The sequence below is a fragment of the Tamandua tetradactyla genome, chromosome 9, assembly GCF_023851605.1.
Source record: "Tamandua tetradactyla isolate mTamTet1 chromosome 9, mTamTet1.pri, whole genome shotgun sequence".
Classification (NCBI taxonomy): Eukaryota; Metazoa; Chordata; class Mammalia; order Pilosa; family Myrmecophagidae; genus Tamandua; species Tamandua tetradactyla.
The window spans coordinates 30,786,694-30,910,332 of record NC_135335.1 but is presented as its reverse complement, the minus strand read 5'-3'; the positions used below and the strand labels follow the sequence as shown (position 1 = coordinate 30,910,332).

The 123,639-nt window shown below is 41.6% G+C and overlaps 3 protein-coding genes and 1 pseudogene across 5 annotated transcripts in view; 1 reads left to right on the top strand and 3 right to left on the bottom strand.

The window, feature by feature from the left end:
- The first annotated feature begins 4,681 nt into the window (after positions 1-4,681).
- On the top strand, positions 4,682-100,823 carry RUVBL1 (RuvB like AAA ATPase 1). 3 transcript variants are annotated; one of them, XM_077116347.1, is made up of 11 exons: positions 4,682-4,926; positions 9,112-9,198; positions 36,283-36,415; positions 53,313-53,464; positions 56,396-56,485; positions 57,301-57,450; positions 59,227-59,290; positions 60,686-60,884; positions 95,276-95,378; positions 99,401-99,492; positions 100,372-100,823. In XM_077116347.1, the coding sequence occupies exons 1-11, from the start codon at positions 4,786-4,788 to the stop codon at positions 100,529-100,531; spliced, it is 1,371 nt and encodes a 456-aa protein (XP_076972462.1). In that variant the 5' UTR covers positions 4,682-4,785; the 3' UTR covers positions 100,532-100,823. The 3 variants fall into 3 exon arrangements, with proteins under 3 accessions (XP_076972462.1, XP_076972463.1, XP_076972464.1); XM_077116349.1 differs by lacking the exon at positions 4,682-4,926 and adding an exon at positions 5,006-5,031; XM_077116348.1 differs by lacking the exon at positions 9,112-9,198.
- LOC143646909 (nucleoporin SEH1 pseudogene) lies at positions 26,288-27,705 on the bottom strand (annotated as a pseudogene).
- On the bottom strand, positions 79,984-82,293 carry LOC143646910 (uncharacterized). The gene has a single exon (XM_077116346.1). It carries the CDS (start codon positions 81,805-81,807, stop codon positions 80,083-80,085), a length of 1,725 nt encoding a protein of 574 aa, XP_076972461.1. The 5' UTR covers positions 81,808-82,293; the 3' UTR covers positions 79,984-80,082.
- A 9,282-nt stretch (positions 100,824-110,105) lies between the features above and the next one.
- SEC61A1 (SEC61 translocon subunit alpha 1) overlaps positions 110,106-123,639 on the bottom strand; it is a 15,919-nt gene continuing 2,385 nt past the window's right edge. Inside the window, exons 3-12 of the mRNA XM_077116345.1 lie at positions 122,785-122,850; positions 122,615-122,693; positions 121,301-121,432; positions 119,395-119,504; positions 118,950-119,103; positions 116,623-116,783; positions 115,069-115,266; positions 114,586-114,777; positions 113,993-114,069; positions 110,106-112,337 (exon numbers count right to left, since the gene is read on the bottom strand). Of these exons, the coding sequence (XP_076972460.1) occupies positions 112,151-112,337; positions 113,993-114,069; positions 114,586-114,777; positions 115,069-115,266; positions 116,623-116,783; positions 118,950-119,103; positions 119,395-119,504; positions 121,301-121,432; positions 122,615-122,693; positions 122,785-122,850 (1,356 nt within the window). The 3' untranslated portion in view covers positions 110,106-112,150. The remainder of the gene's footprint in view (positions 112,338-113,992; positions 114,070-114,585; positions 114,778-115,068; positions 115,267-116,622; positions 116,784-118,949; positions 119,104-119,394; positions 119,505-121,300; positions 121,433-122,614; positions 122,694-122,784; positions 122,851-123,639) is intronic.

Genomic DNA, 123,639 nt, shown 5'->3' with positions numbered 1-123,639 from the left:
AGGACTTATCTGGACTAGGGACCAATCTGGAGGTTGTAGGTTTCTGGAAAGTTACTCTAGTGTGTGGAACCCTTGTGGAATCTCAAATATTGCCTTAGGTGTTCTTTAGGATTGGCTGGAATGGTCCTGGTTGGGGTTGGCAGGTTATGGTAGGTAGCAAGGTCTACACCCTTGACTTTTGAGACAGCAGATTTAGGGGTGCATCAGGAATGAAAGCCATGTTGCACTGGGCTGAAGACTGACTGGGAGGACAAGGAGGAGAGTCAGTGAGTGCAGAACTTTGCTGTTCCTCAGAGAAGGTGATCAGTAAAACAGTTCTGAAGAATGTGTGACGGGAAAGGTTGAATGTGGTTATATCTGGAATAATCAGGACAAACAGAAATACAGCAAAAACAGGGTCATGCTCTGCTTTTAGCCTCTCAGAGAGGCCTCTGAGAGATAGAGCGAGGGTCCAGATCATTCTCTAGAACCCAGTTAGTGAGATTAACTTGCCCTAGAAGAAGGGACAGAGGAGACAGATACAAGGAGAACGCAGCTGTAGCAGGAATAAAGAAGCTTAGCATGGAAACCAAGAGTTGAATCCCCATCTACCATCTTCCCTTTTTATGTAGGAATAGAATTTTTAGCTGGGCACATATCCATTCAGCTAAACACTACATTTCCCAGACTTCCTTGCAGCTAGTTGTAGCCATTTGATTAAATGCTGGCCAATAGAATGTGAGTTGAAATGATGGTGCAACATCAAAGTCAAGGTTCAAGGGAAGGAGCATGTCTTCCACTTTCCCCTTTCCTCTTTGATGACTCAAATGCAGTCCTTTGGCGGATAGGTGGAGCAGGCATCTTGGACCATGGGATGGAAATCTGTATGGGGAATGGCAGAGCAACAGGGTAGAAAGACCACAGGTCCATAATGATCATGGAGCTCGGGAACTAGTCAGAATGCTTTCCTGGACTTGATGTATGAAAACGTACTATCTATCTTGCTGACATTCCATTATTCTGGATTTCTCTGTTACTGCAGATGAACTAATACCCTAAGCAATGCACATTTAATAATTACTCCTTGGAGGAGGCAGCTCCAAGGGCTCAGCTGAGCTTGGAGACTGTGGAATGGCTCCAGGGGGCCTCTGGGTGATTTTTTCCTACCATAACCAGCAGCTCCTGTGAGTTAATGAAGAAGACAGAGAGGTAGGCTTGACCTGGGCTTGTGAGTTCAAAGGGCAGGCATGGCAGAAGTCAAGGAAAGGAGGTAGCAGAAAGGTTGAGAGGTGAGAGGCTAATTTGATTGATCTTAGGCTAGAGAAAAGAGGGGCTGAGGAACTGGAGATCAATGTACCAGGGTCTTGGGAGTGAGAGAATGAGAGCTGGCAGGCAGGATTGGTTGTCACAAAGAACAATTCTGGAATGTAATGGTCCACACAGTTAATTGTATTTATGTCAGTGCACTGATATGGATTTTTAATTGCTTCGAATAGAAAGTTAACTCAAACACTTTTTTTTCTTTTTGCATAGGCAGGCACGGGAATTGAATCAGGTCTCCGGCATGGCAGGCGAGAACTCTGCCGCTGAGCCACTGTGGCCCACCCAACTCAAACAATCTTAAGCCCCAAAGTGCAAAGTTACGTGGCAAGTAAGGCAGTTTGGATCCAAGAATGTAAATGATTTCATCAGGAGTTTCCTTCTCTCAGCTTTGCCTTCCTTTGTATTGGTTTCATTTTCAGGCAGGGGCTCCCCATGAAGTAGCCAAAGCTTCTCTCTTCTGAAATTCCCAGTATTGAAATACCAGGGCGAGGTGGGTGGGATATTCTGATAAGCCAGGTCTAGGCACTCCTAGAAATAAAGGTAGGGGGTGGAGTGGGATCAGCCCCAAACTACTGGGTCTACAGTGGGGGAAGACGGGATTCCTAAAGAAAATGAGAGTCATGGTACCACAAGAAGAGGGGATGGATGCTGGTAAAATAACCATTGTGGTAGTCAGATTCAGGTGTCAACTTGGCCAGGTGAAGCACCTAGTTCTGTTGCTGTGGCTATGAGCCAATGGCATGTGAGCCTCATCTGTTGCTGATTCCATCTGCAGTTGGCTAGGAGGCGTGCCTGCTGCAATGAATGATGTTTGATTTAGTTGGTTGGTGCTTAAATGAGTGAGCTCAATGTAGCACATCCCATGCAGCTAAGCATACCTCATCTTGGCACTCGCAGCTCAGCCCACACCTTTGGAGCTGTAGAAACGAATCATCCCAGGGAACTTGTTGGAATGCTGAGGCCTGGAGAGAAGGCCAGCAGAGATGGCTTTGTGACTTCCCATGTGAGAAAGAACCTCAGTTGAAAGTTAGCTGCCTTTCCTCTGAAGAACTATACATTAACTAAATAAATCTCCTTTTATTGAAAGCCAATCCATCTCTGGTGTGTCGCATTCTGGCAGCTAGCAAACTAGAACACCCATGTTCACTGATGTAGGCCTCACCTGCTCTTCATGTTCAGCACATTGTATATCTCGGATTCTGTTCTGCTGCAGTTGAAATGAAAAGGAACCAGGTCCAGGATCTTTTCAAAACACTGTGAGTGAGAGAGTCTAGGCTCCAGGATTTGGTTGTTCTGTGACGTTGGGCAACCCCCATTCCTTTTTGGAGTCTCAGTTTCCCCACCTGTAAAATGAGGTCGCTTGGCCATATCAGCAATTTTTGAATAATTCTTTAGCAGTAAAATGAATGGAACAGTTCTGGTGTGGGGGGAGAGGGGCATGGAGCTGCTGTCATGCACTCTCAACCTTCCCCTTCCCCACTCCTACTGGCCACAAAAGAATACTACAACTACAAGGAGTGTGGTGTGAAAACCACTGGACCAAGTGGTCCCAAGGAGTCTTCAAACTTTAAGATTGATCCTTAGTTCTCTCCCATATTTGGCTGGAAGGAAATATTTCTCTTTGCTCAGTGCCAAAGAGACACAGTTTGGAGCCCCTTAAATGGATAAATGTAAAAACATCTTCCCCTACCTGAACAATACATAAAGGTGTCAGCCCACAGAGCACCTCACTTTGACAACTAGTTGGGGAAAAGGTTTCCTCTTCCACCTGGTGAAAGGAGTTGCTCATCTAAGAATCATGACTGAGAATAAGTCACTAAGATGCCAAACAACCTTGCAGGGTGTGTAAGGAGTCATGGCCCTAGGGTTGATGAATCACAGGCCACTGGTGACAAGCTCAGCCTTTCAAGGACTTATCTCTACTCTTTCAGGTTCTGAAAGTGCCAGAAAGCCCCATTCATGGACAGAAACCATCACCAAGTCTCATAAAACCCAGGCTGTAAAATTCATGCAGCAAAACTGCCTGAGTTCAAGTGTGTGTGCGGACTCTGGAACCTGGTTTGAGTTCATAGGAAGCCTTTAATTATAAGCCATGTTGTATGCTGGGCACTGAGGTTAAAAAGCAAAAAAACACAAATGCACCCTATGCTTTCATAATACCTGCAATTTAGTCTTTAGGGAGACAAACAACGACCCAATAATCATGCAAATAATTACAAATTTAGATTCAAAAGTTAGAAAGGAGAATATCAGGAGGTGTGACAGGGACTACTGCAGCTGGATTTTACTTCAACCTTAACACAGGCTCTGGAATCCCTCCCATTTTCACCTCAGTTTTCTCATCTGTAAAATGGCAACATATTATGTGCTTCTGAGAAGTCTCACCCACTTGTCAGGATTCAACCTAGCCATCATTACCTTCGTGATGCTTTTCCTGGCGCCCCAGGCTGTTTCAGGGGCCGCTGGTTCGCCCACCATCTGGTTGTATCTGTTCCAGCACATCTCACACTGCCTGTTTCCCAACCAGGGAGCAAATTCCTCAGGGGTAGAGATCTCATATCCCCAGTAAGTTGAAGAGTCTGGCTCACAGCAGAGGCTAACAAATGTTTGTTGAATGAATGGGAGTGCTTTGGGGAGGGGAAGTGGTGGTGGTGGTAGCGTTAAATGATGAACCTGACAGGAGATGCTCACTGGCTCATTACCCACCCTGGATGGGGATTGCCCAGGCCTTGAAGTCTGAAGTCCACAGCTGGAGTTTCGCTTTTGCCGATTATCTGATGTGTTTTTGGGCAGGCCATAGTACCTCTTTTAGCTTGCTTCTTCAGCTGGCTAGGAAACGATACTATCTTTCAGGGTTGCAGAGTTTGGAAACTGAAATATTATTCACTGTTTAAACGGGGAGAGAGTGGAGGCAAGAAGAGGGGTATAATTCCAAGGAGGCAATTTTGAGAAGAGGAAGGGTGGGAGGGCTTGGCTGAGCCGGTTTTCTCCCCAGGGTGATGCAAAGTAAAGTACCTGGCTTGGGAGTCAGAAGACTTTTACTAATCAAAAGTCAAAATTTTAAGCTTCGAGCCTCTCTTTTTCCACGCTAAAGCCGAGGTCATAAGCTGAATTTAGTAGAAGAGTGTGATGTCTAAATGCGATAATATACAATGACCCCAAAAGACGTCACGAAGAACAGCATGACGCTTAAACGCGAGGCCTCCCCGCGCCCCCCGCTCCGGAGCCGGGGCAGGAAGGGCCGGTGCCGGGGAATATACCCTAGAGACACAGCCGGAAGTGGGAGGGCGGAGCCCCACCGGCAGCCGCGATGGACACAGCCCTGATCCAATGGGAGAGCGGAGGCGTTCCTGTCTCCACCAATGGAGCACCGACCAAGGCGGGCCCTTATGCACCGCCCTAGTAACGGCCGCGTGGTAACCCGGGTGCCGGGCGTGTGGTGTTCGTCACTGGTGCTGGTTATCGACTCCCCGCGTCAACAAAATGAAGATTGAGGAGGTGAAAAGTACCACGAAGACGCAGCGCATCGCCTCCCACAGCCACGTAAAGGGGCTGGGGCTGGACGAGAGTGGCCTGGCCAAGCAGGCGGCTTCGGGGCTTGTGGGCCAGGAGAACGCGCGAGAGGTGTGGCTCGGGGGCCAGGGAGTGGGGGGCGCTGAGTTGGGCCACTGCTGCGAGGGACGCGCTGAAGAGGGCGGAGGGGGGGGTCTCGAGCCGTAGTTCCCGCAGGTGAAAATGGCCTTGGGGCGTGTGTGTGTGTGTGTGTGTGTGTGTGTGTGTACGGGGAAGGGGATGGACCGCACCGGGGCTAGGTGAGGGGTCTTCTCAGGAAACCAGGTAACGCCTCCCCACGGGGCGGTTGAATGTTTGACCTCATTGACAGCACCTATTGATTGAGCCCCCTACTCGGTGCCAGGCTCTGTTCCGATGCTGGTACACAACGGGGATCAAGGTAGATATGGTACCTGATTTCATGCAAAGAGTCCCTGCTCACATCTTAGTGGGGATGCAGACAGATGATAAATATGTAAACCAACAGGCAAACAGCAAAATTATTTTGGTAGGCAGGGGTCAGTTCCTGGAAGGCTTTGTCTGCTATGATAAGGAATTTGGATTTTACCTATTGGGAATGCAGTGGGAGTTTTAAGTGAGAAAGTGACCTAATTTAAAGAATCACTTTGGTTCCCAGGGCTTTGGAGTCGGAGGGAGAGAGGTGGGAATTATGCAGAGATCTCTGGTTTATCTGCTCCAAACATCCTTGCTAACCATTCCAGTCAAATCCACTTTTATGAGGTGGCTGTGATGCCTAGTCCTTTCACATACTTAGTAATCACAAATTATTCAAGCTCTTTTTTGCAGATTAAAAAACTGAGGGCTAGAGAGGTTACTTCACCCATCTACTTGCTACTCAGCCTAATATGGTAAAGCTAGAATTGTACCCAAGTGTGTGTCTCCCAAATCGATACACTCCTCTCTCTGGCCTCACAGCCACCATTTCAGCCTGCTGTTGCTGTAAGGAAAGGCATGCTTTCTGGCGTCTGCCGTGGTGTAGCAGCTCCAAGAAACCACCGTAAATATAAGGCCAAGACTGGTGCCTCCCCAGCCTGATTGTACTATAGAATGGGTGTAAAGAAAAGTCTCTGGTTTCCTTTTTTTTTTTTATGATCATTCTGTTCTATATATATAATCAGTAATTCACAATATCATCACATATTTGCATATTCATCATCATGATGTGGTTTCCATTTTGAGGACATCATCTTTGAGGTCAAGATGTCTTTTAATTTCTCTTTATTCAGTTTTGGCTTATTGAGGACCTGGTACTGCAAATAGCTAACGTTGGTTGGGTGCTTTCTTTGTGCCAAGCACTGTGCTCAGAAGCTTCATTTCCATCATCTTGCTCGTCTTCTAAACCCAAATATTAATCGCCCCTACCCCCCTGGGCTTTATCATGAGAAAATTCAGACATTCAGAGATACAGATTGATACTTGTGTAATGAATACCCTTGTGCCTAAATGCTACAATTAACATTTTGCTATATTGCTTTATCACATTTGTCCTGCTGTCCATCTACCAATTCTCTTTTGCATTTTGAAGTGAGTTGCAGACATCAATGCACTTTACCTCTCAACTCTTTAACGTGTATGCTTTTAACAGTTATGATTTTGCAGATGAGGAAATTGAGGTTCACAAAAGTTACCATGTGTAAGGCCACTCAGGTGGTAAGTGATAGCGCCAGGATTTAAACCCAACTCTGTCTGACCACAGAATCCATGCTTTTATTTGTGGTGTTCTATTTTTAGATATGACTGTGAGCTTCATTAGGACACAGACCATGTAATATTTATTACATATGCAGAACCTTGTTCATTACAGGTACTCAGTATTTGTTTATTGAATTAATAGGTACTGAAAACCCACCTCAGCTATCAGGTCCTTGTATGACTATGGTCATGTCAGCAGCCTCCCGAGTGCATAAGAGCTTCATCTGAAAAACGAGAGCGTTAAATTAGGCGATCTCTTAAAGGCCTTTCCTGTTCTTATTAAATTTTTGATTCATTGAACATACCTAACTGGAGAGAAGTTGGACCTTAAACTGGGAGAATGCTGATTAAATGGAAAAGGTCTTGGTCTTATATCTCCAAGGTTTCAAAAGTCTTTCTTGCCTTTTTTTGAGGTTCCCAAAGATTTTCAGTGCTTTAGGATTATGATATCACAAGGTTGTGTAGAAAGATCATAATGGCTTGTTTTGATCTTATAGGAAATGCATTATCTGAAGAACAACTTCTGGGCTCTGTTAAGGCCACTGCACTTTGCTGAGCCAGAAGTAGAATACAGCATACCTACATACATTTTTGTGGGGTGGCTGTGGGACAAAGTACTTCTCCACAGGCCACGGGGATTAAAGAAAAGAGATGTGGACCCTATCCCAGAGAGCTACCTAGTGATAGAGGAGATAAAGATGTGTTCACAAGACCTGTCAGTAGGGGGCAGTGGTCTCTACCTAGGGAGAAGAGAATGCACCTTTTAGTTAATAATATATTACTTTATTCTTTCGCTGGTAGAAACTTGTATCATGTAGTCCTTGACATATAGACATTCAATAAATGCCACTTTCCCAGCTTTCCTTCTTTATAGTCAACTGTTCTAAAATATATAGAGCTCAGTAACCCATTTATGGAATATGAATATATAGTAAAGGGCTTAATATCCAGAGGATTAAAATTATTTAAAATATACTAACACTAAACACTAAGATTAATCTTGAGAATTCAAAAGGCACTTGAAAGAATCTTATGGTTCCATTGTTTTGACCTCAAGTGCAGCATTGCCAATTGATTTGCAGTTTCTGGGATAGTCCACTGATGGCCAGCTAGTAGTATTTGTCATTAATTCCTTTTTTTTTTTTTGGTGCCAAAACCCAGGAACAAACCATGTGTGCCATTGATTCTTAACTCTTAGTAGATTACTTTGAGAATCCAATAAAAGCTGTGACTTCTCTTCCTTGAGAAATGCATGTATGAACATAAACACAGATTTTTGTCTCGAGTTTCAAGAGGCGAGTGGGAATCTATCTGTGGGTCCCAGCCTAAAAGTCTCTACTTCCACTTGTTCCCCTACTGCCCATTCTCCACATTGCAGCCAACATGATCTTTTTGTACTTAGTCTTTTTTTTTTCAGGTACCTATTTTTTTTTTATCGTGAAATATAACGTATATTCAAAAAAACAATGTGTTTCAAAGCATACCACAACTATTAGTTATAGAACAAATTTCAGAGTTTGGTATGGGTTACAATTCCACAAGTTTAGATTTTTCCTTCTAGCTGTTCCAAGACACTGGAGACTAAAAGAAATATTGATACAGTCATTCAGCACTCATACTCATTTCTTAAATCCTGTCTTCTCTATTATAACTCCTCCTTCTCCTTTGATCATTCTCCCAATTTTTAGGGGTTTTTGGACTATGCCCATTTTAATTTTTTATGTTGGAAAATGCTGACAACAATATGGGATGGGGAATGGAAGTAGTTGATATTCTGGAGAGGCTGACCCCTCTGGGTTTCAGGATTTATCTGGCCTAGGAACCCATCTGGAGGTTGTAGGTTTCTGGAAAATAATCCTAGTTCATAGAACTTTTGTAGACTCTCAGATAGAGCCCTGGGTATCCCTTAAGGTTTGCAGGAAGGTTTTGGTTGGGGTTTGGCAAATCATGGTAAATAGGAGTATCCTGGCTGAAGCTTGCATAAGAGTAGCCTCTAGAAGAGCCTCTTGGCTCTATTTGAACTCTCGGCCACTGATACCATTTGTTACAGTTCTTTTCCCCTGTTTGGTCAGGTAGGCATTGTTGATCCCATAGTGCCAGTGCCAGACTCATCCCTGGGATTCGTATCCCATGTTGCCAGGGAGACTTTCACCCCTAAACAGCATGATCTTTTAAGAACATAAATCATAATGACACATAGCCTAAGGCCTTTTCATTAGTTTCTTATTGCACATAGAATAAAATTCAAACTTTACTCCAAATTATAAGAACCTATTACAAGTTTTGGCTCTTGCCCAGCTCTTCAACCTCATCTTCCCATTCTTATTCAGTGTTTAGGCATCTGTTTTTCTTCTCCACTAGAACGTGAGCTCCAAAACTACAAAGCATTTCTGTCTTGTTCACTCCTGCCTCCCACACCTAGAATGATTCCTACAGCTTACTGGCACTCAGTTGAGTGAATATATGTGAATTGTATGGACCAGAGACTGGATATTTTTCCCCTGTGAAATGTTTTAATATTGATTTATTATTTCTGGTGTGTAGGCATGTGGCGTGATAGTTGAATTAATCAAAAGCAAGAAAATGGCTGGAAGAGCTGTCTTGTTGGCAGGACCTCCTGGAACTGGCAAGGTACTCATTTTCTCTCATTTTTTTAATCTAACCAAGAAAGTAATCAGAATGTCTAAGCCAAATTAAACTCATGTCTTAACTAGTCTTTATTTAGCCAAATAGGTTATGTGTATGTTTTTTGATCTAATGTGCAGTAATACAATTGAGTACCTAAAATCCATGCTTCTAAAATTCAAATTATCTTGGCCAGCCTCAAGGAAAGTGAGAGTGAAGGCCTCATAGGGGGTTCATTGTCTCTAAAACTTGCCCTTTATCTCAAGTTGCATTTGCTTTGAAATATATTTCTGTTGGTCTAGAGCTTCATAACGTCTTGGGAGTGACATCTTTTTCTTAACTTTTTACTTTGAAATAACTTCAGACTCTCATAGGACAGTAGCAAAAATAATATAAAACCCATCCAGAGAACTCTAGCATACCCCCCCACCCTACCACCAGATGTCCAGATCCACCAATTTTAGCATTTATACTACCTTTGCTATTTCTTTCTTCTTCTTTCCCTCCCTGCCCCTCTCTCTCCCTCCCTCCCTTCCTTCATGTATGTATGTATGTATGTATGTATCTGTTTATCTAGCTATCTGTTTTTTTGAACATTTGAGAGTAGGTTGTACATATAATACACCCTGAGCACGTAATACTGCCATGTATATTTCCTGTGAATCACCTTAACTGCAGTTTTCAAGTTCAAGAGTTTTAACATTGATATAAAGCTTATAGTCTGTTTTCCATTTTTTTCTTGTCTCAATAATGCCATTTTTTCAAAAAACTTTTTTTATTGTAAAGTATAACATGTGAGCAAATCAAAGCAAAGAAAAAGCAATAATTTTCAAAGCACACTTCAATAAGTAGTTACAGAACAGATCCCAGAGTTTTGTGGTCTATCATTCCACTATCTCAGATTTTCCCCCTCCTTATTGCTCCAAAATGTTGGAGGCTCGAAGGAATATTAATATAGTGATTCAGCAGTCAAACTCATTTGTTAAATCCTGTTTTCTCTGTTATACTTCCTCCCTCTTTGATTCTTCTCCCAGTCTGTAGGGATCTTTGGGCAGTGTCCCTTCTGACTTTCTTATGTTGAGCATGGGTATCAACACTAAAGGATAGGGGGATTTAATTGTTAATCTTGGAGAGGATGGTCCCTCTGGGTTTCAGAATTTATCTGCCCTAGGAACCCTCCGGGATTTATAGGTTCCAGGAGAGCAAACATGGTGTATGAAACCTTTATAGAGTCTCAGTTTGAGCCCTAGGTGTTCTTAAGAGTCAGGAGGAATGATGTTGGTTGGGGTTTAGCAGACCATGGCAATCAGCACTATCTAACTGAAGCTTACATAAGCATAGTCTCTTGATTCCATTTGATCTCTCTTGGCCACTGATGCTTTATTTTATTATGCTTCTTTTTTCCCCTTTTGATCCAGAAGGTGGTATTGGTCCCACAGTACTAGGCATCCCTGGGATCCATGCCCTGTGTTGTCAGGGAGATTTTACCCTGAATGTCAGGTCCCACAAAGGGGGATGGTAATGATTCTCTTTGTAGGGTTGGGCTTAGAGAGAGAGAAAGAGAGAAGGCCACATATGAGCAACAAAGAGGCTTCCTGAAAGCAACTCTTAGACCTTGTTATGGGTAGTTTTATTTTCTTCCCTATAGAAACACAGCAATTATGGGCAAGCCTCAAAATCTAGGGCTTGGCCTATTTTCTTGTCCCCAGTGGTTAAGAGGTGTGTTAGTCAGGGTTCTCTAAAGAAACAGAACCAGCAGTAGAGATCTGTAAATATGAAAGTTATAAAGCTGTCTCATGCAACCATGGGAATGGGAGTCTAAAATCCATAAGGCAGACTGTGAAGCTGACGGTTCCGATGAACGGTCTGGATGAACTCTGCAGGAGAGGCTCGCTGGCTGAAGAAGCAGTGAAAGAGTCTCTCTTCTTCCTTAACAGCTTTCAACTGATTGGATTATCTTGAAATTAGCCACAGATGCAGTCAACTGACTGATGACTTATACACCAGTCTCCCAGTTTATCAGCCAGCCACAAAATATCCTTGCAGCAACAGTTAAGCCAGTGCTTGCCTGACCGGACAACTGGGCATAATCATTTGGCAAAGTTGATACCAGAACATCACAATCCACCCCTTGTCAACCTCGCAGCTTTATGTCTCCTTGAAACATGCTTAATTTCCAAAGAGAACACAAAATAGACATATATTTCTCCTAACAATACTCAACTGTCCTGCAAAAGAACCAGAAATACAGTACTTCTGTGCGGAATAGGGTACAAGTCCTTAGGTAACATTCACTCTTAAACTTCATATCCTGCGAGTTGAATGCTATAACATGGACAATGCAATTTATGTCATATGATAAGAGGAAAACAAGATATTTGCTTATGTACAAATGCAAACATACTCATAACAAAACAAGGAGGAAATATGCAATCACAGTCTTCATGGTTGTAGTTCATATTTGTCACTACCTTCTACTACCCGTTCCATGTTCTCTTTCCATCCAGCAACACTTCAGCTGTCTGTGGTTCTTTGCAAGGTGGGGTGACCCAGACCTTCATTCCTGACTTTTCTGGGCCATTGGTAGTCCTTCCTGGATTGAGTTGTTGTAGTTTTCCATAGACTTTAATCACAGGGCATGGTAATACTAAGAGACACCCTAGGGGATCTCCTGTATTCTGGGAAATCTCTTCTTTAGAAACTCTTTACCTCCATTATTGCAGTCCTGTTTCTCCTTGATAGGATCGATCACCCCAGACGGAACAGTAATCCCCTTTCTTGCTTGTTGATTCAATGGCATGAGAAACCCAAAATGGCCAGGTGGCAGTCTTAATTTCCAGTTCAATGGAATGATTGTTGTGTCTCCTGGAAGGAGCACTCCTCCTTTTGAAACTAAGACCATTTTGCACCAGGAGTGTTTGGATATGTGTGTTAGATTTTTGTAGAAGTAAAGTGCTGTCCCTTCCCTGCTCATGTTATCTCCTCACACCAAAAAATATACAAGTAGACAGCTGTAATGCTAGCTACATTTTTTTTTTCCTTTTAATATTTTTATTGAGAAATATCCACACATTGACAGTCCAACCATATTATACCATCAGTGGCTCACAATATCATCACATAGTTCTGTGTTCTTCACCATGATCATTTTTAGAACATTGCATCACTCCAGAAAAAGAAATGAAATGAAGAAAAAAGAATATCCCATACCCCTCACTGCTCTCTATCATTGACCTACAATATTTCAATCTATGCAATTTATTTATCCTCATGTTATTTATCTGTTAACTTTTTTATTGTGAAATATAACATGTATACAAAACAATTTCCAAGTATATTTTAATAAGTAATTATAGAACAGATTTTAACATTTAGTATGGGTTACAGTTTGTGCTGGTTTGAAAGGATGTATGTCCCCTAAAAAAGCCATGTTTTAATCAAAATCCCATTTTGTAAAGGCAGAATAATCCCTATTCAATACTGTATGTTTGAAACTGTAATTAGATCATCTGGAGATGTGATTTGATCAAGAGTGGTTGGTAAACTGGATTAGGTGATGACATGTCTCCACCCATTTGGGCGGGTCTTGATAAGTTTCTGGATAATAAGAGATTCAGAGAGATCAGAGGAGAATGACATAGCCGTGAGAAGCAGACTCCACCAGCCAGCAACCTTTGGAGATGAAGAAGGAAAATGCCTCCCAGGGAGCTTCATGAAACAGGAAGCTAGGAGAAGGAGCTAGCACGACGCCGTGTTCACCATGTACCTTTCCAGATGAGAGAGAAACTCTGACTGTGTTCACCATGTGTCCTTCCACTTGAGAGAGAAACCCTGAACTTCATCGGTCTTCTTGAACCAAGGTATCTTTCCTTGGATGCCTTAGATTGGATATTTCTATAGACTTGTTTTAATTGAGACGTTTTCTTGGCCTTAGAATGGTAAACTAGCAACTTATTAAATTCCACCTTTAAAAACCATTCGTTTCTGGTGTATTGCATTCTGGCAGCTAGCAAGCTAGAACACAGTTCCATGATTTTTCATTTATTCTTCTGGCTGCTGGAAAACACTGGAGACCAACAGAAATATCAATATAATGATTCAGCAGTCATACTCATTTGTTAAATCCTATCTTCTCTGTTATATACTCATCCTTCTCTTTAAATAACATATACACATAAAAGCAATAAATTTCAAAGTACGTCACATCAGTTAGTTGTACAATAGATTTCAGAGTTTGATATGGGTTACAGTTCCACAATTTTAGGTTTTTATTTCTAGCTGCTCTAAGGTACTGGAAACTAAAAGAAATATCAGTATACCAATTTAACACTCATACTCATTTGCTAAACTCCCACCTCTCTGTATAACACCACCATCTCCTTTGATCTTTCTCCCACTCTTTAGGGGTATTTGGTCTATGACCATTCTGGCTTTTTCATTTTGGGAGGGGCTGTCAATAATATGGGATGGGGAATGGAACTAGCTGATGTTCTGGAAAAGCTGGCCCCTCTGCATTTCAAGACTTATCTGGTCCATCTGGAAGTTGTAGGTTTCTGAAAAGTTAAACTAGCACATGGAACCTTTGTAGAATCTTATATAATGCCCTAGTTATTTTTTAGGATTGGCAGGAGTGATTTTGGTTGGGGTTTGGCTAGTTTTGATAGTAGCAAGTTCTTATTGAAGCTTGCGTTGAGAGTGAGCTCCAGAGTAGCCTCCTGTTCTAGTTTGCTAGCTGCTGGAATGCAACACACCAGAGATGGATTGGCTTTTAATAAAAGGGGATTTATTTTGTTAGTTCTTCAGAGGAAAGGCAGCTAACTTTCAATTGAGGTTCTTTCTTACGTGAGAAGGCACAGGGTGATCTCTGCTGGCCTTCTCTCCAGCCCTCTGGCTTCCAACAGCTTTCCCCAGGGTGATTCCTTTCTGCATCTCCAAAGGCCTGGGCTGAGCTGCGAGTGCTGAGATGAGGTATGCTGAGCTGCTTAGGCTGTGCTATATTGCGCTCTCTCATTTCAGCACTAGCCAGTTAAGTCAGACGTCATTCATTGCAGCAGGTACGCCTCCTAGCTGACTGCGATGTATTTAGCAATAGATGAGGTTAAGGTACCATTGCCTCATGTCCGCAGCAACAGAGCTAGGTGCCTTCACCTGGCCAAATTGACAACTGAATCTAACTGCAGCACCTCCCAACTCTTTTCGAACTCTGTGCCACTTTGAATCTGTGATGGACTTCAGAAAAGCCATGCCTTTTTTTTTTTTTTTTTTTTTAAAGGAAAGACAGAGAGAAGGAAGGAAGGATAGAAGGAAGGAAGGAAGGAAGAAAGGGAAACATCTTTAAACATTTTCTTGTTTTATTGTATTTTGTTTTTCCGTTTTTTGTTACATGGGCTGGGGCCGGGAATCGAACCGAGGTCCTCCGGCATAGCAGGCAAGCACTTTGCCCGCTGAGCCACCGCGGCCCGCCCAAGCCATGCCTTTTAATCCTCATTCAGTATTGCTGGGTGGGAGCATTTTGATTGTTTCCATGAAGATGTGACCCATCCAATTGTGTATGGTAACTTTTGATTAGATAATTTCCATGAAGATGTGTCTCCACCCACTGAAGGTGGAGTTGCTTACTGGAATCCTTTAAAAGAGGAAACATTTTGGAGACAGTCCCTTTTTGGTAGAGCTACTAGAAAGCCAGCAGACGCTGCCATGTTTTCCATGTGCCCTTCCAGCTGAGAGAGAAATGTTGAACGTCATCGGCCTTCTTGAACCAAGATATCTTTCTCCGGATGCCTTACATTGGACATTTCTATAGACTTGTTTTAATTGGGACATTTTCTTGGCCTTAGAACTGTAAACTAGCAACTTATTAAATTCTCCTTTTTAAAAAGGCATTCTGTTTCTGGTAGATTGCATTCCGGCAGCTAGCAAACTAGAACAAACTCTCTCAACCACTGATACCTTATTTGTTACACTTCTTTCTCCTATTGGTCAGGATGGTATTGTTGATCCCATGGTGTCAGGGTGAGACTTATACCTGGGGGTCATCTTCCATGCTACCCGGAGACTTTCATCCCTGTGTGTCATGTCCCACGTATTGGGGAGGGCAGTGATTTCACTTGCAGTGTTGGGCTTAGAGAGAGAGGGGTTATGTATGAGCAACAAAAGAGGATCTCTGGATGTGACTCTTAGGCATACCTATAGTTAGGCTAAGTTTCTCCACTATATACATAAGCTTCTCAGCAGAAATCGCAAGATCAAGAGCTTGGTTTGTTGATTTGGACTAAATGTGACTGTTATAAGAACTTAAAATCTCGGCCCCTGTTTTCTTAAAAGTATTTTCTAAATGAGACTGTACAATAGTTGCTGTTTTGTTTCTGGCCTATTTTGCCTCCCTAAATGTCTCTCTGTTAATTTTAAACAGTTTAATTTGCATATCATACAATCCAACCTAAGTGAGTAGACGTGCCTTCACTATCATAATCTATATGAAAACATTTCCTTTTCTTTCACAAAGAGTCCATACTACTTCCCCATGCCCCCCACTTGTTGACATTTAGTTTTGGCATAATGCCTTTGTTACATTCAATGGCAGCATGTTATAGTGTTACTGTTGACTATAGACCCTAGCTGACTTTGGTTGTACCTTTTCCTGTATACTATCCATTTTCAGCTCCTTGCAATGTTGACATTCATTTGTTCTCCCTGCTGCAAAAATGTTTTTTTATTTGTACATTTAATCATCATCATTGCCCACTCTAGGCATTCCTAAGTTATCTCAGTCTTTATCCTTTGTCTTTCCTTCTGGTTTCATACATGCCACCAGCTGTTCTCCCTCAATCATGTGGACATTCAGCTTCATTCAGTGTACTTATATTGTTATGTTACCGTATGGTAGGATCGTGCTATCCAGTTTTGAATTTTTTTTTGGAGGGGGTGGTGCATGGTCCAGGAATTAAACCCAGGTCTCCCATATGGAAGGCAGGCATTCTACTGCTGAACCACCTATGCACCCTCATTCTTAAAAAAAAATTTTGTTGTAAACAAACAAACATACAAACTTTCTTGACATACAAGCATTCTTGACATGGTTATAATCAATGGCTCACAATATCATCACATAGTTGTATATTTATCATCATGATCATTTTTTAAAAACATTTGCATCTCTCCAGCAAGAGAAATGAAAAAAAGAAAAAAGAAAAACTCATACATTCCATACCCCTTACCCCTCCCTTTCATTGTCCACTAGTATTTCAATCTACTCCCATTTATTTTATCCTTTGCTCCCCCTATTATTTGTTTATTTCTTATCATATTTTTTACTTGTCTGTCCATACCATAGATAAAAGGATCATCAGACACGAGGTTTTCACAATCATACAGTCACATTGCAAAAACTTTATCATTTAACATGGCTACTGGAACACAGCTCTACAGTTTCAGGTACTTCCCTCTAGGCACTCTAATACATCATAAACTGAAAGGGGAATATCTATATATAGTGCACAAGAATAACCTCTAGGAGAACCTCTCGACTATGTTTGAAAATCTCTCAGCCACTGACAGTTTATTTTGTCTCATTTCTGTCTTCCCCTTTTTGGTCAAGAAGGTTTTCTAAATCCCTCGATGTTGAGTCCTAGCTCATCCTAGGATTTCTTTCTCACATTGCCAGGGAGGTTTACATCCCTAGGAGTCATGTCCCACATCGAGGGGGAAGGGCAGGGAGTTTGCTTGCTGTGTTGGCTGAGAAAAAGAGAGGCCACATCTGAGCAACAAAAGAGGCTCTTGGGGGTGACTCTTAGGCCTAATTTTAAGTAGGCTTAGCCTGTTCTCTGCAGTGCACCCTTATTTTTATCACTCAGAGTTCTCAACTTTATCACTCAAAGTTCACTGATTATATTAGTTCATATTAGTGAGACCTTACAGTAATTGTCCTTTGTTTCTGGCTAATTTCACTCGGCATAATGTCCTCAGGGTTCATCCATATTGTTACTTGCTTCATGATTTTATTCTGTCTTACAGCTGTGTAATAGTCCGTCATATTTATATACCAGAGCTTCTTTAGCCACTTGTCCTTTGATGGTCATGTTGGCTGTTTTTGTCTCTTGGCAGTTGTAAATAATGCTGCTGCAAATGTTGATGTGTAATTGTCCGTTTGTGTCTGACCTTCAGTTCCTCTGAATAGATACCTAGTAATGGGATTGCTGGATCACATGGCAGTTTGATACTTAGCTTGCTGAGGAACGGCCAAACTGCCTTCCAGAGTGGTTGTATCATTTACATTCCTACCAATAGTGGATAAGTGTGCCTTTTTCTTCACATCCTCTCTAGCACTTGTCGTTTTCTGATTTATATATTTATTTTTTGATAATGGTCATTTTGGTAGGTGCGAGATATCTCATTGTGGTTTTGATTTGCATTTCCCTAATAGCCAGTGAAGTTGAGCATTTTTTCATGTCCCTTTTAGCCATTTGTATTTCCTCTTCTGAAAAGTATCTGTTCATATCTTTTACCCATTTTTTAATTGGGTTGTTTTTCTTTTTGTTGTTGAGTTGAAGAATCTCTTTATAAATTCTGGATACTAAACCCTTATCTGATACGTGATTTCCTAATATTGTCTTTCATTGCATAGGCTGCGTTTTTACTTTCCTGACAAAATTCTTTGATGCACAGAGTGTTTTATTTTGAGGCGTTCCTATTTATTTCTTTTTTTCAATGCTTGTGCTTTGGATGTAAGGTCTAGGAAACCACCTCCTCTTCAAAGATTTAAAGATATTTCCCTACATTTTCTTTTAACATTTTTATGGTGTCAACTCTACTGTGTATGACTTTGATCCATTTTGAGTAAATTTTTATATAAGGTGTGAGATATAGATCCTTTTTCATTCTTTTGCATATGGGTATCCAGTTCTCCAACCACCATTTATTGAAGACGCTGCTCTGTCCCAGGTGGATTGGTTTGAACACCAAAATCAGTTGTCCATAGATGAGAGGGTCTATATCTGAACACTCTGTTTGATTGCATTGGTCAGTGTGTCTAACTTTATGCCAGTATCATGCTGTTTTGGTCACTGTAGCTTTGTAATATGCTTTAAAGTCAGGCAGTGTGAGACCTCCCTCTTCATTTTTCTTTCTGAAGATATTTTTAGCTATTTGGGGTACCCTTCCCTTCCAAATTAATTTGGTTATTGTTTTTTCTGTTTCTGCAAAGTAAAGTGTTGGGATTTTATTGGTATTGCGTTAAATCTATAAATCAATTTGGGTAGAATTGACATCTTAACTATTTTTAGTCTTCTAATCCATGAACACAGTATGCCCTTCCATTTATTTTGATCTTCCATGATTTCTTTTAGCAATTTCTTGTAGTTTTCTGTGTGTAAGTCTTTTGTATCCTTAGTTAAATTTATTCTTAAATATTTTATTCTTTTAGTTGCTTTTGTAAAGGGAATTTTTTTCTTTATTTCCTCCTCATATTGCTCATTAGTGTATTAGTGTATAGAAACTACTGATTTTGGGGTGTTGATCTTGTACCCTGCTACTTTGCTGAACTTGTTTATTAGCTCTAGTAGCTTTACTGTGGGTTTTTCAGGATTTTCAACATTTAGTACATATGTCTACTTGTCTAATTGTCTAATTGCTCTGGCTAGAACTTCCAGCACAGTGCTGAATGGTGACAGTGGATATCCTTGTCTTGTTCCTGATCTTAGGCGGAAAACTTTTAGTCTTTTCCCCACTGAGGATGATGTTAGCTGTGGGTTTTTCATATATGCCCTTTATCATGTTGAAGAAGCTCCCTTCTGTTCCTGTCCTTTGAAGTGTTTTCATCAAGAAAGGATGTTGAATTTTGTCAAATGCCTTTTCGGCATCAATCAAGATGATTATGTGGTTTTTCTGCTTTGATTTGCTCATATGGTGTCTTATATTAATTAATTTTCCTATATTGAACCATCCTTGCGTATGTGGAATAAATCCCACTTGGTCATGGTGTGTAATTCTTTTAATGTGCTGCTGGATTCGATTTGCAAGTATTTTGTTGAGGATTTTTGCAGCTGTATTCATTAGAGAGATTGGTCTTTAATTTTCTTTTTTTGTAGTTTCTTTGGCTTTGGGTGATGAGGGTGATGTTGGCGTCATAGAACGATTTAGGTAGCATTCCCTCCTCTTCAATTTTTTTGAAGAGTTTGAGCAGGATTGGTACTCATTCTTTCTTGAATGCTTGGTAGAATTCACACGTGAAGCCATCTGATCCTGGACTTTTCTTTTTGGAGAACTTTTTGTTTCTAATTCTTTAAATCCATATTTAATATATTTTTAAAAAAATCAGAAACCAAGCATGCTGGAGCAGTTCTAAGGCATATATTTCTCTTTAATAGGAGAGAGATCTTTAACAGCCCTTCCTCCTTGACCCCCTTTCCCTCCAATTCACTTGGGCCACTACTGTGCATTTAGAGCATATTTAAATTTCTTTTAGGGAATTTTAGTCACCATGTGAGTCAATAGGGCCATATATTTGGGGCTTAGAAGTGGTGTTAAATGTAATTGTGTGATGAGCAGTAAGTTTGATTTACATGAGGATCTCACATTTATTTGCATATGGAACTCAGTATAGCTCAAATCACCTCCATGATAGCTTCTATTCCTATCAGTTGGCCAACTTTTCTTAAACCCTGTGGAACCCGGTGATTTGGGACAGAGATAAAACCACTATTTTTTAACTCTGTTAGCTGTGGCCTTCATAAGAGCTCTAGGTAACAGAGACAAAATTTAGAAGTCTGTGAATTTATATTCTTTTTTTTATTTGTTTTGTTTTTCTTTTTCTTGTATAAGTAAGTGTATTTAAATTGCAGGTATTTGAGCAAGCCAGAGGATGTGTGCTGTTCAAACAATATAGTTAACAATGTATCTAACAATATACTTCAGTCTCCCCTCCAGTGACTTCCCTTCTGTACAATATACCGTCCCATTCCACTACTCCTATCAAATCAGCCAAAAAAAGTTGTCCATTGAATAATCTGCAAAACAAAATAAAAGAAATCTTTGTTAAGCAACCTATCACTTATACAGCAATAATATTACCCATAATTTACAGGTAAGTCAGGTGCTAAACAATCAACTGCTGATTCTTCTGAGTTCCCTACTAATGCAGAAGTGTGTTAGTAATGACTTTCTCTCAAAGTCAAGATAATCATTTGCTCTTAGACTTTTGCTTTCATTGTGTTGTACTTGTTTTATAACGGAGTAGAGATGTATGCAAAAATATATTTTGAACCCAAACCTCAGTATAAAACTTAAAGAACTTGGTATTCTATCAGAACAAACTGCCATTAAGACAGTAGCATATGCATACCAAAGGATTTATGCTGTGTTTTCTTCACTTCCAGCCTTTAGAATTAGGCAGAAACAATTAAAAATAACATTTCAAAACTGTTCTCTGACTTCTTATAAGAAATGTGTTGGTTTCTGTCAGGTCAGTTAATTGTTTCCTTCCTTCCTTCCTTAAGTTACCAAATACCAGAATTAACACAAATCCCTGAGCTACAGCTCCTCTCTGAGGAGAAATAGAGGGTTAGAATCATCATGACATTGTGAAAATCACAGTTAAAAAGAAAAACCTGTCTTCTCTGGTTTGAAAGAATGTATGGACCCTAGAAAAGCCATGTTTTAATCAAAATCCCATTTTGTAAAATGGCAGAATAATCCCTATTCAATACTGTATGTCTGAATCTGTAATTGGATCGTCTCCCTGGAGATGTCTCCCAATCAGGAGTCGTTGTTAAGCTGGATTAGGGGAGATGTGTCTCCACCCATTTGGGTGGGTCTTGATTGGTTTACTGGAGTCCTATAAAAGAGGAAACATTTTGAAGAATGAGAGATTCAGAGATAGCAGAAAATGCTGCAGCACCACGAAGCAGAGAGTCCATCAGCCAGAGCTTTGGAGATGAAGAAGGAAAATGCCTCCCAGGGAGCTTAATGAAACAGGAAACCAGGAGAAGAAGCTAGCAGATGATACCATGTTTGCCATGTGCCTTTCCGGATGAGAGAGAAACCCTGACCCTGTTTGCCATGTGCCTTCTCACTTGAGAGAGAAACCCTGAACTTCATTGGCCTTCTTGAACCAAGGTGTCTTTCCCTGGATGCCTTTGATTGGACATTTCAATAGACTGGTTTTAATTGGGACATTTTCTCAGCCTTAGAACTATAAACTACCAACTTATTAAATTCCCCTTTTAAAAAGCCATTCCGTTTCTGGTATATACAGCCAGGCAGCTAAAAAACTAGAACATCCTCCCTCAGGCCTGCTCCCCCCAGCCTGCAGCAACTTCAGGAAGTGATTCTCGGCATTGAGGGGTAGGGGTAGGGTCTGCTTCTGAACCCTGGTAGCCAGACTGCCAGTCCCTGTCAGCGTGACTAGGAAGCTGACCAGCGCCCAGGTGATAAGCTGACTTGCAGTACTGGCAGGTGTGCCAGATACTGCGTCTGTGGGACTGCTATTCCCATACCTGGCCAGGTGATCCTCCTGGCACCTGGAGGCCTGGTCCCCCATGATGGATGATTGAGTCCACCTCTGGGCTTCCTGTTGGCTCTGACAACTCTGACCCATGCAGAGTGGTTTCCCTTACCAGCAGCTAGGATAGGGTAGAGTGAAGGGCTATCATTTCCCTCTGTTGCACCTCCCTTCCTGCTTCAGCCTGCCCCCGGTCAGGGATCATGGTCACTCGATCCACTCCACTCTACTGTCCCAATCCACCTGGCCTCTCTCCTCCCCAAGATTGCCTAGATACCCAGTTTTATTACTTACACCCCAGGAGTGTATTCCTAGTTAGTTTCTTCCCATCCTTTATCTTGTTTCACAGAGCAGGACTGAACTGAGTCCACTTGCTCTGCTATCTTCCTAGAAGTCCTCCTTCCTATGAAATATTGAAGAACCACTTAGATCATTCTCCCTATAGGACTGCAGTCCCAACAATTTTTTCCCCATCCCCTATCTTGTTCTATGGAGCTGATGTGAATCCAGCATACCCTACTCTGCCATCTTCCCAGAAGTCTCTTTTTCAGTTTCTTTTTTTAACTTTTTTATTAATTAAAAAAATTAACAAAACATTAAGATATCATTCCATTCTACATATACAATCAGTAATTCTTAATATCATATAGTTGCGTATTCATCATTTCTTAGAACATTTGCATCGATTTAGAAAAAAATAAAAAGACAACAGAAAAAGAAATAAAACGATAACAGAAAAAAAAGATTATACATACGATACCCCTTACCCCTCGCTTTCATTTACCACTAGCATTTCAAACTAAATTTATTTTAACATTTGTTCCCCTTATTATTTACTTTTATTCCATATGTTCTACTCTTCTGTTGATATAGTAGCTAAAAGGAGCATCAGACACAAGGTTTTCACATTCACAGAGTCTCATTGTGAAAGCTATATCTTTGTTCAATCATCATCAAGAAACATGGCTACTGGAACACAGCTCTACATTTTCAGGCAGTTCCCTCCAGCCTCTCCGCTACATCTTGAACAACAAGGTGATATCTACTTAATACATAAGAATAACCTCCAGGATAACCTCTCAACTCTGTTTGGAATCTCTCAGCCATTGACACTTTGTCTCATTTCACTCTTCCCCCTTTGGTTGAGAAGGTTCTCTCAATCCCTTGATGTTAATTCTCAGCTCATTCTAGGGTTTTTCTCAGTCCCTTGATGCTGAGTCTCAGCTCATTCCAGATCTCTGTCCCACGTTGCCAGGAAGGTCCACACCCCTGGGAGTCATGTCCCACGCAGAGACGGGGAGGGTGGTGAGACTGCTCGTCATGTTGGCTGGAGAGAGAGGCCATATCTGAGCAACAAAAGAGGCTCTCTTGGGGGTAACTCTTAGGCCTAGATTTTAAGTAGACTTGACCTATCCTTTGTGGGGTTAAGTTTCATATGAACAAACCCCAAGACTGGGGGCTCAACCTATAGCTTTGGTTGTCCACACTGCTTGTGAGAATATCAGGAATTCAACTTGGGGAAGTTGAATTTCTCCCCACTTTCACCATTCCCCGAAGGGGGCTTGCAAATACTTTTCCAGTCACTGATCAAATCACTCTGGGATTCATTGGGGCATTACTCTGGACAAACCAACAAAATCTCATGTCCTACCTGAGATTCCAAGTACTTATGACATTCAATCAAACTATCTACATGAGTTATATTAGGAAATGCTCTAGTCAAAATAAAAATTTTGTAACAAACATTTTTTGCTTTAGTCTCACACATAATGTGACATTTTAAAGTATTAATTATTATCTATTTTCAGCACCCTGCAATAATGATGTTCCTTTGTTCTTCCTCATGCAAAAACATTTTAAAAATTTGTACATTGTACATTTCACTATTATTATACACTCTAGGCATTCCTAGATTATACCATCTCGATCTTTACCATCTATCTTTCTTTCTGATTTCATTTATGTCCCCAGTCCTCCTCCCTCTATCATTCTCACATGCAGCTTCATTCAGTGTTTTAACATAATTACATTACAGTTCGGTAGTATTGTGCTGTCCATTTCTGAGTTTTTATATTCAGTCCTGTTGCACAATCTGTGTCCCTTCAGCTCCAATTACCCAATATCTCACCCTATTTCTATCTCCTGATAGTCTCTGTTACCAAGGAAATATTCCAAGTTTATTCACTAATGTCAGTTCATATCAGTGAGACCATACAGTATTTGTCCTTTTGTTTCTGGCTAATCACACTCAGCATAATGTCCTTAAGGTCCATTCATGTTGTTACATACTTCATAACTTTATTCTGTCTTACAGCTGCATAATATTCCATCTTATGTAAATGTCACAGTTTGTTTAGCCAACTGTCTGTTCATGGACATTTTGGCTGTTTCCATCTCTTGGTAATTGTTAATAATGCTGCTGTAAACATTGGTGTGTAAATGTCCATTTGTGTCCTTGGTGTCGTGTCCTTTGAGTAGAGAAAGCATATAGATGGGTCCTGTTTTGTTTTTTTTTTCACTTAAAATAGATTTCATTAAATACCTAGGATAATTACAAAAGCTTTACACAGTAATTCCAAGTAGTGAAAGGCAATTTCCTTTAAAAAAAAAAAAAGATCAAACAGCCTATATTATGTTTTGCTGCTTTATACACAGGAATGATTTACTTTATGTACTAGTCAGCTGCAACATTAACCTATAAAATTTAAAACCATTCTTAATATGTCTCAAAAGCAGAGTGAACCTCATAATGATGTACTTTCACGTTAACCGGATGACAGAGCATAAGCATGTCTGGACCATGATAACAATTCACAATAAAGTGTACAGAACAAGCACTCGGAAGTCAACTACTGTCTGTCCCTTTCGCAGGCACGGTCCCTTGTACATCTCTCACTTAATCAAAGGCTACCTACCAAACACTGAAACTGATGTTCCTTTGATGCAGAAGCACAAACACATTTAGGTTCCAAATACTGTATTCTGGTTGTAATACATGTAAGACAGACCAGACCCTAAATCAGAAAAACCTTCTGAAAGAAAATAAAGAAAAACAAAAAGCAGCCAGAATGAATGCATTTACAAGCACATGGATAAGGCCTTTAAAATGTGGAAGCAGTGTTTTAAACCCCTTCCTTCTCAGGTAAGGGGTGGAGAGGCCGAGAGATAGATCTGCGAGGGTGAGGATACTGGAGGCTGGCAGTGTGCTCTACCAGAGGAGGAGGAGGAAGGAGCTGGGCAGAACTGGACCAGCGCCACCCAGCCCTTGGGGAATCCAGAGGGGGAAAGAAATACCTGAAACAATGAAAACAGGAACAAAACACCAAAACAAAACAAAACAACAACAGAAGAAAAAAAAACAGAAGAAAAAGAGAAAAGCAGTAAATACAAAGAACCAAAGAGAAGAAAACACATGCTGGAAAAAAAAGTCTAGTATATTCATGCCAAAACTAACAGAACATAATAGCAAAATAATCCTTACTCAAATCAAGATCACTTAGCAAATGTACAAACTTGAAAGAAATATAATCCAGTAAACTTAAAATGTTTGTAAAAAATCACCAGAATGAATTTCACAAATAGACATTAGTTTTATATATTTAAAACATTTTCTAATCTGTCGGAAACATACTTGATGCTATCCTGTAAATGTACAAATCTACTACGCTCCTTTGTGCAATGCTTTCATTTGTAGCAGCAACAGGTATACTTTTTTCTGTGTATACATGATATTGAGAACCAGTTCAAATACACTTCATATAGTATGGCTAGCTATTGCAACATATTGTTAAAGAAATATAATCACTGAACATACTGTATAGTTCTCCAAAAACTTTAGAATAACTACAGAATTTTTATAAGAAAAAGGGCTCAAAGAATGTCATATTGTTATTCTTCTGCCATTTTATCACTTACCCGTAATATATATTTTAGTAAACTTAAAAACTTACAGCTTTGTCATCAAGTTCGGAACTCTAGAGGATACAAATTAGTGCAAACAGCTAACTAAGAAAATTCTGGGACATGGAAGGTTGAAGCCCATCTGCATGCATGATTTTAGCAAAATTTTAACTGCTTTTCAAATTATAGCTATGTTTCCAAATTCTGAGTTAGAGGAAACCATAAGCCATGAGATCACACCATAAAAATACACAAGCATATATTACAAACATTTATCTCTTTAGTGATTACTAATTAAAAACTTACAAAGGTGTTTTCATTTTACTACCAAATTATAAACGAAGCAATACCAAATGTTTAACTTGGCTACAAACTATACAGTCAAATTGCATTCATTTTACTATTACTACTTCTCTCACTCCTTTACTGATATTTTTTAAGTATTACAAAGAAATGACAGCGCTGTACCAAATAATATCATTAATATAAACCAATTCTATAAAAGGTAAGCAAATTAGCACTCAAAACAATCTTATGAAAATTATTTATTCAGTCTTCAAACTGGAATGATAAAAAGTCATCTTTTCAGCTTACTGTTTCAGAAACAAAAGAAACAGCCTACATACCCCAAATGGAATCAAGTGATATTTTACCCTCCTCCCAATTACTTAAAAGGATGATAATCCTTTTCATTTTTAAACTCCTGTTTAAGGAATGTTCAAGAACATTTCAAAAAACTTTTGGTGGCAATATCTCAACAAAAAGCCTCTCCATTTATATTTCCAAAGTTTCAAATGGTGCAATAAACTGGCTAGAACAAAAAAATGAAATTCACGGTTGTTTAAAGGCCTTTTGGACTGCGTTTAGTAGCAAGCAGGCTGCTGGTGTATCTCGGGAGAGGTCACACGGCATGGGGAAGGGGAAAAGGAGCTCGCTCTCCATTCCCGTGTGCATGCAACAAGCAGCAAACAGCAAAGTTACTCCGTTAGCTTGTATTCAGCTGTGCTTTCTGCCAGCAGATGATCCATTTAATGAATTTTGTAGATTTGAAATATTTGAACCTAGGGAAGGGTTTGAGTTTCCCTGCTGAGAACTCCCGTTCTCAGCAGAGGGCTCCCATTACCTTTCAAAATACCAGTACACTTCCAGTTGTCCATGTAATTAGCTTTCCACAGTCTTACACAGCCATCATCTCCTGAAGATGCTTGTACTGTTCCCGTTATATTCCAACTCACTCGCCAGACCTGGGAATTATGATTATCAAACTGAGCCACTACATGGATTTCAAATTTTTTTGGCTCACCAGAGGAAGTAAGTTCTTTCCTCACTGGTTTTAAAGTAAAAACCCTCACATCCTTGGTTGCAATAGCCAGAATATGGAAAGATCTCCCTAAATTTGGAGCAAACGCAATATCATGCACAGGATCAGTGACGGTCATGAGAGTCTCTGCTTTTATGTATTTCCTGGTGTTCTCATTATATTCAAAAACCTGCACTTTGGCCATTGCATTTGGACCACTGTCATCACTTCCTACAGCTATCATGGGAGAATGAGCACGGGAGCTTGAAGGGTTCCAGGAAATACAACTACAGCTCAGCTTACACGAAATCTCATGCTGCAGAGACCACTGACTGAGGTTCATAACATCTGGTGCCTCATATATTCTTACGATACCATATGCTGAACAAGTTGCTAACATAAGACCCATATGCTTAGGAGCAAATTTCACATCAGTAACTGATGTTCTGCTATCCACCAAAGTTGTTCTCTTCACCCAGTGACTCTGTCCTCACAGTTTGTCATTCGATTCTCCTACTATTTCTTCCCAAACAGCCACTGTTCGATCAAAGGAACAGGAAGCTAAAACCTGTCCAAACTCAGGGTGGGCCCACGTCACACGCCACACAGATCCACTATGTGTCTTCCAGCTAGCAGTACAATGCCAATCTCCACTTTCACTTTTATCCCAGACCTTGACGCTCTGGTCGCTGGAGCAGGTCGCCATCCGCCGCCCGTGGAAGTTGAAAGACACATCATGGATGAGATCTTTGTGATCCCCCGCAATGCTGCGAGCCACGAACATTGCGCCCACCGGGCCCGTGCCTACCGCGCTGGCCCTATGCGCCCCCTTGGAAGGACCCCGCGCCTTAGCGCGTGCGGACGCGCCAACCGCCGAGGTCCCGACTGGGTCCTGTTTTTTAATCCATTCTGCCAGACTATGTCTTTTGATTGGAGAGTTTAATCCATTAACGTTAAGTGTTATTACTGCACGGGTAGTACTTTCTTCTACTATTTTGCCTTCTGGATTTTATATGTCATATCTAATTTTCCTTCTTTTTACCTTTACTCATAGTCTTCCTTTCTCCACTGTTCTCCACACCTCTCTCTTCTGTCTTTGTATCTGTCTCTAGTGTTCCCTTTAGTATTTCTTGCAGAGCTGGTCTCTTGATCACAAATTCTCTCAGTGATTTTTTGTCTGAAAATGTTTTAATTTCTCCCTCATTTTTGAAGGACAATTTTGCTGGATATAGAATTCTTGGTTGGCAGTTTTTCTCTTTTAATAATTTAAATATATTATCCCACTGTCTTCTCGCCTCCATGGTTTCTGCTGAGAGATCTGCGCATAGTCTTACTGGGCTTCCCTTGTATGTGATGGCTTGCTTTTCTCTTGCTGCTTTCAAGATCCTCTCTTTCTCTTTGACCTCTGACATTCTGATTATTAAATGTCTTGGAGTATGTCTATTTGGATCTTTTCTCTTTGGGGTACGCTGCACTTCTTGGATCTGTAATTTTTAGTCTTTCATAAGAGTTGGGAAATTTTCAGTGATAATTCCTCCAATAGTTTTTCTCCTCCTTTTCCCTTCTCTTCTCCTTCTGGGACACCCACAACACGTATATTCATGCGCTTCATATTGTCTTTCAGTTCCCTGAGTCCCTGCTCATATTTTTCCATTTTTTTCCCTATAGTTTCTGTATCTTGTTAGATTTCAGATGTTCCGTCCTCCAGTTTTGAAATCCTATGTTCTGTCTCTCAAAATCTACCATTGTAGGTTTCCATTGTTTTTTTCATCTCTTCTACTGTGTCTTTCATTCCCATAAGTTCTGTGATTTGTTTTTTCAGGCTTTCAGTTTCTTCTTTTTGTTCTTTCCTTGCCTTCTTTATATCCTCCCTCAAGTCATTGATTTGGTTTTTGATGAGGTTTTCCATGTCTGTTCGTACATTCTGGATTAATTGTTTCAGCCCCTGTATGTCATTTGAATTGCTGGTTTGTTCCTTTGACTGGGCCATATCTTCAATTTTCCTAGTGTGATTTGTTATTTATGCTGGCATCTAGGCATTTAATTACCTTAATTAGTTTATTCTGGAGATTGCTTTCACTTCTTTTATCTAGGGTTTTCTTGCTGGATGAATTTGTTGTCTATCTGTTCTTTGACATTCCATTCAGCTTTATCTGGACCTTTAGCTTAAGTTTTGTTTGATAGAGGAGAATTTTTCAGTTCTTGTTTTCTTGTTTCTTGCCCTGCTTGTGTGGTGCCTTTCCCTCACCCACACTTAGGAGGATCTACTTAGATATTATAGACCCCAGCCAGATTTTCCCAGACCAAACTGGCCTCCCATTAGGAGGAAAGGGTCACCTGTATCGGTTTTCCCTGAGGGTGAGACCCAGCAGGTTGAAAGACTTTCCTGTGAAGTCTCTGAACTCTGTTTTTCTTATCCTGCCCTGTGTGTGGTGCTTGTCTGACTGCAGGTCCCACCAGCATAAGATGATGCGGTACCTTTAACTTTGGCAGACTCTCCCTGCTGGGGGCGTGGTGGAGACAGAGGAGAGGTTGTAGGCTGGTTTTAATGGCTTCAAATTACCAAGCCCTGGTGTCTGAATTCCTTGATGGAGGGATTCCACCTGAGTTGGGCTTCACCCCTCCCCTGGGGAAGGCACAGGCTCCAGACAAGCCCCCAAAAGAGCTCACTTCTGCCTGTGCCTGGGGCAGTTGTAGCCTGAAAAGTCCTGCCGCTGTTTCCAGAGGCAGTCAAGCCTTTGTAGATATACAGCCACAAAAACCTCTGTTTCCTTCTCTTTTTTTCCCCCCTTTTTCTGTCAGTCATGACCCTTTGGCGCCGGGGCAAAAATGAACAACCTCTGCTTTGATCAGGTTCACCTAAGCTGGGGGCCTATTTTTAGTAGTCAGAATTTGTTAATTAGTTCCACAATTGGCGTTTGATTGTGCCCAGTCCCTGCTGCTGGTAAAGTCCTTTCCTTTCCCCTCTGGGAAGCGGTCTGTGGGGGAGGGGCGCTGGCCGCCGCAGCTTTGGGGTTCTGGGGGGTGCTCGCAGCCAGTCCAGCTGGTCCAGACTGGGGTACGCTGTGTGTCTGGTCACTGACATGGCCCCAGGAGCTGTTCTGTACTGTTTCTGGTTATTTAGTAGTTGTTCTGGAGGACGAACTGAAATGTGCACATTGTTAAGCTGCCATCTTGACCCGGAAGTCTCTTTTTCAGTTTCTTTAACAGTTGTTGTATTTAGCAATTCAGACTCTCAGAACTGCAGAACTCCACATCTGAGTTTTAGGTGTCACACAGGTACCCAAAATTCCAAGGAAATTCCAAGTTATTCACATATCGCATAGCATCTCAGAATCTAGATGTACACTTACAACTCTGGATTAAATGTGACTTTTATAAGAGCTTACAATCTAGGCCCCAATTTTCTTGTATTTTCTAAAAGAGACCATACAATGTTCATTTGTTTCAGCCTTATTTTTTACAACATAATGTCCTGTTGATGCTTGTTGGTTGATGATTGTGAACTCCTTGTAGTTAATAAGTATGACACTTTGAGATGTTATGAGTATCCTGTTCCCCCGTAACCTTTCATTTTTGTTTTAGCATTAATTGATGATAATTGCCTTATCAGTTATCACATTGTTGTTGCAAAATAGTGATTTTTTTTGTTCTGTTATTTCTTCTACATTTCTTAGCTTTTTTTCCGTAATAAAGCAGCACACTTCTCCGAATCTGGCTATTTTTGATAGCTACTTGTTCCTTGTTCATGAAACAGTTCCTTCTTTTTTTTCCCTAAACATTTTGTGTTTCTATCTTTGGTGGGCTTGTGTTTTCCTGATCAATTATGTGAGGTTCCTTTAATCTCCTAATGTCAGGGCTGAGTGTCTCCTAAGTACTTGTTAGGGGTTTTGCTGTATAAACAGCCCAGGGACATGTGATATGAATTTTGTGATGTTCCACTCTAGAGGACCTAACAGTGTTAAGAATGGGGCTTTGACATCTGGGGAATTTCTGATATTCTTGCAAGCAATGGGGACAGCCACTTCAATAGGCTGAGCTCTTGATCTTGGGGTTTGACCCTGTCATGGTCAGGGACATGTGTCAACTTGGCCAAGTTGTGGTACCTGTTTATCTGGTTGGGCAAGTGCTGGCCTCTCTGTTGCAATGAGGACATTTCATAGAATTAGATCATGATTATGTCAGCTGCATCCACAGCTGATTCCATTTGTAATCAGCCAAAGGGGAGTGTCTTCTGCAATGAGTGATGCTTAATCTAATCACGGGAAGCCTTTTAAGGAGGATTCAGAGGAGACAGCTTCCATTCCTGCTTCGGCTGGTGAGCCTCTCCTGTGGAGTTCATCCAGACCCTCCATCGGAGTCGTCGGCTTCACAGCCTGCCCTGTGGATTTTGGACTCTGCATTGCTGTGGTCACATGAGACACTTTTATAAATTTTATATTTGCAAGTGTTCTCTGTTGATTCTGTTTCTCTAGAGAACCCTAACTAATACAGACCCTATGAAATGTATTCCTGCAAAGGATAGGCTAAAGCTACTGATAATTATGCCTAAGAGTCACCCCTAAAGAACCTCTTTTGTTGATAGAAGTAGCGTCTGTCTTTAAACCAACTCAGTGGATGAACTCACTGCCTTCCCTGCTATGAGGGACATGACTCCCAGGGTTGTAAGTCTCCCTGGCAGTGTGGGACCCGACTCCTGGGGATGAACTGGGACCTAGCATCATGAGATTGAGAAAGCCTTCTTGACCAAAAGGGAGAAAAGATAAATTAGACAAAATAAAGTCTCAGTGGCTGAGAGATTTCAAACAGAGTCAAAAGGTTATCCTGGAGGTTATTCTTGCACATTACATAGATATCCCTTTTTAGTTTATAGTGTATTGGAATGGCTAGAGGGATGTACCTGAAACTGTTGAACTGTGTCCCAGTAGTCTTGATTCTTGAAGAAGACTGTATAGCTGTACTGCTTTTACAGTGTGACTGTGTGATTATGAGAGCCTTGTGTCTGATGCTCCTTTTATCCAGGGTATGGACCAATGAGTAAATAAAAAAACAAAGGATAATAAATAAATAAATAATAGGGGGAGATAAAGGGTAAAAACTGGGTAGATTGTAATACTGTGGGTCAGTGAGAGGGACGACAAAGGGTACGGGATGTGTTCTAGTTTGCTAGCTGCCGGAATGCAACACACCAGAGACGGATTGGCTTTTAATAAAAGAGAATTTGTTTTGTTGATTCTTCAGAGGAAAGGCAGCTAACTTTCCACTGAGGTTCTTTCTTATGTGGAAGGCACAGGATGGTCTCTGCTGGTCTTCTCTCCAGGCCCCTGGGTTCTAACAACTTTCCTAGGGGTGACTTCTTTCTCCATCTCCAAAGTCCCGGACTGAGCTGCAAGTGCTGAGATGAGGAATACCTAACTGCTTAGACTGTGCTACGTTGCGTTCTCTCATTTAAGCACCAGCCAATTAAGTCAAATGTCACTCATTGCAGCAGACACGCTTCCTGGCTGACTGCAGATGTAATTGGCAACAGATGAGGTTCACGTACCGTTGGCTTATGTCAGCAGCAACAAGATTAGGTATGCTCACCTGGCCAAGTTGACAACTGAATCTAACTAACACAGAATGTAAGAGTTCTCTTTTCTTATTTCTTTTTTTTGGAATGATACAAATATTCTAAGAATGATCATGGTAAAGGATATACAACTATGTGATGATATTGCAAACCATTGATTGTATAATATGGTTGAACTGTATGTGCATGGATATTTCTCAATAAAAATATTTAAAAAAAAAAGAATGAGGCTTTGAATTTGAGTTTTGGAAAAAGGAGATGTTTAGATGAGACTGAAGTCGAGTACATTTCTTCAAAACTTCTTTTGGCAGCGTGTTTCTTTGTGTATCAGTCAGCACTCACCTAGGGGTAGGCCCAAAGAAATAATGGCTTTAGAGATTTGGGTTTGCATCCTGGCTTTGCTGCTTACTATTTGATCTTAGGTGAGCTGATAATTTCTGAGTTTTTAAAAAATGTTTTATTGTAGTAACTATATATGTAGCTTTATCTATATAGCTATATATATATATCACAAATTAGCTATTTTAAGTATTTTTAAGTGTGACAGTCAGTGTTATTAATTACATTTGCAACCTTGTGTTATCACTACCGCTACCTATTACCAAAACATTTCCAACAACCCACACAGAAATTCTGTATCCATTAAGCAGTATGAGTTTCAGTTTCTTAATCAGCAAATTACAAACTTGATTATCAAGTTCACATGCTAGTTGGGAAGATTCAGTGAGATCTCATGCAGGTGACATGAAGTAGGTATAGATGAATGGGTATAGTGGCCATATCATGTCCCTGCCTCCTAGGAGCCTTTAAATGGGTGAAACTAGACATAAACTCGTATTTTAATGGAAATACATTATTATCTCTTCTGTATTGGTGAAACGAGAAGAACCGTTCCACAGAGGCAGATGCCAGTGATACAGCCAGTTCACAACAGAGTGTGGGGAGATGGTGCCTGTAGAGATGCAGTAGAGAGATATAGTGGAGAAAATCTAGAGGAGTAACTAGAAAATAACTCATTTTGAATAGAAAGTGGGAGTAGCAAGCCTGTGGGAGTCTTGGTGTTAGAGTACTGCTTACCTGAGTTTTACCTGTCATAACCCAGAGATTTCCCTTGGCTCTTAGGATACCAGAGAAGAGCAGTTCTTTTTTTTTTTTTTTTTTCCTGAGCCTTTACCTTCATTTTACTCAGAATGTAGTCAACAGTAAATTACAACTAGTTGTTTTCAAATATTTACGTGGATGTTGGAAACCCCATTCGGAACTATTCCTTAAAGACACTTTTACTAAGACACCCATGTGATGTTAAGACACATTTCGTGGAATGGAATGAAGTACGACGGTGAGTGGGATTAAGGTGCTTCAGTCTCTCAAAGTGCAGTCATGAGTTTATCTCGGTACATGGTACTCTGCACTCCTCCTAAGTTCTTCTGATTCTGGTCGTGGACATAATCAAAGCGGCTGTCATCTCCACTGGCCGGCGCTTTCCAGAGCGACCTGTCATCCTGAAAGCATGGCCCTACATTTGGAGAGTGCGGGTGCCGCCGAGGCTGGCTGGGATGGATAGCAGGATGATACTGAGGCTGGTAATTATGGACTTCGGGATTTGTTTTAGAGCAGAGCTGTGCTGCTATCACCGGGTTGCTTGCTCTGAAAGTTGAATGTCTTCGGGAAGGATAGCGTTTGCTAGGCTTCCTTTCAAAGGTGCTGGTCCTCCGCAGCCTGGCGTCGTGGGTAGCTTGATATTCCGTCCGCCCACTGAATTGGAAGCGAGATCCCAGCCTGATGAAGTCTGATCTATTTGACTTGCTATTCCCAGGGGTCCGGAGTCTGAAGAAGGCGTGGTGCTCCACCGCACACTTCCACAGGTGCTTGTGTCTGAGTTTCGGTTCATTCCAAATCAGACAGAAGCGATGGAATTTGATATCTTCCAAAGGTGGAAAGAGTGCAGGGGAAAGAACCCTGCCCAGGCGGAACTCTCCTATCTGAATAAAGCGAAGTGGCTGGAAATGTATGGGGTGGACATGCACATTGTCAGGGGAAGAGATGGCTGTGAATATTCTCTTAGACTGACCCCGACAGGCATTTTAATCTTTGAAGGAGCTAACAAAATAGGCTTATTCTTTTGGCCTAAAATCACCAAGATGGATTTTAAGAAGAGTAAACTAACACTTGTCGTGGTCGAGGATGACAATCAGGGGCGCCAACAGGAACACACGTTTGTGTTCCGGCTGGACAGCGCCAGGACCTGCAAGAAGAGCAGTTTTATAGTTAAAAATCTATGGGTCACAGATCAGATGCCCAATGCAGTAAGTCACCTGAATGGGTGAAGGGACTGGATATGAATACTTGAGAACATTGGGGGCTGTGGGAACTTGGGCTTGCATGCCCAGAGTAAAGGAGGCAGTGGCTCTCGAGCCCAGGCCAGTTGCTACTCTGAGGTAATGCCACTTAATTTTGACCAGATCATCAGAAGAAACTGAGTGAGTAGCTGAAGTTCTACATGAAATTTCCCTTATTCAAAAAATAGCAAGAAATTGCATTTTAAAACACACATGAGATTATGCAGCCCAGATGCACCAGTTTGCTACCTGTGATTTCATCCAGTGCTTTAATTTGACAGAGTGTGAACCAGGTTCCAGAGACCTGCCATGTGCCCAGGTGACACTGAAAATAAGTTGGTCAACTAGGACTAAAACCCAGTTTCTATGCCTAGGACACTGGCATTTGTGCCAGGCGATGTGCTGATTCCCCAACAGATTCTGCTCTCTCAAAACTCACTAAAAGGGCTGTGAAAAGAAAATCTAAGATGAGCCTTTAATGGACTAATTTTAAAACACTGTCGAGAGTTTCACTGTTGTTCTACAGTAACGAATTTATTTTCTTCATGCCCTTTCTTTTGTTCTTTAGCCCACAACCTTGGAACTGGCCTCACTACTGCCCTTCTTCAAAGTTGAGGAAAGATGAAAATGGCATTAAAAGGCCATGACATTTCCCTGTCCTGTCTCACCTTGAAAGCATTTGTTTTTCAAACTTGATATTTGACCTAACATCTGTTAAGTCTTTCTTTTCCATTTAGCATCTGCCAGTTGTTGTTCTCTTAACAAAAATCAACTTGCTAATTTACTGCTGAGCATGCTCAACTGTAACTTGTTAGAACCAACTTATAGCTTCAGAATCTGAATATATCATTTCTCACTATTTTAGACTGCCTAACATAAAATGAACACCACTAATTCTTTCCTTCATTATTAATTTTTGATGGGTTGTAGATTGATGTTTTCCTGTATTTGTAAAAATGAAAAGCAGTATCTCAAATCTTCAGTAGTGTTGTTCTGAGTGATGAGATATTGGATATTGAGGGACCAATTTGGAAGACCGTTCTAATTGCAATGGGAACATGAGCTCTGGAACCTTAATGCCAGACTTTAAATCTCTACTCTCCCTTTCACTAGCTTATGGTACCTAGGATATATCATTTCATCTCTGTATCTCAATTTCCTCATTTGTAAAGTGGGGAAAGTAGCCATGTTGCTTTGTAAGTTGAGTGAATATCATGTGTGGTACTTGGAGTTGAACCTTGCACTGCTCAACATCTGATAACTTGTAATTATGGGAATGATTAGAGAGTCCATTTAGGTTATAAATTGACTGTGTCCACAAAAGTCGTCAAACACATATTGTGTGAAATATGCCAAATGATATAATTCAAAGAACTAGCACTTTAGTCATTCCTGGTTTGTAATTTTATCATGGGCTTTGTTTCTGAATCCTCATAATGTCATGAATGTAAAACAAGTCTGTTTCTGATTTTTCTTTCTGTAGACAGCCCTCGCTCTGGCCATTGCGCAGGAGCTGGGCAGTAAGGTCCCTTTCTGCCCCATGGTAGGAAGTGAAGTTTACTCTACAGAGATCAAGAAGACAGAAGTACTGATGGAGAACTTCCGCAGAGCCATTGGTGAGTGTTATGTTGGTAGGGGCATTTGTTCTCACTTGTCCAGTGAGCTGAAGCCTCTTACTTGTGAAAATGCCTTTATGACTTGAGTATGTTACACTGTTATTTTTCTTCTGGTACCATGTAACATCTTTGCAAAAAACAAAAACAAAAAGTTCTTCCAATTGAAGTGCATTTGTTGAAATGCTGAAGTTCTTTACATAACAAAATAGATGTGGCTATAAAACAACCTATTAAAAAACAAGTCAGATTTTCCTGGCAGTTTTCTTATGCTTTTAGAGATAACTGTCTCTGAAAAGGTTTTGGACTCTGGCCAAAAGCATTGTGTACAGTGCTGCCAGAATGCCCCTGGTCTGGGATGGTGAGCCAGGAGGATTATGGCCTATCAGACAGTGAGGAAAATATCTAACAGAGCCTTCAAGCTGTGCTGCCATAGGTTGAGTGCCTGTTTGTTATGTGCTGGTCCTCAGCATTGGTTATTGCCTTTGACTCCCTCAAGAGGAAGTCCTCAATCTGCTTTCTGCATTTGAAGAAACTGAGTATCAGAGAATTAAGTGACTTGCTTGTAGACCCATCTTGGAAGTTACAGAGCACAGTTTGCATCTACATGTTTGATTTTAGAGCCCATTCCCTGAAGACATAAGTCTGAAAGGGCCAGATCCTGAATTCTGATCTCTTACCAGCTGGAACTTCAGGGTCAGGCTCCTCGCCCTGTTTATGCTGGTCTTGCTTTAGAAGAAATCCCAGTTCACTTCTGATCTATTTAATAGAAATAACTTTTAACTGTTCCATAACAGTCAGTTTTGTTTTTATTTTTAACTTCTTTTATTGTATAGTATAACATATATACAAAGCAAAGAAATAAAAAAACAATAGTTTTCAAAACACTCTTCAACAGGTGGTTACAGGACAGATCCAAGAATTGTCAGGGGCTACCACACGATCCTCGTATTTTTCCTTCTTGCTGCTCCAGAACATAGGAGGCTAGAGGCTTAAATATTGTTTTATCATCACAATCAATTTTTTTTCCTTCTTTTTTTTTGTGAAAAATATCATATATGCAAAACTATAAATCTCAAAGCAGAGCACCACAATTAATTGTAGAACATATTTCAGACTTTGACATGGGTTACAATTTCACAATTTTAGGGTTTTACTTCTAGCTGCTCTAAAATGCTGGAGACTAAAAGAGATATCAATTTAATGGTTCAGCATTCATATTCATTTGTTAAATCGTTATCTTCACTGTATGACTCCACCATCACCTTTGATCTTTCCTTACCTCTCATTGGGGTTGTTTGGGCTATGGCAATTCTAAATTTTTGATATTGGAAGAGTCTGTCACTAATATGGTGGAAGGAGATGGAACTATCTGATGTACTGGAGAGGCTAGGCTAGGTTTCAGGACTTATCTGGACCAGGGACCCATCTGGAAGTTGTAGGTTTCTGGCAAGTTTCTCTAGTGCATGGAACCCTTGTGGAATCTTATCTATTACCCTAGGTATTCTTTAGGATTGGCTGGAGTGGTTCTGGTTGTGGGTTGGTAGGTTATGATAGGTAGCAAAGTCTACTGAAGCTTGCGTAACAGCAACCTTCAGAGTAGCCTCTTGACTCTATTTGAACTCGCTCTGCCACTGATATTTTATTAATTACACTTCTCTTCCCTCTTTTGGTCAGAATGTAATTGTTGATCTCACAGTGCCAGGTCTGGATTCATCCCTGGGAGTCCTCTGCCACGTCGCCAGGGAGACTTTCACCCCTGGATGTCATGTCCCACGTACGGAGGAGGGCAATGATTTTGCTTGCAAAGTTGGGCTTAGAAAGACTGAGGCCACATCTGAGCAACAAAAGAGGTCCTCCAGAAGTAACTCTTAGGCATGCTTATAGGTAGTCTAAGCTTCTCCGCTACGTATGTAAGCTTCACAAGAGTAAGCCTCATGATCAACAGTAAGCCTGTTGATTTGGGTGACCCTAAAGTTTGACACAGTATCAAGGATTCCCTGCTAGTAAGGTAAATAGTTCCATATTCTTTCTCCCCTCCCTCAGGGGACTTTGCTAGTACTTTTTGAATATCTGCTTAATATACTCTAGAATGTTTCCAGGCATTACAGTAATCTATACAGTATTAAAGGACCTCTTTCTTATTCTGTGCTCCCTGTGTTTCAGTTGTTCAAATGAGCTATACAGATAGATTGAATTAGATTATGCACTATAGAAAATTTTGGTTCCAGATCAAATAAACCTTTCTTCCATTGATCTCAAAGAGTATGTGTGGTTCTAAAATATAGACACTGTCTTCCTTATGCCTATGTTCTGAATTACTTTTAACCCCAACCAATTTGGCTTCATTCTTATCTCTAAATATCAGGTTATATATATATATAAACAGCTTTTCAGAATCCAGAAATATTAATCGCTACTCCAAACTTAATGTGTCTGCTCTAAAAGCTTACAGTCTAGGCCCTTGTTTCTTATAAGCATTTTCTAAAGGTGGCCATACCATTCTTGTTCTTTTGTTTCTGGCTTATCTTGTCTTACCAAATGTCCCACATGTTCATTCACATCATTACATGCCTCGTGACTTTGTTCCTTTTTGTAGCAGCACAACCTTTGTTCATAAATATACACCATCATTCACCAGTCTACTTCTCCGTCAGTGCATCCTTCAGCTACCTGCATTCATCGGGCATCATGTATAGAGCCCAAAGTCCATAGTTCATCAACATTCTCAATTTTAGATAATTTCATTGTTCCCAAGAGAAAGAAAACCAATAAACACACCCTCACCAAATAGGAAATTGAAGCCTCCTCTTAACTCTTGTCCCTTCCCCCATTATTTACCTCTGCTGATGGCTTCCTTCGGAACATACCTCATAGCATAGAATAACAGCTTTCCCCCTGTACCCTGGACTGAAACACTATACGAGAATCATACGAGAAGTAATTATTGCAAGAACTAATTCTTATTTCTAGTGTAAATCAGTGGGACACGTAGGTGTATACAACCCCTTTCACTCTTGTTCATCTTCAATATGGTAATATTACTTATAGACCTACTAGAGAATCACCTTCACTCCTATCTATTCTGTTACATTGGAGTTCAATCTCGTTAACTAACAGTTTACCCATCTCTAGTTTCTGTGTATCTCCAAGTCCCCTATATTCTGTATTATAAGCCTCTGATTGTACCTTTATGCTGGTCGTAAAAGTGGAATCATACAGTGTCTGTGCTTTTGTGTCTGGCTAATTTCACTCAGCATTATGTCCTCAAGTCTCATCTATCTTGTCATGTGCTTCAGAACATCGTTTTGTCTTACTGCTGCCTAGTATTCCATCGTTTGTGTATACCACATTTTGTTGACCCACTCATCTGTGGATGGGCATTTGGTTTGTTTCTGTCTTTTGGCTATTGTGAATAATGCTACTATGAACATCGGTGTGCAAGCGTCTGTGTCGTTGCTTTCAGCTCTTCTGGGTATATACCAAGTAGTGCTTTTGCTGGGTCATAGGGTAACTCAATATTTGTTGTTGAGTTGTCCAAACAGTTGTCCATAGTGGCTGCACCATTGTACATACCCACCCGCAGTGCATAAGTGTCCCATTTTCTCCACATCCTCTCCAACATTTGTAGTTTCTGTCTGATATGTGATTTTCAAATATTTTCTCCCATTGAGTTGGCTGCCTCTTCACCTTTTTGACAAAGTCTTTTGAGGTACAGAAGCATTTATTTGATTTTGAGGAGTTGCCATTTATCTATTTTTTTCTTTTGTTGCTTGTGCTTTGGGTGTAAAATTTAGGAAGCTACCTCTTATTACTAGGTCTTGAAGATGTTTCTCTACATTTTCTTCTAGAAGTTTTATAGTGCTAGTTCTTATATTTAGGTGTTTGAGCCACTTTGTTAATTTTTGTGTAGGGTGTAAGATAAGGGTCCTCTTTCATTCTCTTGGCTATTGATATCCAGTTCTTCCATGCCCAATTATTGAAAGGACTATTTTGTCCCAGTTCAGAGGATTTGGGGGCCTTATCAAAAATCGATTGACCATAGATTTGGTGGTCTCTTTCTGCGCTCTTGATTTGATTCCATTGGTCAATGCGTCTGTCTTTGTGCCAGTACCTTGTTGTTTCGACCACTGTGGCTTTGTAATAGGTTTTAAAGTCAGAAAGTGTTAATCCTCCCACTTCGTTCTTCTTTTTTAGGATACTTTCAGCTATTTGGGGTCTCTTTCCCTTCCAGATGAACTTGGTAGTTAGCTTTCCCAAATCTTCAAAGTAGGTTGTTGGAATTTTGATTGGTACTTTGTTGGATCTGTAGATCAATTTGGGGAGAATTGACATCTTAACTATATTTAGCCTTCCTATCCATGAGCAAGGAATGTCTTTCTACCTGTTTAGATTCTGATTTAACAATGTTATGTAGTTTTCTGTGTACAAGTCCTTTACATCCCTAGTTAAGTTCATTCCTAAGTATTTCATTCTTTTAGTTGTGTTTTTGAATGGAATTTTTTTCTTAAGTGACTCCTCAGCTAGGTCATTGTTTGTGTATAGAAATGTTACTGATTTTTGCACATTAATTTTATATCCTGCCACCTTGCTTAATTTGTTTATTAGCTCAAATAACTTTGCTGTAGATTCTCAGGATCTTCCAAGTATAGTATCATATCATGGAACATTCTCCAGGATAGACCATATGCTGGGGCACAAAACAGGTCTTTATAAATATAAAAATACTGAAGTTATTCAGAGCACTTTGTCTGATCACAATGGGATGAAGCTGGATCACAGTGGGATGAAGGATGACCCTTCCCCAAGGCCCCATCATCAAGTTCAACTCCTGCTTAATCTTGTTTCATTTCTATTGCCCTTTCATCACACCTGCTTTTTTTTCCATAAATATTTCAGGATGTACCTATGAAAAATAAGGACTTAAAAAAAAAAACATGACCACAGCACCCTTATTCCTCCTAGAGGATGAACAGTAATTCCTTCCTAACAAATATGTAGTTGGTGTTCAGTTTCCAGTTCTTTCATAAGTGTCATTATGTATTTTCTTTTCTAATTTCCTTGTTTGAATGAGGCTACAAATATCAACTGCAAGTAATGAAAGTTTTACTTCTTCCTTTCCAATTTGGATGCCTTTTATATTTTTATTCTGCCTGATTGTTCTAGCTAGAACTTCTAGCACAATGTTGAATAATAGTGGTAACACTGGGCATCCTTGTCTTGTACTTGATCTTAGGGGGAAGGCTTTCAGTCTCTCACCATTGAGTATGATGCCAGCTATTGGTTTTTCATATATTCCCTTAATCATATTGAGGTAGTTACCTTTGATTCCTATCTCCAGAAAAGGATGCTGAAGTTTGTCGAATATTTTTTCAGTGTCAGTCGAGATGGTCATGTGATTTTTCCCTTTTGATTTGTTAATGTTATATTACATTGATTGATTTTCTTGTGTTGAATTATCCTTGCATTCCTGGTATAAACCCCACTTGGTCATGGTGTATAATTCTTTCAGTGTTTTGTTGGATTCGATTTGCTAATATTTTGTTGAAAATTTTTGCATCTATGTTTATTAGGGAGGTTGACCTGTAGTTTTCCTTTCTTATAGCATCTTTGCCCGGTTTTGATATTAAAATGATATTAGCTTCATAAAATGAGTTTGGTAGAGTTCCTTTTTCCTCAATTATTTGGAAAAGTTTGAGTGCGATTGGTGTTAGTTCTTTCTAGAATGTTTGATAAAATTCTCCTGTGAAGCCATCTGGCCCTGGGCTTTTCTTTGTAGGAAGGTTTTTGATGATTGATTGAATTTCTTTACTTGTGATTGGTTTGTTGAGTTCTTCTATTTCTTCCTGAGTCAGTGTAGCTTGTTTGTGTGTCTCCAGAAATTTGCCCATTTCATCTAAATTATCTAGTTTGTTGGTGCATAGTTATTCATAATATCCTCTTATGATTTCTTTTATTTCTTCAGGGCCTATGGTAATGCATCCCTTCTCATTTATGATCTTGTTTATTTGCATCCTCTCTCTTCTTTTCTTTGTCAGTCTTGCTAGTGGCCCATCAATTTTTTTTTATTTTCTCAAAGTACAAAAGAAAACTTTTGGTTTTATTGATTATTTCTGTTGTTCTTTTGTTCTCCCATTCATTTATCTCTGCTTTAATCTTTGTTATTTCTCTTCTTCTCTTTGCTTTGGGGTTAGTTTGCTGTACTTTCTCAAGTTCCTCTAGGTGTGCTGTTAAGTCCTTTATTTTTACTCCTTCTTGTTTTTTAATATAGGCATTTAGGGCAATAAATTTCCCTCTCAGCACAGCCTTTGCTGCATCTCATAAGTTGTGATAAATTGTATTCTCGTTTTCATTCATCTCCAGATAGCTGCTGATTTCTAGTAATTTCTTCTGTGACCCACTGGTTGTTTAAAAGTGTGCTATTTGATCTCCATATGTTTGTGAATGTTCTCATTCTTTGGTGGGTTATTGAGATCCAACTTCATCCCATTGTGATCAGAGAAAGTGCTTTGAATAATTTCAGTATTTTTGTATTTATAGAGACCTGTTTTTTGCCCCAGCATATGGTCTATCCTGGAGAATGTTCCATGAGCAGTAGAGAAGAATGTATATCCTTGTGCTTTGGGGTGCAATAACCTATATATGTCTGTTAGGTCTAATTCATTTATCAGGTTATTTAACTTCTCTGTTTCCTTTTTATCTTCTGTTTGTTCTAGCTATAGAGGAGAGTGGTGTATTGAAGTCTCCAACTATTATTGTTGAAACATCTATCACTCTCTTCACTTTTGCCAATGTCTGTCTCATGTACTTTTTAGCTCCTTGATTGGGAGCATAAACATTTATGATTGTTACATCTTCTTGGTGAATTGACCCTTTGATTAGTAGATAGTGCCCTTATTTGTCTCTTTACATTTAAAGTCTATTTTGCCCGATATTAGTATAACTACTCCAGCTTTCTTTTGGTTACAACTTGAGTGAAAAATCTTTTTCCATATTTTCACTTTCAATCTATTTGTATCCTTGTGTCTAAGATGACTCTTGTAAGCAGCATATAGCAGGGTTATGTTTCTTAATCCATCCTGCCATTCTGTATCTTTTAATTGGTAAATTTAGTCTGTTAATGTTCAGAGTTATTACTGAAAATGCGTTTCTTGATTCCACCATCTTATGTTTTTTATTTTATGTATCAGATCTGTATATTCTTTTCCCTCTTTCTCTTTATATTCTTTAAATTACCCTTAGTGGTACTCTTCAATTCTGTGCCCTCCTCCAGACCTCCCTCTCCTTTCTTGTTTTTTTCAGCCAGTAGATCTCCTTATAGTATTGCTTATAGGTCTGGTCTCTTGTTGACAAATTCTTTTAAGACTTCTTTGTCTGTGGAAACTTTAATCTCTCCCTCAGTTTTGAAGGACAATTTGGCTGGGTATAGAATTCTTGGCTGGTAGTCTTTCTCTTTCAGGATCTTGAGTATATCATACCACTGCCTTCTCATCTCCAGAGTGCTAATGGAGTAGTTTGAACTCAGTCTTATTTGATTTCCCTTCTATGTAGTAGATTGTGCTGCTTTTAGGATTTTCTGCTTCTCTTCAACATTTGGCAGACTGATTAGTATGTGTCTTGGGAACAGCTTCTTTGAATTTATTCTGTTTGGAGTTCTTTGGCCTTCTTTGACTTGTATATTTATGTCCTTTATGAGGGTAGGGAAATTTTCCCCCATTATATCCTCAGCTACTCTTCCTAGCCCTTTACTCCTCTCTTTTCCTTCTTCTCTGTTCAGTCTTCACCAATGATTCTTATATTTGTGTGCTTTGTTTTGTTTATCGTTTCTCTGAGTTCCCATTCAGGTTTTTCCATCTTTTTTGCCATTTGCTGTTTTGAGTCTTCAAAGTCAATTATCCTGTCCTTTATATCACTTATTTTTTCTCCTGTCTCTTCAAATCTGGTGTGTGTGCCTCTAGTTTGTTTTTTATTTGGTCAGGAGACTCTTTAATCTTTGTGATACATGCTATTTTTCTATTTATTCTTTCCAATTCCTCTTTATGCTCTTCTACTGTCTTCTTGATCTCCTTTATGTCATTTGCTATCCCACTTATTTTATCAAGTAGAGTTGTATGAACATCTTTGATTTATTGTTCCAGCATCTTTGTCTTCTCTGGTGTTTTAATTTGGTTATTAGGCAGGGCTATATCTGTCTACATTGTAATATACAGATATATTACAATGTCTGCTCTCTTTGTGGCATGTAAATATCTTGATTGCTTTACTTTGGGAGTTGACTTCTTTCAGTAGTCTTAGGTCTTATGTTTGTAGGATGGTTGTATAGCAGGGAGCAGGGCACAGTGTGGGCATTCAGTGTGGTGATTTTTTACAGGGGGGTGTAGGTGCAAGTTGGGGATGTTATGCTGATACTTGTGAACATGGGCAGCCCAGTGGCCAGGGAGGATGTAGCTGTGTGGGTGCACCAGTCTGGGGAGTGTAACCCTGGTGTGCGCTGGTCTAAGGCATGGGACCCTTTGTGCGCATTTGTAGAGGTGTGACAGCAGGTCGATGTAATGCCTTCATGGGTTGGGGGCAGATGTCACCGGCTGCACAGGTCAGCACTTTCTCAGAGCTGAAAAGTGTGGCTGAGGGCCGTGCGCATGCACGGTTCTAGGATTGCTGTAAGGTACGGTTCCCAGAGCTGAATAACATGACTGGGGGCCCCAGTGCATGCCTGGGCCTGGGAGTGCCGTAAACAGATGCACAGAGCTCAGGTGGGGTGGAGCGAGGGTGTGCAAACCTATGGGAAGTGCGGGGTGCTGGGGTCACCTAGGTATGGAGGTTAGTACCTGCAGCCTTTATCCTCTGGCAACAGCCTGCAGGAAACAGTGAGGGCGACTCAGGGGTCAGGAGGGGTGCAGTAGAGGTGGGTTGGGCTACACTTGGATTGGGGTTGCGGGCAGGTACGTATACTGGGGGCTGGTGGGGTGGGGTACCTGTAGTATGGGAAATGGGAGTGGGTGATGGAGTTTGGGTATGTGGAGTGTGGGGTGAGTCACTGGTCATGGGGCTGCACTGGTGAGGATAGCACTCCCAAGGAATGTGGCCTGGCTTACTTCCTAGTCCCATGCTCCCGTCTGTGTACTTTGGCAGGCTCCACGCCTCCACACCAGGCTCCAGCTTTTTTTTTTTTTTTTTTTTTTTAAAGTTGGGGGGGGTTGGTATTTCTGCACTCCCGGGCAGAACTCACCAAACCCAAGATGGAGGGAGGTGAGTGTGCATGTGGGCTTTGTTGCGGGCAGCTTTTAAGGATGGAGGTCAGGTGACATCTGGAAGGGGTGGTTCATTAGTTTTGAAAGTCAGGCTGGGATTGGCGGCACAGCTTCCTCAGCTCCAGTTGCAGTGCCCTTCCCTGTTCCCCCGACCTAACATTCCAGCCTTTTTGTGATAATAGGGTGCCAAGATCTTTCTGGCTACTTCCTGCTGTAATGGGGCGGCGTGGGGTTATAGGCCGGAACCGTCATGGCTAGGGGAGTGGGGAGGCTGGCTGTAGGAATCTGGTGAGGAGGGCAGGTGATGATAATGATGCAGGAGCATTTGGTTGACTGCTACCCGGGATAGTTCCTTCATGTGTCCCTGAAGGAAGTTGAGGAGGCAGGGAGCTAGGAGGAAAAAGAAACAGATTAGGATAACTGGTCCTAGTAGTGGGAAGAGCCATGTCACCAGAGGAGAAGAAAACCAGCTTAAGGCAGAGTTGGTTCCTTGTTTTCTGTGATAGAGATCGTCTCTTAGTTTGTTTAGAGTTTGAATATTTTGTTCCACCAGACCCGACTCGTTGACGTAATCAGGCTCCAGCTTTCTGCCTCTCAGTTCCTTGGCCTCTGCAGCAAGGGCTGCCGCATATGGTGGGGAAGGCTCTCCCAGGTCAGATGCACTCTCCAATTGCCACCTCAATCTCCCTCCTGTCCCATCTCTAAATTTTCCATGGAGTAGGGCTAAGCTCGAGCTAGTCTATTCAGCCATCTTCCCAGAAGTCAACAGTCCGGTTTTGAAGTCATTTCCTTTTTTGGGGGCAGTTTGATAATTTTCAGTTTTTTGCTCTTAAAAGTGAGGCTGCCATGAACATCCTTGAACATGTTTTCTGTGCACATGTACAGGTAGATCTGTAGGATAGAGACCAAGAAGTGGAGTGGTTGAGTCATGGGTTAGGAACTTTTTTTTTTAACCTAGATTTTCACAGTATTTGTACCAATTTACAATCACTTTCTTCTGAAACCAAGAGAAGTATTCTTCAGAAGGAAATCTACAGGGAAACTTTGAGGAGATAATGAAAATTTAAGGAAGAATGGATTTGCCTAGTTCAGATTCTTGTCCTCAAGATTGCTAAAATCTAGTTTCTGTGGTAGGACCATTTAGGGCCTTAGGCTGAGGTTAGAGCTTTATAGAGTTTTCCACTGAGTGAAAGGAGAAGTCATTGGAGAGTTTTATACAGGCCATCAGTGGACTCTGATTTAGTTTTTTAAAGAATCACCCTGGCTGAGGTATGGAGAGTAGACTGCAGGAAGACAGCAAGACCAGTCAGGGATGTGGGCAAGAAATGGTAATGGCTTAGTCTAGGGTGGTTGGTAGTGGTGGAGGTCATGAGAAGTGGTTGGATTCTTTGTATGTTTGGATGCTGACAGGATTTCCTGAAGGATTCAGTGTAGGGGGTGAAAGAGAAGAATCAAGGGTGATACCTGGGTTTTTGCCATTTGGAAAGTATAGGAAGGAGTAGGTGGGTGAAACAGTGGGTGGTGTTTATATTGGTTTCCCTAGTTTCTGGCACATAGTGGGTGCTCGAAAAATTTGTGCTAACTGACTGGGATGAGATAAAACTTTGAAGCAGGTAGAAAGCTGAAGTCTTTAGCTAAATAGACCCTCTGTCTGATGTACCTGTTTGAGTGGTTTACACAGTGTTTTTTATACCTTTTGAAATAGTTGCCAGTATTTAAAAACTGAGAGAGGTCATATAAAACTTATATTTCTCGCTTATTTCAAGAAGTCCCCATTCCCACGAGGCAGTGGTTGATCAGAGCTGAGCAAACACCGTCCTTTTCCCAGTGGACTTGCACTCTGGCTCACTGTGGCCCCATGAGACTCACCCTGTTCCTTTGTGTTTCCCACAGAAAGATTGTGAACTGTGTCTATAGGTGAAATTTTGTGTTACTTCAAATATAGACTCTCTTAAACTGGAAATATTTCCTTTCTTACTGGAAATATTTTTTTACCGTGAAACATTGGATTTCTTTTTCCTCTTTTAAACTGAAATATTACATCCATATAGGAAAGTATGTAAAACATCCCTATAATTTAGCAGTTCGTTGTGAAGCAAAGCTTCACCACTCAAGTGAAGAAACAGAATGAAGGCAGCACCCCATATGTCCCTCTCCCCGATGACAGCCCCCTTCCTCTGTCAAGGGTTATCTATGGTGTGTGATGCGTGTGTGGTAAGGACGAGTATGATAGTCATAACCTTGCTTTCCTTTAATTGAATCATCCATCTCTATATCCCTGAACAGTATGGTTTAATTTTGCCCTTTTAAAATTTTGTCTAAATGGAATCATATTTTATGTGTTCTTCATCTTGTTTCTTTAGCTCAACACTTGTGTTTGTAAGATTCAGCCCATGTTATTACCTGTAGTGAAATCCTTGGGTTTATATTGTATCTGAAATTAAAAAGTAGAAATGGCTTTCAGATCTCTCTCCAGGCTTTAAAGTCTTTCTGAATACTTAATGAACATTTGCTCAGGATTTTAGTTAATTCGTCAGTTAATGAGGTAAACAGTTATTACAGCTGGTTCAATTTCCGAGTACTTCTAAAATGTATTTTTATTTATTTTAAAAACTTTAATTTTTCTGACGTTGATAAAATCTGACAAACCTGGCTTTCGCATGAGTGCATGTGTTTGGGTTGCTTAAAGGTAACTCAAATGCTTTAAAATTTGAAAACAATAGAGAAATTCCCATGGCGCCTGGTTTGTGATTTGCCATTTTTGAGAGTGAGGGGAAGTGCAGTTCTTTTGATGGCAGCAAAATGAAGAGAAAATTTCTTGATCCCGCCACAGAATAAGAAGGCAGGCCATTGACTACCTTCAAAAAGGATCCCTGCCCTTCTTCCTCAGCCTTTGAATTCCTGTGAAGTTGGCAGACAGGGTGGGGAGGAAGCAGTAAGCTGACCAGAAATAAAAAGCAAAGAGTCTGTGCTATTTCCTTGATGTGATGAAGGTCCCTGTCAGGGATTTAGAAACCTGAGCCAGCAGATGAAACCTGTGTCATTTGTGTTGTCGTTGCCAGAGATAGCGCCAGCTCAGTCCCTTTCCTGGCTAACAGCCAGTTTCATTGTCCATCAACCACATCCCCTGCCTGCTTGTCAGCACAGAGCAACTTCTAAACAAATATGAGAACTAGTGAGAGACGGGAATGCCTTTCTTCCCCCACTCAAGAATTTAATGTCACTATCATCTCCCAGTAAATATATGTAAGCATTCCATTTGAAGGAATTTATCTCTATGGAATATAAAAGGTTTGATTAAAAAAAAAAAATCAATGTTCACTTTAAAAGTATAGAATTTCTCAAGTTTGTCACTATGTTCTGATACATTCCTGTTGTTTAGAAAGTTTTTGTTTTAATCAGGAAATAAGAATTGGGTAAAGCAAAAATGAAATGTGTCCTCTCTATTGGGGCCATTCCAAAACTTCCATTTGTAGGCTATCAGATTGAATGAAGATAGAATGAAACTCTTCCTTAACTTTAGTATTTGAGAGTCTTTGTCCTGATTGTATTTCTGGGGAAAGAAGATAATGACCACATTTAAATGTGGAAAGTGATTGAGAGTATGAGACACTGATAGCAGTGTTTCCTTGTGTCATAGGGATATTCCCCTATCAGAACAGGGGTTATTTAATGGTGAAGACACCAAAACCATATCAAGGCTTCCTGCTATCAGAATTAGTTTGTCTCTACACTTGCAAGTAGAACAGAGTTCTTCATTCATTCTTTAGATGAGTAAATCTCAATCTGGGTTGTACTTTGAAATAGTCTGGGAAGCTTCAAAATAGTAATGATGGCAAGATCCCAACCCTTGAGGTTTGGAGGAAAGTTGTCTGGGGTACAGCCTAGGCCTGAAGAATTTTAAAAGCTCCTCTGGTGATTCTAAAGGTTGAGAACCATGACTGTAGACTCTAGCAGAGGTTTAGAACAGTATTTCCTAAACTCAGGCCTTTAATATTCTCCCTTCAGCACATGACTGTTTCATGACTGGTCTTACCAGTCATACCATAATATTTCTTTTTAAATTAACTTGCTTATTTTGTGAATGCATTCTGAAATGTCCACAAAATATAAATGTGTAGCCCATAGAATTGTAAAGTGAAAAACCATAATGCCAGCACCCAATCAAGAAAGGGAATAGTGCCAATAACCCAGAAGTATCCTTCATGTTCATTCCCAGTCAGCATCCCCCCTTGATTTCTAGCATTACTGTTTAGTTATGCCTGCTTTTGAACTTGAAATCAATGCAGCCATGCAATATATATCCTTCCTTCTGTGTCTGGCTTTTTTCCCACAACACTGTATATGTGAGATTCATCCATGTTGTTGCATGTAACTGTAATTTGTTCTTTTTTTCATTGCTTTGTGGTATTCTGTTGTATGAGTACTCCACAATTTAGTTCTCTCTTCTACTGTTTGTAGACATTGGAGGTTTTTTTGCCCAGTGTCTGGCAATTGCCAACCATGCTGCTCTGAAGATTGTCTCTCTTGGTGCACACGTGCACTCATTTCCAGTGGGTGTACACCTAGGAGTTGAATTGCAGAATTGCAGGGTATACATATGTTCAACTTGGGCAGATAATATCATGTTGTTCATATGGTATTTATATATATTTATATTAATTTACACTCCCACTAGCGGTGCATGAATCTTCCTGTTCTACATGTTTACCAATTCTTGGTATTGTCAGTCTTTGAAATGTTAGCTATTCAGGAAGTTGTATCATAATATTTCATTGTTTTTGGTTTGTTTGTTGTATGCTGTATGATGGGGTCACATTTCATTATTTTTCCATGTAAGTGTCCTGTTTTTGCAGCACCATTTGTTTAACTTTTGTTTGTTTTGCTTGTTTGTTTTCTGGGTAGTGCATGGACCAGAAATTAAACCCAGGTCCCCATGGCAGGCAAGAATTCTACCACCGAGCTACCCTTGCACCCCCTTTTTTTTTTATTTTTGTTTAAAATTTTTATTATGGAAAATTTTAGATGTATAAATGATAGTCAGTGATAGGATAACCCTTCCCTCTGGCCCCATCACCAACTTCAACTCCTAGTTAATCTTGCTTCATCTCTATTGCCCTTTCATCCCACCTGCTTTTTTTCCATAAATATTTCAGGATGTATCTATGAAAAATAAGGTCTTTAAAAAAAAAACATGACCACAACACCTTTATCACTCCTAGAGGATGAACAGTAATTCCTTCATAGCAAATATGTAGTAAGTGTCAAGTTTCCAATTGTTTCATAAGTGTCATAATGTATTTTCTTTTATAGTTTCCTTGTTTGAATGAGGCTACAAATAAGAGTCTGCATAGATTGGTTGATAAATTTCTTATGACTTAAATTTATAGATTTCTTCTTCTTTTCTCTTTTTTTCTTTTGGATAAAATATGAAATAGATGGAGTTTAGAATTATACGCAAGGGCTGGCAGAAAGAGGAAAAGAAGAGATCAGCAGGCAGATGCTTGCATTCTCCATTCATGTCTACCATAAAGGAGGAATTGGCTCCTTCTTTTCCCCATCAGTAAAGTGGAGATGAAGAGTAGTTAACCCTGGTACTTTCACAGGGCCAAGTGGAAACGAAGTTGTGATGGAACCTCCTGCTGGCCTCACCATCCCAGTGTGATGAGGATTGAACGAGATTCAGGATACAGTACATAAGAAAGTGCTCTCTAGACTGGGTGTGTGAAGAGGCCACTGCAGTCATAGTTTATAGTTTATTCTTATTGGTGTGGCCTATCAGCTTTTCCTTCTGCTCATATCATCTGTTGATGTGATCCTTACCTTTGAATTGATGGCTGGCATAGTAACAAAGAGTGGCATGTTGTGTTTCTAGGATCCTCCAAAAATAGATTTAATAGTATGATATGTCTGTGGTGTGGCTTTCATTACCGAGAAAGCCATCTGTATCCCTTGATCCAGACTTTGGGAAGCATGGAGAATTGGTGTGTGTTTTCAGAGAAGCAGCGTTCAATGATGTGCATTTGTCTTCCTGTTTAAGAAAACTTTTAGTTCCTAGTGATTATTATTGCTTTGTTTGAAAAGTCCGGTTTCCTCTTCTCTCATTTTAATGTAAATTTTACAGAAGCATAACATACATAATAGCTTAAAGAAGAGAGCATAAATCATAAAAGTCTAGAGCTTGATGTATGTTTTCATAAAGTGAATACACTCGTGTAACTGGCACTCAGATCAAGAAATAGGCCTTTTTACAGCTCTGGGAGTTTATTATGCGCTCTTCTAGTCACTGTTTATGGTTTCCTTCTTCCAGCAGGTGGAGCCATGTCTGTATTAACTTCGGAGGAAAACAAAACATTTGATTCAGAAAGTGCTTGGGTTTCTGTAGAAATTGAGGTTGTTATGGTGACACAGGCCATTACTTCACATGACAACCTCCTCAGAATTCTCAGGCTGTTATGTGAAACTTGGAGAAATATCTGCAGGTGGATTTCTTGGGTATTGGATGGTGTGTCGAATAACAACCCCTTCATCCCTAAGTGACTTCATTCATTCATCCATTCATGTGTGGCTACTCTGTCCTAGGCTCTCAGCTCTGGTGTCTACAGTCTAGCAGAAGGAGAGATGGGGTCTGCAAGTCATAACAGTACTGTATTGCTGGTGCAGTACTAATAGGAATTGTAGGTTTTAATGGGAGGAGAGTGAAGAAAAAGATGTGTCAGACAAATATTTCTAGAAAGAATGAATTTTACACTGAGAACCTGGAAGAGTTGATTAAGCAAAAAAAGGAGGGAGGGATGCTTTAGGTAGCAAAAACATTGTGTAAAAAGGGAAAGATTGTGTGTTGTAAAAGTTTATTTGAAAGGTCTTAGCAAACTTTTTTTGAATAGCCAATGTGGGTAATGTTTAAACCTAAAAGAAATGCTTGCCTTCATTTACAAAATTCTAATCTTAAAAATGTAAATGTTTTTATTATTGAGGTAGAGATGAGGTTGTTTTGTAAATTGGTTGCTTTGTGGCCCTGGAAGAAATCACAGAACAGCTTACTGCATATGTTGGCTGCAAAATGGGTATTTCTTCTTGGGATGTGCAGTGAGGTTAAGCCCGAGGCATGGAACCCTTGGCAGGGTAAAGAAGCACATGCTGTTGGCATATATGTCTAATTATTGTGGTATACCTTGCTCAGACTGAAAAGTGTTAGGAGTGTAGTGAGGTATTCATTTGTTTTTAAAATTTCCTTTGAGTGAAAAATGCAGGAAACAAGGGCAAGAGTTTTGATAGTCACTGCCCTATCAAAGTGGAATAGAATGGTTTGGGTACAGAGACTGGAGGTATAGAAGCTGTCTAAAACAATTTTTGAAAATTAGAGCTTACCTGTCTAGTTCTAGATTTGAACCTAGAAAGTGTCTTTAGGAAGTTGAAATAAAACTGTTTTTCTGCATTTCTGAATAGTTTACATTTATGTGTTTACAGTGCTTTTGATCTATGATGACACTTGAAAATACGTTAAGGCTGACTTGTCAATTCTTGTGACATGGAAGTTTTGTGGTTAGAAAAAAAAGACTGCTTGTATAAGAGAGAAGTATGTATGAGAGAGAGAAATTATATGAGCAACAGGATTCTCACCACGGCCCATCGGCCATCTCTTCCAGGGCTGCGAATAAAGGAGACCAAGGAAGTCTATGAAGGTGAAGTCACAGAGCTAACTCCATGTGAGACAGAGAACCCCATGGGGGGATATGGCAAAACCATTAGCCATGTCATCATAGGACTCAAAACAGCCAAAGGAACCAAACAATTGAAAGTGAGTACATGTTGGTGGGCTGTTTTCTCTTACCCTGGGAAAGTGTGACCCTGGACAGGGGGTATAACCTCTCTGTCTCTGAGGCACCCTGTGTGGTGCTGAAGATACCTCACAGGGTCATTTTGAGGCTTAGAAATACTACATGTATAATGCATTATGTAGTGTAGAGCTAGGTCAAAGGCAAACTCAGTAAAAGTAGCTCTTTTCTTACTTATTCCTAGGAAATTTTGTGTGTTAAAATGTGAGATATGTGGTTAAATTTCAAGAGATTAGCTTCTGCTGTCCCATATCCCTTTATGACCATGTGTCAGAGGTCCTGGGCTGCTCTCTTAACCCAAGCATTAATTTTTCCAGTTATCAGTGTTCAACTTTACAGCAAGAAGCAGCTTTGAATAATCTTCTAGGAGTTGTATAATGGGTGATGGATAGACTTCCTCACGGGGCCAGATGGAGAATTCTGACTGCTGTTTCTTTATGTGTCAGGGGCTCAAAACTTGGAGTTGCAGCAGGCCAGGGCTGTGCAGAAAGGCTATAGTGGTGAAATTGTGAAGGACCCTCGATCACCTTCTTAGACTCCTGTCCTGTAAACCTCTAGGACTCAGGCAGCTGGGGCTCTAGGGCAAGAGGCAGGCAAAGTGTCCCAAAGGGAACCCTGACTCTGCTTACACAGAGCAAGTAGCCTAGCCTCTGTGCAGTAGTTTCTTTATCTGTTAAATGGAAACAATAATTGCCCATCTAACCAGATTATTATAAAGATAGAGTTACAGCTTTGGGTGTGGTATCTGGTTACCTAATTAGTGGTAGCTGTCAATGTTATTATAGGGGCCTTAAATTAGGAAAATGAGGCAATCTGTATTGTAGTTTTTGCCTTATTGGTAGTAAATAATATTATCATCATAGCTCTCATTTATTATATGTGCCAGGCCCTAGGCCAATTGCTTCAAGAAATATCTCACTTATTGTCATCCATTTTACTTACAAATTTATATATGTATATGTGTGTGTATAAAATTTTCACATTCTACAGATAAAGAGGTGAAGCTCATAAAGACGTTAAACTGTTTTCCCAGTTTCATTGAGCAAGTTAAGAGGCCGAGTTGGAGTCCTAATGCAAATCTCTGAGTCCTGACCATTTTACTGTCTGCCTGTTAACTTGCTGCATGACCTTTGGCGAGTCAGTTGAGCTCCCTGGGCCTCAGTTTTCTCATCTATAAACTGAAGTAGATTGACCATATAATTTCTTCATCTTTACCCCATTCTACGATTTTATGGTTCTTTGATTCTGTAAGGTTGTTTCTTGGTCACTGCTTTATGGAGATCATAAAAATGTCACTTCTTCAAAGGGTCGTTTTTCTTTTTTGTAACAGGGTTTCTGTCTCAAGAGCTTGCCTCTGCAAATATCTCTTTTATACCTACCTCCGTCTCTCCCATTCTGGATTAATTGGATTTCTTAGTGGGATCTGCCATCTTTCCAGTAATTACATCTTCAATCAATTCATTTGGGAAGTCAACCGGCATAAAAATGTTTTGAGGGAAGAAATGAAAAGTATATTCTCCAATGTAGGATAGCTAAAATGAGGTGGCAGTTTAAATTTCAGCTCTTCATAAGTCTGCTTTGCACAAGTTTGTCTGAGAAAATAACAACAGGGAAAAGATGATATTTCTTCTTCTCAATTGGATACTCTAAGACATTTGCATAGAAGGAGCTCAAATCCTTGATGGATATTTAAATATCCATCCATACACTTAAATATGGAAGGGGCTTATTAGTCCTAGCAAGGAAAATACTTTTAGGAATAGTTGCCTCATTTATTGCAGCCTCCCTTGTACCAGGCCCTGTATTAGGTGCTTGCCAACCATTGTTCCCAGTATCCCGAAGGGTGCTATCAGGAGGCCTTCAGTACTCACCCAGCTAATAAAAGGTAGAGCCCTGGGTTTGTTGTTGTTTTTAACAGTTTTATTGAGATTTCATTTTAAATAGGATTCATCCAATGAATTTTAGTATATTTCTGGAATCATACAACCATGACCACAATGTAGTTTCAGAACCTTTCTATCAACCCCAGAGAAACTCATGTCCTATTTATAACTGCTCGCCATTCCCACCCAAAGTACTAAACTACTTTCTGTCTCTATTTATCTGCCTTATTTTTGACATTTCATATAAATGGAGTGACAATACTATGTGTTCTTTTGTAACATGCTAATTTTCTTTCCTGGAGATAGAAGCAGGCAGGCCTGAGAGAAATAACATTCGGATTTGAAACAAAAGGCTCTGAAACAAAAGGCTCCAGAAAGATCCTGATTTGTGTTTCCCTTTGACTTTCACATACCTGTGATCCCAACAGGGTTCTGTTAAATAGACAAGGAAATTGAGACTCAGCCTTGTCCCACATTATAGGGCCCACAGAATGCCAGCCATGAGACTGGTAAGTAGACGTTGGCTGTGCTTCTTTTGTGGAAAGTTCCACCCCCACCTGACTAAGCAAGGAAAACCATGGAATGCCAAGAAGTGAAGCAGTCAGCAGTCTCAAGACGGAGTATTAGGGCTTGAGAACTTGTGGAGAAAGCTGGAGGTCATCTAAAAGCAGTGAGATCCACACTTTATAAACCCAGGTTGCCATTTTGCAACCAGTGAAGTAAGGGGAAGAAGGAAGGCAATTCTCCCCTCTGTCCCCATCTTGGGCCTGATACACAGGTACCTTCATTCTCCCACTTCCTCAGTAGTATGCTCAAACCCCCAAATCTAGTTTTTCATGTTCATACTCACACCCTCCTCTTACACATTAATATACACAAATGTACTCTCCCTTTAATACAGTCATTAGTTACTTCAAATCTTTTATAAAATCAGTAAGTATACTTTACAGTATGTCAGAAATAAATACAATGTACAGTACAGTTCTCTAATTCACCCTTGTTTTTTTTTAGCTGGACCCCAGCATTTTTGAGAGTTTGCAGAAAGAGCGAGTAGAAGCTGGTGATGTGATTTACATTGAAGCCAACAGTGGGGCTGTCAAGGTAATGCCCTCGTTGGGATGGAGCACCATCCTTACTTTGTTTGCCCTAAGGAGACATGGGTAAAAATGAAGTTGCTTCCTTCAGCAGGTGCTGGGGTATAGGGAGCAGGCTGGCATCTGGTGCAATGTTGATGGAAGGTCAGTGGGTGACCCTTTATATTTAAGAAACTTGGCCTTCCCTTTATCTTCATTCTTGAACCTTCTCATGATTAAAACACGTTGTCGCTGAGAAAAATACTAAGACCTGTTTAGAAGGGGAGTACAGGGTGAGAAACCAAAATAACTAGTCATTTTCGAATTGAAATGTGCAGTGTATTTAATCTTCCTTTTATCGCTTTGGTATTTTCTTCCCAAGATATATGCATGTGGAAAGGAATGCTGCATTACTTGGCATTCTTTTTATATCTGATTTTCAGCGTCCTGTACAGAGTTCCTCACTGTTTAATGGATGAGCATAATACTTCATATCATACAATAAATCACCCACCTACAAAAGAGTCTGAATAGCTCTCTCCGTCTCCAGTTAATCTATTGGATTTGCCCTTTATCAGGAATTGCATACAGTTAAAAGAGAGAGGGGCTAGGGAACATTTTTGGAGAAAGTATCAGGTGTTATTCAGTGGGGTTTTTGGAGCCCAGTGATGAGCAGATAGCTTACTTCTTTGGCAGCAGGGGAGTGGGGTATATTTGGAGTTTGTCTGGTAGGCTGACAGTCCTGCAGTTGGGAACTGAGACCTTTATCTCACTTAGCACTGTGCCATTTGGGGACTTGGCAGTGAAAACTCACCAGGCATTCACGTTTGTCTCTTTTTGCAGAGACAGGGCCGGTGTGATACCTATGCCACCGAATTCGACCTTGAAGCTGAAGAGTATGTCCCCTTGCCAAAGGGGGATGTGCACAAGAAGAAAGAAATCATCCAGGATGTGACCTTGCATGACTTGGATGTGGCCAATGCCAGGCCTCAGGTACTGCCTTGATGGCTTGATCACCTCAGTACACTAACCCTTTTGTATGTGCATGGAAGGTCTGGGAATGAATTGTCAGAGTCTTGCTACCCTTTCTGGGGCAGACCTGTCCTTTTCTATCTGTAATGTTCAGCAATTAACATTGACATGAGCTACGAGGGACTCCTTTGTTCCAATTCAAATGCTCTAGTCACAGATGATTTCATGTGTATTGTTTCTTATCCCAGCCAAGCCTCTGGCCCTGAGCTAGCCAGCTTCCTCTGTGGCTTCTCTCCAGCAGCAGGCTCACGCCTGGGATTCTTTTGGTGCTAATGGTGGGGAGGGCAGGAGTGTTCCTTGAGCCCTTTGCAGGATTTCAGAAGCCTGACAAAGCTGTATCTTTCTCCCTGCTTAACAAAATCCCCAGTTTTTTTGGAAGGGAGCTGAAACTATCTGATCCTCATACTGATTAGAAGCTCTGATGGATATTTGTGCCTTGACTAATAAAATCAGGGAAAACTGCCTTATCACTTTATGGCGTTTCTTGGAAATGTGTGATTAAAACAAAACAACTATTCCCTGTCTGTGGTTTTTCAGTTTCACTTCATCTTCATTTTTAAGGAGCCCCTGTCCTCTTCACTGTGGCTCTCTGGAGGTTTTTTAACTTGAAACCCTGGGTGTTTGTCTTTGGAAGTCTTGGTCAAGAGGTTGCTCGTGTTATGTTGGACCACAGGCCCATCCGTAGGTGGAATGTTTATCCCCGCTGACTTCCTAAGGGGCCTTTGATTGGGCAGAGTATGGACTAGGAATCAGAAGTCAAGAATTGTGTTACACCATTACTTATTAAGCTGGACTAATTAGTTACTATGGGTCACTGGGTTTTCTCTGATAGAGGGAGGGCTCTCTGATTCTCAGTTTCTTCCTCTGTGAAAAGGACATAATGATGCTACCTTGAGAATCAGGGGTTGAAAGAGCTCCGTAAACATTGGTGACCCTTTACTTTTCAACATTTAGTGAACATCTCTGTCTCAGGGCCTGGTAACCAACAGGTGATCACTAGATGCTGAATAAATGATAAAATGCAGGCAAGTGATCAATCTGTAATCGCGTCAGCATTCTGCAGAGGTGGGCTCACCAGCTTCTGAATAGTTCAGGTCAAGGAACTACTATGTCTCTGGAGCTGAGTCTAGGGAGAGGTGACAGGTAAATAGGGTGATGGTGGTATGTCGTTTTTCTTAATTTAATAGTCTTTCTGTCCCAAAGGAGGGGGTGAGGGTTCCAGCCTAGTGGGTCAGAGAAGGCCCCACAGAAGGAATTTGACCTGAACTTTAATGGATGAATGGGATCCATTCCTAGCAGATGGAATGGTATTTCTAGCAGATGGAATAGATTTTACAAAGACACTGAGTCATACAAGAAGTTGAGGGTTTTTTTTTTTTTTTTAGTAATTCTGTGTGGCTAGATCAAGGAATGAGGGAGTAGAAAGAGATAGAGCCAAAGAAGGAGGCTGGGGTAGGTCCCACAAAGCTTGTATTTCACACTAAGGAATTTTTTTTGATTCTTAACACATAACATGTAACCTCTAAAAATTCTTGTGTTTGGAAACTCCTCAACTTTTGGGAGGGAGGTCTTTCTGACTCTCAAGAAGTTTAAAGATTAAGTCATACCTCAGGACCCCAGTTTGTGTTGAGGTGAGGAACCAGTGGGACCACAGATGTTGTACCCTCCCTCGAGTTGGTGGGGTTTTTGCAGTTGACTTAGGAAGCAGGACTGACTAACAACCCTTTTCTTATGCAGGGAGGACAAGACATCCTATCCATGATGGGTCAGTTGATGAAGCCAAAGAAGACAGAAATCACAGGTAAGAAAACCATCATAGCCTGATGGTAGGGAGCAAAGCTGGAAAGTCCTGGATTCTGATATGTTCTATGAGTCTCTATGAATGAATTTCCCTAACTTGAAGAAATAAATGCCTCAAAACAGATTCCTTCTTTATCTTGGTTCAGTGCTTAACTCTATCCTGATAGTTTGTAGCTATGTTTGGACAATGAGTGTACTCTCCTTCCCCTCTCCCCCTTGCCCCCCACACACTTTGAAGGTTCCAGAAATGCGGATTTGTGTGCCCTTAGCTCTGCCAGAGTAAATTCTTGTGTTAGCACACCTGAGCACAACAGATTACTTGGTTCTGCCACACCCTCCTTCCCAGCAGACCATAAGGCAGCTCCACAGACTGCCCTGCTTAGTGTTCTGGGAAGTTTCCAGAACTTTCCAGAAAACTTTGCTGCTCCAATGTGGACCTTTATTTTATTGTGCTTCTCTTCTCAACTTTGAAGTCCCTCTTTTTTCTAATTTATCAGCCATAGCTTTGTCCCCTTAAAACATTAGTTAACTTATAAAGCAACCGTTTTCTTTAAAGTTTTAACCGGTAGAGCAATTTGAGGCTCTCTGTTAGAGTTGTCAATAGTGGTTTCTTTCTTGACACAGTTTTGACCATATATCCTTTTTTTTTTTGGCCATCCCTGAATCATGGCTCTCATGGAAGATGTTACATCAAATCTTTATGTTCTGTCTGTGAGCAGCTCCTTTCTAATAGTGGCCCAGTAGCTGGAATGGAAAAGAAGAGCTGTGACCTTTGAGAGCCCTGAGATTGGATCATCCTACAGAAACTTTCATTCTTCACAGGATTTACTCAGAGAGAATTCTGAGTGAACTTTAAGGAAGTCTTCTAAGGAAGACTTAGTTGGGGCACTTGATTCAAAATTAATTAACCTAAGCTTTGACATACAGGACTGAGAGAGAGGGTCATTTACTGAGCACAGATGGGAACATTTGCATCTAAAAACTCACTTTTTAAATCCAGGGCACCCAGACTCCTGTGACTGGGCTCAGGCAGGGAGCTAGAGCTGATTAGGTTATGAGATAATGTGGTATGGCCAGGAGTGTGACAGACTGACAGGGCAATATAGTGTATGCCCTTAATGGAAACATCCACATTCAGAGCAGTCTAAAAACCATTCTGCAGTCTTAACCACACTAGCATCCAGGGAGGCAGCGAGTTGCATGCCCTGTCAGTGTGGTCATCCCTGTTTTCATATAATGAAACTGAAACCTGTCCTGGGGGAAGTAACCGGTCCATAGCAAAACTTAACCCAACCTCTGGTGACTTCAGATAGTGGGGGAAAGAGAGAACATAGTGTTCGATGTGTCTCCTCTGACCCGGTGCTAACCTTATTTGTCCATTCATGCTGTCTCCTAGACAAACTTCGAGGGGAGATTAACAAGGTTGTGAACAAGTACATTGACCAGGGCATTGCCGAGCTGGTTCCAGGAGTGCTGTTTGTTGATGAGGTCCACATGTTGGATATCGAGTGTTTCACCTACCTGCACCGGGCTCTGGAATCTTCCATTGCCCCCATTGTCATCTTTGCTTCCAACCGGGGCAACTGTGTCATCAGGTAGGGTGACTGCCTGCTGGCCATGAAGCTTTACCACCTTCATTCTGGGGCTTGTTTTTGTCTCTGGGAGCATGGTAAAACCGTCATATTATGAGATGGAGTTGGGGATGAAGGGAGGGCATGCTCATTTTCAAAAAAGTCGTGCTGAAGTTGCTGGGCTTCAGAGGTAGTTCACACACCAGTGCTACAGTGTGGTAACCAAAGGCAACAACCATCCTTTTACTGACTATAAGGACTCAGAGTTATGGCTTGGTCAATGTATAGTAATGCAAAACTAAAAAGATTTGTATCTCCAATTGGAGAACTCTGTCAGTCTGTAAGCCCCGAAGAACACACTATCTTTCCAGCTTTCAAGCCCAAGTGACGGCACTGCCAGTACACAGTATTTCTGTAGCTTTTGGGTTTCGTGTGGTCTTTTTGGAATGTTTGGGCCCCATCTGTGCAGTTCTAAGGGCATGAGGGTGGGATGAAGGGAGCAGCAGCCTTGAACTGTACCGTCATGGCAGTAGGGGCCCAGGGAATCCATAAAAAGACCCCAAGCTCCACAAATGTCTCAGCTCCAGAATTGGAGTCCAACTGAGTTTGGAGCCAAGACTGCTGATTAATCTAACCTTGCCTCTGAATGGTAGTGGACTATATCTAAAAATTTAATTGACTCTTGATAGAGAAGCCTAGTCTCCACTGAGGTTGTTTGAAAACCAGTGATCCTAGTCCTGGGGCAGGCTGCACAGGAGAGTTTCCTGTAGTGTTGTGGGCAGTGTCCTTTTTTAGCAACAACAGGCCTATCCTCCAGGCACCCCACTCCAAGCTTCCGCTCTTACTTGGAATTAGGATTTGAGTGCACAATTCAAGTTCGTGCTTGATGTTGTCTCCACAAGGCCATGTCTCCTCAAGTGTTTGTTGCAAACCCGGTAACCTGTGTTGCCCACCAGCTGATCCTGAGTCTTGGAGAGAACACTGGCTCTGCTAGGTCCAGGCTGCTATTAGTGAGAACCCAGGCACAGACTGCTGATTGCAGCATGGCTACCTGGGCAACATCTGGAAACCAGACATGCTGGGCTTGTTCCTTGGGAGCCTGGCTTCCCTGTTACACGGACCCTGTACCAACTTTGCCCTGGTCAGGCCCAGCTTCTGTCTGAACACTAATGAAAGGGCTCAGCCTGGACTGCCAGTGCCCCCTGCTGGAGAGCTCTGCTAACAGGCTTCCCGTTCCCCTCCCTCTACAGTAAACAACCCAGTCCAGCAGAAGCCTGTAGAGCCTCATAGCTCTTCTGGTCCCAGAAGCAAAGTTATTTGGAGCACCTCCTCTTAGTCCCATCCCATCCAGGAAGCACAGTGCACAGGAAGTCGACTTTGGTAAATAGAGATCTCAGAACCTGCCCTGTGGGGACATAGCTCTGGTTAGCTAGGAACCCAGCATCATCCAGGCTGATTTGATCAAGGGCTGCTGAAGGTTGTTGGTGCTCAGGGCTGCCAGAATTTAATGATCCAGGCAGAAGAGATACACTCAGGGTATGGCCCTTCACACAGTTTGGCTGAGGTATCCAAAGTTGGGATGTGTGCTCCAGAAGAGGATTTTGGTGCCAAGCCCCAGTGGAAGAGTTCATTGTTAGTGTAGTATTAACAACAGTGTTGAAGAAAGTAAAGAGAAAGTAATAGCCACCATGTATTGAGGAGTTCTCACCATGGACAGGCACAGCAATAACCTTACATCAACTTACTGAGGCAGGTGCTGTTGTCATCATTCTTCAAGGGAGAAAAACAGAAGCACAAGAAAGTGATGTGGCCAAGGGCAGGGCTGGATCTGAATCCAAGGAGTTGGATTCAGAGCCTGTTCTTCCAACAAGATTTGGTTTAGATGTACAAAGATGAAATTTCTGGAACATTTATACCGTTTTGGCCACATCTGATGTGCTACCCGTTAAACTCCACCTTTAGTGGGGCGCTGCTAAACTCCTTGCTGCTAGACCCTTATCTGATCTCCAATGCGCCAAAAGAAAGGAAACTCATATTAATTGAGGGCTTACTTTGTGTTAGAAACTGTCCAAAGCACTCTGTGTGCTTATTTAATCCCAGGACAGTAGATAGATGACATTATCTATAGACTAAGATGCGAGGTGACTTGCCCAGGTCGCAGGCTAGAGAGGGTAATGCCAGTGTTATGTCTCAACTCTGAGGGCCTTCTCGCTCCAAAGTCCATGCTGTTCCTGTTCTCCTGCGCTGCTTCCCTGGGTTATTACTGTCTATCTAGTGAGTCAGGATTAAGCTTTGAGAGGTGGTGGATAATGGAGTTGGCATTAAGGAAATGTGGAACACTAAAGGTGAATTTCTGTGAAGTTCAGAAGTTCTGGTTGCAGTGTATTCTTTTCCATATAGTGTGCTTTCTTGTTGGCTTTTGGTCCCTTCATAAGCTCTGTATAAATTACCTTTGGTTTGGGTCTCAGGAGAGGCCCACCACCCACTGCCTTTTGTTATTCTTTTCTGGGGCCTGGAATACTGCACTAGCCTTGTTCCCATGTGGAAAAACTAGAGACATTTGAGTTAACTGAAAGTTCATGACTTCGGGCAAGTTAGAGGTCTCTCTGAATCTCACTGTGCTCATCAGTATAGGGGAATAACTGCATCTGTCTGGCAGAATGATGCGTGTAGAGTACTCACACAGGGCCAGGCCTCGAGTATTGCACTTTTATACCTGGGACCTGATTCCATAGCCCTACCTGGCCTGCCGTGTAGACGTGGCTTGGCCTTAGGGACCTCTGAGAGTCCACTAACCTTGGGTCCTCATGACCCTGGCAAAAGCCTTCAAGTCCTTGGAATAACCTCTCCTTATGGATGGGGGATTTGGGCCCATTCCAGGAGAAGCACCTGTCCCTAGGTACTTCTTGCTTTATGTCACAGTCTTCTGGGAAGAGCTCCATCTAAAGCTGTGCTGTGGCTCCAGCTCAGGTATGTCCCTAACTTGTCATCTTCAGAAGTCCTTTTCCTATAAGCTTCAGGAACCTCAGCTGGTAAATCAGAGCCTGGCCCTGATCTCAGCTGTAAAAACTTGGGAGATTTTCCTTTGCTGTTGAGGTATAACCTCCTAGGTTGAAAGAGTCTTTACAGGAGTTTCTCATCACAAGTCACTCTTTGCACCAAAGATCTTTGAAATGGTATGGTCTCAATTCGGTGTAACCTTGTGGCAGATGACATTAACGGCACCTTTTAGAAATAACTTTTTTTGAGGTACAATTTATATGTAATACAATTTGCTCATTAAAGAGTATAGTTCAGTGATTTTTAATATATTCACAGTTGTGTATCCATCACCACCATCAATTTTAGGACATTTCTATCACCCCTAAAAAAGATACACCATACCCGTTAGTGATCACCTCCCCTCAACTCCCACCCCCATCTAGGCAACCACTTCGCCAGCCCCTAGTCTATTTTCTCTCTCTTCTGGACATTTCATATAAATGCACTCATGTACTCTATGGTCTTTTGTGATTGGCATCTTTTACTTAATATAAGGTTTTCAGAGTTTATCTATGTTATATCATGTATCAGAGCTTAAACTTTTCTATGGCCGAATAATATTCAGTTATATGGGTAGACCACAGTTTTTTTAAATCAATTATTCAGTTGATGGACATGGAGTTTTGGCTCTTAATAATAATGCTGCTGTAAATATTTGAGTACAAGGTTTTTTTTTGTTTTTTTTTAACATGGGCAGGCACCGGAAATCGAACCCAGGTCCTCTGGCAGGGCAGGCAAGCATTCTTGCCTGCTGAGCCACTGTGGACATAAGTTTGCATTTCTCTTTGGTATATGCATAAGAGTGTAATTTCTGAGCCAAAGGTAGCTCTTAGGTTTAATCTTTTAAGGAACTGCTGAGCTGTTTTCCAGAGTGGTTACATCATTTTGCGTCCTTATCAGCAGTGGGTGAATGTTCCAGTTTCTCCACATTCCACCAACACTTGTTATTATTTTTTTAATTTAAAAATTTTTATTTTAATCTTATACTTACATGAGTTACAAAAATAATACAAATTCCATACAGAGAACTCCAGCATACCCCTATCCCCCAGACACCCAGAACATTTTGCCACATTTGTCATATCATTAACATTTGTTAGTCATTCTGTCTGTCCATCTATCCATCCGTCTGTCTGTCTTTCTGAGTGTAGGTTAGTAGTATACATCATATTCTTTGAACACTTAACACTGGCACATACATTTACTAAGAAGAAGGATATTTACTTATGTAACCACCTAAAGTACAGTTACTGAGTTCAAGAAATTTAATATTGATATAAGCCTTAAAGTCTATATTCCATTTTTTCATATGTCCTTATAATGTAATTTTGAGCCTCCTCCTCTTGTTTTAGATCCCAGCCAGGATCATGTATTGCCTTTGTCATTGTTTCTTTAGCTGCTCTCTTTTTTTTTTTTAAGTGTGGGAGCATATATATAATATAAACTTTGCCATTTCAGCTATTCCTAAGTATACCATTCAGTGGAATTAATTACATTCACTGGGCCACTACCTTCTATTACTAAAATTTTCCCATCTCCCTTAATAGAAACTCTACACCCATTTTGTATTAACTCCCCATCCCCCTAGCCCCTGTTCCTGGCACCCTATACTCTACTCTGTGAGCTTGTGTATTTGCCATTATTTTCTTTGTAGTTATCATGGGGCTTAAATTTAGCATCCTAAATCTGTAACAATCTCATTAGTTTTCATGCCAGCTTAATCTCCATAGTATACACAAACTATGATCCTGTGCCCCTCCATCCCCTCACCTTTATGTGGTTCTTCTCTTCTCACAGATTAGTTTACACATTATGAGCCCCAAACCACTGATTTCTCATTACATTTTATGCCTTTGCCTTTTAGATCTGGAGCCCTTTATTTCTTTATGTGGCTTCAATCTGTCTCTTGTTGTTCTGTCCTGTCAACCTGCAGAACTCTCTTTAGCATCTGTTGAAGCTTTTGTTTATCTGGGAATGTCGTAATCTCTCCCTCATTTTTTTTTCTCTTTTTTTTGGGGGGGTGGGGGTACATGGTCCGGAAATCAAACATGGGTCTCCTGCATGGAAGGTGAGCATTCTACTGCTGAACCACCCATGCACCCCTTCATTTTTGAAAGACAGTTTTGCCTGATACGGAATTCTTGTTTGCTGTTTTTGCTTTTAGCACTTTAAATATGTCATCCCACTGTTTTGTTGCCACTAAGATTTCTGATGAGAAGTTAGCATTTAATCTTATTGAACCTCCCTTATATGTGACATACTGCTTCTCTCTTACATCTTTCCGAATTCTCTTTTTATCTTTGGCATTTGATTATAATATGCTGTGTTATGGGTCTTTTTGGGTTTACCCAATTTGTAGTTTGCTGAGCATCTTGGGATATATATATCCATGTCTTTTGTTAAACTTGGGAAGTTTTCAACCATTATTTCTTTGATTGTTCTTTCTAGCACTTTTTCTCTGTCCTTGTGGAGCTCCTGCAGTGAGTATCTTGGTACACTTGATGGTGTTCCACAGGTTCTGCAGGTTCTGTTCACTTCTCATCATTCTTTCTTCCTTCTGTTCCCCTTGGAATGGTGGCTTTAAGTTGTCTTATCTTTTTTTTTTTTTTTAAATTTTTTATTAATTAAAAAAAAAATTACAGGAAGCACAAACATTCCCAACACATACACTCAGCAGTTCACAATATCATCACATAGTTGCATATTCATCATCATGGTCATTTCCCACACATTTGCATCAATTCAGAAAAAGACATAAAAAGACAACAGAAAAATAAAACAAAAACAGGAAAAAAAAATTTTACATACCATACCCCTTACCCCTCGCTTTCATTGATCACTAGCATTTCAAACTAAATTTATTTTAACATTTGTTCCCCCTATTATTTATTTTTATTCCATATATTCTACTCATCTGTTGACAAGGTATATAAAAGGAGCATCAGACACAAGGTTTTCACAATCACAAGAAACATGGCTACTGGAACACATTTTCAGGCAGTTCCCTCCAGCCTCTCCATTACATCTTGAATAACAAGATGATATCTACTTGATGCGTAAGAATAACCTCCAGGATAACCTCTCGCCTCTGTTTGGAATCTCTCAGCCATTGACACTTTGTCTCATTTCCCTCTTTAAGTTGTCTTATCTTGAGGTTTGCTGATATTTCTGCTAGCATCAGTCTCCTGTTGGACCCTTTTAGGGGATTTGTAATTTCTGTTAGCGTAGTCTTCAGCTCTGGTTCCTTTCATAGTTTCTATTTCTTTATCAATATATATTTTTTGTTCATCTGTCATTTTCCTGATTTTCTTTAGTTCTTTGTCCCTCTTTTCCTTTTATCTGTTTGAGCATATTTAGGGCCATTTTTAAAAAGTCTCTGTCTTATATGTTCTAGGTGTGGTCTTCCTCATTGATGGTTTATAATGCTTTATTCTTCTCCTTTGCCTGGGCCATGGCTTCTGTTTCTTTGTGTGTTTCTAATCTTTTGTTGGAACTTGGACATTCTGATACCTTAAGCGTTCTTGATGAAATTTAGATTCTGAGGCATCTGTTAAGAAAATACCTTTTCCAGTCTTTGTGAGTTGACCTGTGCTAGTTAGCTTCTTCAGGGCTTATCCATCCAATGAGTTTAGAGACTAGCTGGAGGATCCTTTCTGCCCATGCATCTTGTCTTGGGCACGCACATGTGGCCCGGCAGTTGTTCCCATTTACATGGATTGAATGCCCCTTCTTCCCTCAGAAACAGTTTCCTCTTGGTCCTGAGCACTGTCCTGTATATATGCTACAGCCAGCAGTCCCTTACTCCTGGCAACATGTTGGTGTTCTCCCAGTGTTTTGTAGGGGAGTTCAGTTAGCTGCCTTCTTCACCCAGGGCAAGTTCTAGGATGCTGAGGCATCTGTTGCCTAGTGTAAGGTCATGAAGATTTATACCTTTGTTTCTTTGAAGAGTTTTGTAGTTTTAAGCTCTTAGATGTCAGTCCATTATTTGTTTTGAGTAATTTTTGTGTATAGTGTAAGAAAGGGGTCCAACTTTGTCATTTTGCATGTGGATGCCCAGTTTTTCAGTACCATTTGTTGATACGACTCTTCTTTCCTCATTGAATTACCTTAGCATCCTTCTTAGAAAATCAAATGGCTTTCTTTTAACCTGTGAGAGGCTCGTGGTGCTCAAGGAAAACTGTCCTAACACTAGTTTATACAGGCTAGAGGAACAGATGCACCAGGCCAGGGATAAGTGGGTGCAGGCGAGTTACTCTTCACATTAGCCAGAGAAGTGTTCTTTAATGTGCTTCATACCATCAGGAAGAGCTTTGCTTGATCTGTGTACCTGTGGTTCCAGGATTACATAAAGAAGCAGTTAGACAGTGATTCTCAAATAGGGGTCAATTATCCCCCCTGGGGACATTTGATAATCTGTGGAGACATTTTTGGTTGTCACAATTGGGGATGCTACTAGCATCTAGTGGGTCGAGGCCATGGATACTGCTAAATATCTTGCAATACACAGAATATTCGGCCACAACAAAGAATTGTCAGGTTGAAAATGTCACCAGTGCTGCAGTGGAGAAACCCCGAGTTCTAATAGTGGAAGTATTAACAAATGAACCAACCAGAAATAAAAGACGTGCCCACTCAGACGTCTTCTCCCCCACAACATTAGTATATATCCATGGTGCTCTCCCTTCCCCCTTCACACCACGGTCTTTGTTGAGTCAGTGCTTTCTGATTGTTGACTTGATCCAAAACAGATAAATTTTATCAGATTATTTTATCACAAAATAAAATTATAAATCTTTCAAAATGCTTCAAGAAAATGATTTGAATATAAAAAAAATTAAGAAGGTCCCATGAGAAGAGTGATGATATTGCCCTTTCTCTGATTATATTGAGAAGGATAGCAGAGATGACTTGTGTAATTGTTATGAAAATTTTAGACTAAAAGAAAGGAGTCAGTCCACATTGACTCCTTTTGTTCATTCTATAAACATGGTTATGTTCATGGTTATAATTGAAACTTCAATTTTGTTAAATGAGATGTAATATAAAATTTTTTAAATTTTCAAAATAAAGACAGCCAACATACACATCTCTTTATAAACTAATTGCTGTGAAATTTGGGTTCTGCTTTTGAGGAGATTCCTAAATGACTTTTTTCTTGTACCAATTATCTTTAGGTAATGAGGATCTTTTGTATTTAAAATTCACTTTCCAATTACGTTTTCCTGTGTGTAGAACATGAAGCAGTAATGTTTAATGTTGGAGAGGCATTTATGGTCAGGAGTTGTGACATATTTTGGTAAAACAAAGCACAATTAGAGGATTAATTATGAATTTTTTCCCCCTCTTGCTGGCATCAGATGTGTTAAATCTTCCCTTGGAAACAGGAATATATATTTTTTTCCATGTTAAATAAATTCATGTTGATGAGGAAAAAACTGTTGACTCCATTTTGGGGTTAGAACAGAACTTCCCTTCAGTTTCTAAGATGTGAATAACTTCTTCACAGAAACTGTTTTAAGATGACCATATCAAATATTGTCAAAAGGACATGGAAAAAATACTGCAATAAGTGTCGTTATTTCTGAGGTATATACCTGTAGTGTATTGTTTTTTACATACAGTTTAGTATGTATGACTTTGGGACTCCTAGACATTTAGAGCTGGTGAGGTTCTTAGAAAGTCTCAAGTCCATATGAGAAAAATGAGAGCCAGGAGTGCAAGCTCTGGATCACAGGGCAAAGTATTTTGTCCCACAAGACTTGCCTGCCAATAGACTTATGCAGGTGGCCGTTTGTGCTGCTTTGTGGTGTCTCAAGTAGAGTGTGGGCCTTTATTCCAGAAATTAAGGTATTTTAAAAACATTTATTTAAATTAATTTTGTTTAAAAATGTGAAATATTCAAAAGAGCCGACCTTAAAATGGCTCCTTCTCACCCAATCTGATTTCCAGCCACCTGTTCTCTCCCTAACACAAACCGCTCTTAACCAGTTTCTTGTGTATCCTTCCAGCATTATTCTGTATCTCTGCAAGCAAATTTTTTATTTTTATTTCTGTAACAAAAATTATTTGGTGCTTGCCGTGTACCAGGTATATCCTAGAAGCTTTATAAATATTGACCAATTTAATCCTCATAATTCAAAGATGGGTACCATCATTAGCCCCGTTTTATAGATGAGGACACTGAGACAAAGAGAAATAAGGTCACTTGCTCATGGTTATGCAACTGATAATTGGCAAAGTCACACTATAAACCTTGGTGACTCTCTGCCAAAATGTTAAAAATTGAGGATGAAAAACAGAAATGAAGTTCTGGTATACAAGACTAAACCTCCAGTCTTCACCTAAAGGTAATTATTAGGAATCTCACAGTGCAGGAACAATGATTGCCCCACGCTGAGAGCCATTTCTGTGATTACTCCCTCAATAGTGAATAGGCTCAGGTGTCCAAGTGGCCAGTGTAGAAATGTCATGGAAGGTTGTGTACCCAGCAGAAGAGAATTCTGGGAACCATTTTTTAGTAATATGTTTCTAGCAGAAAATTTATTTCCTAAGATTCATAGTTTGGACAAATCTCAAAAATGTTTTGTCTTTACTGAAAAGTGTTTCACAGTCTTTAGCAGTCTTTTAACAGACTTTTTGTTTAAAGTTGTAGTCTTTATGGACTCAGAACTATAAGAAATTTTCTGAATTCGTGCTTCTTTTGAAGTTTGATTAGGGAGTACCTCATTTTTCTCTAACTCTTCTTTAAACTTTGTTTTTCTGTCTGAATCATATGTAGATTGTTTATCATGAGTGTTATGGAATTTCAGATATTATTGTCCTAGGGATTTTTTAATACTTATTATTATTATTTTTTATTGGTATATATTATATATTCACATACCATGTAATCATCCAAAATGTACAGTGGTTCACAGTATCATCATAATAGCTGTGCATTTATTATCACAATCAGCATTCTTTTTTTGTGAAAAATAACACATATACAAAAAAGCAATAAATTTCAAAGCACATTGCAACAATTAGTTATACAACAGATTTCATAGTTTGGTATGAGTTACAATTCCACAATTTTTGGTCTAGCTGCTCTAAGATACTGGAGACTAAAAGAAATATCAGTATAATGATTCAGCAATCATACTCGTTTGTTAAACCCTACCTTCTCTGTATAACTCTACTGTCACCTTTGATCTTTCTCTCACTCTTGAAGGGTATTTGGACTATGCCCATTCTAGCTTTTTCATGTTGCAAAGGACTATAGATAATATGGGATAGGGAGATGGAACTAGTTGGTAGTCTAGAGAGACTGGCCCCTCAGCATTTCAGGACTTATTTGGTACAGGGATTCATCTGGAGGTTGTCGGCTTCCAGACAGTTACCCTAGTGCATGGAATCTTTGTAGAATATATTGCCCTAGGTGTTCTTTAGGACTGGCAGGAATGATTTAGGTTGGAGTTTGGTAAATTACGGTAGGTAGCAATGTCTAACTGAAACTTGAGTAAGAGTGACCTCCAGAGTAACCTCTCAACTCTATTTGAATTTTCTCAGCCACTGATACCTTATTTGTTATACTTCTTTTCCCCCTTTCAGTCAGGATGGCATTGTTGATCCCACGGTGCCACAGCCAGGTTCATCCCTAGGGATATTTTAACATGACAGAGTTGACATCTTAAAGAACTCCCAAATAGTACTTTAACTGGGGGGTAGGTTGGGGTGGGGGGTGGGAACCCACATGTGATTTAAATGGAATGATATAGCTAAAATTAAATTTGGTTTTTAAACATTTTTTGATTGATGTGAAGATTGCAAGCATGCCAGAGAATTGAATCACAATAGAATTTAATTGTTCTAATTCTCCTTTTATTTTTAGAATTTTTGCTGAAAAAAAGATATTTTCTCTAATGTTATCTTTTTTGTGTGTGTGAAGAATGTTTCTCATTTTATCTTTAAGGGGGAGGATAGTACCATTCACTGAGATGAAGTAGGATATAACTTTGTTTTATTTTGTTTAGAATGGATCCATTTTTAGGGTAGTGGTTGAGAGATGATAGAAGATCTGGTTAAGCACCTTCTATAGACATTCTACATGGGAGCAGGTGAGGGGACCTGAATTCTGTAACAGACTCTTTCCTCAAGCTCATTTTCTTGAGACTGTTTTCAGGTTCTGTTTTTCAAAACAGCTGTTTCTTACTTTTCATAGTCTGCTCACCTTTGGCTTCAAATCCTGTTTTTATTTTCTCCGTGTCCTCTGGGACTTAAATTTTAGCCCTTTCCTTGTCTTATAGCTCACCCCCTGACTGGGTGTTTTGTTCGTTTGTTTTGTTTTTGCTTTTTTTTTTCTTTTTCTAATGTTATTTTAATACTTGTATTTGCTGTCAATCTATTGCCCTATTTATTTATTTATTTTTTGACGTGGGCAGGCTCTGGGAATCGAATCCAGGGCTCTGGCATGGCAGGTGAGAATTCTGCCACTGTGCCACCATTGTACTGTCCTGCCCTATTTATTTATTTATTTATTTTAATTGACAAATCAAAACAACATACAAACATGAACATTCTTAACATATAAACATTCCATACATGGTGTACAATTAATGGCTTGCAATATCATATAGTATATTCATCACCATGATCATTTTTTAGAACATTTGCATCACTTCAGAAAAAGAAATAAAAAGAAAAAACGCATACATACCATACCCCTTACCCCTCCCGCTGATTGCCCATTAGTATTTCCATCTACCCAGTGTATTTTAAACTTTGTTCCCCTACCCCTTACCACTCACTCCCTTTCATTGAACATTAGTATTTCCATCTATTCAATTTTATTTTAACATCTGTTCCCCCATTATTTATTTATTTTTAATCTATATTTTTTGCTCATCTGTCCATACTATAGATAAAAGGAGCATCAGATACAAGGTTTTAACAATCATACAGTCACATTGCGAAAGCTGTATCATTATATATTCATCTTCAAGAAAAATGGCTACTGGAACACAGCTCTACAGTTTCAAGCACTTTCCTCTAGCCTCTCTAATCACCTTAAACTTAAAAGGGGATATCTATATAATGTGTAAGAATAACCTCCAGGATAACCTCTTTACTCTGTTTGAAATATCTCAGCCACTGAAACTTTATTTTGTCTCATTTCTCTCTTCCCGTTTTCAGTCAAGAAGGTTTTCTCAATCCTTTGATGCTGATTCTAAGATTTCTGTCCCACATTGCCAGGGAGGTTTACACCCCTGGGAGTCATTTCCCATGTAGAGAGGGGGAGGCCAGTGAATTTGCTTGCCATGTTGGCTGAGAGGTAGACCACATCTGAGCAGCAAAAGAGGTCCTCCAGAAGTAACTCTTACTCATACCTATAGGTAGTCTAAGCTTCTCCGCTACCTACATAAGCTTCACAAGAGTAAGCCTCATAATCGAGGGCATGGCTTATTGGTTTGGGTGTCCCTAAAGTTTAACACAGTATCAGGGGATTTCCTGATGGTAAGGTTTAATAGCTCCATATTCTTTCTCCCATCCCTCACAGGACTTTGCCAATACTTTTTGGTTAACTGCTTAATATATTCCAGGCATTATAATAATCTATACAAAATTAAAGGACCTCTCTCATTCTGTGCTCCCTGTGTTTCAGTTGTTCAAATGAGCTATGTAGATAAATTGAATTAGATTATACACTACAGAAAATTTCAGTTCCAGACCAAATAAATCTTTCTTCCATTGGTCTCAGAGTATGTGTGGTTCTAAAACATAGGTACTGTCTTCCTTATCCCTATGTTTTGAATTACTGTAACCTCAACGTGTTCGACTTCTTTCTTATCTCTAAATATCAGATTATATATATAAAACAGCCTTTCAAAATCCAGAAATAATCACTACTCCAGACTTAATGTGTTTGCTCTAAAAGCTTACAATCTAAGCCCCTGTTTTCTTATAAGCATTTTCTAAAGTGGTCATACCATTCTTGTTCTTTTGTTTCTGGCTTATTTTGTCTCACCAAATGTCCCCTGTGTTCATTCACACTGTTGCATGCCTCATGACTGTCCCTTTCTGTAGCAACACAACCTTCATTCATAGGTATACACCATCTTTCGCCAATCTACTCCGTCAGTGCAACCTTTAGCCACCTGCATTCATTGGGCATCATGTAGAGGACCCAAAGTCCACAGTTTCTCAACATTCTCAATTTTAGATAATTTCATTGTTCCCAAGAGAAAGAAAACCAATAAACATACCCTCACCAGATAGGAAATCTAAACCTCTTCTTACATAACTCTTGTCCCTCACCCCATTATTTACCTCTGCTATTGCTGTGGTAGTGCTGATGGTTTCTTTTTGAACACAGCTCATAGCATGTAATAGCAGTTTTCTCCCATACCCTGGACTTAAACACTCTTTGTACAAGAACATATCTTTGAAGTAATTCTTGCAAGAACTAATTCATATTTCTAGTGTTAATCAGTGGGACACATAGGTCTATACAACCGCTTTTTCAATATGGTAATATTAGTTGTAGACCCACTAGAGAACCACCTGCACTCCTATCTATTCCCTTACATTGGAGTTCAACCTCATTAGCTAACAGTTCACCATCTCTAGCTTCTATATATCTCTAAATCCCCTATATTCTTATGTTAAAAGCCTCTGATTGTACCTTTATGCTGGTCATAAAAGTGGAATCATACAGTATCTATCCTTTTGTGTCTGGCTAATTTCACTCAGCATTATGTCCTCCAGGCTCATCTGTCTTGTCATGTGCTTCTGGACATCATTTTGTCTTACTGCTGCATAATATTCTATCATATGTATATACCACATTTTGTTGATCTACTCATCTGTTGATGGGCATTGGATTTGTTTCCATCTTTTGGTGATTGTGAATAATGCTGCTATGAACATCGGTGTGCAAACGTCTGTTTGTGTCATTGCTTTGCCCTCTTCTGGGTATATACCAAGTAATGCTGTTGCTGGGCAAGTCGATATTTAGTGTCCTAAGGAACCGCCAGTCTTCCATGGTGACTGCGCTATTATACATTCCTACCAGCAGTGCATAAGTTTCCCATTTTCTCCACATCCTCTCCAACGTTTATAGTTTCCTGCTTATTTTTATCATAGCAGCCATTCTTATAGGTGTGAGGTGATATCTCATTGTAGTCTTGATCTGCATTTCCCTTATAGCTAATGATTATGAGCATCTCTTCATGTGCTTTTGAGCCATCTGTATTTGCTGTTCAGAAAAATGCCTATTCATAACTTTAGCCCTTTTATAATTGGGTTGTTTGTTCTTTTGTTGTTGAGTTGTATGATTTATTTGTATATGCAGGAAATCAAACCTTTGTCCAATATGTGATTTCCAAATATTTTCTCCCATTAAGCTGGCTGCCTCTTCACTTTTTTGACAGCCTTTTGAGGTGCAGAAGCATTTGATTTTGAGGAGTTGCCATTTATCTGTTTTGTTCTTTTGTTGCTTGTGCTTTGGGTGTAAAGTTTAGGAAGCTACCTCCTATTACTAGGTCTTAAAGATGTTTCCCTACATTTTCTTCTAGACGCTTTATGGTGCTAGTTCTTATATTTAGGCATTTGATCCACTTTGAGTTAATTTTTGTGTAGGGTGTAAGATAGGGGTCCTTTTTCATTCTCTTGGCTATTGATATCCAGTTCTTCCATGCCCAATTATTGAAAAAACTATTTTTTCCCAGTTCATAGGATTTGGGGGCCTTATCAAAAATCAGTTGACCATAGATTTGGTGGTCTTATTTCTGCACTCTCCGGATTCGATTCCATTGTTCAGTGTTTCTGTCTTTGTGCCAGTACAATGCTGTTTTGACCGCTGTGGCTTTATAATAGGTTTTAAAGTCAGAGCGTGTTAATCCTCACACTTTGTTCTTCGTTTTTAGGATGCTTTTAGCTATTTGGGGTCTCTTTCCTTTCCAGATGAATTTGGTAATTCGCTTTTCCAACTCTTCAAAGTAGGTTGTTGGAATTTTGATTGGTCCTTCATTGAATCTGTACATCAATTCGGGAAGAACTGACATCTTAACTATATTTAGCCTTCCTATCCATGAGCAGGAAATGTCTTTCCATTTTTTTAGATCTACTTTGATTTATTTTAGGAATGCTATTAGTTTTTTGTGTACAGGTCCTTTACATCCCTGGTTAAGTTCTTTCCTAAGTTCTTAGTTCTTTTAGTTGCTATTTTGAATGGATTTTTTCCTTAACCGACTCCTCAGCTAGGTCATTGCTTTTGTATAGAAATGTTACTGATTTTTGCACATTAATTTTATATCCCGCCACCTTGCTGAATTTGTTTATTAGCTCAGATAACTTTGCTGTAGATTTCTCAGGATCTTCCAAGTATAGTATCATATCATCTGCAAATAATGAGAGTTTTACTTCTTCCTTTCCAGTTTGGATGCCTTTTATTTCTTTCTCCTGCCTGATTGTTCCAGCTAAAACTTCTAGCACAGTGTTGAATAATAGTGGTGACAGTGGGCATCCTTGTTTTGTTCCTGATCTTAGGGGTAAAGCTTTCAGTCTCTCTCCCTTGAGTACAATGCTGGCTATCGCTTTTTCATATATTCCCTTTATTATATTGATGTGGTTACCTTTGATTCCTATCTTTTGGAGTGTTTTTATCCAAAAAGGATGCTGAATTTTGTTGAATGCTTTTTCAGCATCAACCGAGATGATCATGTGATTTTTTTCCCTTTCGCTTTGTTAATGTGCTGTATTACATTAATTGATTCTCTTGTGTTGAACCATCCTTGCATTCCTGGTATAAACCTCAATTGATCATGGTGTATAATTTGTTTAAGGTGTTGTTGGATTTGATTTGCCAATATTTTATTGAGAATTTTTGCATCTGTGTTCCTTAGGGAGATTGGCTTGTAATTTTCCTTTCTTATAGCATCTTTACCCAGTTTTGGTATTAAAATTATATTAGTTTCATAAAATGAGTTTGGTAGAGTTCCTTTTTCCTCAATTTTTTGGAAAAGTTTGAGCAGGATTGGTGGTAGTTCTTTCTGGAATGTGTGATAAAATTCTCCTGTGTCTTCAGAGAAAAAAATAGATGATAAAGATTTAGATGGTATAATCTAGGAATGCCTAGAGTGTATAATGATAGTGACTAAATGTACAAATTTTAAAAATGGTTTTGCATGAGGAAGAACAAAGGAATGTCATTACTGCAGGGTGCTGAAAATAGATGGTAATTAATATTCTAAAATTTCAACTTATGTATGAGACTAAAGCAAAAAATGTTTATTTGGTACAAAATTTATATTTTGACTAGTGCATCTTCTAATATAACTTAAGTAGATAGCTTGAGTGAACACCATAGGTACTTGGAACCTTGGGTAGGACATGAGATTTTGTTGATTTGTCCAGAGTGATGCCCCAATGAATCTTAGAGTGATCTGATCAGTGAGTGGGAAAGTATTTGCAAAGTCCCCTTCGGGGAATGGTGAGAATGGGGAGAAATTCAACTTCCCCAAGTTGGATTCTTGATATTCTCACAAGCGATGAGGACAACCAAAGCTATAGGCTGAGCCCCCAATCTTGGGGTTTGTTCATATGAAACTTAACCCTACAAAGGATAGGTCAAGCCTACTTAAAATTAGGCCTAAGATCACCCCCAAGAGAGCTTCTTTTGTTGCTCAGATGTGGCCTATTTCTCCAGCAAACTCACCACCCTCCCCTTGTCTACGTGGAACATGACTCCCAGGGGTGTGGACCTTCCTGGCAGCATGGGACAGAAATCCTGGAATAAGCTGAGACTCAGCATCAAGGGATTGAGAAAAACCCTAGAATGAGCTGAGACTCAGCATCAAAGGGATTGAGAAAATCTTCTCCACCACAAGGGGGAATAGTGAAATGAGACAAAGTGTCAATGGCTGAGAGATTCCAAACAGAGTTGAGAGGTTATCCTGGAGGTTATTCTTATGCATTAAGTAGATATCACCTTGTTATCCAAGATGTAATGGAGAGGCTGGAGGGAACTGCCTGAAAATGTAGAGCTGTGTTCCAGTAGCCATGTTTCTTTATAATGATTGAATAATGATATAGCTTTCACAGTGTGATGCATGATAGTGAAAACCTTGTGTCTGATGCTCCTTTTATCTACCTTGTCAACAGACGAGTAGAACATGTGGAATAAAAATAAATTATAGGGGGAACAAATGTTAAAATAAATTTAGTTTGAAATGCTAGTGATCAATGAAAGGGAGGGTTAAGGGGTATGGTATGTATAAACTGTTTTTTTGTTTTCGTTTTATTTCTTTTTCTGAATAGATGCAAATGTTCCAAGAAATGCTTATGATGATGAATATGCAACTATGTGATGATATTGTGAATTACTGATTATATATATAGAACGGAATGATCAAAATAGGAATGTTTGCATTTTCTTTGTGGTGTTTTGATGTTTAAAAAAATAGAAAATAATAAAAAAATTCTCCTGTGAAGCCATCTGGCCCTGGGCTTTTCTTTGTAGGAAGATGTTTGATGACTGATTGAATCTCTTTACTTGTGGTTGCTTTGTTGAGATCTTCTATTTCTTCCTGAGTCAGTGTAGCTTGTTTTTGTGTCTCCAGGAATTTGTCCATTTCTCCTCTTATGATTTCTTTATTTCCTCAGGGTCTGTGGTAATGTACCCCTTCTCACTTCTGATTTTTGTTTATTTGCATACTCTCTCTTTTTTTCTTTTTCAGTCTTGCTAGTGGCCCATCAATTGTATTGATTTTTTCAAAAACCAACTTTTGTTTTTATTGATTCTTTCTATTCTTCTTTTGTTCTCCCATTCATGTATCTGTCCTTTAATCTTTGTTATTTCTGTTCTTCTGTTTGGGTTGGATTTAGTTTGCTGTTCTTTCTCGAGTTCTTCCAGGTATGCTGTTAAGTCATCGCTTTTTGCTCTTTCTGTTTTTTTTTTTCTTCCTTGTTTTTCAATATAGGCATTTAGGGCAATAAATTTCCCTCTCAGCACAGCCTTTGCCGCATCCCATAAGTTCTGATAAATTGTATTCTCATTTTCATTCATCTCCAGATAGCTACTGATTTCTCTAGCAATTCTTCTTTGATCCACTGGTTGTTTGAGTGTGTTATTTTTTTTTTTCAAAAGCAGCCACAGAAGCATACTCATTTATTTCAGGAAATTCCCAAATATGACATCAGTCTCCTATCCTGAAATATAGCATTTCCATTGCTAATCTGTAACTCAGCCACCAAACATCCAATAATTTTTCCAATCCTCTAACAGAAAACAATGCTCCTCAGAGACACAGTAACTCCTGCCAGTAATTACTCATACACAGTAATTACAGACTTAGTGATTCATTCCTATGGAGCCCACTCATTATATTACAAATTAAGGCACACCCATATTGAGTACATAGAATTTCTCACATGTAATTACTCTGGCTTATTTAATAGACTGATAGATGAGGACGTCACACTTTCATTAGATTTATCCTGTGACTTCTGTGATACGGTAATTCATTAGGCCAACTACTAAGGATTTTGTTATAAAGATGATACTCCTATGGATTCTTCCCTATATAAGTTTTCTTATAATAAATGAAATAGTACTGACAATAGAAGACACTACCATACTGGTTACATGGTATTTTTTTAGCATGGGAGTTCTCTAGCGTGTTTAAAGTTTAAAGCTATGACTAAAACTTCTTCCATATTCAAACAGTGCAACGTGAGTTCTCTCATTCTATCTAAAGTGAGACTATTGGACTGAGGGTTTCACAACACTGATGGCATTGATGGGTTTGTCTTAAGTTTGAATAATTTCACATTGTCTTAAATTATAAAAATTAATGTGTTCCCATATAGATAATATTCGTATGGCCTCTGTCTACTGCACATTCTCTCAAGTTTCCTGAAGGCAGAACTATGAGCGAAAGGTCTCCAAAGAAGATTACATTCATGGGGTTTCTGACAAATTTCAGTCCTCTCATGTTGTCTGAGAGTAGAACACTGACTGAAGGCCTTCCCATGTGTATGGCATTCACAGGGTTTCTCTCTAGGTTGTTTTCTCATGTTGTCTAAGATTAAAATATTTGACTGATGATTTTCCCACAAAATGTCATTCACAGGGTTTATCTCCAGTGTGGGCTTGCTCACATTTTCTAAAATAATACTAATTGATTACCCACACAGATGTCATTCATAATTTCTCTCTAGTATGAGTTCTCTCATGTCGTTTGAGGGTACAATGATTACTGAAGGCTTTCCCACATGTAGGACATTCATAGGGTTTCTCTCCAGAATGGATTTTCTCATGCCTTTTAAGGGTAGACCTGTGAGAGAAGGCTTTTCCATATCTATGACATTCATAGGGTTTCTCTCCAGTGTGTGTTCTCTCATGTTGCTGAAGATGAGAACGTTGACCAAAGGCTTTACAACATGTATGGCATTCATAGGGTTTCTCTCCAGTGTGAGTTCTCTTATGGCTTCTAAGGGCAGAACGATTACTGAAGGCTTTCCCACATGTATGACATTCATAGGGTTTCTCTCCAGTGTGTGTTCTCTCATGTTCTCTAACATTCTGATAGCGACTAAATGCTTTACCACATGTATGGCATTCATAGGGTTTCTCTCCATTGTGAACTCTCACATGTTTTTGAAGATGAGAATACAGAGTGAAGGCTTTCCCACATTGCTGACACACAAAGGGTTTCTCCCGAGTGTGAATTCTCTCATGTTGTCTGAGGCCATTACAAAGAACGAAGGCTTTCCCACATGTTTGGCATTTGTAAGGTTTCTCTCCAGTGTGTATTTTCTCATGTCGTTTAATAGTCGGAGAGTGAGTGAATGTTTTACCACATGTATGGCATTCATAGGGTTTCTCTCCAGTGTGACTTCGTACATGTCTTTTAAGATGAGAATGTTGGGTGAAGGCCTTCCCACAGTACAGACATGGATAGGGTTTTTCCTCAGTGTGAGTTCTCTCATGTTGTCTGAGGCCACTACAAAGAATGAAGGCTTTCCCACGTGTTTGGCATTTGTAGGGTTTCTCTCCAGTGTATATTCTCTCATGTCGTTTAGCAGACTGAGAGTGAGGGAATGTTTTACCACATGTACGGCATTCATAGGGTTTCTCTCCAGTGTGACTTTTCACATGTCTTTTAAGATAAGAATACTGGGTGAAGGCTTTCCCACAGTGCAGACATGGATAGGGTCTTTCCTCAGTGTGAGTTCTCTCATGATGTCTGAGGCCTTTATAATGAATGAAGGCTTTCCCACATGTATGGCATTTGTAGGGTTTCTCTTCAGTATATGTTTGCTCATATTGTAAAACATTCTGAGAGTGACTGGATGCTTTACCACATGTATGGCATTCGTAGTATTTCTCTCCAGTGTGACTAAGAAGGCATTCACATGATTTACTTCTAGCTTGCATCTGCTTATGTTGATTAAAAGATGACTGGTCACCGAGGACTTTTTGAAGTGATCTGCTTAAATATGGTTTATTTCTCATGGGATTTAATGCATGTTGAGTCACTGTGGATTTGAGAGTAGAATCTTCATGCAAATCATTACACTGAAAGGAATTCTTTTGGGTGTGTGATATCAATGACATGATGTCACAATTGTCCTTTATGCTGGTAAATTGGGTTACTCTCATTTCTTGCTTTTTACAAGCAATTTTCCTGCCTGGACTCTGGTTTTGGAGAAATTCCATTCCTTCTCTCCACACTGTCTCTCCTTGTACCAACTGGGAAAACACATACAATTCCCCAACCTGACATCCCACTGAGACCAGATGATTGATATTTTCCAGCATCACTTCTCTGAACAGCTTTCTCTGGGATGTGTCTAGCAATGCCCACTCTTCCTGGGTGAAGTCTACAGCTACATCTCTGAAGGCTATTAAATCCCATGGTTGCATTGTCAATAGCTCAGCTGACAACTGCTTTCCTTTGGACTTTCACTCACAACCAGACAAGCAGTAGGTGAGCAAAGCTGAGAAAAAGAGATGGAAACTTTTAGACAAGTCTTCACCACAATTTCTAGACTTACCTGTAATGAATCTCAAAACCTTTACATCGGAGGAAGCCCAGTCCAATCAACAGGAGTATGAAATGCACTAGAGAAAATTAGAGGGTGTTTTTTCCTCTCCCTGGGTCAAGACATAGGTGGTCCTGGCTTCTGTAGCAAATAATGAAGATATAAATGCCTTCAATTTAGACATAAGGAAATGAAAATCACTGAAATGTATGTACAAATTAAACAGAAGACTTCCTGACTCATGATTCATCTGGAATTGGGTCTCCACCATCAGAAAAAGCCATCTGGAATTCTCAGATTAAATTATGCTTGGTTGATACAACACATTGTTTCTCCAGCACCCATCCCTGATCCCTGAACTCTCCCTCCCTCCCTGCTCTAACCTACACCTGCCCTTATGGGTGCACTTGCACTGAATCATCTTGGTTATACATATTGTGATATTGGCATAAAGAAAAACAGAACATAGACCAATGGAAGAGAATTGATGGGCCAGAAATAAACCCATGCATCCATGGTCAATTAATTTTAAACATGGCACCAAGATCCTGCACTATGGAAAGAGTGACTTCATCAAATGGGAGTGAGACAACTGGATATTCACATACAAAGCATGAAGTTTACTACTTATCTGACAGTACTTAGAAAAAATTAAGCCATATAGAGAGTTAAACATAATTTAAAAACTATAACACTCTCAGAAGAAAATATAGGGATAAATCTTCATGGCTTTGGATTTGGCTATTAATACTTAGCTATGACATTAAAAGCACTAGAATAAAAAAAATTGATAAATTAAACTTCACAAAAACTAAAAACATTTGTTCTTTAAAGAACCCTCTCAAGAAATGGAAAAGGGAACCTACTGAACGAAAAATAAATACTTGCAGGATACATAGGTGGTTCAGTGGTAGAATGCTTGCCTTTCATGCTGGAGACCCTGGGTTTGATTACAGACCATGCAGAAGAACAGGACGTAGGTGTATGTTTTGGCGAATCTTCAGCGTCCAGAGACATGAAATTTCCTTGGATACTTTAACACGAAATCGGAGTAATCCCTTCTTAGGGTCCCTTCGTGGTTGCCACCGGTTGGTCGCTTCTATAACCCTTCACTCAAGAAAGGCCAAACGTGTCCAGGGTTTCTGTCTCCTGGCAATGTAGCAGGCAAGTCTCCCACTCTGTCTGGTTCAGCTCTTGAGTGTGTTATTTGATCTCCATATATTTGTGAATGTTCTCCTTCTTTCGTGGTTATTGAGATCCATATTCATCCATTGTGATCAGAGAAAGCGCTTTGAATAATTTCAAAGTTTTTAAATTTATAAAGACCTGTTGTTTTCCCCAGCATATGGTCTATCCTGGAGAATGTTCCATGAGCACTAGAGAAGCATGTATAGCCTTGTGCTTTGGGGTGTAATGACGTATATATCTGTTAGGTTTAAATTGTTTATCAAGGTATTTAATTTCTCTGTTCCCTTGCTGATATTCTGTCTGGTTGTTCTATCTATGAAGAGAGTGATGTATTGAAGTCTCTTACCATTATTGTTGATACGTCTATCGCTCCCTTCAGTTTTGCCAATGTCTGTCTCATGTACTTTGGAGCTCCTTGATTGGGAGCATAAACATTTATGATTGTTACATCCTCTTGGTGAATTGACCCTTTAATTAGTACATAGTGTTCTTCTTTATCTCTTATGATGTCTTTACATTTAAAGTCTATTTTGTCCAATATTAGTATAGCTACTCCTGCTCTTTTGGTTACAACTTGCATGGATAATTTTTTTTCATCCTTTCACTTTCAGTCTATTTGTATCCTTATGTCTAAGATGAGTCTTGTAAGCAGTATGTAGCTGGATTATGTTTTTTGTTTGTTTGTTTGTTTATTATAATTTTTTCTACATTTTTTATTAATTAAAAAAAAAAGAAATTAACCCAACATTTAGAAATCATTCCATTCTACATATGCAATCAGTAATTCTTAACATCATTGCATAGATGCATGATCATCATTTCTTAGTACATTTGAATTGATTTAGGAAAAGAACTAGCAAAACAACAGAAAAAGATATAGAATGTTAATATAGAGAAAAAATAAAAATAATAATAGTAAAAAAAAAAGAAAAAAAGACAAACAAACAAACAGACAGACAAAAAAAAAACCTATAGCTCAGATGCAGCTTCATTCAGTGTTTTAACATGATTACTTTACAATTAGGTATTACTGTGCTGTCCATTTTTGAGTTTTTGTATCTAGTCCTGTTGCACAGTCTGTATCCCTTCAGCTCTAATTACCCATTATCTTACCCTGTTTCTAAGTCCTGCTGGGCTCTATTACTAATGACATATTCCAAGTTTATTCTCTAATGTCGGTTCACATCAGTGGGACCATACAGTATTTGTCCTTTAGTTTTTGGCTAGACTCACTCAGCATAATGTTCTCTAGGTCCATCCATGTTATTACATGCTTCATAAGTTTATTCTATCTTAAAGCTGCATAATATTCCGTCGTATGTATATACCGCAGTTTGTTTAGCCACTCGTCTGTTGATGGACATTTTGGCTGTTTCCAACTCTTTGCAATTGTAAATAACGCTGCTATAAACATTGGTGTGCAAATGTCCATTTGTGTCTTTGCCCTTAAGTCCTTTGAGTAGATACCTAGCAATGGTATTGCTGGGTCGTATGGCAATTCTATATTCAGCTTTTTGAGGAACCGCCAAACTGCCTTCCACAGGGGTTGCACCATTTGACATTCCCACCAACAGTGGATAAGTGTGCCTCTTTCTCCGCATCCTCTCCAACACTTGTCATTTTCTGTTTTGTTGATAATGGCCATTCTGGTGGGTGTGAGATGATATCTCATTGTGGTTTTGATTTGCATTTCTCTAATGGCCAGGGACGTTGAGCATCTCTTTATGTGCCTTTTGGCCATTTGTATTTCCTCTTCTGATAGGTGTCTGTTCAAGTCTTTTTCCCATTTTGTAATTGGGTTGGCTGTCTTTTTGTTGTTGAGTTGGTGGATTATGTTTTTTAATCCATTCTGCCAATCTGTATCTTTTAATTGGTTAATTAGTCCATTAACAAAGTTATTACTGAAAAGGCGTTTCTTGACTCCAGCATGTTATCTTTTGTATTTTATTTGTTAAATCTATATATTCTTTTCCCTCTTTCTCTTTGTATTCTTTAAATTACCCTTAGTGGTAGTCTTTAATTCTGTGCCCTCCTCCAGACCTCCCTCTCCTGCCTTTTTTGTTAGCTGGCAGAACTCCTTTTAGTATTTCTTGTAAGTCTGGTCTCTTGCTGACAGATTCTTTCAGGACTTCTTTGTCTGTGAAAACTTTAATCTCTCCCTCAGTTTTGAAGGACAATTTGGCTGGGTACAGAATTCTTGGCTGAAGTCTTTCTCTTTCAGGACATTGAATATATCATACCACTGCCTTCTCGCCTCCAGGGTGCTAGTGGAGTAGCCTGAACTTAGTCTTACTTGGTTTCCCTTGTATGTAGTATAATGTTTTTTCTCATGCTGCTTTCAAGATTTTCTCCTTCTCTTCAACATTTGACAGACTGATTAGTGTGTGTCTTGGGGAAGGCCTGTTTGGATTTATTCTGTTTGTAGTTCTTTGGGCTTTTTTGTCCTTTATGAGGGTTGGGAGGTTTTTCCCCATTATATCCTCAACTACTCTTTGTATCCCTTTACTCCTCTCTCCTCCTTCTGGGACACCAGTGATTATATTTGTGCACTTTGTCTATTATTTTCCTGAGTTCCAGTTCAATTTTTTCCATCTTTTTTGCCATCTGCTGTTTTGATTCTTCGAAGTCAGTTATCTTATCCTCCATATCACTTATTATTTCTTTTGTCTCTTCAAATCTGGTGTTGTGTGCCTCTAGTATGTTCTTTATTTGGTCAACAGAGTCTTTAATCTCTGTCATGTCTGCTATTTTTCTCTATATTCTTTCAAATTCCTCCTTATGCTATTCTACTGTCTTCTTGATCTCCATTATGTCATTTGCTCTTCTACCTATTTTATTAAGTAGAGTTGTATGAACATCTTTGATTAATTGTTCCAGCGTCTGTGTCTCCTCTGGTGTTTTAATTTGGTCATATGGCAGGGCTATGTCTGCATTATGATATGCTTCTTGATTTTCTGCTGTCTTCATGGCATGTAGATATCTTGATTGATTTACTTTGGGAGTTGATTTCTTTTGGTAGTCTAAGGCCTTGTGTTTGCGGGATGGTTGTGCAGCAGGGAGCAGGGTACCAGTGGGGCACTCAGTGCGTTGATTTATTTCAAGGCAGGTATAGGTGCAGGTTGGAGACGTTATGCTGATGCTTGTGAAAGTGGGTGCCCAGCAGTCAGGGAGGATGCTGCTATGCAGGTGCACTGGTCTGGGGGCAATAACCCTGGTGGGCACTGGTGTAAGACACAGGGCCCTTTGTGTACATGCGTAGAGGTGTGGCAGCAGGTCAGTGTAATGCGTTCGTGGATTGGGGGCAGAGGTGACCCAGCTGTGCGGGTCAGCACTTCCCAAATCAGGAAAGTGTGGCTGAGGGCCCCCTACTTACTTATTTATTTTTAAAATTTTTAAATTGTGTAGTATAACATATATACAAAGCAAAGAAATAAAAAAGCAATTGTTTTCAAAGCACTTTTCAAAAAGTGGTTACAGGATAGATCGCAGAGTTTGTGATGGACTACCATATGATCCTCTCATATTTTTCCTTCTAGCTGCTCCAGGATATAGGAGGCTAGAGGACATCAATACTTTTTTTACTATCACATCCACTTTTTTTTCCCTTCTTTTTTTTGTGAACCATAACATATATACAAAAAAAGCTATAAATTTCCAAGCACAGCACCACAATAAGCTGTAAAACATATTTCAAACTTTGACATGGATTACAGTTTGACAGTTTTAGGTTTTTACTTCTAGCTGCTCTAAAATACTGGAGGCTAAAAGAAATACCACTTAAATGATTCAGCATTCATATTCATTTGTTAAGTCCTATCTTCTGTATATAATTCCACCATCACCTTCGATCTTTCCATACCTCTCTTTGGGGTTGTTTGGGCTATGGCAATTCTAAATTTTTGATATTGGAAGGGTCTGTCACTAATATGGGGTAGGGAGATGGAACTATCTGATGTTTTGGAGAGTCTGGGCTAGGTTTCAGGACTTATCTGAACCAGGGACCCATCTGGAGGTTGTAGGGTTCTGGCCAGTTACTGCAGTGCCCGGAACCATGTGGAATCTTACCCCCTATTTATTTTTTTATTAATTAAAAAATTAACTAACACAACATTTAGAAATCATTCCATTCTACATATATAATCAGTAATTCGCAATATCATCACTTAGATGCATATTCATCATTTCTTAGTACATTTGAATCGATTTAGAAAAAGAAATAAAAAGACAAGAGAAAATGGACAGCACAATAATACCTAATTGTAATGCAATTATGTTAAAACACTGAATGAAGCTGCATCTGAGCTATTAAAAAAAAGATGAGAAAAAGAAATAAAATGATGATAGAGAGAAAGAAATAAAAATAAAAATAAAAAAACCAACTATACCTCAGATGCAGCTTCATTCAGTGTTTTAACATAATTACATTACAATTAGGTAGTATTGTGCTGTCCATTTCTGAGTTTTTGTATCCAGTCCTGTTGCACAGTCTGTATCCCTTCAGCTACAATTACCCATTATCTTACCCTGTTTCTATCTCCTGATGGTCTCTGTTACCAATAACATATTCCAAGTTTATTCTCTAATGTCGGTTCACATCAGTGGGACCATACAGTATTTGTCCTTTAGTTTTTGGCTAGACTCACTCAGCATAATGTTCTCTAGGTCCATCCATGTTATTACATGCTTCATAAGTTTATTCTGTCTTAAAGCTGCATAATATTCCATCGTTATGTATATACCACAGTTTGTTTAGCCACTCGTCTGTTGATGGACATTTTGGCTGTTTCCATCTCTTTGCAATTGTAAATAATGCTGCTGTAAACATTGGTGTGCAAATGTCCATTTGTGTCTTTGCCCTTAAGTCCTCTGAGTAGATACCTAGCAATGGTATTGCTGGGTCATATGGCAATTCTATATTCAGCTTTTTGAGGAACTGCCAAACTGCCTTCCACAGTGGTTGCACCATTTGACATTCCCACCAACAGTGGATAAGTGTGCCTCTTTCTCTGCATCCTCTCCAGCACTTGTCATTTTCTGTTTTGTTGATAATGGCCATTCTGGTGGGTGTGAGATGATATCTCATTGTGGTTTTGATTTGCATTTCTCTAATGGCCAGGGACATTGAGCATCTCTTCATGTGCCTTTTGGCCATTTGTATTTCCTCTTCTGATAGGTGTCTGTTCAAGTCTTTTTCCCATTTTGTAATTGGGTTGGCTGTCTTTTTGTTGTTGAGTTGAACAATCTCTTTATAAATTCTGGATACTAGACCTTTATCTGATATGTCATTTCCAAATATTATCTCCCATTGTGTAGGCTGTCTTTCTACTTTCTTGATGAAGTTCTTTGATGCACAAAAGTGTTTAATTTTGAGGAGCCCCCATTTATTTCTTTCTTTCTTCAGTGCTCTTGCTTTAGGTTTAAGGTCCATAAAACTGCCTCCAATTGTAAGATTCATAAGATATCTCCCTACATTTTCCTCTAACTGTTTTATGGTCTTAGACCTAATGTTTAGATCTTTGATCCATTTTGAGTTAACTTTTGTATAGAGTGTGAGATACGTGTCCTCTTTCATTCTTTTGCATATGGATATCCAGTTCTCTAGGCACCATTTATTGAAGAGACTGTTCTGTCCCAGGTGAGTTGGCTTGACTGTCTTATCAAAGATCAAATATCCATAGATGAGAGGGTCTATATCTGAGCACTCTATTCGATTCCATTGGTCGACATATCTATCTTTATGCTAGTACCATGCTGTTTTGACCACTGTGGCTTCATAATATGCCTTAAAGTCAGGCAGCGTGAGACCTCCAGCTTCGTTTTTTTTCCTCAAGATACTTTTAGCAATTCGGGGCACCCTGCCCTTCCAGATAAATTTGCTTATTGGTTTTTCTATTTCTGAAAAATAAGTTGTTGGGATTTTGTTTGGTATTGCGTTGAATCTGTAAATCAATTTAGGTAGAATTGACATCTTAAGTATATTTAGTCTTCCAGTCCATGAACACGGTATGCCCTTCCATCTATTTAGGTCTTCTGTGATTTCTTTTAACAGTTTTTTGTAGTTTTCTTTGTATAGGTCTTTTGTCTCTTTAGTTAAATTTATTCCTAAGTATTTTATTCTTTTAGTTGCAATTGTAAATGGAATTTGTTTCATGATTTCCCCCTCAGCTTGTTCATTGCTAGTGTATAGAAACGCTACAGTAAAAAATTAACTAACACAGCATTTAGAAATCATTCCATTCTACATATGCAATCAGTAATTCTTAATATCATCACATAGATGTGTGATCATCATTTCTTAGTACATTTGCATCGATTTAGGAAAAGAACTGGCAAAACAATAGAAAAAGATATAGAATAATAATATACAGAAAAAATAATAATAAAAATAAAAAATAAAAAAATATTAAAAAAAGGAAAAAACAAAAAACACAAACAAACAAAAACCTATAGCTCAGATGCAGCTGTATTCAGTGTTTTAACATAATTACATTACAATTAGATAGTATTGTGCTGTCCATTTTTGAGTTTTTGTATCTAGTTCTGTTGCACAGTCTGTAACCCTTCAGCTCCAATTACCCATTGTCTTACCCTGTTTCTAACTCCTGATGGTCTCTGTTACCAATGACATATTCCAAGTTTATTCTCTAATGTTGGTTCACATCAACACTACAGATTTTTGAATGTTAATCTTGTAACCTGCTACTTTGCTGTACTCATTTATTAGCTCTAGTAGTTTTGCTATGGATTTTTCAGGGTTTTCGACGTATAGTATCATATCATCTGCAAACAGTGATAGTTTCACTTTTTCCTTTCCAATTTTGATGCCTTGTATTTCTTTTTCTTGTCTAATTGCTCTGGCTAGAACTTCCAACACGATGTTGAATAATAGTGGTGATAGTGGACATCCTTGTCTTGTTCCTGATCTTAGGGGGAAAGTTTTCAATTTTTCCCCATTGAGGATGATATTAGCTGTGGGTTTTTCATATATTCCCTTTATCATTTTAAGGAAGTTCCCTTGTATTCCTATCCTTTGAAGTGTTTTCAACAGGAAAGGATGTTGAATCTTGTCAAATGCCTTCTCTGCATCAATTTAGATGGATCATGTGATTTTTCTGCTTTGATTTGTTGATATGGTGTATTACATTAATTGATTTTCTTATGTTGAACCATCCTTGCATACCTGGGATGAATCCTACTTGGTCATGATGTATAATTCTTTTACTGTGTTGCTGGATTCGATTTGCTAGAATTTTGTTGAAGATTTTTGCATCTATATTCATTAGAGAGATTGGTCTGTAGTTTTCTTTTTTTGTAATATCTTTGCCTGGTTTTGGTATGAGGGTGATGTTTGCTTCATAGAATGAATTAGGTAGCTTTCCCTCCACTTCAATATTTTTGAAGAGTTTGAGCAGGGTTGGTACTAATTCTTTCTGGAATGTTTGATAGAATTCACATGTGAAGCCGTCTGGTCCTGGACTTTTCTTTTTGGGAAGCTTTTGAATGACTGATTCAATTTCTTTACTTGTGATTGGTTTGTTGAGGTCATCTATGTCTTCTTGAGTCAAAGTTGGTTGTTCATGCCTTTCTAGGAACCTGTCCATTTCATCTACATTGTTGTATTTATTAGCATAAAGTTGTTCATAGTATCCTGTTATTACCTCCTTTATTTCTGTGAGGTCAGTGGTTATGTCTCCTCTTCCATTTCTGATCTTATTTATTTGTGTCCTCTCTCTTCTTCTTTTTGTCAGTCTTGCTAAGGGCCCATCAATCTTGTTGATTTTCTCATAGAACCAACTTCTGTCCTTATTGATTTTCTCTATTGTTTTCATGTTCTTAATTTCATTTATTTCTGCTCTAATCTTTGTTATTTCTTTCCTTTTGCTTGCTTTAGATCTAGTTTGCTGTTCTTTCTCCAGTTCTTCCAAGTGGACAGTTAAATCCCGAATTTTTGCCCTTTTTCTCTTTTGATATAGGCATTTAGGGCAATAAATTTCCCTCTTAGCACTGCCTTTGCTGCGTCCCATAGGTTTTGATATGTTGTGTTTTCATTTTCATTCGCCTCGAGATATTTACTAATTTCTCTTGTAATTTCTTCCTTGACCCACTGGTTGTTTAAGAGTGTGTTGTTGAGCCTCCATGTATTTGTGAATTTTCTGGTGTTCTGACTATTATTGATTTCCAACTTCATTCCTTTATGATCTGAGAAAGTGTTGTGTATGATTTCAATTTCAATCTTTTTTAGTTTGTTGACCCTTGCTTTGTGACCCAGCATATGGTCTATCTTTGAGAATGATCCATGAGCACTTGAGAAAAAGGTGTATCCTGCTGTTGTGGGGTGTAATGTCCTATAAATGTCTGTTAAGTCTAGCTCATTTATTGTAATGTTCAAATTCTCTGTTTCTTTATTGATCCTCTGTCTAGATGTTCTGTCCGTTGATGAGAGTGGGGAATTGAAGTCTCCAACTATTATGGTAGATGTGTCTATTTCCCTTCTCAGTATTTGCAGTGTATTCCTCACGTATTTTGGAGCATTCTGATTCGGTACGTAAATATTTATGATTGTTTTATCTTCTTGTTTAATTGTTCCTTTTATTAGTAGATAGTATCCTTCTTTGTCTCTTTTAACTGTTTTACATTTGAAGTCTGATCTGTTGGATATTAGTATAGCTACTCCTGCTCTTTTCTGGTTGTTATTTGCATGAAATATCTTTTCCCAACCTTTCACTTTCAACCTATGTTTATCTTTGGGTCTAAGATATGTTTCCTGTAGACAGCATATAGAAGGATCCTGTTTTTTAATCCATTCTGCCAGTCTATGTCTTTTGATTGGGGAATTCAGTCCATTAACATTTAGTGTTATTACTGTTTGGATAATACTTTCCTCTACCATTTTGCCTTTTGTATTATATATATCATATCTAATTTTCCTTCTTTCTACACTCTTCTCCACACCTCTCTCTTCTGTCTTTTTGTATCTGTCTCTAGTGCTCCCTTTAGTATTTCTTGCAGAGCTGGTCTCTTGGTCACAAATTCTCTCAGTGACTTTTTGTCTGAAAATGTTTTAATTTCTCCCTTATTTTCGAAGGACAATTTTGCTGGATATAGAATTCTTGGTTGGCAGTTTTTCTCTTTTAGTAATTTAAATATATCATCCCACTGTCTTCTAGCTTCCATGGTTTCTGCTGAGAAATCTACACATAGTCTTATTGGGTTTCCCTTGTATATGATGGATTGTTTTTCTCTTGCTGCTTTCAAGATCCTCTCTTTCTCTTTGACCTCTGACATTCTAACTAGTAAGTGTCTTGGAGAACGCCTATTTGGATCTATTCTCTTTGGGGTGCGCTGCACTTCTTGAATCTGTAATTCTAGGTCATTCATAAGAGTTGGGAAATTTTCAGTGATAATTTCTTCCATTAGTTTTTCTCCTCCTTTTCCCTTCTCTTCTCCTTCTGGGACACCCACAACACATATATTTGTGCGCTTCATATTATCATTCAATTCCCTGATCCCCTGCTCAAATTTTTCCATTCTTTTCCCTATAGTTTCTGTTTCTTTTTGGATTTCAGATGTTCCATCCTCCAGTTCACTAATTCTAACCTCTGTCTCTTGAAATCTACCATTGTAGGTTTCCAGGGTTTTTTTTCATCTCTTCTGCTGTATCTTTCATTCCCATAAGTTCTGTGATTTGTTTTTTCAGACTTTCCATTTCTTCTTTTTGTTCATCCCTTGCCTTCTTCATGTCCTCCCTCAATTTATTGATTTGGTTTTTGAAGAGGTTTTCCATTTCTGTTCGTATATTCAGAATTAGTTGTCTCAGCTCCTGTATCTCATTTGAACTATTGGTTTGTTCCTTTGACTGGGCCATATCTTCAATTTTCCTGGTGTGATTTCTTATGTTTTGCTGGCGTCTGGACATTTAGTCAGATTTCCGTGAGTGTGAGACCCAGCAGGTTGAAAGACTTTCCTGTGAAGTCTCTGGGCTCTGTTTTTCTTATCCTGCCCAGTATGTGGCGCTTGTCTGTCTGCGGGCCCCACCAGCAAAAGATGTTGTGGCTCCTTTAACTTTGGAACGCTCTCCCTGCTGTGTGCATGGTGGAGACAGAGGAAAGGTTGTAGGCTGGTTTTAATGGCTTCAAATTGCGAAGTCCTGGGATCTGAATTCCTTGAGAGAGGGATTCCACCTGAGTTGCGTTTCACCCCTCCCGTGGGGAAGGTTCAGGTAGTAGAGAGCCCTGAAAGCAGCCTGTTTCTGCGTTTGGGGCACCTGCAACCTGTGTAATCCCGGCGCTGAGTCCAGAGACGACCAAGCCTCCGTAGAAACAGCCGCAGAAGGCTCTGTTCGCCCACTTTCCTCTTTTTCAGTTAGCCCAATAGGCGACTTCTGCCTTGATCAGTTTCGCCTGAGCTGGGGGCCTATTTTTAGTAGTCAGAATTTGTTTATTAATGCCACTATTGGTGTTTGGTTGGACTCAGTCCCTGCTACTGTTGGAGACTCTTTCATTTCCCTCCAGAAAGCCGCCTGTGGGGTAGGGGCGCCAGTCGCCGGCCACCACGTCTTGGGGAACTTCGCCGATCTGAGCCTCGCAGCCGGACTGGGAAGCCACCCCCCTATTTATTTTTAATGTTCACATTAATTTTGTACAGAAAGCTAGCCTGTTTAATAGATTAATACTTCAACTGCATGAATAAATTTTTTTTACCATAGTCATATTTCTAGAATGTTTACTTATGTTTGAAATCAAACATACTGATATCACCAAATCCAAATGAAATAACATACCTTTTTCTTTGTAGTATCAATTAGTTAAAGCATGCCAGAAATGAGGTAAACATAGACCTTTGGCTGTTAGGATGCCCAGAGCCCAAGGTGGAAGCCCACAGTACCATGCATTGCACGTCCCAACCCAAGGACTGCGGCTGCACCCGCCTCTTACCTTTGCCTAGGAAACATCCTGGCAGGTTCTTGTGCTGGTATGGCCGCCTCTCCTGGACTGTTCTTCCTTTGCCTTGGCTAAGGTAACTTAACGGTTGAAGAGAAACACAGGCAAAGGATATGATTGAACAGATCCCCAAAAGAAATAAAATAGCTAATGGATATAATGGAAAGCCTTCAGTTGCTTTATTAGTCATCAAGGAAGTATAAATTCAAACAAGGTTTTCTCTTCCCTCTTTTTCTAAACCATTAAAGCAGCAAAGTATTTAAGAATTAGAATACCCAGTGCTGGCAATAGTGTAGTGAATCAGATCACTTGTATACTGTGTAAAGAAGGACATTCATTCATTCATTCAATTATTCAGTGCGAGATGCTGTGGAAATATTGATGGCTGTATGCATAAAATTGGTCATCAAAACTGTTAATAATAACAACAAAAATTTGAAACTATCTAATTGCACAACAGTGGGATTTAAGTAAATGCTTGGTGGATTATTAACTAAATATTAGCCATAATTATGAAGACGGAAGCAACATGAACAAAAGCCAAAAAAATATTGTGCATACTTAGTATAATTTGTAAAAATATACATATGAAAGCTTTGCAAATATCTAGATGGTCTTTTTTTCATATGATGTAATTTTGGTCAAATCAGTTTTGCTTTCTTTAAAAAATTTTAATGTAACATATGTACAACACAAAATTTCCCATTTTAACTTCTTTCGAGTACACAATTCAGTAGTATTAATAACAGTTACCATTTTGTGCCACCATCACCACCATTTATTTCCAGAACTTTTTCATGACCCCAGTCAGAAACTGTGTACCTCTCAAGCCATAACTACCCCTTGCCCTCCCACCCCTCCAATCTCTAGTAACCCGTTCTCTGCCTTCTGTCTCTGTGGACTGGCTAATTCTAGATACTTCTTGTAAGTGGGATCCTACAATGCCTGGTTCCTTTCACTCAACATAATGTCATGAGGGCTGTGTATGTTACAGGTGATTAGTTTTGAGTATGATTATAACCGGCTTTTTTTTCTCTTCTCACTCCAGATTTCCAGGGAGTGGGATATTTATTAGAACAGTGATGTTTTTCTTGTCAGCTACCTGAATTTCGGTCTGTTTTCTCTGTGGCCCTGGCTTCTATGAGCACCTTGGCCCATGCTTCCAATGTGGTTTCTGGGCTCATAGAGGTGGGGCAGCATGGTTAACAACAGCATTCACAGGGGCACCGAGGACGTCATCTCTCCTCATGGCATCCCACTTGACCTTCTGGACCGAGTGATGATCATCCGGACCATGCTGTACACCCCACAGGAAATGAAGCAGGTGAGCCTCAATCTGTCCTTCCTCCCTCTCTTCTCCTCATGCTTCCTCCCGCATCCACTGAGGACTGCAGAAAGGTGTCCAGGGAGCAGAACCAGTGCCCGTGCACTCTGCCACCACACTGGAGCCTGGTCTTTTCTTCTGGAAAATGGGTTGAGTCAACTTGTCAGAGTCCAAAGCCTCACGGAGTCTCAGCACCTCCAGGTCTGGACCGCTTTCTTTCTACTAGTGAATTGATATGATTAGGGTGGCCACAGCTCTAGGAGAAGGAAGCAGAAAAATATGTTTGAATGGTAGCCGTTTGGCTCCTAACCAGACTCTGTCCAGGCCTTTTCTGTTCAGAAGGTAAAGCCAGGGCTCTGCCCAGAACACACAGCAAGCTGCTCCATCAGGGTGCAGAGCTTGAGACCTAGTAGCACTAGAGTATGATAAGTGTGACTAGCAAAGGGTTTCTTAGGAGCTTTGGAGGCCAGGGTGCCTGGGCAGGGCTGTAGCTTGGTAGTTCAGGGTTTTGAGGGCCACTAGAGAGTCTGCAGAGGTGAGGGGGACAGCAGCAGTAGCTGTGAGAGAGATTTCACACAGCTTTGAGGAGCCACCTAGAAGTAGTAATACACAGATTGACCCTTTATAAGAAAAGGGTTCAGTCAGCCCTTTATGGGAGCAGCCTGCTTGAGGCCTGGCACTAGGGCTTGCTCAAAGGCATCAGCTGAATATGGGTTTGGCTTGGCATTGGGGGATGACAGGGATGAATGAGGTAGGGCCTTACCTCAAGGGGTGCAGCCTTCTATCTCCCTGTAGGGATTGCCTCTTGCTTGATTTGGAGCTTGAGCACCGACTGAGTACCCAGCATTACCTAGGCCCTTTACAAACAGGATTTCTAGACCCCTGAAAATGCTTCAGAGGAGTTGTCATCCCCACTGAGTGGGTGAGTGGCAAGTGGGCCACCCCCTGTAGAGCTCATACCTATGACTGGTCTCTGCTGGGTGGAGTGCACTGTGTGCACTTTCCTCTGCTTTGCCTACCCTTGCTCCATATGGTCTCTTGGCTGGCACAAGGCCATGGCTGAGGGGGTTGGGTGATGGACTGCCAGCATCCACTCCTCCCCTGAGAACACAGGCACCCTTTGGTGGGCATCATGCCAAGGGCTTGCCGGCGTGATTTCTTTCAATTCCTCAGTAGTCCTGTGAGGCAGAGAACACTTATCGTTGTCATTCTTAAAGACAAAGACACTGAAACTTAGCTTAAACTATTCGTCCAAATTCATAAAGCTGGTCAGTGGCTAGTAAGTGGCAGGACTGAGTTGAATCCAGGCAATCTGATCCTGAAACCCATGTTCTTTGTCATCGTGCGCCGTATTAACTCAGGCAGTTTGTCAGCAGGTCCTGAGGAAAGGACCTGCCAGGGCCTCTGCTGGGCATGCCACTGCAGCCCCCTGATGGTTTGTTTCCTGGCCAGCATGACCCTGCACAGCATTTCTCATTGACTAGCACCCAGAGTTGTCATGGGACACAGTGGGTCAGCAATCTCCCACCTTAGCCAAGGTTGACAGAATACAGAAGAGGTTACAGTTCATGTCATCAGCCATGAGCATGATTGAGGAGATAGTGTCTATGGCCCAGGGTCTTGTCACCTGATAATGGTCTCCTGCCAGGTTGAAACCAAGGCATTAATTGTGTAGAAGCTGAAATTGATCCCAAGCAGTTATTGGAAACCTTCCTCATCTGTCCTGCAATGGTAGTCACCAGGAAGTGCCTACTGCTTGGACCAAGACCCATTCATTCTTCCCAGAGGAGGCAGGGGCTGACCCATACTCTCTGGGCCCCTTCTCTAGCTTTCAGAGAACCAGGTTTAAGGCTCAGCAAGAAAGGATCCCATATGGTCCCATAGTGAGTAAGCAGCAGGACTAGGCTCTCCACTCCGGCCTCTTCACCCTTGTTGCCTCCATTCACCCAAGGACACACAATGTACACTCCTCTGGGGAGGTTTTGTTCTGCGCCTGGAGAGCAGTGGCTTGGCAGGGTTTGCTATTCTAGCCAACTCCCAGCTCAGGTCCCAGGTGTCGCTCAGCTTGGTGGGCCTCTTCTCAGGTTTTCTCTCAGGGGACAGACTGACTGCCAGAAATTGTGTTATTTTATTCTTGCTGATTCAAGGAATATAACGTTAGCATTTTTACTAGAGCCTAGGATGGTTTTATAAAAAAACTAAATATAACTTGTGGACTCTGCCATCAGTGCCAACACCCTCGTAAACTATCCCTGCAGGTTATTAAATGATTAAAGATCTAATTAATGAACTGTCCGTTTTTGAGCAGTCTGAAACAGGAACTCTTGTGATTTGCTCTGACCTGTTCTGGAGAGAGTGAAGGCAAGAGTGCCCTGGCATTCCTGACACCGAGCCTCAAATTCAGCACAGCTCTCTGAAAACGAGTGCCCAGGACGGAAACTCTTTCCTTTGATCGGACTCCAAGATGAAATGTTTGCATCTCCCTAGAGTTTCCCAATGCCCCCCCACCCCACCCCCACCAACAGGGACTCTTCTTGGCAGGACCTGGAGTTTTCCTCCATCCCCAGATGTCAATGAGAAGCCCTTTTGATATTGGAAGCACAGACCTGCCTGGGCTCTGCTGGCTCTGACCCTTGACCAGGCAGTGCCCTCCAGGCAGGGTCCAGGCAGGGTCACAAGGAATTCTATTGATCCTTTGAGTTGGGGCACAGGGATCCTCTTCCCTGCTTCTTTCCTAGGCCTCCTAGTCCCTATTTAACTTCAGTGGGTCCCTCTTTTTGCTCAGCTTTGTGTAGCTTTGGACCTTTGAGGCAGCTTTAGGACCTCTTATTCTGTGTGATCCTTTGGACAAAGTCCACACACTGGCTGAACAGATAAATTTGATGTGGTCTGTGCAGTGTTTATGCAATATTTTAACAAGTTGCAAATGTTTAGAAATAAGGGGCATTTTGCACAAAAATCTGTGTTCAAATCTTCAGTCCCCCAATGGAGGACTTTTGACAGCCCCAGCCAGCACCACTTGGTGGCCCTGGGTATCTGGAGCTGCCTCCCCCATGCCCACTCCTGCCTTCTACCACCCTTTGACACTTGACCCTACCCCTGCAGTCCCGCCCTCAGGGTCTTTGCCAATCTGTAGCCTTCCATTGTCTCTTCACTCCTCTCAGAAGGCTCTATCCTGGGACTCAGTCTTTCCAGCTCAGTGCTTCTGCTCAGGTGTGTTTTTATGGCTTTAATTTAAACAAGGGCTTCTTGATATCTTGTTTACGAAGCTGCCAAAGTGAAAAATTCCTGTATTATATGAGGCTCCAAGTCTTCGAGTTATCTCAGCTCCACAACACCCAGCGTCATTATCCTGCTGCCCCTTATCACTCCATGCTGGTGCGCCTGCGGGTCCTGGTGCCACTTGTGTTATAACTTTCCCTCGCCAGCTGCTGCCCCTCCAACTTCATTCACATCTTTGAGCCACAACAAGTGTCAGACTCTTCATGACAGATTAGATATCTCCCAGTGATGTTACGAGGATGGGTAAATCTTGAAAAGTAACCTTTTGATTAATTTAACCATCGTATTTATCAAGCAAATACAAAATGTTTCTTCTTTCCTGAGGGAGTATGGGTGATGGGGCCATGTTAGAGAGGAAGTTAGAGTCCTTGAGGAAGCCCCAGGGGCATAAAAGAGACAGTTCTTGCTGTGCCTAGAGTCTGCAGAGAGTTGGATGCACAGACATCTGATCTCCATCCTACTGGGTGAGGAAGCAGCGCTGAACTACCTTGGTGGACACCTCCAGGGGTGCTAGTTCCTTCAATTCAGTGTGGACACTGTGCCCAGGACCCTTACACCAGGAATGGTATGAGGCCAGTAGTCCCAGGCAAGGTCAGTTCTCTCCCAGCAGCCCAGATCTGGACCTCTGCTTCCCTTGGATGTGGGATGAGAAACAGTGAACACAATTTTAATTTAAAGTACTCAAAGGAAGGGAAGCTTGGGATTGGTCACTGCTGATAATGAGTTTTCTCCTCTAAAAGATCATTAAAATACGAGCCCAGACAGAGGGAATCAACATCAGTGAGGAGGCACTGAACCACCTGGGGGAGATCGGCACCAAAACCACTTTGAGGTGAGCCCCCGGCCCTGCTTCTGCTGGGCCCTCCTCTGCTCCTCTCTGCTCTTTTGGCCCAACGGATCTTATCCAGGGTACTGCAGTATAGCATGCAGAGTGCTGAGATAGGCTGAGGCCCCCTCTCTTATAGCACTTGCTCCCTCTGGTGGAGGGCTTGCTGCTGACTAGGTGGGTCCTCTTCCAAGAGATGGACAGACTAGGATCAAGGTCTAGAACAAGTTACTTGCTAGCTCAGGCCCCACCTCACCCCTCTCTATACCTGCTGGGCCCTGTTCTCTGGGATTGCTATCCTAATGGTCATGGATTACTCTCCTAAAGGTCACCAGTGGCTGTGGCCCTGGAGGTGTCCCCCATTTCTTCCTTTTCCTGGCACCTTGTGAAGTCAGCTCCCCGCTTGCTCGTAAGGTTGAAGGCAGAATTGCAAGCTGTTTTGTGTGGGTGGGGCTGTGCTTTTACAAGCAACTGAGCATTAACGACTTTGGATGGAGTATACCTTCCAGTTGAATGTGCGTTAGCATTTCGCTGCCCTGTTAAATATCCCACCTTGGACGTTGGTGTTACCTGCCTGGCACCTGCATCCATGTAGGTTAGAGTCCCTTTCAAGTTAGAGTGGGTTACCTAGACTGTGATAAAGATTTGGGGAGTAGGGTGTCTGTCATGTTGGTAGCTTCTGGCCCTGCTCTGATGAGCTCATTACTGCAGATCTCTTCAAAGTAGCAAGCATCTCTTTTATTCCTGTATCCACAGCAATTTGCACATACCCAGAATGGAGCTCAGTCTCTGGAGTTAGGGCAGCTTGCAGATTTGGTGGGGGTATGGAAGCTCTGTTGAGGTGGCCCCTGGGTTCACTCTCACCCTGGCCTCTGTCCACTCCAGGTACTCAGTGCAGTTGCTGACCCCGGCCAACCTACTTGCGAAGATCAATGGGAAGGACAGCATTGAGAAAGAACACGTCGAGGAGATCAGTGAGCTTTTCTATGATGCCAAGTCCTCAGCCAAAATCCTGGCAGATCAGCAGGATAAGTACATGAAATAAGATGGCTGCAGCTTCCTGTAAGGAGAGAACCTGGATGCCCTGCCGGCTCCAGCCTCTGTGCAGAAGGCTTGCCTTGCCCTTGTTGAGGGCTTCAGTGACACTCTGGCATGGTGGCAGCAGTGTTACTGCCTGTCACTTCCTGCAATTCTTTTAAAATTATCACAACTTCTCTTATGTTTGCTTTGAAAAAACCATCCTTACCCGATGTGTTTTCTAATAAATCATTGTAGGGTATTTTGATGATATTTCTTAAAAACTTTCAAAATAAACTTTCTGTTTTAGAATGATTTTAGATTTATAGAATTATTGTGAAGAAAGTCTGGAGAATTCCCCAATACCCTTTATCCCATATGTTAATGAACCAATATTGATCTGTCGTTATACTTTATTCACATTTCCTCCGTTTTTCCCTAATGTCCTTCAGTTCCAAGATGCCACCTTATATTTAGCCATTGTGTCTCCTTGGGCTTCTCTTGGCTGTGACAGTTTCTCAGATTCTTCTTGTGTTTGATGACCTTAACAGTTTTGAGGATAATGGGTTGGGTACTTTGTAAAATGTTGCCCAGTTGGGGTTTGTGTGCTCTCCTCACGCTTCACCATCTGCCTGGGGAGGATACCTGTCGTGCTTTCTCAGGATTAGATTGGGGTTATGGCTTTTGGGAGGATGGCTGCTGAGGTCAGTTGTCCTTGCCATCGCATCACATGGAGAGTACGTGCTCACAACATGACTTATCACTGAGGAGGATAACCCTGCTGAGGTGGGGTTTAGCCAGTTTCTCCACTGTAGAATACTCTCTTCTCTTTTCATACTGTGCCCTTTAGGAACCACTACACAACCCACGCTTAGGCTCCCACTCCATGAGGGCAGAGTGTCTGCATAAACTATTTGGAATTTTTCTGCCTATTCTTCCCTTATTTATTCAGTCATTTTATTTTTTGTAAGATGGGCCCAAGGATATTTATACTTTGGGTGATGGTCCCATGCTACATTATTGCATTGCTCAGATTGTTCCTTCTTCGGTCATTGGGGGCTCTTTCACTTGGCTCTTATCCATTTGACATGTCCCCATTGTGGGGACAACATCTCTTTTTTAGTCTGTTGAGTCCAGCTTTCAGTCCCTTGACCAGAGGGGAAATGGGAGTAACTGTGCTGGAATATTCTTGCTTGGTAGGATGAGCGCAACAATTCTCCACCAGGCCCGGTCCTCCTCCTGCGAGCTCTGTGGTGCTTAAGGCTCACAGTTTCCACTCACTGCATAACCAGTTTCTCAGTGAATGCACCCCATCTTGGTTCTCTGCCCTTCCAGGTTGGATTTCAGTACTGTTACAAAGTGAAGAAGACAGGATTAGCTGAGATGGTCATTGTCATTCAATCAATGCTTAATCCAGAGAAGCTGTCAGGTCCTGGTAGAGCCAGCAGGATTTGTCTCCCATTTAGAGCTAGTCACCTGGAGGCCTGTCCAGAACACCTCATGCAGGAGGCTCAGGTGATGTGGGACTCCATCTAGCCCTGTGAGCCCCCAGGCCAGGTTCAGGCCCTGCTGCCAGAATGACTCTTCCACGGTGGCTGATCCCCAAAGGAGACTCTGACATGGAGGCCCCCGAGAAGTGAGGAAACCAGGCACAGAGTGGGGGGTGGAGGGGAGCAGGAGTGGGAGCGAGAAGCTTCCTAAAGTCAGGGCTGAATGTTGTGGCCTGTTCTGGCTGTATATCTACCTTATTTGAGGTTGGGTCTGTGTCTTTGGCCTCTCAACTCTGGCCATTTTAGGAAAAATAATAGTGATAATTAAGATATATCAAAAGCTTATTGTGAGCTAGGACCCGTGTTTCTGCTTGACATTTAGTTTTGCCTTCAAGTTAGCTCTGTGAGACTGGAATGTAAGTGCTATTACCAGCCCACTTTTAGATGAGGAAAATGAAATACAAATGTTAGGTCACTTGCCAGCTGAGTCAGATGGAACCGGGATTGGAAACAAGACTGCCTGGCTCAGGCCTGTGCTCACAGCCCCTGTGGCCACACCGCCTCTCCCGGGATGCCAAGGTGTCAGTGTTCCGCAGCAAATGCTGCGAGCTTTTGAGATCTGACCTCTGTAGCAGGCAGAGGGTAGCAGGCTAGGGGTGAGGAAGGACACAGACCCCAGCGGATAGCAGCCAGACCTCCAGTTTCCACCTGAAGCCTTTCCAGTGTCTGAGGAGCAGGACAGAAGTGGTGGCGATGGCTAACCCAGCTTGGGGCCTGCTCACGTCCAAAGCCAACCTGTGGGGGTCACAGGCCTGCTGCCGAGCAGTGGAGATGTCACTGTGTAGCCCTGCTTTTCCTGTGGCTGCAGCCCCTGGTGCTTGTTCCTCCGTTGTCCTGGCCACAGTGTGGGCCAAGGAGATGCCCACTTCTCTCATTGGGCTCTCCAGGGTGAGGGAAATGGTTCTGGATAGGTAGGAAGCTGGGGTTATTTTAATTTTCCTCCTATTTTTTCCAGCAGAGCCTTTGATGATTACATTAATCTTCCAGGCGAAGTTTTTACGACCGATCCCTTGCTGACTATGAGAAGTTTCTCCATCCATTACCAAGAGGGAAACAGAACATGGTGGGAAGGAAAATATTTGTTACATCTTATCAGGCTGACACATAATCTAACAACAATTACAGCAGCCCCATTTTTTGCACTATTTCAGCTCCAGCATGAAAAATTGTTGTAATATTGAAGTGAAAAAGGGTGGGGAGCTGGTCATCGAAAGTGGGTGAATATTCCAAGCTCTTGGCCCAGGCTCTCTTGGGTGCCTCCCACGGAGCCGATTGGATGGGTGGCTGAGGAGAATGAGTGCTGACACATAAATCCCAGCTCCCCGTCTCCTGTGCTAATGGGCCTCAGAGATGGGCGTGAAGGCGGGAAGGGCTGGTGAAAGATGGCATCGCCTTCATTTCCTTAGGGCAGATGTCATCTTGCCCACCATGCCTCTCAGGGCTGTACAGCTAGGCTGGTTCACAGGATATTTTGGTTTTCAGGACTAAACAGATGCTGCTCGCAACAGAAAGGGGTTTTTTGGTTCTTGAGCAAGACTCCGTCAGTGATTTTTCTAATGAAATGGGGCTCAGAGTGAAGGATGGGAGTTGCACTCCCTGCTGACCTCCATGGCTCAGACCCCAGGGCCAGTGACCACCAGCTGGGAAAGCCTAAACTCGTTAGCCATGCTCCTCAGCCCCTCCCCAGGCCAACCCTGTGCTAAGCAGCCCCAGCCCTCCAGGGCTTCCAGGCAGAGGCAACAGGTGGGAGAAGGTGATGAGGGCTTTGGGGTGTGTGGGGGGGTGGTGGGGCATGGTAAGCAGGGATGTGGTGTTGAGAGTGTTTGCCACTCCTTTGTTTGGCCTTTGCCTTGACTGAGCCGGCACCTTCAGATCTTAGTCTTGGTTTCCTTGTCTGTAAAGTGGGGATAGTGATGTGCCATAGATTGCTCCGGGGATTCAGTGAGGTGCCATGTGGCTGCACCACGCACCCTAAAAGGCTAAAATCTAATCGGGTTCCCAGTCCCCTTCCCTCTTGGAGGAAGAGAAGCTCATAGCTTGTCAAACAGGAGCCAGAAGCCTGCTGCTTCCCCTCCCCCATCCTGACACCCCAAGGTGGAAGGACCCTTAGACATCTTCCATGTGGCTGGATAAATCCTTCAGGCCCAGAGGGGCAAGCTTTAGCCTTACAGCTCTGGAGGCTGAGAAGAGAGGATGGGGCAAAGGCATGGGCTTTCCTCGGTACCCTTGACTTCCACTGGTGCCTTACCCTGGAGAGGGATTGCAGCACTGTCCCCTTGTCCCAGCAGAGCTCCGGTGTTGGCCAGGCCTGGTCAGCCCTCCTTTTTTTCGGTCTCTGGAAAACAGTCTAGCTAGGAACTAGAACTGGGCCCACCTCCATCCAGCTGCCAGTCTGCTCACCCATCCCTCTCCCCCACCTCCCTACCCATCTCCCCTAGGCATTCATCATTTGGTCCTCCTCCAGCACTCCCTCCCATTTATCCCGGTCATAGAATGCCATCCCATGGGGGTGAGAGGTGGGCAGGAGTGACTGGCCAGCTGGGGCACGGGCAGAGTCTGCTGGCAGCCTCGTGGAGCTGGCGAAGGGCCGGGGTGGGCCATCCCTGGGGCCTGGGGCCTGGGGCCCTGGGGGCTCTCGGCCCCGCCTGGCTCTGTTCTCCCTCCGCGTCACTCGGCGGCAGGCCCAGTGATTAATGGCCGGGCCCGGCAACCACCAGCGCGCCTCTCGGCCGGCGATGGATGCGGCTGTCAGGTTGGCCCGGCCCGCGCTGACCCCCGGCCCCGGCCGGCGGGGCGGACGTGCGATCAATCGGCCGCGGGCGGCGGGCGGCGGCTGGAGCGGCGCGATAAGATGGGCCCGATGGGCGCCCGCTGATTGCCCGCTCCGTCACGGCCGCCGCCGGCCTCGTCCCCGCCGCCCGCTCGGCTGACGGGCCCATTTGTCGCCGCCTGCGCCCCCGCCGGCCCACCGCGCCGCCGCGCTCCCGCCCTGCAGATAAGCGCTGTCAGCGCCCGCGCGGTGATGGATAGGGACACGCCGGGCCGCTGGCGCGCGCGGGAGGGAGCAGAACGGGTGGCCCCTGGCCCAAGGGACGCCCCCCGGTGCACACGCGGCCAGGCGTCTGCTGGCTGGGGAGCTCCCCACCGCCACCCACGTGCGGGGCACAGATGGGTATTGGGGTACTGCAGGGAAGCTTGGGCATGAGGATGCAGCAAATAAGGAATGTCACCAAAAAGTGCACAGCTCTATACAGGGTCTCCCTGAATGAGCTGAGAGGTGGGGGGTGCCCAGCTCAGTGCAGGGTGGACCCCCAGGTGGGGATCCAGGGAAGAAGAGCTGACGTGAGCACGTGAGCAGGTGTGCACACTTCCAAATGATCTCCCCAGCCTGAGCTCCATCGAGGGCCCCTGACATCCTCAGCCCCCTCAGTCTCCCACCCCACACTCCCAGCCATCACTCAGAATCCCAAATCTGACCCTTCCAGAGCTTCCCACTGTCCTCCGGGTATAAATTCCAGCATCCTCAGTCCAATCCCAAAGACCTGCAGGACGGACCGCCCTGACCCCAGCCTGACTTTATGTCCCATCAAGCACCCCTTGCTCCCGCCCCTCTGGCCAGTGGCTTCCTCCCCACTCCTCTGGCTGTTTCGGTCCACAGTGCTCCTCCACCAAGTCCCCAGGAGCTCGGTTCCTGCACCTGTCCTGCCAGTCCATGGTGCCAGTGGCAGCCCTGGGCGCACCCATCTGCCTTGTTCACACCGCCACTGGCTCCTCCATGCTCACAGGGCTGGACCCTGGCAGGTTGTCCAAGCCCAGAGAATTGTAGTTGCACTGCGGAAGGCAGCTAAAAGAAAGAGCCAGATCCCACATTGGGATGGCCAAAGAGCTCAGGGGAGTCGGAGAGGACTGATGGAAGCCAGCTAGGAGCCCGGGAGGGTTCCCAAAGGAAGAAAGGGAGGGCCAGCCTGCTTAGATAGGAGACCACATGTGCCAAGGAGGCAGGACCGAACATAGCAGGTGGGAAACACTGACAGGAGGCCAGAGAGGCAGAGAGTGGAACAAGGGCATCACAGGAGAAATGAAGCAGGCAGTGAGGGGACCAGCTGGGCAGGGCTGGGGTCATCCTGTGGGCACTGGGATTTCAGGGGGGAAGTCCTTCTCCTTTCCCCTCCCCTAGGGAGTCCCTCTCCCTTCCTCTCCCCTGGGGGGTCCCTCTCCCTTCCTCTCCCCTGGGGTCTCCGCTGTCAACCACACAGTGGTGCAGCCGCCCCAGGATTACAAAGCCACAGCACCCCCGCGTGGGGAGAGGCACACCGGCCTGGGAAGCCATGCAGTCTGGGGGTGCCAAGGGGCCAGCCCCAATCCTGAGCTCCCTCAGGCTCACCCACTGTCCCCTCCCCAAGCTGCTTTGCCTCGGAGAAGCTGGGCCTGGCCCAAGGATCCTTTAGATCCCTGAATCGCACCCAGCACCTGCCCAGCCTGTTCCCCTGGGATGGAGACTGAAGCCTAAAGAGGGGAAGGGTCCTGGTAGGTGGAGGAAGGCACGTGGCTGGTGTCTGAGGTCCTTGCTCCCAGTTCATTGCTTTGTGCTTCCAATTTCAGTAGTTTCCTCTCCGAGCATCTGTGGGCCCTCACTCAGCTTCCCTGTAGCAGCTTTCTCCAGGTTCTGGCTTGCTTAGCATATCATGGGAAGGCGTCTGCTGAGCTCTGGTTTCTTTTTTTTTTGGTGCATGGGCCAGGAATCAAATCCAGTTTTTCCACATGGCAGGCGAACAGCCTACCACTGAACCACCCATGCGTCCTGGGCTCCGGTTTCTAACATCTCTCCAGGCGACTATGTCAGCATTCCGAGCATCTCCAAATGTCTGCTCTCTGTGTCGGCTCTTCTAAGGACTCCAGTAAACTAATCAAGACCCACCTTGAACAGGCAGAGTCACAGCTCCTTCTAATCAAAAGCACATCTCTGTGGAAACAACCTAATCGAGAGGTCCCACCTCACAATATTGGATCAGGATTAAAAGAACATGGTTTTCTGGGGTACATTAACAGTTTCAAACCAACATACATGCATTTCAAAGTAAGTTGTAGACGTCAATACACTTTGTCCCAAAATCCTTTAGCATACATATGATTATCAAGTCCAGTACCTATTAGGGCCATTTCTCTTTTGTATGACTAAATTCATGCAAAACCTGACAAGAATTTTTGTCACCCCAGAATATTGCTGTCACCCCAGAAAGTTCCCTTGCACCTCTTCCCAGTCAATCTCCCAAGCTCTCGAGGCAACCACTGTTCTGATTTCTTTCGCCGTAGACTAGCTTTGCCTGCTGCAGAACTTCATCTGAATGGAACTGTACTGTGTGTTGGACTCTTTTGCAAATGGTTTCTTTTACTTGGAATAATGCTTTTGGGAGTCACACATGTAGTAGCAGGTGGTAGTAATTCATTATTGCTGTTGTTTTCATTGCTGGGTAGTGTACCATTGTATAGGTAGACCACCCTTTGTCCACCCACTTGCCGGCTGATGGACATTTGGGCTGGTCCCAGTTTTCAGATGGATCCTGTGAACATTTTTGCAAGTCTCAGTGTAGGCATATGTTTGAATTTTTCTTAGGTAGACACCCAGGCATGGAATTGTTGGATCACAGGGCAGGTTTATGTTTAGTTTTATAAGAAATTGCCAGAACTTTTTCCTATTTTTTTCCCACCTCACACATTTGGAAAAAAACCCCACAAATAGTAGTAGCATATTACATACTGCTCAGCTTCTTGCTTTCCCTCAACAGCATATTGTGAGATCCTCCTAATTCAGTGTAGAGCCCTACCTTGCCACCGTAGGAGGTACTGGGACGTACATGTCCAGATCTCTTCTGATGGCCATTAAATATTTCCAGCCTCATTGAGATGGGCTTTGAAAGATGGACAGGAATTTGTGGGGCAGCTAGAACAAGGAAACACCCCGGGGTAAGGTCCCCAGGCTTGCTGGATGAGCCTAGCCCCTACTGTTGGGATGTGAGCTGAGGGCAGAGCACCTTGTTCCATCTACCACAGGATCTGCACAGGATCTGCGGCAGGAGGTACTCAAGGGTGCCTGCTGAGAGGAAAGGAAGGGGTGGTGTGATGGTGTGCTGGCCAGAGGCTCTGGGTGGGGTAGTGATGAGTCCCAGAAAGGACAGCCACTTAGCCAGTGGTGTCTCTGGGACTTTCCAGGCTCTCAGTGGGTATGGAAGTTCAGCCTGGGTTCTGCTGACCCATGGATGTGGCGTCAGACATGCTCTTCTTGGGCCATGGGCCAGCCCTTCTGGATAGAGGTGGAAGCCTCACCTGCCTTTCCACTGCACTGGGCTTCCAGAAGGCTCCATCCCTGGCCTGCCTGGGACTAGGGCCCAGGGTCAAGGCAGGGCACCCTGACTCTTCATTCCTTTTGTCCCAGGGATAGGCAGGCACAGCAGGGGCTCTGGGTAGGAAAAGAGCCTCAAGCAACTCAGCATGCAGATGTCCTGGCTCTGCAGCTCAGTGACTTTGCCACTCTGGGCCACGCTGAGTTTCCCAGGGCCTCAGCTTCCTCATCTGTAAAATGGGGACAAGCTGTTTCCTCCTAGGCCTCTGGTGAGGGTAACGTGAGATCACACATAGAAAGAGTGAGAACAACATCTTCCCTGTAGAAAGAGGCAAGAGGCCAAGATTACTGCACATGACTGCCTGCTCTTAATCCCACCCCTTCCTCCCCAGTGCACAGTTGAGAAGTTGATGTGCAGACTGGGTGACCAAGGAAGGGCCGGGCACCCCTCACCATGACACTTGGCTGTACAAATTTGGGTTCTGTTGGCTTTGTTTCCCAGGATAAAATGGCAAAAAGCCAGGAATGGCTGGCCTGGGCCATAAGCATGGCAGAAGTGTCTCAGGCAGCCAGGGAGGCCAAATGCGTCTCTGTAGGAGGTGGGTTTTCATGACTTGAATTTCCAGAAGCCAAAACAGAGCACCAGCCTGCTTCCCCATTTCACCAGGTCTGCACTGCATGTGACCAGTGCCCTCATTAGACCTTCTGCTCCTGTTCTGGGGTCTTCTGAGATGGCTTCTGTGACTGGGCAGGGGTGGTAGAACAAAAGGCGCACCAGACCACACATGCACATCTGGGCACAGCCTGAAAACAGCTATTCTAAGGCGTGGCTTCTGTGGCTGGATCCTAACACCTCTCTCAAGTGGTCCCAAAAGGAGTGTCCCACTCTGCCCACCACTGCCTTGAAAATCAGGTATTTTCTAGGACAAGCTCAAAAACTCTACAAGGAAGTACCACGGCTGGAACAGCTAAAGGTGACGTCCTTCCCACAGCCTGCCGTGGTCAGGGCTGCCCCTGGAGCTGCTCTTTTGTGCCTCATGGAATCACTGGGAGACATTGGCTGGAGTGGAGGTGGAGGGCTTGGGTGAGAAAGTCCGCTGTGGAGACAGCCGGGGACCTTTCTGCACTAGGGGGCTGCCACGATGCCTGCCACCCCTGTCCCTATGTGCTGTCTGAGGCTGAGTGGGGATCCTCCTGGCTGAGCAGATGAATATGGTCCAGGGCCAGCTTTAAGATCTGTGCTTGGTCTGTCGCTACAGGCCCCTTGGCCTAGACGTGAAGGGCTGGGACACATGGACCCAAAGAAGATAAGCTCCTGTGGGAGCACGGCAGGCAGCCCGAGGTCTCAGGCATCACAGAGCCCACTGCTGGCCACGGTCTCACATTCCGGAAGAGGCTCAGAGGAGCCTGCACGCTAGTCCCAGCTCCAAGGGTGTCTGCCCATCAAGAGACACCACACAATCACCTGGGCTTCCTTTAGCCAAATGCATGAGCCTGAGGGTACAAAAACTGCCCCTAGGACAAAGGGATTTTTCCCAGACAGAATGCCTTTCTAAGGAGTTTTTTTCCAAGGGAGACCTTAATACTGGTACTCTGTGCAAAACCAGGATCAAGCCAAGCCCGACACACACCAGAAGGGGCACTCAGGCCTTTGTCTCTCATTAACCTTTTTGGGAATTAATGGAATTTAAAACCAAGAAAACATGACCCGGTGGCTTGTAAAAAGTTGGCTTTATTTGTCATTTATTCACCTTATCTCAGTTATGCCACCTTGGCATCCACAGTGACAGTCCCCTGGAAGCTGGGGCAGCCCCACCCATTCTGATTGTGGACCACAGAGCGCAAGCTGCGCACGGCCTGACAAGCAGTTTCCAGGTGCCAACAGCGTGTATAGTCACACGCTGCAGGGAAGACTGGGGGCCCACTGCCCCCAGCACCCAGCTGTGGCTTGTTACTGCTGCCAAGCCCACCTGTGGCCACAGCATCTCTATGGAGGGCTGGAGGGAGGTGGCTCGGCGGCAGAACCGTGTGGCTGGGGAGGGCGTCAGGGTCTCACAGAACCTCCCTCTGCTCAGGACTGGGTCTAGACAAGGCCACGAGTGATAGGGTGGTCAGCCCCAAGCTGTGGGTCAAGAGACACGGGGCTGTCCTGGTTCTGCTGCTGATGTGCTGGTGGCTTTGGGCAAATCACTTCTCCTCCCTCAGCTTCCTGCTGCACTGCTGGGGAGGACTCACCTGACTGAGACACAGGGCACAAACTGTCTCCTCTATGCTGAGAGCTGTGACTGGGTTCAATGCTGCAAGGCCACTGTGGGCCTGCTGCTGGGGGGCTCCTCTCTCCGTGTGACTGCAGCCCCTCTGGCACCCCCTTCTCAGACTCGAGACATTCGCCAATGGAAATACCCTTGGTCCCACCGACATCTGACCCTTCCTCTTAGGGAGACCTTTTAAAAGGCTGAGAAAAGGCTCTAATTCCTGAGATCTAGGTCGCCTGTGAGGCATAAACAACTTATTTTAGACATAATCTTGAGTATTTTTACATCAAACCTAGAACAACTTGCCAGAAAACAAGCCCTATGCACCTGATTTCACTGTGTTCTAAGCCTGTGCCCTACCCCCTGCTGGACAAGTTTAGCTGAGCAAGAGAGATTAGTGGCATCTTTTATTTTACATTTGGTCCTAAGCACAATAAAAAAGTTCTAAAAATAGAGGTGGGAAGTTTCTGGTCTTGACTGCAGAAGGGGCTTTTGAACACTAAGTTGCTTCCTTTCAGTGTCTCGTTACCACTGAGAGGCCACTGCTTCTCAGGTAAAGGAGGAAGAATGAGCGTGGACTACGAAGAGAGAAGTCAGGGTGAAGTCCAGAAGAATCTGGACAGACAGACATCACTTAAAAGCTCTCCCACACAAACAACTACCTCAGCTCAACCAGACTGAACTTTTGTCAAGCTGATGAATCCCCATATGGTTCAGTCATGGGACATGCAGGTTTAACTAAACCTAGAAATGACAGAGACAAGCAGACACTGTTCTTTTTGACCCCAAAGCCCAACTAGGCACATGCAGAAAAATTAACAGATGGCCCAACAATATCTTCTGGGTGCTTAAACCCCCTCTCATTTGGAAGAAGCTCTGTCCTAAAAAAACACAAAATAAATGACTATTTTAAAAGGGAAAGTGACTTAATCTCATCAACAGTCTTCTGACTGTTCCTGATTGTGAAGGAAACACTCGAGTAAGTTTTCAACACACTGGTTCCCCCCCAAGCCACCAGAAAACACTTGACCCACTCCCACTTCACTCCCTGATGCCAAGAGGAAACACAGTCATTTCAGTCATGTTGTGCTTTCAACCAGAACAAGAAATTCCCTTTGTGGAGAACACACTGAGGCCACTGCAGCCGCATATAGCACTGAGAAGGTACAAATAAGGTTAAAAAAAAAAAAAAAGTTGAATGGATACTTGAGAAAGATTATTTACCATTTTCACCTCTCTGGCAGTCAGCTGCATAAAAGCCTCATTTTCTACAGTTCTTTCTGTCAATGCCAGAATAAAAAGCAACGTTTCAAATTGGACAATTTCTAGCATTTTACAAAGTGGAATGGAAGAGTAAGAAATTCAAAAACATTAAACAAAAGTCCATTTGCCATAGCAGCCCTCTTCTGGGAGACGAGCTCTCCTAGAGGACTGCGCTTTCTTTCCCTTCCTAGGTGATCTGGGAGCGTGGTTCCCCTCCTCGGTCCAGGGGGACACATGGTTCAGAACAGAAGGGCCCCCATGCTGCCGACCTCACTTTGTTCCTTTACAAAGATTTCAAAGTACTGGTAAATGATTGTGACGGCAAGCAGGATGCCGGTTCCAGACCCGATGGCCCCCAGGAAGTCGGCCAGGACTGAAAGGGCGCCAATGCAGAGCCCGCCAAAGGCTGCTGCTGTCGGGATGTACCTGGGGAGAGGGAAGCCGCGTCAGTACAAGTTACGATGCAGAGCCTACCAGCCTGCCACTGCCCTGGATCCAGGCCCGAAGTTGGGCCCAGGCCACAGTAAAGCGTAAATCCCAACATACTTAGCTTCAATTTAGCAACCTAATCCCTTCAGAGGGCACCCCACCATCTCACTGAAATGTCACCTATTAACACGGGCTAATGTTCTTGACTAGACCTGTGCTGTCCAATGAGTAGCCACACCCAAGTCACAGGGAGCTATTGAGATGTGACTAGTCCAAATCAAGATGTGTTGTAAACGTAAAATACACATGCTATTTTGAAGATTTGACAAAAGAATATAAGCTACCTCATTATGGTTTTTCTTATACTGATTACAAGTTGATATGATATTTGGAGTTAAAAAATGTATTAAAATTATGTCCATTTTCTTCTTTTCATCTTTTTAATGTGGCTGCTAAAAAACCTAAAATTACAAATGTGGCTTACATTGTATTTCTACTAAACAGCACTGTAAATCTAGAGGCTTAATAGTAAGAGAATGAAATAAATTATCTACAATCCCAGCTAAAGACTAGAAAATGATCTTAAATGTGTGGTAACGACTTTCCCTGTAATTTCTTCCTTTAGTTGAGGGGTCAGAAGGCTACAGCCCACAGGCCAAATCCAGCCTGCCACTGGGTTTTGTCGAGTTGTACAGGAACAGAGCCATATTCATTTGCTTATGTGTTGTCCCTGACTGCTCCTGAGTAACGATGGAAAGCTGAGACACCATATAGCCTGAAAAGCTAAAATATTTACTACTCCAACCCTGCTGGTCAACAGGCAACTCCCTGCCATGGAAAAACAGGTGCAGCCTGAAGAATGCTCTCTAGCACCCCAAGGGAAGCCCTTGACTTCCACCCCCTTCCTTGCCCCCAGCCCACCTCCAGTATCCAGCTGCTCACCAGCTCCTACAGAGTCTGTACCCTCTGGACCCCTCCTCTACTCTCTACCCCACAGCCACTGCCGGCCACCAGCACCTCTGGCCCAAACTCACGTAGCACCCTAGCAGGTCTTTCTGCTGCCTCCTCTGCTGTCTCTCTGGTGTGCTTTTCCCTAAGGTTATAAAAGAACGAGCCCCACACCCCTTCCCCCAGCTTTCGATGCCTCTTGGGGCCTCAGTAGGACACCAAGGCCTGTAAACTTACGCCCACCTCAGGCCCCAATCAGTGCTCAGACTCCATTACTGGCCTACCCCAAGCAGGCCTCCAGCCCTCTGAGGATGTTTGCCCTTCCTTCTAGAGCACCTCCTCAGAGCCCACCTGCATGAACCAAGTGCAGGTCCACTGCACCCTGAGAATCTGTCTCTTGGAACCCTAACCACACCACCCTGTAACCATATGGCCAAATTCCTGGCTCCCTAGCCAGTGGCTCCCCATCTGTGAGGAGAGAGGCTATAGGCTTTCCCTCTTCTATCTCCAGGGCCTTAGTACAGTAGATTCATACATACTTAATGACTTTTCTATCCAGGAAATGTTTTTATCTTATAACCCAAGAATGAGATTTAATGTACCAGAAACCCTGAAGGCCTCTCAAGATATGTGATGGATAGAAAACCACACAGCTGATGCTATGTTAGCATCCAAAGTCTGGGGTTTGTGCCCCAGTCACTCACCGATTAAGTTCATGGACCATGGAAGTTTCTCGGTGGCCTCTCATCACCATCTGCTGCTCCTTCAGCTGTTTTGCAACCTGTATGATACCCACCGCAAAAACAACGTTCAATTTTAAGTCTGAAGTTGGAGGGAAGACAGACATCTCAAGTGATACTAAACATTTAAACATTTACAGATTTTCTTCTCCAGCATTTTAATCATAAATTTAATATACAGATAGATAACTTTTTTTGGGGGGTGGGTGGGTACATGGTCCGGGAATCGAACCCAGGTCTCTCGCATGGAAGGCGAGCATTCTACCACCGAACCACCCGTGCACCCTAGATAGGTAACATTAAAGGTGCTACAAAGAAATAATATGACAGTCTCATTTTACAGTCTGGTTTCGGAATCTCAGAGCTACCATCAATTTACTGTCTGGAGGCCTTTAAAGCTCCTGAACTCCCCGTGAAGCAGGACGGTGTGTGTGTATGTGCGCTCACAAACTGCTTCTTTAAAGAGAGGTGACAAGGCAATACTTCTATCAGTACCAGGTTAACAACTATTGTTTCCCAGTTTAATAATCCCTCTAGGAATTTTAATTGCTACTCACATCTTTAGCAGAAGAACCTGAGACTTCGATCCACGTTTTGGAGAAGAACGCGCAGGAGCCCAGCATGAACACGATGTACACAACTGCGTGCACAGGGTCTTCCAAGACAGAGCCAAAAGACTCCGGAGGCGACAAGTAATAGCAAAGGCCGCCCACTGGATAAGCCCGGGCTGGACCCCCAGAAGAAGTATCCTGGAAGGAATAAACAGAAAGCCTGTGAATCCTGATTCATTATTCCTTTGAATCAAGACTGAATAGTTCTGAACAGATGAAAAAATAAAATTTTGATGAAATAAACAAAAATAGCATTGTGCTGAAGTTCTCACAGTCTGGTTTCCTTACTGAAAAGAAAATTTAGTGTGCTGACTTTGTAAAAGGTACAACAGAAAAATATCTTTCAGTGAAATATCTGGTCATAAGCAAGGCACACTCAGGCAAACCACCGGCATAAAAAAGCTTCCATTTCCAAGCAGACATACTTACAGACCAAGTGCCCAGCAGGCTGACGAGCAAGTTCCCACTGAAGCGAGCTGACAGCATCTGGGAGATGACATAGAGATTGGATACCAGCGCGGACTGCAGGATGATGGGAATGTTGGAGGTGTAGAAGAGCTTAATGGGGTAAGTGTTGTACTGGCCTCGGTAACGGGCTGACTTGATCGGCAGGTCCACTCGGAAGCCCTGAGGAGCCAAAAAGGAACACAAACACTGTCTGCTGCCTCGTCCCTGCACTGCTGCGCAGAGACATAAGGCCAGCTGGGGAAGGTCAGGCCAGCCACCAGGATGTGGCCCCTGGGGCTCAACGGTCCGAGAGTTATGGCCCTTCCTTATCCACGGCTGCACTTGGAGGTACACACAGAAGCTTCCCAGAAAGCCAGGGTGAAAAATGTACCAGAGCTCAAGATGGTGGAATGATCCCTTTTATACTAAAAACAAAGTCCACATTATACCCACATCTAAGCACTGAGAAGCCTGGAAGGACACATACCAGAACACTAATAGCAGGTCGTCCTCTAGGTGGCAGTTTTAAGTTATTCTTTATACTTTCCTATGCCTTTACCATGACCCCCAGACAAGGCCATCAAGGTGTCATCCTCACATCCCTGGAACCATCCTTTTAGATGTTTTCATCATCAGTAAAAAGCTAAACTTTTCTATGAATACCACTTTTCCCTCTGAAGCCTTTAGAGCCTGGGAATGGTTTCTTTCCTATTATTTTTATGAGCCCTCAGTGCCTAATCATAGGCTCAGAACATAAAGAATTTAAAATAAAATCTCAATACTACTGCAAAATACTAGTCAAGCCTCTGAAGAATTAGTTTGTTATTCAGCAGGCTTCTTACTAAAGATCTCAGCGGAAGGAATGGACGATTTATTTGGTCCTCAGAAAAAGCATTTAGCTTGTATAAAGACATTTTTGAAAACCTCAACAGCTCTTTCAAACACCCTCTTCTGTTCAGGGGATATCAGAATACAAAGTGGGCAGTCAAAAAAATGCACAAAGATTGATCCAACCAAGAAAAGCAACTGGAGGTTCAGGTCCCAAGCCCAAACTGATAATTTTAGAGGTAAGAGGAAAGGATGGTCTTTTCTAAGATGGAGAGGTTTCCTTCAAATATTCTACCAAGTTGGGAGTAAATAAGATAGCAATTAGGTTTTACTGTTGGAAGGAATCCTAACAATCCTCCATGAGTCTGGTTTCTCTGACAGCCTCCTCATTTTCTCACACAGGAAGTGCAAAATGCAGCCTCTCAAAACCCATATGGAGCTTTTCACTTCCCTTGACCTAAGCACTTAAAAATATATCTTTTTATCTTCTATATATGTTCAATTCAAAGGAACATGATTTGAGATGGGTCTTAATTTTGTTTAATTCCAGCAAGTCCCACTGACTCAATGGCACACACTTGTCCAGCTCACACGACCACCATATCATTTCAACAAACCCCAGTTTATGGGTAGGGCACACACATAGCAAAGAGATCCTACACTTATATCCAGGCCCTCAAAATCCCTCCTGGTCGGATCTGGATGTACCTGAAAGTAGATGACAACTGCAAAGACGAAGATGGTGGCGATGAGGTTCATGAGATTGGGGAGATTCTGGCGGTAGAAAGCCTCGCGAAGGGCTCGGACCTTGTCTGTGCGTGTGGCCAGCAGGTGGAACAGTGCAATGATGGCACCTTCGAATTCCATTCCTGTGGAGGGGGCACATTTGGTAAAGGAACAAACAAGCAAAGAAACCTGGCTCTAAGCATCTTAGTGGCCAAAATAAAGAAAATAGGAAAAGAGAATTAGTTACAAGATTCATGGTGCCAATTCCTTTAACCACAGGGATATTTTTTTCAGCCCTCATTTTGATTTTTTTCTGTAGATATTTCAAATCACAGAAAGGGGCTGTTGTACTTTGTTTGCACTGAGTTAATGGATCTCATTTGTTGGGCATGTATAAGCCAATGGCCATTTCTCATGTGCAATGACAATCACCAATTACAAAATCTTAAAAGGAGGGTCTGCTGGCAGGGGCCCTACGCTGAAGCGGGAGCTCCAAGCTGACACATTCACTGTCCTGGGAAATCCCAGAAAGGACAGGCCTCTGTTTTGATAGCTCAGAAAAGAAGGCTGTCCATGACTACGTGGGGCTCAGGTTACCCAGTCCTTATCCTCACTTGTATAAATGAGAAGAAAGCATGCAAGCCCCAGGTGCCCCAGTGCAAAACAGAAACAATTCTCACTCCAAAGTTCATACCCTACAGTGAGATGGTGCTAAAGGAGGCAGAGCTGGAGGAGAAAGCCAGGAAGCAGAGTGTGCTTTCTGAGGGACTAAAGATAGGAAGGTACCCAATCTGAGGGCCAGACAACAGAGGGACAAATGAGAGAAAGCTGCAGAGCAGGGAGTATCACTAAGGCCTAGATGTTTTATAATTTGCCAAGGAATTTACCTAAGTTAAAAAAAAAAAAAAAAAGCTAAAGAAAGAAACAAAAATGTTGTAAAATATAAATCTTTGTTGTCCCAATGCAGTGTGACCATTGCACAATGGAAGTCAGGCAGCTACTGTTATTTCTAGAAACACTGCCTCTCTGGGCAGGTGTGGCGTGACAGGATGGGCACTGCATGAGGTTTGTCAAGGTGCTGCCCCATTACAGCATTTTTCTCGAGTTGCTAACATGATAACCACAACCACCTGCTGCTTCTCTCTATAGGTCTTCCTAGACCACTCAGAGATGGAATTTCACAACGTCCATAAGTAGCACTACCATTTACCTCTTCGGAAGCTCCCAGGATGTCCTGACTCTCAGTGGCTTCCTCATTTAAACCTGTAGTAGTCTTGCCTCAGTTTTTCTCTAAAGCTCCTTGGACATTTCCTACTCCAAGTTATTTTCTTTCACATGGTAATGTGTTGGTACAAATGGTCTTGATTTATCCAGGGACCTGTTTTCAGTCTCACTAATGGGCTCTGAAGAGCCTCTGGAAGCAAGGAACTCTGTTTCCAGCATTCAGTTCAAATAATAGAGCCTAAACGCACACGGATATTTGTCAAGTGACTCTTCTAGGTGAAAAGCATATTTCACGATGAAAAAAACTATCTCCTTTTCCTAATATGTTTTACTCTAAGGCTCTCCTGGTCTGGTATGCTTAGAAATTTTTATTAAAATCATTCTCTGTCAAAGATTTCCACGGTCCCCTGAATGAATATAAAGAGAATATGCAGTCACTGTGAGTCACACATCTCGTAATTCTGTGTTACTTCTTTTGTCTCATTTGATTCTGGCAACCAAGGTTCAGGGTTGAAGAATCTGCCCAAAGTCACACAAGTAGCTCCTAACTGGCACAGCTAGGATCTGAACACTGGGTTGAACTGCAAGTCCAGGCCTCCCTTTCAAAATTGTCCCTTGCATGACTGAGTGCTTTGGTTCATTAATTATTTTTAGAAATGTATTCACTGACAGCAACTGCAAAACGATAAAAAGATGAATATATGAGGATGTTCAGTTTTTAATATTCAATGTTTTTAATAGTGAAAAAAAAAGACCCAGAAGTGACCTGAAGGTCCATTAGAAGAAGAGTGATGAAATGTGCTTTATGCTTGCAAGGGAGGTTTATGCTATGCTAAGAAGATGGGGAAGGATTACGTGTTCTATAGACTATGGTTCGTATACATAAAATACCCTTATGAAAACTTCAAGTATGTACCATTAGGAGGATAAGCCTATGTTTAAAAAAAAGCTTACAGAAAAATCAGAAGAGATATACCTAAAACTGAAGTACTTCTTCTGTGGTCTGGGGGAACTTTTGTTTGCTGCACTGCACAAGTCAACACTTTCTACTGCTCTTGGTCACCAGGGAAGCCTGCAGCCCTTACCTCGGCCGGTGTTGACAGTGGTGGGACTGAACGCCTTCCACACGATGGTCTCACAGATGTTTGTCGCAATGAAGAGGGAAATTCCAGAGCCCAGGCCGTACCCTTTTTGCAGGAGTTCATCCAAAAGCAGGACAATTAATCCAGCAACAAAGAGCTGTAAAATTAAAAACAGAAGGAAACCCAAATGGGTTGCACAATATTACTTACCATGAATACAGTTCTCCTCTTCTATAACTGGGTTCTGTTACAAACCCCCAAGGCTAAAGGAGAACTCATCTCAGCCCAAGGGTATCGGGTAGTGGAACCTTCCTTTTCAGAATTCGGAACTGCAGAATTCTCTGGCTTCTTCTCAGAAAGAGTCCCTTCTCTGTGTGATTCAGACTTGGTATTTGAGAGATGTAAGCTTAAGGGCTGACTCAGACTAGGGGTGTTACACAGCAAGTACCTGGATGGTGATTAATAGGCAGATTCCAGCACCCATTTCAGAAGGGTCCCCATACATTCCGGTCATCACATACACGATAGACTGGCCAATGGTAATGATCATGCCAAATACTAGAAATCAAAAGAAAATGATGTTCTCAAAGTGGGACACTGCATGGGAGGAGACAAAACTGGGACTGAACACCTCAGTGCCAGGCACCAGGGTGGAGAAAGACAAAAACCTTCTGGTTGTTGAGGAAACATTCAACAGACAGGTTATCAGCACATGATAATTTAAATGCCTTTCAGCAAATGCATGCTTGCTTTAATTCCACCTTTTCCTACATTTACTTTCCTTTTAGTAATGGAATAGTGAAAGACTTGAAATGGGGCAAATTCAGTTCACAGGAAAGCCAATCAGGGGGCAAAATTTCTCTAGCAAAGATTCAGAGGCACACAACCTGTTGATATCCCAAACCCATGGCACCCAAAATTCAACATCAGGTCACTTGGGATGCAGAGAGCTCATGAGTTGAATTATACCTCCAGGCTAACTCTGCAGGCTCACCATCGAGGTCTGAGTCCACAACATGGGTTATTAGCTTTAGAATAAAGTGATCCCTTCACAAGTTTCTATTCAATGTGTTTTCTAAGGGGGAAAAACCCCACAATGCCATCAATTTAGTTGCTATTCACATTTCCACTGCTACCAAGCTATTTTGGTCTCACCAAAGCTTTCCTGTTTGTAGACTGTCTTTACTGTATCTCATTGTTAGGTACAATGAAATGTTCATACTTTTATAGCTTCCTGAATACTTACTTTGTGGATCTCTAAGAATATGTTTAAGCCTTCAGTGTTAGCTTTCCCACTTAGTCTGTCAAGTAAAATAAAAATTTTAGAACGCACAACTATGTGATTATACACTTTGGGTGGATTGTATGATACGTGAAAATCTCTCAATAAAATTGCTAAGAAAGAAAAAAAATTTATTCCAGAGTACCCAAAAATAGTTCCTATTTGACTTTTTAAAATGTGCTCAGTTAATACTGGACTCATAAAACACAAAAATGTTCAAAAATTTGTCAAAACTAAAGAGAAAACTGTTGATCTATGCATTTTAAAAATAATGTGTATATATATATATTTGAATATCCTGATATGTGTCTGAAATTGACAAATTTACATAATTTCTGGCTCAATTATTTAACCCACTAACTTAAGATGTGTAAAATATACTGCTGTGGAAGAAAATATGCTAGGCAGGAAATGGTAAATGTTATTTTCTAATTAATACATTTCAGTTACTTAGCAACAGGGTTAGTTCTGATGACTGGGTATAGTTACTAGCACCTACCATTTGCCATGAGGTAAATATTATGCCCATTTCTACAGATGCAGAAATTGAGACGCAGGAGCTGTCATCTAACCCTTCCCCAAGTCCCAGAGCTAGTAGTCAGAGGAACTGGAATGAGATGCTTGGCTTTCTTCCTAAGTTAAATCCTTTTTAAATTTCCAGAAGAAGGAAAAACACTTGCCAAATAACTCCTACAAGCCAGGCACTGACAAATGTTTTACACACATTACTTAATTCTCACAACAGTTGGGAAGTATTCCTATTAAATGGTAAGGAAAGTGAGGCTCAGGGCAGTGGACTGGCTTGTCCAAGGTTCTTTGGCCAGTGCACGGGAGAATTGAGAGCAGATCTCCAGCCTCTGGGCACTCATCACTTTTACCCTGCTTCTCCAGCCCATCCCAAGTTCCCTGCTCCTTTGCTCTCTCACAGTAATATAGGCCATGCAACAACTAGATGGTTGGCCAGACAGGGAGGCTACATCAAACAAAGAAAAACTGTTTTGACTCTTCAAACTTAAGAGCAGACTCAAATTCTTAATATAGACACCTGAAGTTTATTCACCATCTCACTTACACTTCTGGGCTCCATTGAAGAGAGCTCGGTCTTTTGGGGTATCACCAACTTCAATTATTTTTGCACCAGCCAAGAGCTGCATGATAAGGCCAGAGGTGACAATGGGAGAGATACCCAGTTCCATCAATGTGCCTTTAGGAAAGGGGGAGGCAAAACACAGTCATTTTAAGCTTGCAAAAGCCAAACATTATCAGGAGAGTGAATGAGCAGAATGTGACCGGGTGCCTGTTATACAAATCCATTGTGTTTCAGTTTGGCAGCACCATTCAATATAGAGGATAACCCCAAAATATCGATGATTATAGTATAATTCAATTCATTCTAGTTGGCTTGCCAGGCAACGTCTTCTTCTATTTGGGAAGTCATATGGTGTCCGGACAGACTGCTGCATTTACATTTACTAGAACAGATTCATTCTGGTTTTACAGAGAGAAGGAAGGTTCAGCTCTTCCTTATCTTAACAGCAAAATAATTCCCAGAGTCTGGAATGGGAGCTCTGGTTCTGAATAAACCGCTACTTTTATATGTTAAAATGAGCTATACTTCCAGCTGATTTGGAACTTAACTTGAACTGTTATTTTTTTTTTTTTAAAGAGAGAGGGAGGAAGGGAAGGAAAGACAGAGAGAAGGAAGGAAGGATGGAAGGAAGAAAGGGAAACATCTTTAAACATTTTCTTGTTTTATTGTATTTTGTTTGTTTGTTTGTTTTTTACATGGGCTGGGGCCGGGAATCGAACCGAGGTCCTCCGGCATGGCAGACAAGCACTTTGCCCGCTGAGCCACCGCGGCCCGCCTGAACTGTTATTTTTAAATGAGTTAGTCAAATACAATATCAGCATTAGTACACATTCCAAGTCCGCCAACAGGTAACAGGTTAAGAGTATTCAAAACACTGTTCTGCAGTTTTTTTGACACAGATATAGCCAAATGGGAAAAAATGAAGTGAAGAAATAAGTTACATATTCTAAAGAACATGTTATTGAAACATGAGAAAGACAAGCAGAGATGTTACCATTTTATGTGTTTAAAAAGCATTCTAGTTTTTCTGTTTTTATTCTCTACGACAGACTTCACTTTGTTATTATGGTTTTGCACTGCATTTTAACACAATTCCAAATATGAAAGCATGCCTCCGTACCGAATCCAGCATTTAACAGGCTGTTCGGCACAGCATACCAGGATTCTACATTTCCAAACTACATTCTTCACAAATACTCTTGAACTCTACACAGAGCCAAAGCCTCTAATTTAACTAAATTAGGCCAGTCAAGCCCACATTGTACAGAAAAAAGGCACAAAGATCCAGAGTCCTACCTCTGTTAGAGGCTAGAATTACTCTCATCCAATAGAAAGGGTCGGCGGAGTCTGAAGACATGATACCAAATAGGGGGATCTGGAAACAAGCAGAGAGAAGGAGTCAGCAGACTGTTTCCCACCTGCACTTACCCCTTACGCCAAAAGTAGATTATCACACCTGTGCTTACCTGGCAGCATACTAAGAAGATAAACAGGGTGATAGCCGTCCACAGCACTTTCTCCTTAAACTGAATCTATAATAGGAGGGAATGAATCAAAGTTAAACGAGTTATTTTCATAAGCAAATGACTAAAAATGGACTAAAATCACATTTCCTTTTTCTGTTCACAAGAGAAGAAAGCCTTGATCACCCCAAACCAAACCTGAGTGCCGAGTACTGCAAAGGTCTTCATATGCATCATCTTATTTAATCCCCACTCAACCCTGAATTATTTTCTTTATTTTTCAGTGAGAATTTCTGAGTCTTACAAAGACTGATTAATTTGTCAAAATTCCCACAGCTGAAGTGAGTTTGAGTCCAAAGCCTGTGCCTCTCCACCAGTGGCATTAACAGTTTATTATCTGACCTAAGATTAAAGAATGTTGTATCAGTAAGTAATTTGGAGAACAGACCAGTCCTCACAACACACAAGCAATCATTCTTCATTTGAATGGGTTTTGTGATGAATAAAATCTTGTTCTTCTAGTATCAACTAATTTGGAATTTGTGATCATTATTGTATTATCTATGAATTCAGGGTAAAATAATATAAAAAACAATATGGGGGGTTAGGGACTGGGAGAGCAGCATATTTAACTGACTTACTATTAGCAACATCTATTTAACACACAACTTTTTAAGCATTTTTAAAATTTCTGTGGTAGCTAAGTAGGAAAGGTGACTATTAAGTATTATTTTACAAATGACTTATAAGTGTCATTAGAAAAGTTTAGACCCATACCCAGTGCCTTTCTTCCACCAAGAAGTAGAAAGGCAATTCTTCTTGGTCTCCTGCCTCTAAAACTAGAGTCTTCACAAATAT

Excerpts from the sequence above, each read along its gene's own strand:
- RUVBL1 (XM_077116347.1), top strand. The coding sequence starts at position 4,786 with ATGAAGATTGAGGAGGTGAAAAGTACCACGAAGACGCAGCGCATCGCC. Across the intron at positions 4,927-9,111 it reads GCCAGGAGAACGCGCGAGAG|GCATGTGGCGTGATAGTTGA; the intron begins GTGTGGCTCGGG and ends TCTGGTGTGTAG. Across the intron at positions 95,379-99,400 it reads CCCCACAGGAAATGAAGCAG|ATCATTAAAATACGAGCCCA; the intron begins GTGAGCCTCAAT and ends CTCCTCTAAAAG.
- LOC143646910 (XM_077116346.1), bottom strand. The coding sequence starts at position 81,807 with ATGCAACCATGGGATTTAATAGCCTTCAGAGATGTAGCTGTAGACTTC.